Source organism: Rhinoderma darwinii, chromosome 2, assembly GCF_050947455.1.
Source record: "Rhinoderma darwinii isolate aRhiDar2 chromosome 2, aRhiDar2.hap1, whole genome shotgun sequence".
Classification (NCBI taxonomy): Eukaryota; Metazoa; Chordata; class Amphibia; order Anura; family Rhinodermatidae; genus Rhinoderma; species Rhinoderma darwinii.
This window is the reverse complement of record NC_134688.1, coordinates 237,688,867-237,833,045: the sequence shown is the minus strand read 5'-3', so window position 1 is coordinate 237,833,045 and position 144,179 is coordinate 237,688,867. Positions and strand designations below refer to the sequence as shown.

The following is a 144,179-nucleotide window of genomic DNA, read 5'->3' as shown; positions in this document are numbered from 1 at the left end:
AATTAAACACCCCTATCACACAGCAGAAATGTCAAAGAAAGTGACGCAAAGCGAACATGTGTCTCAGGGTGTTTGCAGATGTTGCACATCATTTGTGGTTTTCTTTATGTTACGGATCAGTAAATACAGACGCACTGCACTACGATACACTACTGACTGTATTTGCAGACAAAGTCCAGTATATGCGGATGAGTTGCGGATTATTAACTTATATAAATATATGAATGGCGCATACAAAAAATATGGTGAAATCCTGTTCCATGTAAAACCCCCTCAAAAAACAAGGGGGCACTCCCTCCGTCTGGAGAAAAAAAGGTTCAACCTGCAGAGGCGACAAGCCTTCTTTACTGTGAGAACTGTGAATCTATGGAATAGCCTACCGCAGGAGCTGGTCGCAGCAGGGACAGTAGATGGCTTTAAAAAAGGCTTAGATAATTTCCTAGAACAAAAAAATATTAACTGCTATGTGTAGAAATTTTTTACTTCCCCTTTCCCATCCCACTTCCCCTTTCCCATCCCTTGGTTGAACTTGATGGACATGTGTCTTTTTTCAACCGTACAAACTATGTAACTATGTAACGACTTTACAGATGCATACAGATCCGTATTTGCGGACAGTAAAAAAAAAATGTGATCGTGTGCATGGGGCCTAAGGCTGGGTTTATACAATGCAGTTTTTGTGTTGTCTTTTCCTGGTTTTTTCCATCCTATGTAGGATAATTTTCCTCTGTGTCACGCTGTGACGTCACTCACTTCCTGCCCCAGGTCCTGCATCGTGTCGGCCACATCGGCACCAGAGGCTACAGTTGATTCTGCAGCAGCATCAGCGTTTGCAGGTAAGTAGCTACATCGACTTACCTGCAAACGCCGATGCTTCTGCAGAATCAAATGTAGCCTCTGGTGCCGATGTGTCCTCGCTCGTCCGACACGATGCAGGACCTGGGGCAGGAAGTGAGTGACGACACAGCGTGATCTCTCGAGAACACGCTGTGTGTCTGTGCACTGCCAGAAGCTGGGTGGTAACGAAGAGAAGTGGATGATGCTGATTCGTCAGCATCATACACTTCTATTCACAACGCCCAGCTAGTAAAAGAAGTAAACACACCCAGATGTACATACACAATACACGCCCAGTTGTACTTTAACTTTAAACACGCCCAGTTGTACATAAGAAAGCCTCATTTGCATAAATATAAAAATGGTCATAACTTGGCCAAAAATGCTCGTTTTTTAAAAAACAAAACGTTACTCTTATCTACATTGCAGCGCCGATCTGCTGCAATAGGAGATAGGGTTTGCAAAATCTGGTGACAGAGCCTCTTTAAAGTCCACTAGTAAAAAAGTTTAATAAAGTTAATAAAAAATGTTTTTTAAAAAAAATATAAAACACACTTTTTCCCCTTACAAAATGCTTTATTATAAAAAAAAACTAAATAAAGTAAAAAAGTTACACACATTTGGTATCGCCGCGTCCGTAACGACCCCGACTATAAAGCTATTACATTATTTAACCCGCAAAACACAATGAAAAAATTGCTGTTTTCTGTGAATCCTGCCTTAAAAAAATTGGGATAAAAAGTTATCAGAAAGTCGCATCTACTCCAAAATGGTACCAAAAAAAACCTAAAAGTCGTCCCGCAAAAACTAAGCCCTCATACAACTGCATCGGCAGAAAAATAAAAAAGTTATCGCTCTTCAAATATGGAGACACAAAAACAAATAATTTTGAAAAAGTGTTTTTACTGTGTAAAAATAGTAAAACATACAAAATCTTTTCAAATTTGGTATCGTTGCAATCATAACAATTCGCTGAATAAAGGTATTGTGTTATTTATACCACATGGTAAACGGCGTAGATTTAGGACGCAAAAAAGAGTGTCAAAATGTCTGTTTTTTTTCTATTCCTCCCCAAAAAAAGTTAATAAAAGTTAATAAATAAATTATATGTATCCCAAAATGGTGCTATTAAAAAATACAACTTGTCCCGCAAAAAGCAAGACCTTATTCAGCTATGTCGACGCAAAAATAAAAAAGTTATAGCTCTTGGAATGTGACGATGGAAAAACGTAAAAAATTGCTTGGTCATTAAGGTTTAAAATAGGCTGGTCATTAAGGGGTTAAGGCCCATTACAGGGACAGGGACCACCAGACCATGGTTCTTCAAAAGGTTCTTCAAAGATCCTATAAAGTAAACCATTCACAAAGACAGAGAGTGGAAGGTGAGATCAGCAGCATGTTGATTAGAACTTAATGGGGTTGTTAGGTCACAGGGCAGTTTTTCATACTTATGACCTATCCACAGGATAAGTCATCAGTGTATGATCGGTGAGGGTCTTGCACCCTGAACCCACACCGATCAGCTGTTCAGGCTGCCTCCAGGCACCGGATGTTATGCAGTGGCCGGTGTCGGAGGCAGATGGCTATGTACACTGTATAGCGGCCGAGCTGCAGTACTGCAGCTCTGCTCCTATTCACTTAATTAGGAGCAGAGCTGTAGCACTGCAGCACGGCCACTATGCTGTGACCGGAACCATCTGCTTCCGGAACGGACATCCGGTGCCCGAAGGTAGCTGGAACAGCTGATTGGTGCGGAGTCCGGTTTTTGGACCCCCACCGATCATATACTGATGACGTATCCTGTGGTCAGGTCATCAGTATGAAAAACTGCCTCATGCCCGGACAACCCCTTTAGATACAGACCTGTTACGTTGCCGGTGTGGAGGTGTTTGACCTCTGTGTAATGAGATTACAGAAGAGTTAATGTTACCAATTTTTGGAACATTTACTGATTGGAATTTTAATCATCTTCGATGTGGTGATCCTGACCATGAAAGAATAGCAGCAATTTTTTTGTATAATGTTAGATGTGTATTACTTGCCTCATAATATTTAGAGTGATATTTAATTATCGTAGATTCTTAGAGGGAATGTCTCATTTGTTTTAGTTTAATTAATTAGATTTAAGCATTTAGAAGAGAAATAATGTGTTTATTATTTTTTTAAATGTTGCAGCTATTTATGTTAATTTTTAAAAACTTGAAGGCAGTCATATTGAAGGAACACACTTCCTTCCTGTATTGTCTGTACAGACAGTACAGTAGTGTCTGTGTGCTTTATGGCAGCTGAAATGGATGGGAGTCAAATGACAGATACTATCATAGTCTCCAGGAAGTGAATGGCGTATAGCACCCTCCCCTAGAGACCAGAGAGTGATAGGGGAGATAAATACAGAATCTTATCTGTGTGTATAGTGTTAGGGTACTTTTACACGGCCCGACGTGTGCCGTGTAAGCGAGCGCTGATCAACGAGACAGTTTGTTGATCGGCGCTCGTTTCCTCCTTTCAAAAGGAGCTAGTATGGGGACGAGCGATCGTTACTCCCATCGCTCATCCCCATACATTTCTCTCATGTCAGCAGCATGTCTCGCTTTTTACATAGTGCATAATATTTTGGGCATTTAAAAACTATACAATCAGCCGATGAACGAGCGTTGGTGGATTGTTTCCCTGTTTACACAGGGCAATTATCGGGAACGAGCGTTCTGTGAACATTCGTTTGCCCGATAATTGTCTGGTCTAAAAGCGCCCTTAGTGTCCTGCTTTATCTAGGCCTCCAGCAGTACAATAGAGCTGTAATTAAAGGGGTATTATTGTCTCAGACAACTGTGGCATATGCACAGGATATGCCATAAATGTCCAACAGATGCGCGTCCGACCACTGGGACCTGCAACTATCTATAGAACGTGGCCCCTTGACCCCTGTCCTACCTTGTCCTGTTATTGCTGCTATCCGGCCACTAAATTACATGGTGGCCGGGTGTACGGAAACAGCCAAGCTTGCTGACCTACGCTGTTTTTGTAATTCCCATTTAAGTCAATTGTGGATATGCCATAAATATCCGTGATTAAATGGTCCACCCTAAGTGACTTTGCTAAATTCTCTTCCAATTTATAAAGCAAACTGTCTAGTGAGCTACAGAAAACAGGAATTATAAGTCTATGGTGACAGTACTAGTGGCCTGTGTAAAAAACAGGAATATTTTAAGTGAGCAATATGAATGTTGCCAGCACTGCAGTTTTGTAACTGCAAATGGTTTCCTTCCAGTCAATGGTTTCGGTGTTAAAAAGTGATAACTGCCACTCCAAGCCAGAAATGTGCTCAGAACAATCAATTATCGCTTTGTCCAGAGGGAAGTGAGGAAGAACATAAGTTGAATCATCCACCACAAAGGATCAGATTGTCACACCTATTGCTACATTTCTATATGTATGCTGATATATTTCATGAATAAATATGTTTTAAGGAATATTAGGCTGCTGTATGTAATTGATCAATATAAAAAAGGTTACAGGTTCTCTTATAATCCAACTATTCCTTACTGCTCACCCTTTCCTCTGTTCTTATGTTCGCATTGGCATCAAACCTTGAACTGAGCGGTAATTAGAAAGACATTTAAGCTGAAGATTGTATTATTACAGTTCAGGACCTTAAACAATCATATTACAATGCTTTTATGCTAGTAATAGACGCAGGACTGTGACAACTTTTATTCATCATCATGAAAGTGAAAGGCATAAATTAAAGAGGTTGTACAGGAACAAAGAATACATGAAAACTTTTGTATTATTGCCTACCATAATAAAACAAGGACAACTGTGATAGCTTTGGTCTGAGGTCATATTGAAAAGTAAATACATTCCCATCAGAAAAATAAAATATAACTTTGACACATTCACTCAAATAGTATAGATATAATATATACAGTGTTTTCCTAAGTTATAAGCTCAATAAGTAGCAGAGTCAATGTCGGACTGGAGTACCTTTGGCCCACCAGAGGAAATAATTCTTGTGGCCCACCCATCAAATATAAAGAAATAAGGCGACCACTCTTAATTGTGTAGTAAAACTTGTGTAGTAAAACAAAGTCCAATATTACCACCACCTAGTGACCATATTGTGGTGGACACCAGTCCTACACAAGCGCTCTGAAGACCATATAACTGAAAGGAGTTTTACCATTTTAGACATTTATGGCATATCCATAGGAAATGCCACAAATGTCTGAAAGATGCGGGTCCAAACTCTGGGACCCGCACCTTTATCTAGAACTGGCCGCAGAATCCAGGCGGAGACCAGTGGACAGAGAATCACACGTGTGCGCAGCTCTCTCCATTCTGTTCAATGGGAGTTACGGAAACAGCCGAGCAAAAGCTCCATGACAACCATACAACAGAATAGAGAAAGCTGGCGCGCAAGCGTGAACCTCTCTTCACTGGTCTCCACCTGGATTCTACGGCCAGTTCTAGATATAGTTGCAGGTCCCAGAGCTGGGACCGGCATCTATCAGACATTTTTTAGCATTTCCTATGGATATGCCATAAATGTCTAATATGGGAAAACTCCGTTAATACAATAGAGTAAAATCCAGTGACTCACTGGTGATGTCTTCTCAGATTGGAGTCACTCACTTTTCCTTTTCTTCTTCATCTGGCCCAGATTGCCCTGATACCTTCTCCCCACTACGAATGACCTATACAGAATTTGAAACACAAACATCTTTGGCTTCTCGCTTTTCTAGCACCTATCCACCATCTACAAAAACCTCACCTTTTATAGTACCCAGATGGAAATAATGGCCCCTCGGTGCCACACACTATAATAGTACCCTTTTAGGCCCCACGATAATAATAGTGCCACACACAGCTCCCTGTAAATAGTGCCACACGCTGCTCCTTGTAGATAATACCACACGCTGCTCCCTGCAGTTATTACCACACGCTGCTCCCTGTAGATATTACCACACGCTGATCTCTGTAGATATTACCACACACTGCTCCCTGTAGATAAAACCACAGGCTGCTCCCTGTAGATAAAACCACAAGCTGCTCCCTGTAGATAACATCACACGCAGCTCCCTGTAGATAACACTACACTCTGTTCCCTGTAGATAACACCACACGCTGCTCCCTGTAGATAACACCACCCACTGCTCCCTGTAGATATTACCACACACACTGCTCCCTGTAGATATTACCACATGCTGTTCCCTGTAGATATTACCACACGCTGCTCCCTGTAGATACTACCACACGCTGCTCCCTGTAGATATTACCACACGCTGCTCCCTGTAGATATTACCACACGCTGCTCCCTGTAGATATTACCACACACTGCTCCCTGTAGATACTACCACACGCTGCTCCCTGAAGATATTACCACACGCTGCTCCCTGTAGATACTACCACACGCTGCTCCCTGTAGATATTACCACACGCTGCTCCCTGTAGATATTACCACACGCTGCTCCCTAGTAGATATTACCACACACTGCTCCCTGTATATATTACCGCACGGTGCTCCCTGTAGATATTACTACACGCTGCTCCCTGTAGCTATTACCATACACTGCTCCCTGTAGATAATACCACACACTGCTCCCTGTAGATTAATACCACATACTGCTCCCTGTAGATATTACCACAAACTGCTCCCTGTAGATATTACCACACACTGATCCCTGTAGCTATTGCTGCACACTGCTCCCTGTAGATATTGCCACACACTGCTCCCTGTAGATATTGCCACACATTGTGCCCTGTAGATACTGCCACACACAGCACCCTATAGATACTGCCACACACAGCACCCCTCTTGTAGATAGTGCCACACACAGCCCCCCTCTTGTAGACAGTGCCACACACAGCGCCCCTAGTAGATAGTGCCACACAGCCCTCCCCTGTATAGAGCCACACAGCCCTCCCCTGTATAGTGCCACACAGCCCTCCCCTGTATAGTGCCACACAGCCCTCCCCCTGTATAGTGACACACAGCCCCCCTAGTAGATAGCACCAAACAGCCCCCCCAATTAGATTGTGCCCCACGATAATAATAGTGCCACACACAGCTCCCTGTAAATAGTGCCACACGCTGCTCCTTGTAGATAATACCACACGCTGCTCCCTGCAGTTATTACCACACGCTGCTCCCTGTAGATATTACCACACGCTGATCCCTGTAGATATTACCACACACTGCTCCCTGTAGATAAAACCACAGGCTGCTCCCTGTAGATAACACCACAAGCTGCTCCCTGTAGATAACATCACACGCAGCTCCCTGTAGATAACACTACACTCTGTTCCCTGTAGATAACACCACACGCTGCTCCCTGTAGATAACACCACCCACTGCTCCCTGTAGATATTACCACACACACTGCTCCCTGTGGATATTACCACATGCTGTTCCCTGTAGATATTACCACACGCTGCTCCCTGTAGATACTACCACACGCTGCTTCCTGTAGATATTACCACACGCTGCTCCCTGTAGATATTACCACACACTGCTCCCTGTAGATACTACCACACGCTGCTCCCTGAAGATATTACCACACGCTGCTCCCTGTAGATACTACCACACGCTGCTCCCTGTAGATATTACCACACGCTGCTCCCTGTAGATATTACCACACGCTGCTCCCTAGTAGATATTACCACACACTGCTCCCTGTATATATTACCGCACGGTGCTCCCTGTAGATATTACTACACGCTGCTCCCTGTAGCTATTACCATACACTGCTCCCTGTAGATAATACCACACACTGCTCCCTGTAGATTAATACCACATACTGCTCCCTGTAGATATTACCACAAACTGCTCCCTGTAGATATTACCACACACTGATCCCTGTAGCTATTGCTGCACACTGCTCCCTGTAGATATTGCCACACACTGCTCCCTGTAGATATTGCCACACATTGTGCCCTGTAGATACTGCCACACACAGCACCCCTCTTGTAGATAGTGCCACACACAGCCCCCCTCTTGTAGACAGTGCCACACACAGCGCCCCTAGTAGATAGTGCCACACAGCCCTCCCCTGTATAGAGCCACACAGCCCTCCCCTGTATAGTGCCACACAGCCCTCCCCTGTATAGTGCCACACAGCCCTCCCACTGTATAGTGCCACACAGCCCCCCTAGTAGATAGCACCAAACAGCCCCCCCAATTAGATTGTGCCCCACGATAATAATAGTGCCACACACAGCTCCATGTAAATAGTGCCACACACTGCTCCTTGTAGATAATACCACACGCCGCTCCCTGTAGATATTACCACAAACTGCTCCCTGTAGATATTACCACACACTGCTCCCTGTAGATTAATACCACACACTGCTCCCTGTAGATATTACCACAAACTGCTCCCTGTAGATATTACCACACACTGATCCCTGTAGCTATTGCTGCACACTGCTCCCTGTAGATATTGCCACACACTGCTCCCTGTAGATATTGCCACACATTGTGCCCTGTAGATACTGCCACACACAGCACCCTATAGATACTGCCACACACAGCACCCCTCTTGTAGATAGTGCCACACACAGCCCCCCTAGTAGATAGTGCCACACATCCCTCCCCTGTATAGTGCCACACAGCCCTCCCCTGTATAGTGCCACACAGCCCTCCCCTGTATAGTGCCACACAGCCCTCCCCCTGTAGAGTGCCACACAGCCCCCTAGTAAATAGCCCCAAACAGCCCCCCCAATTAGATTGTGCCACACAGCCCCTTCAGTAGATAGCATCACACAGCTCCCTCAGTAGATAGCGTCACACAGCCCCCTCAGTAGATAGCGTCACATAGCTCCCTCAGTAGATAGCATCACACAGCCCTCCCCCTTAGTAGATATTGCCACACAAACCCCCTAGTAGATAGGACCACACAGCCCCCCAAGTGCTACATAACTCTTTGTATATAGTGCCACGCAGCCCACCCCCCAAGTGCCACACAACTCTTTGTTTATAGCGTCACACAGCCCCCCCCCCCAAAATAAAAAAATGTACTTACCGAGCCCCGTTCCTGCGATGAACGGAGCGTTCCACCATCTCAGACGGAGTAGGCCAGCATGATCCAATGACGCCGGCCTGTGCAGAGACTCTGTCCCAGCGTCTTATAGGCTGAAGGCCTAACATGGCCTGCAGCCTATAGTACTCATTTGTATCTGTGTCCTGAGGACGCAAATATAAGTGAATCTGGCAGTCCCTAGCACCGAGAACCCCTCCGATGCTAGCGATGCCACCGGGCAAGAGGGGGCCCGTGCCGTATGGCACATAACATTTATGTGCCGGGCGGCCAGGTCCTCCTCGTGCCGTGGGCCCCGTAGCAGCTGCTATGGCTGCTATAGTTGGCAGGGGGCCCTAACGCCAGCCCTGCCTACAAAATTAAGCAGAGGAGAAAATGTATCTCTGCTCCGCTGTTGTATAAAAGCAGCTCACTGCCTGGGCCCACCGGAGGAAACGCCGGTCCTCCAGTGGGCCAGTCCGACGCTGAGCAGAGTTGTAGGAAACCAGTAGGATGAAGCTTTTCCCCCTGAGCCCATGGACAGACATGGACGTCTCCACTAGATGCCAAACAATATTATTGCATCTTATATCTCCTGAAGCAGCCCCAGAGTAAAACAACACGCAGACTTAGAACACAATGTACAATAGTGAGTGGTTTGTCTTGGTGATTGCTGTCTAATAAGCTTTATTTAATAGAACTTGGACAACCCTTTTAAGGTTAAAAAAGTATAAATTGTGTCACTGTCACAGGATATTGGTGACTGTCACAGGGCCAATAGAGGGTGGTGTGGATCCACTGTGCTGACAACGGATTTGGTGTGGGGCTTAGCTTAGTCTGAGGGATAGCTAGGTGTTCAACTTGTAACCTCCATACGGAGATGTAGACTTGGCCGCTATAATCCCCAGGTTGCTACCCCAGAGTAGTCCCCATTGGCAATGGCCGACTTGGACAGGCGAGATACAATAACAGTAGACAGATGTGAGGTTCGAACTAAAGTGTAGGTCAAGGCAGGTGGCAGATGGTCATGCACGATTAGAGGGAGTGCTGCAGTAACGGCCTAGACATATAAGATGCTGAGGACCGATGGGAACCTAGACAGGCGGCCTGGACAAATTGTGTGTGAGAATATAACACAGCATTTCTGATCAACAACTCATTAATAATAGGGTGGTATACCTAAAATAAAATTCATTTCAGTAAAGTTTTCCTTTCTTTAGTCTTTGCAATTAGTTAGGCTTGGTTCACATCATGATTTTGCATCCCACTTCAATGGAAGAAGGGTGTAATACTGTGAACCAAAGATACAAGTGTGTCGGCGTTTTACAGTGAAAAGAATGAAGAGAAAGCAGTGCTTACAAGAGCACTGTGGCTCCTTCAAACCGCTGATTGGCAGGGGTGCCAGGGGTCGGAGCCATACCGATCAGATATTAGAGGCCTATCTTGAGGCTAGGCAATCAATTCTATCTCTCCAGATAACCCCTTTAAAGGGAATGTGTCGCTAGAATTTTTTTTTTTTTTAGTTAAACAATTAATATTTAAGTGATTACACAAGTCAGGAAATATTATACATTAGATTCTAATTTATAAAATTTCCATGTGCTGGCCACTAGAGGGAGCAGTTCCTAAAATTGCAGCATGGTCAATGTGGTAAAGCAACCTCATTGCTTTATGCTGCAAATTTGGGGTAGACACACTCTCTCTAGTGTCCTCACACAATCCCCCCTCCCTTATTCTGATTAGTGCCAGGAGAAGGAGGGTTAGATACAGTGCTCAGCAGACAGTATAACACGATCATACACGAACATAATACAAACATCACATACACGAACATAAATTACCTGCTCCTGCCGCTGCTGCCGCCTCCGCTCCTATTCCTTGCGCCTTCGCTTCCTTGAACATATGGCCGGAAGCCGCGGCTGGGAGTCGTCATCTTACTGTCCGGCAGCGGCTTCCGGTCCACAAGAAAACGTTGCCAGATTTCGCTCTGCGAACGAGCTTCGTTTTGATCTGTGCGGGAGTGGCGCATGCGCCGTTCCCACACAGACGGCGTACGCTGCAGAGAATGGAACGGCTCTAGTTCACATTCTCTATGGGGTTGTATGTGCCGTATTCCATCTTTGTATGTGTCGTTAATCGACACATACAGAGATGAAAAAAAAATGTCAGCCCCCATAGAGAAGTAAAAATAAGTACAAAGTAAAAAGTAGAACACGAGAACACAAATAAATAAAATTTATGTTAATATCATATTAAAAGCAATATGATAAAAAATAAATACATTTCATGACACCTTCGCTTTAAGCATTTCATGCTGCACATCAAATCAATAGGCTGCCTGTGCTATGCATGGATGTGTCGGGTCCTTGAGTGAGAGAAATACTCTTTCCACCTGCTTTCTACTCTGCCTGAGAGTCCTGAATGGGGACCCCTCTATTAATTCAATTTTCCCTATTTTGGTAGTTTAAAATCGGTATTCTAAAAGCAGACAACTCCTTTAAATCTGAATGTACTAAATTTAAATTTTGTTGCGTTTCTGCAATAGGTTTTTGCTGCATTTTATTTTTTTAATTGCTATTGGTGAAATCCCCAGAGAGAACCTGCAGTATGTCATGAAATACTGGCAGATTTTTTTCAGAAGCTTGTGCATATGGTTTCATTAATCCACATGCTTTGCACCTTACTTTGTTGTGGATTTTCAGTGCAGAATCCACACCAAAAATCCACTGCACCTGCGCTATGTGTGAACTATAACACTTTATCTCCACATTATAATTTTTTCTTTATTAGGCCCGTTTTTATAAATATAGGTTACTCTACTGTCCCTATGGATATAAAATTTGGATAAATGATATCACAGTGTTCCTTCTTGGTTGGTTTTGTAGAAATCATTACACATAACACGACCACATTGACTTAGACAAGCTTTACAAATGCATGTACACTTTTAAGGCTTACATTTCAATCGCTCTGTACATTATACAGAGCCATTATAAATACCATTACTTTGATTTAAAAAAAGACATTGCTTAAAGAAATGCATGCTGTGCGCAGAAAAGAAAACATCATTATTTCACAGCTGTAAAAGACCAGATACATGTAATCTTGCTATTGCTATAGAATAAAAAATTGCATTAATATTTTTTTTCAATTAGTCTTTTGGCTCAGATGAATATCTTATCCTTGACTGTTTTCCATATACCTCTAATGCGTCAACTTACATCAACTTATCAGTTCAAGAGTAAAGAGAGGATAACTTTTCATGAAAAAATATATTTTTTAGACACCTCCACTAAAAGGTGATAGGTAAGACATTTTACAGCAGTCTATTGTGTTTATTTCTAAACAAAGGTCTGGAAGCTATTTTCTAACTACCAGTCTTGCCATGTTCACATCCAAAAAAAATCAGAAGTTAAAGCGGATCTGTCACCTAAATTTGCTACCCTATATAAGGGTAGCAAAGTATGGGGACAGGTCCATTCTTCTACTAGCCAAAACAAGACAAGCCATTTGGATTACAGGAGCGATCAAAAATTATTAATCCGGTATATTCATGAGGCGAGTGCTCTGCCTGCCCTTTTCAACGGTTATTGACGGCTGGATGATGTGTATGCAGATACACAGCAGCCCCTCAATCACTGCTAAAATGGAAGGGGAGAGGTAGGCCAGAGCTCCCCTCATATGTAACTATGAGTCTGGTGTATTTTTTGATCGTTCGTAAAAGCCAAATGTGACAATATTTTATTGTGCCGTTTTAGCTACAAGGAGAAGGTAATATGTAATATGCTCCCTTACATAGGGCAGCATAATTTGGTCACTTATACATTTACTGTTTAGCAGGCATCAATTTAATCACAGGGGGTTCACTTACTTCTGTTATCTTGGACAGGGTGAGTTAGGGTCCCCTTACACAGCCGAACGTGGGCCCTGTAAATGAGCGCCAATCCACGAGAATGGATCGGAGCTCGTTTGCTCCTTTCACAAGGAGCTATGTATGGGGACGAGTGCTCATTACCCCGATCGCTCGTCCCCATACATTTCTATCATATCGGCAGCACATCTCCCTGGGAGACAACAATAATATTTTAGGCTGCATAAACGGTACAATCAGCCGATGGGAACGTTTGCTTGTTCACCGGCTGATCACTGCCCTGTTTACACTCTCTGAACGCTCGTTTGCCCGATAATTGGCCTGTGTAAGAGGGCCTTTACACTTGTATTTTAGTCCAAAGCTGCATTCACAACTTTGCTGGTTTCAGATCTGTTGGTTGCCCATCTGACTATGTCCATTGTCTGCAGCCATAACCAATTACAAGCTAACCTATAGGGTGCGACATATGGATCTGAAAACGCGATGGGGCAGGGGTTAGAAGGCAGGAAGCAGGTAATGACCAATAGAGGAGGCATCACATTGCCGTGATAAAACAATGTCAGAGTAACAGGCTGTAATGTAGGATTGCTACAAGATAAGTAATGCAATTTATTTATAAAGCAACCACAATTTTTATGTTGATTAACTCTATATGTAAACTGTAAAAGGATGTTCATGTTCTTAAATTCTACATTGGACACGTATTCATAACGTAAATGCATAATATAGGGCTAAACTAATATTTATTTTTATTATCTTGTAATGACTTCTTGAATGAGTGATGGTCATCTTGTTTTGTGCATGTAATTCTAATTATCAATTTCATTTCATGAGAAGAATACAAATGCATAGGATCAATTTGTAGAACATAATATTCCCAGTCCAGAAGGTATGCAGTATAAACGTCATAAAAACATGTATTATTCATCATTTCCATTCCAGAATGAGTTAGCTTCAGCTTCAATGCTAAGCAGCACATTGTCTTCCTTACTTTGAACAACATGTAACAGTCACAGTCATCACTTTATGTTCTCTAATGGTTTGTGTGCGCAAAGTGGGTCAAGGCTTTTATTCAGAAACCCTGGGCTGAAAACATCCGACATTACAGTGGCTATACAGTGTTCTTATAATCACAGAAACAAGACATGTACACACATAGGGAGAATATTGAGAGTATTTATTGGGAATTGCTGTATAATAATTGTGGTGTGTACATTTCCTTTAGTACATTACAATTCCCTGCAGGATTCTCTGGCACTGAACCGGTTAAGGTAATTGCTGCAGGCACGGTTAGTTCAATAAACGGAAAGCATCTCTAGGGGAGGCTGTCATAACCCAGCGAAGCACAGCATACAAATTGTTCACGGCGGCCAATCATAGGCACAGTGGAAGGGCTGGAGCGTATCCCAGCACTCCGCCATCCATAAAGCAGACATGACACATCAACTAGTGGCGGCTGGGTTGTCTGGCCGGTAATAACTGGTTACATAATAAGACTGCACGATCACCAGATTTCCCTTTTACTAGTAGTCTATTGTCATGAGTGCTGCTAATAGCAATGCAGTGATGTTCTCTGGTAGCTTCCCTCAGTATGCCATTAAATAATTAAATATTAATAGGAAGTAATATAACAGGCAAGAGAAATACCAGGCCAAAATGAAGTACACTGGTACTTAATGGGGTTGTACGAGATTAGAAAAAAAATAATAATCTGCACTTTGTCCAGAAACACCTCCACTCTTGTCCATGGGCAATGTCTTGTATTGCAGCTCAGCCTCATTGCCGATGAGGTCATCAGGATCTGTCCAAAAGTGCTTGCACCTCAGCACAGTAGAATTAAAGGTGAGTATGCACAAGACCTACATGAGCCAGAAGATGGGTGTTACACCTACATCAGCCAGAAGATGGGCGTTACACCTACATGAGCCAGAAGATGGGCGTTACACCTACATGAGCCAGAAGATGGGCGTTACACCTACATAAGCCAGAAGATGGGCGTTGAAATAAAATGCTGATTTTCTTACAATGCTAATTTTAAAGTAAAAAAATCTAATATTAATTATTGTGGATATTTACTGTACAGCAGTTCACGACATAGATATATTACAAATATATCAAAACAGTCTAACAACTAGGCAGCAAAGAACATTGCATAGACGTATGAGGATTTCTTGTCTCCCTGTTGATGGTTTCATCTATCAATTTTGGGTGAAATATACTTATCCTTACTTTCCTGTCTTACTAAGGACACCGTTATCATCACCCGTGTGACAACACATATAATACTATTATGAAACGATACAAATATCCTCACTCGAATTCCAGTGGTTTTGCCAGCATCGTAGCACTAAACCTTGTTAGAAAAAACAAAAGCCTAATTCAATTTGAAGTATGCTGTAGATAATTTCATTTATCATTATAGGCTTTCCTCTTTATATGCCCCTTTAAGGGTATTGTTTGCATTTCTGTTGTAGTCGCTCACTAATTATACATTAGGATTAGGGAAATCCAGAGGCATTACAAAGAGGGATTTTGTGCATTAGCTAGGGTTGAGCTTGCTTATATTCTAGCAGCACTTCAATGCATCCCTCAGGATTGCTCTGCAGAGACTGCAGACTAGAGGAAAGCCATGTGATGTGTTAATGCAACTGTAATGAACAGCAAACCTCGAAACTCGCAAAACACCACATTTTACCCTACAGGATCAGAGCTGTTTATTTCTCTACTAGATTACTGCAGTGACATTTTCCCTGCTAGATTACTGCATAGATTGTTATCTTCGCCCTATATTGTGTGATTTATGGCCATCACTTGTAAAATATGATAGAGCAATTTGTCATATGCATGCATCGGATGCTAATAAGATTGCATTGTGATGTCAGCGTGCGGAGCCCTGGACAGATTCAGCATTCCAATATAAATACATGACAGCATTACTAGTTGAGATAGCAATAAGGTTGCATCAGAATGTATATGTCAACTTGACTTTGACTGATAATTGTCAATATGTTCATCTTGCAAAAGTACATATTAATACTTTACAAATGTTTAAGAAACATACACCCGCCTTAGTATTGCAGATATTTATATATGTATACATGAATATACTGCCATAGTGCAACTCTGGATTAGTGCCTAAATAAATAGTGCACACATTGCAGGGGAGTACACAGAAGATAGGAGGCTTCATAGCCAAAATTAAAATGGGTCTCCTACCAATACCACCCTAACCACCTGAGGCATGAGGACTACATGCTTTTTTTTCCCCGTTTCCTTTACATGATACTTGTTCAATTCCCTACGCCCTTGTTTGCTAATGCTGTAGGACCTGTGGAGAGGGAATATGCCATATTTTACCCACAAAGAGACATACTTTGCATAAATAGTTCAGACTTTTACGGACGCGGCGATACCAATTATATATTATTTTTTTTTGTTACTATGCTCTAGAGGGAAAATGGGAAAAGGTTTTTTTTTTGAACTTTTAATATATATATTTTTTTTTACACAAAAAAAAACTACATTTAACTCATTTTTACTTTTTTTATTAGTCCCCCTTGGGGACTTCAACCAGCGATCGTTAGATCGCTTGCAAGATATACTGCAATACTAATGTATTGCAGTATATCGTGATTCTGACAGGCATCTATCGTGATTCTGCCGGAGGCAGGGCTTAATAGGTGTACAAAGATGGCAGACCTGGGGGCCTTCATTAGGCCCCCAGGCAGCTGTAGCAATTATCGCCCCCCCCCCCCCCCGCGATTGCGTTGCAGGGGGCGTGATGAACTGTTAGAGGGGGTCGCCCCCCCTCTTTTGAACGATGCGGTCTCTGTTGACCGCGGCATTTAACGAGTTAAACTAGCGGGATCGCGCTCGAGCGCGATGCCGCTAGTTACTCTGAAGTGTCGGCTGTAGCAAACAGCCAACACCGGCATCGTATGAAGCGGGTTCACTCCGTGAGCCAGCTCCATACTTCCCCTACCCGACTTTGGCGTATGGATACGTCAAATGTCGGGAAGGGGTGGCTTCGTGACTTGATCAACACACATGGAGGAGGCTAAGGGTATGTTATGATACATCGATTATTAGAATTTTATGGGAACTGTATGGTACTAAAATCACTGTATGGTACTTTTATATTGGCAGTATACGCCTGAGATATCTGAAGAAAGGAGTGCCTACATCTAAAGATATGTGATGGCTGTATAATAGTAAAGATGTCGTTTTCTATTGTACATAATGTGCTAAAAGGGTTATTTGAGTTCATTTTGATTAGTCCAGGCACAAATATTAAGCAGTAAAAACTAGTGTTGGAAAAAATTCCTCCTGCAAAAACTGCTCCAGACGGTTTTTGCACAGTGGTTTGACAAAAACTCGTCAAAACACTCGTCGAGGCGTTTTTTCCCTCTTTCTGACTGATTGAAATGGGGTTTTGGAGGCGGAAACCGCCTCAAGATGGGTCATGACGCTTCTTTTTACCGCGACGCGTTTTTTTTACTCGCGGTAAAAAAACTCATCCAACTCCCATTGAAATCAATGGGAGGCATTTTCGGGCGTTTTTTGACGAGTTTTGCGGAGCGGTTTCTGCGCCAAAAAACGAATCAAAAAACTCTGTGTGAACAGGGCCGAGTGTCGGCCGATAAAAACGTAAATTTTTCTCGGCCATTTTGCATCCGTTCCGTTTCTGTTCTGGGCTGTGTTTCAGTTTTAACGGCCGATTTTGACCTGTTTTGCATCTGTTTTTTTCCCTGTCCGTTTTAAAAACGGATGAATTTCATTTGTACATTTTTTGCCACACACATCTCTCTGTAGATAAGGCCACAACCTGCCCTCTGTAGATACTGCCACAGCCAGGTGGCAGGTAGTGCCCCACAGCCCCCCTTGTAGGTAGTGCTACACAGACCCCCTGTAGGTAGTGCCACACAGCCCACCTGTAGGTAGTGCCACACAGCCCCCCTGTAGGTAGTGCCACACAGCCCCCTTGTAGGTAGTGCCACACAGCCCCCGTGTAAGTAGTGCCACACAACCGCCCTGTAGGTAATACCACACAGCCCCGTGTAGGTAATACCACATAGCCCCCTGTAAGTAATGCCACACAGCCCCCTGTAGGTAATGCCACACAGCTTCAGAAGTCCCTGATGTCACTATGTCCATATATGGACAGTGAAGTCCGGAACTTCTCCTGGATCGGAATCACCGGCCACAGTGCCGGGGATTGCGCTTCAGAAGTCCCTGACGTCACTGTGTCCTTATATGGACAGTGAAGTCAGAGACTTCTCCTGCAGCGGAAACACCGGCCACAGCGCCGGGGATTCCTCTTCAGGAGTATGGGACCGCTCAGGAGAAGTCCCTGACCCCCCTATGGACAGTGAAGTTAGGGACTTCTCGTGGAGCTGAATCCCCAGCCACAGCATTCGGCCCTGTGGCCGGGGATTAGGGATTCCGCTCCTACAGGGAGCAAAAAAATATCCTCCACTTCCTCACATGTACTTCGCATTGTGAGGAGGGGAAGTGAGCGAGCAGCAGAAAGCTCGGCTGTCAGACTTCTATAGGGGCCGTGCAGCCTGGAGAACGGACGAAAATAGGGCGTGCTCCACTATTTGATGGCCCGGTTTACCCGGTTTAAAATCGGGCGTGTGAATGGCCCCATTTGGGAATTGGCCGGGAATTCCTGTTGTATGAATAGGGCCTATATTCATACGCCCATTTTGCATCAGTGTGTCTCCAAATTTTCATCCATTTCCAGTCCATCTGTCCGACTTTAATGGCCGTTTATCATCCATTTGCCATCCGTTATTCATGGCCGTTAAAAAAAAGGATAGATTTCATTTGTTCGTTTTATTGTCCAAATCCCCTGAAAACACCATAGTTCCCATGTAGATTGTGCTGCAATGACCCTGTAGATATTGCCACAGTACCCACTGTAGATAGTTTTAACATAGTGCCACTGTGCCCACTGCAGATAGTGCCACAGTGCTCACATATAAAGTGACATAATGCCATAGTGCCCACATATAAAGTGCCAGTGCCCTCATAGTATCATAGTGCCAATGTTGATAGCACAGCAGTGTTTCCTATAGATAGTGTCACAACCCCCATATAGTGGCACAGTTCTCATGTAGATAGCGCCACACCCATGTAGATAGCACCAACCCCCTTTTATAGATAGTACCACCTCCCCTGTAGATAGCACCAACCCCACTGTAGATAGCACCACCCCCCACTGTAGATAGCACCCCTCATTGTAGAAAGCACCCCCCCTGTAAATGACAACTCCCCCCTGTAGATAGCACCACCATGTAGATAGCACCTCCTCATTTAGATAGCACCCCCTGTATATAGCATTTTCCCCCGACTGTAAATGGTGGCACCTACCCCCTGTAGATAGCGGCACTGTAGCTCCCTGTAGGAGCAGAATCCCTCTGGCCAGGGATTTCACTTCTAGAGGGAACCCCTTATGTCTCTGTCCATATTTGGACAGTGATGCCAGGGGCTTCTACAGTAGCGGAATCCCCTGACCAGAGTGTCGGACGGGGTTTGCGCTCTGGTAGGAGTTTCCAGAGGTAGCCCATGACGTCACTGTCCATATATGAGCAGTAATGCCAGGGGATTCTCCAGTAGCGGAATCCCCTGGCCAGCGCGTCGGCCGGGGATTCCGCTCTGGCAGTAGATTCCAGAAGTAGCCACTGACGTCACTGTGTACAGCGGCGCTATCGGGAGGGTGGAGTGCCGTCTATGGGGGGGCCACTATTTACAGGGGAGAGCTATCTACAGGGGGGTCGGAGACAGCAGTCCTCGGCCAGAGATCTCACGATGCTCTGGCTGGAGACTCCACAGTTGAAAGCCCGACATCACTGTCCATATATGGATAGTAATGTCGAGGGCTTCCCCAGGCTCAGCGCTCAAAGTAGCGCCGTGTTCAGGGAATCCTCGGCCAGGATCAGTTTTTACCGGCCGTTACAAGGATTGCTTCCTAAAATAGGCCGGTAAAAACTGATCCATTGACTTCTATGGGAGCCGTGGGGCCGTCAAAACGGCCAAAAATAGGACGTCCTATTTTTTTAAGGCCAGTTTTCACGGGCTGTTAAAAAAATGGCCATGTGAATACACCCATAGAACTCTATCATTCTGAAAACAGCTGTGTGACGGCCGTTATTCACTGTCGTGTGAATGTAGCCTTAGCTATTTTATAGTTTGTGAAAAAGCCCTAGAACACTGAACAAAGGTTACATTCACACGACAGTGAAAAAAAATGGCCATTAAAAATTTATCAACTGTCAGTTTTTCATGGCCGTTTTGCATCAGTGTGTCTCTACATTTTCATCCATTTCCAGTCCGCCTGTCTGTTTTAATGGTCGTTTGTCATCCGTTTGCCATCCGTTTTTCATGGGCATTAAAAAAAAAAAGGATGGATTTCATTTGTCAGGTTGTTTTTTTTTGCCCCAACCCCCTGAAATTACCACAGTGCCCAAGTAGATAGTACTGCAATGTCCCTGTAGATAGTGCCACAGTGCCCACTGTAGATAATACCCACACAGGGCCATGGTGCCCACTGTAGATAATGCCACAGTGCCCATATATAAAGTGCAAGTGCCCACATAGTACCACAGTGCCCACTATAGATGTTGCCACAGTGCCCACATATAAAGTAACACAGTGCCACATATAAAGTGCCAGTGCCCACATAGTGCCACAGTGCCCATTGTAGATAGTGCCACAGAGCCCACATAGCACCACGGTGCTCATGTAGATAGCGCCACAGTGTCCCTTGTAGATAGTGCCACACCCCCTCATATAGCACCCCCCTGTAGATAGCACCCCCCTGTAGATACCACCCCTCCCCTGTAGATAGCACCACTGTAGCTCACTGTAGGAACGGAATCCCTCTGGCCAGACTAGACGGAGCCCCTGATGTCTCTGTCCATATATGTGCCTTGGATTCCACATTTTTTGATGGCCAATATTCATGGGCCATTAAGAAAAAGGTCATCTGAATACACCTATAGAACTTCATTGTTCTGAAAACGGCCGTGTAAAAACTGATCCATTGACTTCTATGGGAGCCGTCTGGCCATGAAAAGGCCAAAAATAGGACATGTCCTATTTTTTGATGCCCAATATTCATGGGCCGTTAAAAAAAGGTCATGTGAATATACCTATAGAAGCTCATCATTATGAAAACGCCCGTGTAACGGGTGTTAGAAAAACATCTGTCACACGGCCGTTTTTTACACTCGTGTGAATGTAGCCTAAGGCTGTGTTCACATCAGCGTTGGGCTTCTGTTCATCGGTTCCGTTCGACCTTTCCGTCGAAGGAACCAATGAGCGGAAAGCCGAACAGAAACCATAGCTTCCATTTTCATTACCATTGATTTCAATGGTAATGCTTCTGTTGCAGCTGGCTTATTTTTGTTTCTGTTCCATAAAGTTTCCGTTTTTTTTGTGGAAACAATAGCATAGTGAACTACGGTATTGTTTCCGCAAAAAAAAATTAAACTTTATGGAAGGGGACGAACCATGAAGACAAAGGTAACAGGAGAGTGGATGAGGTAACCTAGGTCTGTACAAACCGTGCAGGTGCCCAAAAAGCGAATGGATTTGTCAATGTTACGTATTTTGCAGGACCAAGCTCCCCAGACTGAAAAGTCAGGATGGAAGGAGAAAGGAGCCAATTAAATTGATGACAGCATATGGAGGAATAGTAAGAGAACCTGCCTTCCAAGATCCTGGTATCCAATGATGACTCACTTAGCCCATGGACCGATTCATTAGTTAAAGGAGGTAATGTGTAACAGTGTCTTCAATTTGGATTGCACCAGGATTTAACAATGCAGCAACAAGGTTTGTGGAAGGCTGCATGACGTGTGCCTGCCATATGTTTGGAAAACACCTGTTCCCTTAACCCCTTCAGGACTGAGCCTGCTTTGGCCTTCAGGACGAAGCCGATTTTTCAAATCTGACATGTGTCAATTTAAGTGATAATAACTCCGTAATGCTTTTACCTATCCAAGTGATTCTGAGAGTACTTTATGTTAGGGAATAAATTTGGTCGATAAATTCAATATTTATTTGTAAAAAAAACACCAAGATTTAGTTTATATTTCCCATATGTCTACTTTATGTTTGCATCATTTTTTGAACATTCTTTTATTTTTCTAGGACGTTACAAGGTTTAGAACTTTAGGAGCAATTTCTCATATTTTCAAGAAAATTTCAAAAGCCTATTTTTTCAGGGACCAGTTCAGTTCTGAAGTAGCTTTGAGGGCTTTATATATTAGAAAGTCCCCATAAATCACCCAATTTTGAAAACTGCACCCCTCAAAGTATTCAAAACAGCATTCAGAAAGTGTTTTTAGACGTTTCACAAGAATTAAAGCAAAGTAGAGGTGACATTTACAAATTTCATTTTTTTTTTTTCGAAAATTTACTTTAATACATTTTTTCTGTACCACAGAAGGTTTTACCCAAGAAATGCAACTCAATATTTATTGCCCAGATTCTTCAGTTTTTTTAAATATCCCACATTTGGTCCTACTGCGGTAATGGACTGAAACACCGGCCTCAGAAGCAAAGGAGCACCTAGTGGATTTTGGGCCTCCTTTTTTTAGAATATATTTTAGGCACCATGTCAGGTTTGAATAGGTCTTGTGGTACCAAAACAGTAAAGACCCCCCAAAAGTGACCCCATTTTGGAAACTATACCCCTCAAGGAATTTATCTATGGGTATAGTTAGCATTTTGAACCCACAGTTTTTTTGCTAAATTTATTTGAATTAGTATGTGAAGATGAAAATCTTCTTTTTTTGTGAAAAAACTTAGAAATGTTACATTTTTACAAGGAATAAAGTAGAAAAAACACCCCAACATATGTAAAGCAATTTCTTCCGATTATAGCAATACCCCATATGTGGTAATAAACTACTGTTTGGACCCACAACAGGCCTCAGAAGAGAAGGAGCACCATTTGGATTTTAGATTTCTGATTTTGCTGGAATAGCTTTCAGTGCCGTGTCACGTTTGCAATCCACTGGAGGGATGAAAACCGTGGAAACCCCCCAATAGTGACCCCATTTTGGAAACTACACCCCTCAAGGAATTTTTCTAGGGGTAAAGTTAGCATTTTGACCCCACAGTTGTTTTGCTGAATTCATTGGAATTAGTCTGTAAAGGTAAAAATCTACTTTTTTTCTGTAAGAACTTAGACATTTAAAATTTTTACAAGGAATAAAGGAGAAAAAGCACCCCAACATTTGTAAAACAATTTCTCCTGATTATGTAAATACCCCATATGTGGTAATAAACTGCTGTTTGGACCCACACCGGGGCTTAGAAGGGAAGGAGCGCTATTTGGCTTTTGGAGCTCAAATTTAGCTGGAATAGTTTTTGGGTGTCATGTTTGCAAAGCCACTGAGAGACCGAAACAGTGCAACCCCCCCCAAAAGTAACCCCATTTGGGAAACTACACCACTTAAGGAATCTATCTAGGGGTATAGTGAGCATTTAGGCCCCACACCTCTTTTGCAGAATTTATTAGAATTAGGCCGTGAAAATTAATTTCAATATTATTTCCACTAAAATGTTGATTTTTTTTCAATTTCACAAAGGATAAAGGAGAAAATACACCCCAACATTTGTAAAGCAATTTCTCCCGAGTTCGGCTATACTCCACATGTGGTCATAAATGTTTTTTCATTAGAAAGTAATTAACCCTTTCCGAACTGATCCATGTTTTGCTTTTTCTTTTTCGTTTTTCCTCCCCGCTTTCCGAGAGCCACAACTTTTTTATTTTTCCGTCAATAGAGTGGAGTGAGGGCTTATTTTTTGCGGGAAGTTGTAGTTTTTATTGGTACCATTTTTTGGTACATAAGACTTTCCGAGCACTTTTTATTACATTTTTGGTAGAGCCAAGGTGACCAAAAAACTGTGATTTTGCAGTTTAAAATTCTTTATTTTTCACGGCGTTCACCGTGCGAGTTCAATAATGGCATATTGTAATAGCTTGGACTTTTACGGACGCAGCAATACCAATTACTTTAGAGAAAAATTTTGAAAAGGGTTTCTTTTTGGACTTTAAATATTTTTTTAATTGTTTCCACTAATAATAACTATTTACTTTGTTTTTACATATTTTATTAGTCCCCCTAGGAGACTTGAACCAGCAATCGTTAGATCACTGGTAGAATACACTGCAATACTAATGTATTGCAACATATTGTCATTTTTACAGGCTCCTGTAACAGCGTGATCGCTGTTTCTGTCCGTTAGTCCCGGGTATCAGCTGTAATACACAGCTGACACCCGCAGCGTATGGTGCAGACTCAGCGCGTGAGACGCTCCATATATCACCCCCCACACCATGACATGCTATTAAGTCATGGTGCGCGAAGGGTTCAATGCGCAGCGGATTGTGCAGAGTGAAACTTAAAATTTTCCACTGATATGCCATTTTAGTGCACTATATGTTGTGCCCAGTTTGTGCCACAAATACTTCATAAAATATTAATCGGGTTCTCCCGGGTATGGCGATGCCATATCGGTGGACGTAAGTGGCTGTTTGGGCACGCTGTAGGGCTCAGAAGGGAGGGAGCGCCATTTGGCTTTTGGAGCGCAGATTTTGCTTGGTAGTAGCTCTGGCGTTTTGCTGGTATTTCAGTTTATAATGTGGGGGCATATGTAGGCTGGGCAGAGTACATCAGGGCATAATAAGAGGGTATAATAATGGGGTAAATAAATAATAATCCGCAGATATGTGGCCAGTGTCGTACTTATAAATGGTACCCGATCCTATTCGCTTTTGGAACGCCCTGCACATTTTGCATCGCCATAATCTGGGAGCCGGAACCTTTTTTATTTTTTCACCACCGGAGCTGCGTGAGGGCTTATTTGTTGCGGGACAATCTGTAATTTTCATTGGTACCATTTTGGGGTACATGCGATTTTGTTGATCACTTTTTATTCCATTTTTCGGCAAGCAAGGTGACCACAAACCATCAATTCTGACAATGATTTTTATTTATTTTTCACGGCGTTTACCCTGGGCTATAAATGACCATTATATTTTATTCTGCGGGTCGGTATGATTACGGCGATACCTTATGTATATAGGTTTTTTTATGTTTTGCAGCGTTTGCGCAATAAAAGAACTTATTTATAAAATAAATTATTTTTTGTGCCACCATATTCTGAGAGCCATAAAATTTTTATTTTTCAGTCAAAAAAGCTGTGTAGGGGCTTGTTTTTTGCGGGACGGGTTGTAGTTTGTATCGGTACTATTTTGGCGTAGATGCGACTTTTTGATCACTTTTTATTGTATATTAAGGGAGGGTGGTGACCAAAAAATATTGATTCTGGCATTTATTTTCGTTTACTTTTTTGCGGTGTTCACCGTGCGGGAAAAATAATATTATAGTTTTATAGTTGGGGTCGTTACGAACGCGGTGATACCAAATATGTGTACTTTTTTTTACGTGTTAATTTTTTTCCTATAATAAAAGACTTATTATAGGGAAAAAAAGCAGTTCTTGTTTATATTACTTATAACTTTTATTTTTACACTTTTTTTAAAATATTTTTATTCTTTTTTTTACTTTTTTTCACTGGTCCCACTAGGGGACACTTAGACTTGCAGCTCTAATCGCTGCTGGAATACATTACACTACCTACGTAGTGTAATGCATTCCAACTGTGATTGTGACGTAACAGTCACACTGACAGGAAGCCTAAGACGACCACCCTTCGGCTGGTCCTCATAGGCTTCTGTACAAGGCAGCCTGGAAGCCATTGTCTGGCGTCCGGTTGCCATGGGTACCATCGCCAGCCCCCGTGATTTCAAGTGGGGGCTTTTGATCGACGCTAAACACCTTAATTGTGGCGTTCAAAATAGGACGCCGCAATTAAGGGGTTAACTGCCGAAATCAGTGGCGATGGGCCGCTGATCGGCAAAGGAGAATGCTGGGCAGACACCCTGCACAGTTAACCGCCGCTGCGGTGTAGCGCCGCACGGTGGTTAACTGTCAAAGCACAGACGTAACTGCACGTCGAGGTGCACGAACTTACTGCACACATCGACATACAACAATATACAATATACAAAAACCCCCTTTTCCCATTTTTTTAAAATAAAATAATGTATACAAATTAAATAAGTGCTATAGCCGCAAAAATCCCAACTATCAAAATATAACATTATTAATCCTATACGGTGAACCCTATAAAAAATGTAATTTGATATCGCCCTAAACATATTGACCCACAGACTGAAGTTACCATGTCATTTTTAACGCACGGCGTACAACGTAAAAAAGAAACCAAAAATACTATTATTATTATTATTATTACTAGAATTTATCTATATTTTCCATTCCACCCCACAAAATAATTTTTAAAAGTGTCTCAGTACATGGTACATTAAATAGGGCCTTCAGAAAATACAAAACACTTCCCGCAAAGAACAAGCCCTCGTATAGCTATGTCGACAAAAAAATAAAAAGTTATGGGAATAACTAATGTTATTAGTAATATTCAAAGTGACTTGTTTTTTGTGGGTAAAATTTATTTATTATGTCCATGCTGACAGGCCTTGCTGCCTCATGTCCCTGTATATTAGCTTGCTTTCAAATTTAAAGGAGTTGTCCCATTATTAAATATCATATTTGTTGTATAGATCATAAAAAATGAACAATGTTTGCCATTTACATGCTGTTAAAATGATGATCCAGTAAAGAGTTATGACATTTACTCACATCGTATGGCGCCACCTTGTGTTCAAAGTCCAACTAATGAGGTGAGTGTTGTTGGATATGCATGTTCAGTCACTGTGCCCACAGCCCGTTTATAAAAACAACTTTATACCCTTCTTGTCAGGGAAGGAGCAGAGCCTCTGCGGTAGCAGAGGAGACTATTTCTTCTCAGCTTGCTAGGACTGTAAAGCTCAGCATCCTGACAGCATATAAGAACCCTGCATATGCCCACTCCTCTTTAACAAATAATAATATTACTTTAAGTGACCACATAAAGAATAGCCCTGCATGTAAAGCAGAATCTTCAGAATCTATGCCTGTCAGAAGCACCACTGAAAATTGTAATCATGTCCAGGGGCGTACATATGTAAAAAAAAAAATCCACATATAGGCAAAAAAAGCCCAACAACAAATATTAAAATGGGGTCCCGTTTGGTGCTTGTTAACACTACCACACTTTTAATTAACTGGGACAGGAGGACATGGTGCTTTTACCCTCCCCCCCACTCTTCCTCACCTCCACATCTATATTCTTTTTAGGGCCAGTAGAGAAGGAATCTATGCACAAGTTCTCACCAACCATTAAGATAGGATACTCATATGCCCTTGATGGTGCCTACTAGAAAGCTGGTCATGGAAACCCAAAGCTTTGTGGTAACAAAGAAATTTCTCGAATTTTGTTTATGTTTTAGACACCGCAAATTTTTTAAATTCAAAGAGCAGAGAAATGCTATTTTAGGCATTCACAGTAACACTTCAAAAGTCTGTCTCCACAATGGGACATAATTGTATTTTCGTTGATTTTTATTGATTAAGAACTGCTGCCAGTAGGACATTAAAACTAATGTAAAATACAATTTCTGCATATGAAAGCATAGTTTGATGTTCAGTACATTTTCTTGCATCCCACATGAGCATTATCAGTGTAATGATGTTCTATTGCGCTTTTTAATGGAAATACAATATTGGTGTTGCCCACATTCTTTTCAATCTCAGCAGTTCCCTGGCCCTAACCTTTTTCTCATAAAAAAAAAATGCAAAACACAGTAATGAAATTATGAAAAAAATAAGTTACTGTACATTGGAAGATTACATTTGTGATCTACTTAACAAACGGAAATAGGAAATAACGTATGAGCAGCCCCTCACATTATCATCCTCTTGGACAGGGCTGGATCTTGAGGAGTGGAATGGCACTGGAATGGCGATGGAGGTAAGTAGGCACTGTACAATGGGACACAGTACCAACAGTACAAATGGACACTGTATGCAAAATATTCGTGGGTACCTGGGACAGTACAGCGGGAACAAAATTCGGAGTAGCAGCAGGTGAGTCATAGCAGGAAGAAGCCTTGATGAATGTCTGGGTTAAATTCAGTGGAAATGACTACAATCAGAAAAGTCGTCATAAGTCTCTAGTGTCTGACTGTGCTTTGTTTTGTGATTTCTATGTATACCCCTGCCCAAAACTGAGCTTGTAATTGTAACCAGATCCCACTGTAACCAGATCCCATTGTAACCAGATCCGACTGCAACCAGATCCCACAAAATAACTTCTGTAGCGCAAATTGCTGAAAAAAATAATGCTGGCTATGATAGAAAGGCGTCAGAATACCTCTGCGTTCTGCATTTGGTGCTTTGTATTTGCAGACCAGTCAGAGTGCTTATACTTACCCCTGTCCATCTCTGAAAAATCCTACAATGGGCACTTGATCATCAGACCTGGGCCATGGAGCAAGAGAAGAAGGTGGCCTGGTCTGATGAATCATGTTCTCTTTTACATTATGTGGATGGCCAGGTGCGTGTGCGTCGTGTACCTGGGGAAGAGATGGCACCAGGATGTATTATGGGAAGAAGGCAAGCTGGAGGAGCCAGTGTGATGCTTTGGACAATGTTGTGCTGGGGAAACCTTTGCTCCTGGCATTCATGTGGATTTTACTTTTACACGTACCACCTACCTAAACATTGTTGCAGACCAAGAACCCCCTTCATGGAAACGATATTCGCTAATGGCAGTGGCCCCTTTCAGAAGGATAATTCACCATGCCAAGTGAAGTGGTAAGAAGGAGAGGAGGTTGTTAGTTTTATAACAGCCCGCGTCTCGTTCCTCTTCTGCTTCCTCCCACTACTCAGCCCCTCCACCTTACCACTTTAGCTGTGTTTATGTGCGCTCCGTTCCTGGATAGGCTCTGAGGCACACAGACACAGCTATGATGAGATTCAGTTGCTATAGGTGTATAGCCAATACGTCCTTCTCTAGACTGAATGTGCATTCACGTCCCTGATAATTGACAGTCTGAGGGTATGTTCACACGGCAGCGTCGTTACGGCTAAAATTACGGGGCTGTTTTCAGGAGAAAACAGCTCCGTAATTTCAGCCGTAATGGCATGTTGAGGTGCTTTTCACTGCGTCCATTACGGACGTAAATGGAGCTGTTTTTCCATGGAGTCCATGGAAAACGGCTCCATTTACGTCTGAAGAAGTGACAGGCACTTCTTTGACGCGGGCGTCTTTTTTACGCCCGGCCTTTTGACAGCGGGGCGTAAAAAAAATGACCGTCGTAAGACCCATTCAAATGAATGGGCAGATGTTTGCCGACGCTATTGAGCCACATTTTCGGACGTAATTCGAGGCTAAAACGCCCGAATTACGTCCGTAAATAGTGTGTGCGAACCCAGCCTAAGCCGGAAGGAGGGCTTATACTGGTCTCGAGTTCTGTATCCTCACGCAACCCGTCCTACTGCATGTGTTCTCCAATATAGAACCGGTTATTTATTCACTAATGGTATGGCAACCAATTTAATTGATCTAATGATTACTCCCTAGATAAGACGAGCATTTATAAATGATTGAAGGTATATATTTTACAGTAATATATTTTTACATCATTTTTTTATTTTATTTCCTGGAACTCCCTTTTACTCTACAGGCAATGCTGTCTGCTGGATCCGCCTTAGAACAGGCCCTAGAGGACAATGTCATCATTGGCGAAGATGTGTGTCATGGAGGTCTAACCTTAAACCACTACACTCTGCTGCCGCTATTGTGAATGGGCGGCACTCTGCTCACCTTATTGTGTATGTGTAGCATTCAGCTCGCACTGTTTACGGTGGGCACTTTGATGACGCTATTATTTTTGTTTTTCTTCTCTTGACGCTGTCATTGGAGGCACACTGGCTATTGTTAAATTTGGGCGAGATCTCTATGGTGATCTAAATTCAGTTCCATAGAACAGGGGGGTCTGGTTGTTGCAGCTATAATACTGCTACTAAATTGTAGCTATATTACAGGCATGGGAAATGAGCCTTAGGCTAGGATCATACTCACACAGTTTTGGTGCAGTTTTTGTGGCAGTTTTTTAGCCAAACACAGGCATGGACACAAAAGAAAGGAGATGCATCAGTCTTTTCTATATGCTTTTCCTTCCGCTTGGATTCACTTCTGACTTTGGCTCAAAAAATTGAGTCAAAAACTGCATCAAAACTGTGTGGCTGGGTTCACACGACCTATTTTCAGCCGTAAACGAGGCGTATTATGCCTCTTTTTACGTCTGAAAATAGGGCTACAATACGTCGGCAAACATCTGCCCATTCATTTGAATGGGTTTGCCGACGTACTGTGCCGTCGACCTGTCATTTACGCGTCGTCGTTTGACAGCTGTCAAACGACGACGCGTAAATTGACTGCCTCGGCAAAGAAGTGCAGGACACTTCTTTGCTACGTAATTTGAGCCGTTCTTCATTGAAGTCAATGAAGAGCAGCTCAAGATTTACGGGCATCAAAGACGCCTCGCATAATGCGAGGAGGAGCTTTTACGTCTGGAACGACGCAGCTGTTTTCTCCTGAAAACCGTCTGTCTTTTCAGACGTAAAAGCCTGCTACCGTGTGCACATACCCTGTGTGTGATCCTGCGCTTAGTGATGTTTTTGTCCTTCCTTTAGCATGACATAATACAACAATTTTCATGTTATTTACTACTAGACAACTCCATTGTAAGAGTGAACATAACACAAAGTCTTGTTTTACCATTTAGAAGCAAAGTAAAATTTGGAATAATCTGCATTTAGCCAGGAATGGTACACTCTGCCCAACTCCTTCTAGTGAATGGTATAAAGCAGCAATATTGTTCCTCAAATCCATACTCTATTAATGAATAATTTTGGTTAGTTCGCTGCATTTTTCTAGGAGCTGGGGCTCTCCTTCCCTTTGCCACAGCTTTCATGCTCTTGGCCATGTTGGGTTGTCGTGGCAAATGGGACTCACTGATGATATCAATCACGGTGGTCTATTTTAAGGGGATCTGGCTGGACAGCATTGCCTGCAGATAAAGTTACATCCTCGTGTTCTAATGTATTGTTCCTGACCATAAACCTGGGTTTGAGCGTGATGTTGATGCTGGCCTTGTTATTGGATTCTGCTACTGTCTCGCCCCTTCGATCTGTCGCTTAGTACCTGTTGTTCTACTCCTATTTTTGACCCCTGGCCCATCATCTGACTAAGTTCCTGTCTTGTCTGCTGGCATGTTGTATTCTGACCGCTATACTAGTGAAGATCCTAGGCTCGGTTCCTCACTACCCTACAGATTCCCTCTGCACACCTGTCGCCAATTGGTAACCGTGACCTGGTAATCTGATGAGTAAAGTCCATACCTCCTTGTAGGGGGTGAAGAATGGGGAAATTCCTTAGACTGCGCACCCTGGATTTGCCTGCGCCAATCTTACTGCAGGACAAAGGATCCACTTCTCTGGCGAGAAATATAATACTTTTAGAATGGTTATTAGAATGTTGATGATCTGTTATACTGTGTGTAATTTTACCCACTTCAGTTATTGAAAAAGATAATAGCATGCACGTAACATCTTACATTTTTTCCCTTAAGTGCTCACATTAGAAGTAAAAGGTACAATTGTTCTCCATGTGTATGATGAATTTGTAGCAGTATATTTAACCTCCCACAGCCATTCATGTGTGCATGTATTCATGTTACTTTGTGACACCTCCTCAAGCTTATATTACATGGAGCTTTTTAGATCAAGTTTTTTAAAAACAAAATTCCGTTTTTTCAATATCTTTTCAATCATTCTACTATTGTAAATGTTGCCAATGGAAACATTAATCAGTAAAGTTTGTTATAAAAGCTTTTCATAAAATACACGAGAATTTGGATGACAAATTTATGTAGGGCTAAACTGTGAAATGTTTGTCATATTAGGCTGGGTTCCCATGGGACGGATATGCTGCGTAAACCTAATTAGAAATCTCATCCACTTTGCGGCTACTGTAAATTCTGCGGAATTTCCGCAGCATTTACGCTATGCTGGAACCCAGCGTTAGGGGAGATTCACACGAGCGTTGCGTTTTTGCGCGCGCAAACAACGCGGCGTTTTGCGAGCGCAAAAACCATTTGACAGCTGCGTGTGTCATGCGTGTCTGATGCGCGGCTGCGTGATTTTCGCGCAGCCGGCATCATAGAGATGAGGCTTGTCGACGCCCGTCACTGTCCAAGGTGCTGAAAGAGCTAACTCTTTCAGCACCCTCGACAGTGAATGCCGAACACAACAGCGAAAAACCTGTAAAAAAAAAAGATAAAGTTCCTACTTACCGAGAACTTCCCGGCCGTTGCCTTGGTGACGCGTCCTTGGTGACGCGTCCTTGGTGACGCGCCTCTCTTGACATCGGGCCCCACCTCCCTGGATGACGCGGCAGTCCAAGTGACCGCTGCAGCCTGTGATTGGCTGCAGCCTGTGCTTGGCCTGTGATTGGCTGGAGCTGTCACTTGAACTGAAGTGTCATCCCGGGAGGTCGGACTGCAGGAAGGAGACAGGAGTAATCGGTAAGTTAGAACTTCGGTTTTTTTACAGGTTCATGTATTTTGGGATCGCAAGTCACTGTCCATGGTGCTGAAACAGTTTAACTCTTTCAGCACCATGCACAGTGAATCTCTCCCGACGTCGCGGACCGGAAATTTTTTTGCCGGGTTCGGCCAAAACGAGTTTGGCCGAACCCGGTGAAGTTTGCCTCGGTTGTCGGGGTTCGCTCCTCGCAAAGACACTCCGTTTGGATGCTTGGAAACAGAAAAGCACGTGGTGCTTTTCTGTTTTCATTCATCCTTTTCACTGCTGTTGCGCGAATCACGCTCGTCCCACGGAAGTGCTTCCGTGTGGTGCGCGTGATTTTCACGCACCCATTGACTTCAATGGGTGCGTGATGCGCGAAATACGCAGAGTTATTGAACCTGTCGCGCTTTTTGCGCAGCAGACAAACGCTGCGCAAAAAGCACGGACTGTCTGTACTGCCCCATAGACTTGTATTGGTCCATGCGTGCCGCGTGAAAACCACGCGGCCCGCACGGACCGAATACACGCTCGTGTGAATCCCCCCTTAGAGTTTGAATATTGTGTATGTGGGTGCCTTGATGGCTAAACCCTTTGTCTATTGCACATCATTTCGCTGCTGCAACAGTATAGTTTTTGTTTTAATCTAATCTTTAATACTTTTTTTTAATCAAACTGATTAGTACTGAACAGTTAAATGGCCACCATATTAAAACTGGAATATTGTAAGTGGGTGCTTGGATGGCTTAAAGGGGATATCTTATGTTGACAACCCCCCCCCCCCCCCCCCCCAAAGGATGTTTGCTTGAAAATAACTACAAATTATTAAACAATCGTCTGTAATTTTAAATGACCTATGGTAATAGGGAAGACTGCCGGGGAATAGGTAAAAACGCTAGAGTGGCCCATTTATATTAGGCCAAATGCACTTGCAACAGCTTAGCTACAGATAAATTGCTGATTTTCGGGGATCTGCACCGAAAAAATGCAATTATAGCACAGTACAATGTATGTGATTGGGGTTTCCCTAAATTTAGACACTCGCCACGGAAAAAAATCTGCATGGATTTTAAAGTCTGCAGAAAGCCCTATCTGCCACAGATTTTTTTCAGGTTTAACGCAGATTTCACCCATTGCTATGTAGGGCCCGGATCACACACACACAGTTTTGATGCAGTTGTGTGCATTTTTTAACTCGCCAAAAACAAAAAGTAGATTTCAAAGGAAGGAAAAGGAATAAAATAAAGTTTGATGCATCTCCTTTCTTTTGTGTCCACTCCTATGTTTGGCTTGAAGAACTAAGCCAAAAACAGTACCAAAAGGTGCATCACAACTGTTTGTGTGATCCTGGCCTTTTTCTGGATTTTCTGCGAGTCTTGGCAGCGGAAAATATCTGCTGCATGTGCACATGACCTTTAGGCCGGATTTACACAAGTATGTTCGGTACGTGATATACAGACCGTATTTCGGCAGTATTTCCCCGGACCAAACACACTTCAGGGAGCCGGGGTCCTAGCATCATAGTTATCTGTGACTCTAGGAGTCCCTGCCTCGTTGCGGGAAAACTGTGAATACGGCCTTAGCCTCATGTACTTGGCTATTATGAATCTGTGTTATCCAGATCTGTAATATGGCAGCCATAGACTGCTATGGGCCCATGCTGTACATCTGTATCCTGATTTTATACAGAGTCATACTTGTTTTATATATACGGAATCTGCCGCATTACAGAGGTATTCTCCCCAAGAAGCTTATTAGTATGCTGTTTTCCTGCTAAATGGAAAGAAAAGATCAATCTGTGGATGATGCTTTAACACTTTTGCTGAAAGGACAATTTTCACACTTTTGATAAACACAAATATAATCTGAATTATAAAATATAAAAATCATATTATACCCCCCCATACCCATATCTTTTCTTAAAATGGCAGACTACTTTACAATAATGAGCACCTTCATGCAATTTTGAATCAAAGCATAACATTCCGTAAAAAAATGCAGAAAAATCCATGTTCGTGGCTAAAGATATCACCCAAGCACACCTGAGATATAGAAAATCTCCTAAAAGCAAAAAATCAAGATGTGCAAAGTTGATGCATGCCACTTATGTCTATGTCTTCATGAAGATCTTCACAAAATCATTAAAACTGAAGAGACCAAAAATTTCTGCAAGTCTGATGCCGGTAAAATCCAAGTCAGGCTGGGTTCCCACACGACGTAAATGCTGTGGAATCTCCACAGCAGAATTATGTGCAGAAATTCTGTAGCAAGTACAGTAGAAGCAGTATGGTGGCTCAGTGATTAGCACTGGGGTCCTGGGTTCAAATCCAACCAAGGACAACATCTGCATGGAGTTTGTATGTTCTCCCTGTGTTTGCGTGGGTTTCCTCCGGGTACTCTGGTTTCCTCCCACACCCCAAAAACATACCAGTAGGGAATTTAGATTGTGAGCCCCAATGGGGACAGTAAAAAAGAGTAACTGAAATAATAAATAGAAGCAAAGTGAATGAGATTTCACAAATTTTAGCCACACACTGCGGAAAAAAAAATACTGAAAAGTGCGGAAAGCGTCCTGTGGTGTGGCTGTCAAATCTGCAGCATGTCAATTTATGCTGCGTATTCTGTGCGGAAATCCTGCGCGTTTGACCCATAGTATTCAAAGGGGATCATAAATTCTGCACTAAAATATGCAAGTTAAGTATTGTACGTCATTTATGCAGCGGAAAAACCACAGTAAAAACCGCTGGAAATCCAGAGGTGCACATAAATTGTTTAGCATCAATGCTTGACACTAAATTGGCAAGTAAAACCGCAGCATTTCAGCAGCAAAATGTGGGGCACTTTTTGATAGAGATTTCTGTGACAGATTTACCAGCAGTTTTTTGGATTCTGCTGCAAACCTTCAATGGGGCACATAAATGAGGCACTAACTCACAAGTTGAATTTTGTTGCGGTTTGTACAGCGATTCCACAACAAAATCGCAGTAAAAACCGCAGATGCACATAAAGTTTGCTATAATCAATGTTTCACATGGAAGTCCACAGTAGAACTGTTTTGAAAAATCCACAGCGTTTCCATAGCAATATCCACCGCAAAAACACACTATTTGCTGGAGAAAATCTATAGCGTAGCCTGCTTGTCGCAATATACCCTAAGCAAGATTTGGTCACACCAATGACCTTCAGAAGTCACATAATTAGTTGAATAAGGTCCACCTGCGTGCAATCAAAGTGTCACATGATCAGTCACATGATGTCAGTATAAATACACCTGTTCTGAAAGGCCCCTTAGTCTACAACACCACTAAGCAAGCAACATGAAGACCAAGGAGCTCTCCAAACAGGTCAGAGACAAAGTTGTGGAGAAGAATAAATCAGGGTTGGGTTATATAAAAAAAAGTTCCAAACTTTGAACATTCTCAAAAAGCATCATTAAATCTGATCTAACAAAATGTGAAAAATATGTCACAACTACAAACTTAACTGAGCAAGGAGGAAGATTGAAACAGAGATTCAACAAATACACCAACGATAAAGTATCTGTCCACAGGACCACTATATGCCGTACACTCCACCAGGGCTGGACTGGCCATCTGGCAGTTCTGGCAAATGCCAGATGGGCCGGTGAACAGTGGGCCGCCTGCTGGCAGACCAAACAATCAGCGTCGGCAGCCTGCTGCCTCTCGGAGGGGGCGGCGACGCCACTGAAACCAGCCGCCGCAACCCCCTCCTGCTCTAATTGCACCTGCATCATTGCGCCACATCCGTTCTTGAAAGGCACTGATGTACGGGCCAAGTCATTCTGCCCTGCCAATCAGCACCTTTTAACTATGCTAGCGGCGCGATGACGTCATCGCGCTGCTTCCGTTGCTGAAAGGCGCTGATTGACGGGCAAGTCATTTTGCCCTGCCAATCAGAGCCGTCATTCAGCCCCAGCATAACTGCTCAGAAGAGAGCAGGACTGCATTGACACCAGACGGCGTGGGAAAGGGATCAAGGTGAGTGTGTAAAGTTGTTTTTTCTCACCAAAAAGTGTGAGTGGCATTATCTACAGGGGACACTATCTAAAGGGGAGGCTACAGGTGGGGCACAGTCTACAGGGGAGGCTATATTTAGGACACTAAGGGGGGCTGGCTATATGTGGGGCATTATATACAGGGGAGCTATATGTGGGGCACAATCTACAGGGGAGGCTATATGGGGGGCACTATCTACAGGGGAGGCTATATGTGGGACACTAACTACAGGGGAGCCTATATGTGGGGCACATTCCACAGGGGAGGTTATATGTGGGACACTACTGGGGGAGCTATATGTGGGGCACTATATACAGTTGGTGCTATATGTGGGGTACAATCTACAGGGGAGGCTATATGTGGGGCACAATCTACAGGGGAGGCTATATGTGGGTCAGTATCTACAGGGGGATATATGTGGGACACCATATACAGGGGGCTATAAGTGGGGCACATCTACAGGGGGGCTATATGTGGGGCACTATATACAGGGGCGCTATATGTGGGGAGCTATCTACAGGGGGGCTATATGTGGGGAGCTATCTACAGGGGGGCTATATGTGGGGCACTATCCACAGGAGGCTCTACGGAGGCACTATCTGCGGGGAGCTCTTTGTGTGTATGGTGCTATTATAAAAAGGGAAACTGTATGGTGCTATTATAATCAGTGACACAGTGTATAGTGCTATTATAATCAGGGACACAGTGTATGGTGCTATTATAATTAGAGATGCAGTGTTTGGAACTATTATATTTAGGGCATATTGTGTGGCACCATTAACATTTTATCTTCATTTATAGGTGCAAAAATGTTTGAATATTGAGAAGCTGAAGACATCTGAGTGGCTAACTGCGGAAATGGGCTGTGGCTGGGAGAAGTCGTCATTGAGGCCTGTACCAGATGGAGAAGAAAAGAGAAAAAGAACAACTAGAATCTGAGATCATCACCGGTGAGTCACTTTAAATAAATGTTCTGCAGCGAGATGATGGGTGGTATTATTTTTTTTTGTGAAACAGCAATTCCTTAACATTGTTCGGTCCATGCTGGCAGCTGTAGTTTTACGCCATACAAACCTATGCGAAAGGTGTTGCACTAAGTTGAGCTGTATTTGTGCTGGTGTTGTATATATGTACTGAGCTTGGTTCTGGAGCTGTATCTATGTACTAAGCTTTGTTCTGGAGCTGTATATATGTACTGACCTTGGTTCTGGTGCTGTATTTATGTACTGAGCTCATTAAAGGGTCATGAGGCGGTGCCACTATCCTGAAGAGTCACATAGTCCTGCCTCCATACCCACCTTTCCATGCTTGATTGGCATCACTCTAGCTGTTATACATCACTACCAGTCTCCTCCAACATTCTCGGATGCGCCATTGCCTTATACTATTTGGGCACACACCGTGCAGCGAGGTGCACTCTGCCCGGCTGCACCGCACAAGGCAACGGCGCATCCGCAAGAGTTGAAGGAGGCTGCTAGTGATGTAGAACAGCCTGCGGGATGTCAGTCAAAATATGGGGGGCGCCATTTCAATTTTCGCCTCAGGCAGCAGAAAAGATAGAATCAGCCCTGCAGAGAGTGGTGAACACAAGCACCAACATTACAATAACTGCTGCCTCCTGGTGTTTAAAACCTCATCTTTCTGAGATTTATTGCTATGTACTCTGCAATGATGGGAAGGAGCACTGCAGAAATGAAGTATAGTGCTTGTTGGCCGAGCCACAGCTAATCAGCTCTAGACTTGTTTTCTGCACTGATGCCTCGCTCATTAGCACACATCTCTGGCGCCGCAGAGGAAAAGGAGAATCTGTACCTGCCCGGTCTGCATGTACAAATCAGACCTAACGCTGGTTGGCTGAGCATCAGCCAATTAGTGATGGGCTTGCTACTGCCCCTGAGCACATCTTCTGTCTGGCTGCCGAGAAGGAGACTCCAGTCCCTGCCAGGTATGTTGCTGATGACTGTAGCGCCAGCACATTTATTTATTTATCTGCTTCAGCTTCATGTAAGCTGCAGCAGCCTTCTACAATGAGGGGGGTAAGGGAGGCATAAGTGAGTGTAAAGGACAAGAGTGATGCACACAGTATCTGCAACACCTTGTGGGAGGGTGTCCAAGTACAGTAGGAAGGAGGAGCTATAGGGTTAAAAGGGTGAGCATCCAGTTATGATTAATTTGAGCCACAGATGGGAGTTGCTTTGTAAAAGGGGCGTGGGTTTGTGGGCACATTGACGGTGCTTAGTGGTGGAGGGGGCTTCTCAGGTATAGATGCCTATGTACTGCCAGCATCCTGTATACCAGTGCCCAAGAATCAGCAGTCTACAAAGGAAAGCAGGTAAATATAACAATGTGAGTGAAGTGTTGGATTGATTTTTCTAGTGTGACTGGTTGATGTAGTGTTAAAAGTGTATGTCAAATATGAGTGAAATATGCAATTTGTGTGAGTTTTGTGTCTTCTAATGCATTAGTGGCATTTGTGTGCGTGTTGTTTTCAATGTGAGTGGTATGTGTGGTATAGGTCTAGTGTGTAAGTGTAAGTAGTGTGTGCCGTATGTGTCTAGTGTGTGGTACATGTCTAGTGTGTGAGTGGTATGTGTTTAGTATGTTAGTGGTGTATACGGTCCGTATATCGGTCGCATTTCCCGGACCGAACACATGGCAGGGAGCCGGGCTCCTAGCATTATAGTTATCTAGGACGCTAAGAGTCACTGCCTCGCTGCGGGAAAACTGTCCCGTGCTATAATCATGTTTTCAGTACGGGACGGTAGTTCCACGGAGAGGCAGTGACACCTAGCGTCATAGATAACTATGATGCTAGGAGCCCGGCTCCCTGCAGTGTGTTGGGTCCGGGAAATGCGGCCAACGTACGGACCGTATATCACGGACCAAACACGCTCATGTGTGAGACTCCTTAGTCCCTGATTCCACACCTAAGTCCCTTTCAAATCCATTAACATTCTGCATCCTTTACAAGTGAATGGGCTATTTTATACCCCATTCACATCAGGAAATATGCCTGCTTGAATTTTTATCCTTTCCGCAAAAAATAAACCTCTAGACTAATGAGCATGTTCATTATTCTCGTGGAAAAGCAGTGGATTTGTTGGAGTTGGAGCAATCAGGAACTATTACTCTTTTCATTTACACCTGTTTTAATAAATCTCCCCATGTCTTGTATAGCTGAAAGGTGGTAACATGTACTCCAGCCCAACACTGGCGGCTGCATATGGCCTGTGTTGGGCCTGTGTGCTTAAAAATGCCACGGCTGATTTTAAGTCCCAGTCCAGCCCTGCACTCCTCAGAGTGGGGCTTTATGTCATAGTGGCCAGAAAAAAAATACATTGCTTAAAGAAAAACACAAGAAAACACATTTTGAGTACTCTGATCAGATGAGACTATGCCTGGAAGAATTTGCACAAATCCCAGTGTTTAGTTGTGGTAAGCTAATAGAGACATATTCCCCAATAGACATACATCTGTAATTGCAGAAAAAGATGGCTCCACAAGGTATTGACTTATCGGTTGTGAATGCTTATGCACATTTAAGTTCTCTGATTTTTTTGCCTTTAATTATTGTCTGTTTCACAGTAAAAAGAAAATGCAAAGGGAAATGGACAGAAGGTTGTGGCACACGTCTCTCTTACAAAGAACAGAAAGGGGATGGAGAGGACAACAAACTGGGGGCCCATTTTGAGTTTTGTCATGGGTCCTCTTCTACTATAAGTACACCCCAACTATCAATTCTTGTTTCCCCTGACAGGAGGCTTTAATACACAGTGGGGCGATGACCATGGACATGAGATTGTCAGTATATCTGGCTGAGAAATATCATTGTGAAATAATATTTTTTTACTACACAGCATAGAATCCACAGTTGGAGACCAGCAGAATGAGTACTCATGATGAAGCCATAAACATACTGTATATCAAGATAAGTTCACCAACACCCTACAAAATGTTGCGTCCATATTTTTTAAAGATTCTCAGTTACATTTACATAGTAAAAGTCATACAAGAACCACATGAGGAAAACAAATTTGATGAAATTTAAGTTTTTCTTTATTTATAGTGACCATAAAACATTTTATAAACTTTGGTTTAGCTTCATAACAATTTTTGCTATGGAACCTAATATTACAGTATTGAAATGTTTATACGAGGCAGAACGGAAGGGTGAGCACAGCTTCAGCTTCCAGAACATATAATGCTCTATTCACACTTTACGTTGGAGCTGTATGTCAGAAGGTTTTCATAATGTATGCTTCAGACTTAAGCTACTGTATATTCATTCAGTGGTATACGACGCCCATAGGCTTCCATTGTGGAAAAAAAACAAAAGCTTTTTTTACTGGACTTCTCTGTATGCAATAGCGTAGACAACAGTATTCCATAAAGTTGAAAAAGTTAAACCGACGTATAATATCTAGGCAGATGCCAAAAGGACACTCTTTTAGCATTAATCAAGTGAGTGGGGCCCTATGAATATGTTAGGCGTATTCATCAGAAGCGTTCCCAGCGCAAACGCAGAACAGACACTACAAAAGTGGTGTGAATAAACTCAAACATTTTTACTGAAATACTTTGGAAAGCATGTATGTTTCACTTGAGGATTATCAACCAAGAGGGTTCACAGCTTTATCACAAATTGTCAGATTGGATAAGCTTAGACTGACTGGTGCATGTGTGTAACGTTGGTATGAATAAGAAAATATCTTGTGTGACCATTGGTCTGAGAAGTTAGGCCTGGAAAAATAAGATGGTTGATGCCACAAGCAAAATTAACCCTTATTTTTTTTATTATTTTTTTACATTATTGGTTTGCTTTCCATTTCGTGCTGGTATTTCTACAATACGAAAATCTAAAACTAGTCTAACTAGTTAAATATCCTGTATTATAGTTACCGCTACTAGATTGACCTACGAAAATGTCCTAGCAAATGAATACAGGTTTGACATTATGTCTGAAATTATAAGGTAAAAGCATTCCATAGCTGATCTGAAAACAGTGAATGGGGAAATTAAGTTTTAGATTGGATTAGCCTTTCATTTAAAGGTCAATTTAAAACTACATTGTAAGTATATTGTAAATGCATATTTCTTAAAAGCAAAGGACAGATATTGTTTATCATAAACTTTTCTCCATTTAACATCATATAGTCTTAGTTTAAATGGGTTAATAAAGTGCAAAATTACAGTCAAGAGACAATACAGAATTATGTACATAATGTATACATTTACATATGTTCAGGTTGGCTGAATATGCTGTTCACAAGAGCCCACATTTAACCCCAGCATCTTCAGAGTGGTCACAGTTGTGGACATTCCAGCGGATGTAGGAGCACTGAAATAGGGAACTTTCATTGCCATGGCACTTAACATTGTCAAGCAATATAATGCCAGTCCCCTGTCCATACCATGCTTCTCCCCATGCTTTCAAAGCTGCTCCGCAGCCTAAAGAACGACAGACAACTTTTGCAGCTCTTAGGTCCCATGCATCATCACACACAGTCCCCCAATGCAATAGAAAAAATAGTTCCAAACGGCCTTCACATCGATGGCTTCCATTCACTAAGCGGATAGACCCTGGCAAAACAGAGGATTGTTTTAATTTTAAAAGATGCAAATGTTAGTCTACTCAAATATTAAAACATTGAAATAATGCAGCGAAATCTGCCTAGAATCTGATGACTAACTGCACAGTGGAAAAAATCTCCAATAGAAATAAGTAGAATGCTACTTATTCTGCAAGGAAAAGCGGGGGATTAGCCCCATCGAATGACAGTGAAAGCTCTGTGTTTGCGATTATGACATTTTCTTTTTCCTTTTTTTTTTATAACGAACATCCACTGAATGGTTTTCCTTGTGTGAAAGTTATGGTGAGCGAATTTGTGTAGTAGTGTGGCACCTGCAGCAGAGCGTGGAGCACTGTAATCTACACTAAGTATACGTTCACACACAGTAAATTTGTTGTATATTTGTCCCATTCATCTGAATAGGGTTGTTTCAGCAGCATGTGCATAGATTTCTGCAAGTCCTATTTAAATGAACGGGACAGTCACAGGAATTTCTGCAACAAATCTGCACATGTCAATATACCCTAAGCAGGGGCATAACTAGGAAAGACTGGGCCCCATAGCAAACTTTTGACTGGGGCCCCCCCTCCCCTGAGTGCCACACAACCCCCCCTTGTAGATAGTGCCTTTTTTACAGCCCCCCCTGTAGATAACGCCATACAGCCCCCTTCTTTAGATAGCGCCATACAGCCCCCCTGTAGGTAACGCTATACAGCCCCTCCCTGTAGATAGCGCCATACAGCCCCCTCTGTAGAGAACGTCATACAGCCCCCCTGTAGGTAACGCTATACAGCCCCCCCTGTAGATAACGCCATACAGCCCCCTCTGTAGATAGCGCCATACAGCCCCCCTGTAGGTAACGCTATACAGCCCCTCCCTGTAGATAGCGCCATACAGCCTCAACCCCCCAAAAAAATCCGACCTATAGTGTGTCCTACAAAATACATGTATCCCCTATCCACAGGATAGGGGATACATGCGTGATCGCTGGCAGCGATAGGGAGAACGGGGGACCGAAAGTCCCCTGAAGTTCTCCATGACTAACCTCTGACTTCCGGAGTCTGCGCAGCTCAATAAAAATGAAAGGAGCACTGGTCACACATGCGCACAAGCACGACCGGCGCTCCATTAATTTCTACGGAGCTGCCGACACAGACCCCGGAAGTCCGAGGTTTGTGATGGAGAACTTCAGGGGACTTTCGGTCCCCCGTTCTCCTTATCGCTGCCAGTGATCACACATGTATCCCCTATCCAGAAATAGCCGGACACATCATGCAATGATTGGGGGAGGCAAACATGACCAGGGTTGCAGGGGAGAAGGAATGAGGTGAAAAGTTCAAGGGAAGGAGGGGGAGGAAGGTGGAGGGGAGGGGGCGTGGTGGACAGAGGGAATATAGGAAGGGTGAGAGACAATTTCGCGCCATTCACGCCCCAGGAAAGCAGTTAGACTTGTACTGACCTTGTGAACGATGCAGGCCCTGATGGAGCAAGTGCGGCAGGCTGTGGCGGAACGGGGCATGGCCTGGCTTGAGGAGGAGCTCGGGAGGATGGGTCCGGTGGCATCAGGGACGGAGTTGTCGGCAGGGCTGGAGGAGGCAGCGGGTTCGAGTGCGGCCGGGACGCAGGCAGCGCCTGATGTGATGACATCCCCCCTCCGGCGGTCGCGGCGGGTGCGGCCGCCAGAACGCCTTAGCCCGGACGAATTGCCTAGGGCTCGACGCAGGCTTGGGAGCCCCTCGAGGGACGCTCCGGGCCGGGTTTCCGCTTCCACCACTAGGGGGCGGAGGTCCCGGTCCGGGAGGAATCCCGGTCGCCAGTCAGGCCCTCCGGAGAGTCAAGGGCAGGGTCCCAGGCCAGTGGGACAGCCTCCCGTCTCCAGGTCAGCACCACGAGGATTTGCGGCGGGCCGTTCTGGCGATGCTCCAGTCGGGCGGCCCGCCTGTCAGCATGAAGATGTCCCCGGACGGTCACGCAGGCCACAATCGGTGGTGCTGCAGAGACGGAGGGAGGGGGCAGCGGTGGAGAGAGCGCGGAATGCCGGAACGGCTCTTGACGTCTGGCGACACTTATGCGGTTCAGGATGGTGTGCACGGCTGCAGAGCCTGCGGTGCGGCTTCAGGCCCCAGATGTCCGGAGGTGGGCGAAAACGGAGGTGTGCCAATGGAGGATGATCGTCAAGGAGATCCCGTCGCCCCGGCTGGTGGGAACTCAGCGCCCATGCAGTCTGGTGAGTCGATGTCACCATTACATGCCTTTCCAGCGTTATTTAGATCCCCGGGGTTTGGGGAGGGTTCCCAAGGGGAGGCAGTTAGGAATGTTGATAATAGTGGGTTGTTGTCTGTTGGGAGAGGGGGGGGAGATGTGCAGGAATTGCTTGGCTGTGTAAAGGCGTTGCTAGCGCGTTGTGAGGAGGGTAGGTTGCCTGCTGCATCCCCGGTTGAGGCGTGGGTTTCGGGAGCGGGGGGGGTGGTGAAGCGGTGCAACCCCCGATGACGGTATCCGAGGTGGAGGTCGGGGGAGTGACGGTTGCGGTTCAGACTGATAAAGATAAGGATGTGGATAGGGTGAGGTTAGATGATAAAGCTAAAGGCGAGGTGTACCTTTGTTTTGAGGGGTTGTTGGGGTCGCATTTGAAGACTGAGGTGAAAGAAAAAATTTGGAGGGATGAGTACGTAGAAATCTTTTTGCTTCTTCCTCTGGAAAAGTTTAATTTAGATAAGGGTAAAAGGTGGGAAAGTAAAAAGGAGGAGGAAGAGAAGCGTCGATATAGTTTAATCCCGCAGACGTTTGTGAATTGGTTGCAGGCGTTTGCCATACTGGCCAGTGTTATAGGGGAAAAGGCCCCGGAGAATTGCTCCGCCCTTTTCGGGTACATGGATGCGATCGGTGAGGCGCATCGCTCGTATGGGGGTCAGACTTGGTTGCGGTATGACGAACAGTTTCGTCAGAGGAAAGCGGTTCGTCCCAACATTAGATGGGATAATAAAGACATTGGGCTTTGGTTAAAAGTAATGGCCCCGGCTAAGTTCGGGCAGTCCTTTCAAGGGGGGGGGGGCTGGGGTTGCCGGCCCCTCAGGACAATCGGGGCAATCGGGGGGAGGGACAGGAGGAAGGGCGGGCTTGTGCTGGCAGTTTAACGACGGTCAATGCAAGTTTGGGGCGGGTTGTAAGTTTAAACACTCTTGCTCCTCTTGCGGCGGGACTTCGCACGGGTCTGCCAAGTGTTTCAAAAAAGGGAAGGGAAAAGGGGGAAGTGATGGGGGTCATGGGGCTGACGCCGGTGTGGTGGGAAGAGATGGAGCCGTACCTAAATAGGTTCCCGGACAGGGAGAAAGGCGAGTTGTTGTTGCGTGGTTTTCAGTTTGGTTTTGTGATCCCTTCCCCGGTTCATGCGGTCCCCCTTTCCCTACGGAATTTAAAGTCGGCAATGGAGTATCCGGTGGTAGTGTCAGACAAGTTGTGTAAAGAAGTGGGGTTAGGGCGCATGGCGGGGCCGTTCCCGGTGCGGCCCGTTCAGGACATGGTTGTGTCTCCGTTAGGGGTTGTTCCAAAAAAGGAGCCAAATAAATTCCGGCTTATCCATCATTTGTCGCATCCGCGGGGGTTGTCTGTAAATGATGGCATTGCGCCTGAGCTGTGCTCGGTGGTATATACGTCGTTTGACGCGGCAGTTGAGTGGGTGCGGCGGTACGGGGCGAGGGCCCTTATGGCAAAGACTGACGTGGAATCGGCTTTCCGGCTTCTCCCGGTTCATCCGGACAGCCAGCGGCTGTTAGGGTGTTACTGGGAGGGGGCTTATTATATGGATCGGTGTCTCCCGATGGGTTGTTCAGTATCTTGCGCGTACTTCGAGGCGTTTAGTTCATTCCTAGAGTGGGTAATCCGGGAAGTGGCAGGGTTAGAGTCGGTCATACATTATCTATGACTTCCTGTGTGTGGGCCCAGCGGGTTCGGAGGTGTGCGCCAATTTGCTGGGGGCAATACAGTGGGTCGCTCAGCGATTTGGGGTTCCGTTATCTCCAGAGAAGACCGTGTGTCCCAGTACTTGTATAGTTTTTCTTGGCATTACCCTGGATTCGGTGGCATTGGAGTGTCGACTTCCTAAGGACAAGCTGGAAGCGTTGCGATTGGAAGTGAGCAGGGCGCGTCGGCTTCATAAGATTCAGCTGCGGGAGTTGCAGTCGTTGTTAGGAAAACTTAATTTTGCTTGTCGGATAATGCCCATGGGCAGAGTTTTTTGCAGGAGGTTGGCTTCAGCAACGGCGGGGGTTAGAGCCCCACATCATTTTGTGCGGTTGACGCGGGAGCATCGGGATGACTTGGCAGTATGGAGAGAGTTTTTGAATTTGTATAATGGAAAATCGTTGTTGATCTCACCGGTGGTGGATAATGTGCAATGGGAATTGTTTACCGATGCTGCAGGTAGTGTGGGTTTCGGAATTTATTGTGGAGGACAGTGGTGCGTGGGCCAGTGGCCGGAGGAATGGGTGTCGTTGGGACTGGTTCGTAATCTTGTACTTCTGGAACTATTCCCAATTGTGGTGGCGGTGGAGATTTGGGGGTAGCGTTTCCGTAATAGCAAGGTGCGGTTCCACTGTGATAATATGGGGGTGGTGTTGGCAATCAATAATGTAACGGCTTCTTCACCCCCGGTGGTGAGGTTGTTAAGGCGGCTGGTGTTGCGTTGTTTGGAACTCAATGCGTGGATTGTTGCGGTTCATGTTCCGGGGGTACAGAATGACATCGCGGATTCTCTCTCTCGCCTACAGTGGGAGCGGTTTCGTCTGTTGGCACCGGAGGCGGATCTGGAAGGGGTCGCGTTCCCGGGATGGCTTTGGGACGTGGTTTAAGAGCAGCACGAGGTTTGATCAAGTCTTCTCTAGCGCCTGGTACATGGTTGGCGTACGACGCGGCGTGGAGGGACTGGGTGTCGTGGTTAACAGGTTCAGCCGGAGGCGGGTCGATGGAGGAACAAGTGGTAGCTTTGTTGGGGTTTTTGGGATTGGTCTCAGTGGAAGGCTGGTCGGTGTCTAAAGTGAATCGGTTCGTGTCAGCTTTGGCCTTTGGTTTTAAACTAAGGGGGTTGGGGGACGTGACGAAAGATTTCTTGATTGTCCAGGCGTTAAGGGGGTTTCGGAAAAAGGGAGCGGGGCGGCCGGACGGCCGTCGCCCGGTTTCTTTCGCGCTTTTGGAGCAGTTAGGTGAAGCGTTGGGGAAGGTATGTTTCTCAGGCTATGAGGTAGCATTGTTTCAGTTGGCTTTTTCATGGGCGTTTTTTGGGGCTTTAAGAGTGGGCGAGTTAATTTCCCCTAGTAAGAAGAGGGCGGGGGGTTTGCAAGCGGAAGATGTAACAGGAGGAAGGGGGAGAGTGGAATTCTGGGTAAGGCGGTCGAAATCGGATCAAAGTGGAAAAGGTAAACGAGTGGTTCTGGGGGCGGTGGCAAGGGCGGGGTTGTGCCCGGTGAAATGCTATTAGCGGTACGTTGCGCTGCGAGGGTGTAGGGGGGGGCCGCTGTTATGTCATACGGATGGGGCTTTCTTGTCAAGGTGCCAGTTTACAGCTGTCTTCCGTAGATGTTTGCAGGTGTTGGGTTTGGATAAAGGTATTTATTCACCACGCTCCTTTCGTATAGGAGCAGCCATGGAGGCTGCGTCATGGGGGTTGGGGCCTGATGTGGTGAAGCGCATAGGTCGTTGGGAGTCGGGGAGGTATAAGTCCTATGTGCGTCTCCACTTTATGTGATTTGTTATTCTTTTATTTCAGATGGTACGCCGGCGCTGGTGTGGATTCTTGGGCACTCATATGTGCACTGGGGGGCGTTAAGGGCGGATGTGCGGCCAGAGGGGCGGCAACTGGGGTTCCAAAGTTCGGCGGTGGTGATACGGTGGCTGGGCACGCGCGGTATGGTGTGGAGTCGAGTTTTGCCGGATTTCCATCGGTATGCGCAGCTGGATCGGGTTCCTGATTTGTTGGTCCTTCATGTAGGGGGAAACGACTTAGGTACTCGCCCGTTTAGAGAATTAATTCGGGATGTGAAGTATGACCTTCTCCGGCTTTGGTCCTGTTTTCCGAAGGTAAAGGTGATTTGGTCGGAAATAGTGCCGCGTAGTGTATGGAGAAATGCGCGTTCGGTAGAGCGTGTGAACAAGGCCCGGGTAAAAGTCAATCGGGCGGTTTCCAGCTTTGTGGTAAAAAACGGGGGATTTTTTGTGCGGCACTACGATTTCGAGGATGGCCAAGGGAAGTTTTGGCTAGGTGATGGAGTGCATCTCAATGCGGTGGGCATTGACCTATGGGCCTTGCGGATTCAGGAAGGAATCGAGCGGGCGATGATGGATGGTGGGGGCTCGCATACTTAAAGGTGGTCTAAGTATGCTCGTGTGGCGGATTGGGGGGTCCTTGGAGTTGGTGGTAATTTGAAGTAGGGGATTCATCAGAGGTATGGTCCCTAACAAATACATAATTGCTCATGGAGATGGGCGTATTTTGGACTCCTGCTGGGTGGTGTCCCGGGGAGTGGTTTTACATACTTGGCAAGCCAACTGCGGAGCAGAAAGGTGCCTCTGAGCCTGTAGGGGACGGCTGGGGGTAAGTAGCTATACAGGGGGCAGTTTGGCGCCAAAGTTTTGGAGCTCCAAGGACTTCCCCTTTCCTAGTAATGTTATTTATAAAGGAATGTTTTATGTTCATGTAAATTTGTTAATAAAATGGCTGCTGTGGCCGAAAATTTCCAACCCACTGTCTCGTGTGTCTCACTGGGGGAGTGGAGAGTGACATGGGAGGAGGGGAAAAAGGCCTGGAAGCAGGAAAGGGGGTGGACAGTATTGATGGTAAGGTTAAGCAATAAGGGTTCGAAATGGAGCGAGCTCTGTAATCCCATGGTCATGTGGATAGGGGATACATGTCTTTTGTTTAATGACAGAGCGGGGAGATACCTCCCTGCTCTGCCGAAGTGTTCAGTGGCGTCGCGCTGTAGTAGCCATAGCGGTAGTTACGCCACTGATTAGATACATAGCTCAGCAGTCAGTATTACACATGATAGGATTAGATACACAGCTCAGCAGTCAGTATCACGCATGACAGGATTAGATACACAGCTCAGCAGTCAGTATCACGCATGATAGGATTAGATATAGGACTCAGCTCACTGACATTGCGTCTCCAGTGCTGGACCAGGAAATTCAAGATAATAATTGCTTTGCTTTTTTATGTGTTACTACATTTTTTTTGCCTTTTTTTTTTTTTTACAGGTTCGATTGTCGGACTACGTCAATGACAGAGTTCTTTTTATTCTCAATAAAATGGTTAACAAGGGTTGTGTGGTGTTTTTTTTTATTTCAATAAAATATTTTTTCTATGTCCTTGCATTTTTTTAAACTTTATTACTACCACCTTACTGATGCCCGCTGATTGACAATGTCCATTACTAAGGCGGGGCTTAATGTTAGCCATGCAGAGACTAACACTAACCACCATTATTACTCAGGTACCGTCTGCTACCAGGTGTGCCGGGTACGATCCAGTACCCGACCATCTGTAGCGGCGGTCGGGCACTGGGCCGGCAGCAGGTTGATATTATTAGGCCAGGAAAGGCCAATGACATTGGCCCTTCCCCCCTGGTAATGCTAGGCTGCTGCTGTGTTCTATCTGGCTGGTTATGAAAAATGGGGGGGGGGGGGGCGGGGGATTTTTTACCATTTAAAAAAAAAAAGACGTGGGGTCCCCCTCATTTTCATAACCAGCCAGATACAACATAGCAGCAGCCTGGCATTACCAGGGTGTGAAGGGCCACTGTATTTGGCCTTTCCCAGCCTAATAATATCTACCTGCGGCCGACCCATTGCACGACCATCGCTACAGATGGTCAGGTACTGGATCATACCTGGCTCTTCCCAGCACCCCTGGTGGTGGTGGGTACCGGGGTAATAATGGGGGTTAGTGTTAGCCTCTGCATCGGCTAACACTAAGTCCCTCCTTAGTAATGAACGCTGTCAGCCAGTGGCCATTACTAAAGAGGTAGAAATAAAGTGTTAAAAAAATAAAAAGACATAGAAAAAATATTTTATTGAAATAAAACAAAAACACACAACCCTCATTAACCATTAAATTTAGAATAAAAAAACTCGTTATCGAAGTAGTCCTCGAATCCGACGTAGTCCAACACCCGAATCTGTAAAAAAATCACAAGCACAAAAAAAAAACCATTAGTAACACATTAGATACAGGGCCCCAGCAGATAGTAATGTTTCACTTACCCTTCTCTTCGGCTCTGGGCACATCAAAGGTCCTGACGCCATCCAGCGCCGTGACGTCAAGATGTGAAAAAGACATCAGGACCAAAGCTGCGCTCGGGAACGAGGAGGGTAAGTATATTGTTACTATACTAACAGGGGTCCTTGTAGTTTATTACATAGGTCCCGGTTACTATAATAATTTATAATAGTCATGGCGGGTTGGGCAACGGGCCCCCTGCCTTCGGGGCCAGGTCGCAATTGTTATACAGCCGACACCTGCTGATGATGGGGGGCTTAGCCCGTTCCATACTTCCCCATGATGGCTGTTACGTACATGTACGTGGCATGTCGTTAGGGTGTTAAAGGGGTCCTCTGGACATTTCTTATTGATGGTCTATCTTTAGGATAGGTTATCAATATTAGATCGGCGGGGGTCCAACTCCCGCCGATCAGCTTTTTTGAAGGGGCCGTAGTACTCGTCGCCTTGGCCTCTTCAGTGTTTACCAGGCACAACGTCGTACACATCGGTAGCAGCTGTGCCTGGGATTGCAGCTCAGTCCCGTTCACTTGAATGCAATCCCAGGCGCAGTCGCCCCGTGTGTGTATGGTGTTGTGCTTGTTAACTGGGAAAAGTCAGACGAACGCTATGGTCCCATCAATCACGGACCCCCACTGATCTGATATTGATGGTCTATCCTAAGGATGGGCCATCAATATAAAATGCCCAGAGGACCCCTTTCTTTAATGTAATGTGTGTGAAGTTTGAAGTTATATTACGTGGCAGAGGGCAGGGCCAGGCAGGCATCAGTATTTGTGTTAGGCCGGATTCAGACGAACGTGATTTGCATCCGTGCAGCCCGCGTGGTATTCACGCGGGTCGCAGGGACCTATGCAAGTCTATAGGGCAGTGCAGACAGTCCGTGAGTTTTGCGCAGCGTGAGTCCGCTGCGTAAAACTCATGACATGTTCTATATTTAGGCGTTTTTCGCGCATCACGCACCCATTGAAGTCAATGGGTGCATGAAAATCACGCGCACCACACGGAAGCCCTTCCGTGGGACGCGCGTTATTCGCACAATAACAGTAAAAGAATGAATGTAAACAGAAAAGCACCACGTGCTCTTCTGTTTACAAACATCCAAACGGAGCGTCGTAAAGATGGCGGCTGCGGGAAAAGCACGCAACCGCGCATCCATATGAACAGGGCACACGGAGCTGACACGCTGCTGCCACGCGAGCAAAACGCATGCGTTTTGTGCGCGCGCAGAAAGCTCACGTTCGTCTGAATTCGGCCTTAGGGGGAATTCACACTGAGTTTTTCAGCATGCTTATTGACGTGAAACCATGTCGGAAAACGTGTCAAAAAACAGACGAAAACGGATGCGTTTTTTTCCAGCGAACGCTAAAAAACGCTCACAGGAACAAGTGACTTGCCCCTATCTTCGTGCGTTTACATCTCTGACCTCCCATTGACAATATAAGGCAGAGAAATTTGCCTGCGGCGCTCAATGTCGGCAGCCAAAAAACGCAGCAAAAAACACAGCAAACGGCATGCAGGCATGTGTTTTGAGGCAGATTTTTCTGCCTGCAAAAAACTGTGTGAGCAGGACCTTAAAGGGGTATTCCGGAAGTAAAAAATTACATTCATTTAAATTAAACAATGAAAAATATACAACTTTACAATGTACTTACGTTTCATCAGATGGCTGTAGCGTCGTATATCCTCTTCCGTCACCGCCCCCTTAGTAAAGCAAAATCTGCACTTCCTGTGCAGACCCGTCCATTTGGTCTGCTACCTTACTTCCGGTTTCTGGCTTTCACACTGTACGGTTACGTCACAAAAATGACGTAACCGTACCACGTGCTTTATCTGATTAGAGCATGCGTGGTTAACACACTCCACCGCGCATGCTCTGTGAAATTAGCAATGGAATATGAAGTTGCGGGAATAACGGCCGTTTCGGCCGTATTCCCGACAGATGCAGGAGCTGTGACAGCTGCTGTCTCGTACAGCAGCTGCTGCAGCTCCTACAGCGGGGACCGATCGCTGTGTCCCCGCTGTTTAACCCCTTAAAAGCCGCGTTCAATAGAGATCGCGGCTTTTTAGGGGTTAAGTTAACATCGCCGGACTGCTACATGATAGCGGCCGGCGATGGTTACTATGGCAACCGGACACCAAACAATGGCGTCCGGCTATGCCATAGACGGAAGCCTAGTGGGTCCTGACAACGTCAGGACCCACTATGCTTGCTGTCAGTGAGTAGCTGACAGTTCTAATACACTGCACTACGCATGTAGTGCAGTGTATTAGAATAGCGATCAGGGCCTCCTGCCCTCAAGTCCCCTAGTGGGACAAAGTAATAAAGTAAAAAAAAAAGTTAAAAAAGGTGTAAAAATAAGAAAATAAAAGTTTTAAAAGTGAAAAAATCCCCTTTTTTTCCCCTTATCAGTCATTTATTATTAATAAAAATATATAAATAAATAAACTATACATAATTGGTATCGCCGCGTCCGTAACGGCCTGAACTACAAAATTGTTTTGTTATTTATCCCGCGCGGTGAACGCCGTAAAAGAAAATAATAATAAACCGAACCACAATCACAATTGTTTGGTCACTTCACCTCCCAAAAAATGTATTAAAAATAGATCAAAAAGTCGCATGTACCGAAAAATGGTACTGATCGAAACTGCAGTTCGTTACGCAAAAAATAAGTCCTCGCACGGCTTTATTGATGGAAAAATAATAAAGTTCTGGCTCTTAGAATAAGGTAACACCAAAAGTGAATGATTGTTTACAAAACGTATTTTATTGTGCAAACGCCATAAGACATAAAAAACCTATAAACATCTGGTGTCACCGTAAGGCCGGGTTTACACGAGCGTGTGCGTTTTGCGCAAGCAAAAAACGCGGCGTTTTGCGTGCACAAAAGGCACTTAACAGCTCCGTGTGTCAGTCCTTTATGATGCGCGGCTGCGTGGTTTTCGCGCAGCCGCCATCATTATGACACTCCGTTTGGATGTTTGTAAACAGAAAAGAACGTGGTGCTTTTCTGTTTTCATTCATCCTTTACAGTGCTGTTGCGCGAACCACGCTTGTCCCACGGAATTGCTTCCGTGCGACATGCGTAGTTTTCACACACCTATTGACTTCAATTGGTGCGTGATGCGCGAACAGCGCACAAATATAGGACGTTGTGCGTTTCACGGAGCGGACATACGCTGCGTGAAAATCACGCACCTGTCTACACGGCCCCATAGACTAACATAGGTCCCTGCGATGCGCGTTGCATGGACGTATAACACGCTCGTGTAAATGAGCCCTAATCGTATCGCCCCGCAGAATAAAGTGAATATGTCATTTATAGCGCATGGTGAACGCTGTAACAAAAATAGAATAAAAAAACAATAGTAGAATTGCTGTTTTTTAGTCACCACGCCACCTAAAAATAGAATAAAAACTGATCAAAAAACCCGCATGCACCCCAAGAAAACTACAATGAATTCCTCAAGGGGTCTAGTTTCCAAAATGGGGTCACCTTTTGGGGGTTTCCACTGTTTTGGTACCACAAGACCTCTTCAAACCGTTTAACCCCTTAATGACCAGGCCATTTTGCTCGTTAATGACCTTTGGATTATTTTTTGTTTCTTCACGGTCGCATTCCAAGAGTCGTAACTTTTTTTTTATTCCGTCGACATCGCCGTATAAGGGCTTGTTTTTTGCGGGACGAGTTGTATTTTGTAATTGTACCATTTTTAGATGCTTATAATATATTGATTAACTTTTATTAACTTTATTTTCGGAGAGTATTGAAAATAAGCAGCTATTCCAGCATTGATTTTCACGTTATAAGTTTACGCCGTTTACTATGCAGCGTAAATAACATGTTAACTTTATTCTATGGGTCGGCACGATTACGGGGATACCAAATATGTAAGGGTTTTATATGTTTTCCTACGTTTGCACAATAAAAAGCCTTTTAGAAAAAAATTACATGTTTTTGCATCGCGCATTCCAAGAGCCGTAACGTTTTTATTTTTCCGTCGATGTGGACGTACGTGGGCTTGATTTTTGCGGGGCAATGTGTAGTTTTCATTAGTACTATTTTGGGGTATATAGGACTTATAGATTCATTTTTATTTAATTTTTTATGGGGGGAATGGGAGAAAAGAGCGAATTTTGCCGTTGTTTTTTTGCGTTTTTTTTGGACGCCATTCATTCGGCGGTTTAATTAATGTGTTAATTTTATTGTTCAAGTTGTTACGATCGCGGGGATACCATATATGTGTATGTGTGATTTGTTTTGACACTTTTACTAAATAAAACCACTTTTTGAGCAAAAAAAGTAGTTTTATTTGATTTTCACTGTAATTTTTTATTTTTTTTTCACCAACTTTATTTAACGGATTGACATTTTTTTTTAGTCCCACCAGGGGACTTCACTATGCGATGTGCCGATCGCATATATAATGCTTTGGTATACTTAGTATACCAAAGCATTTTTGCCTGTCAGTGTAAATCTGACAGGCAACCTGTTAGGTCATGCCTCCGGCATCGCCTAACAGGCAGATGCTGAAGACAGACCTGGGGGTCTTTGTTAGACCCCCGCTGCCATGGAAACCCGACGGCGACCCGCGATTTCTTTGCGGGGGCGCAGATGGGGTGACAGAGGGAGTTCCCTCCCTCTGTCAAATACATTAGATGCCGCTGTCACTATTGACTTAATGATTGATTTAATGTGTTAAACTGCCGGAATCGGAGCGCGCTGCGATTCCGGCAGTTGCAGCAGGAGCCAGGCTGTGTATAACAGCCGTGCTCCTGCCGCTGAGCACGATTACAGGACGGATATATCCGTCGTCCTGCGCGAACTAGCAGCTGCTGAGGACGGATATATCCGCCCTTCGGCGTTAAGAGGTTAAAAACGCAGATATCCAGTGATTTCAGCTTGTGCTATCAGTAATAGAATGAAGACTGAGATTGCAGAAGTTAGTAGAGCTGGGTGTAGTAGGCGGAGCAAGTGCACTGCTGCATGCACATTGCATGCTGGGACTAGAGCAGTGCATGCAGGGAGGAGAAACACAGGAAGAGAAGAGGAATGAACTTACTGAGCAAAACAAACCTCTCAAGGTAAACAATAGGGAGTAATGTTACTAAAACCATTTATTATCAAGAAAAAGATAGTTCGAGTGCACTAATATATTAATAGAGGAACATTGCATTGATTTAAAAAAAAAAAAAAAGGATTGGAAAACCCCTTTAAGGCTTCAGTATAGGTATCAGAAAGTGCCTCCCATTGAAATCCATGAAATTTTTCCTGCGAGCAGTAAAAACCGCCTGCAGGAAAAAGAAGCGCAATGCCCTTTCTTCGGGCGTTTCTGTCTCTGACTTCCCATTGACAACAATGGCAGGCAGAAAATGCGTTTTTTGCTGCGTTTTTCTGCCCACGGCCCGATGGCCGAAAAACGCCACAAAAAACGCAACGAAAAACGCGGGAAGTGTTCTTCCGGCAGGTCAAAATATGCCTCAAAATTCCGGAAAGAATTATGAGGCAGATTTTTCTACCTAAAAACTTCTCCCTTCTGACATGAACTTTTTAACTTCATCTACCTGTCCTCTGCAGTCTGCACGTTCTCTACCCGTCCTGTGTCTGTCCTCTGCTCGTCCTATGAGTTCTCCGGCAGTCCTGACTGTACTGTCCAGCCGCCCGAAGTCTCGCGTCGCTCCGCCCCCTGTCCTCTCCCCTGCCTGAGCGCTCCTCCTACCACCAGCATCGCCGTCCTGTTCTATTCATCTGTGCCAGATTGGCAGTGCAGTGTAGCGGCTATCACCGGGCCCGGGCCCCCGCCCCCTCCCTCCCCTCATGCCTAGTATTGCTACTAGGCATGAGGGGGCCCGTGCCGCCAGGCCCTGCACATAAAATGTAATGTGCCTGTCAGGGCGACACGGGCCCCCCCATGCCGCGGGCCCCGTAGCAGCTGCTACGGCTGCTACTGTGGTAGTTACGCCACTGACCCTAAGGCTGGGTTCCCACGTAGAGTAAACACTGCAGAATTTCTGCAAAGAAATTCTGTGCAGAAATTACGCAGCATTTACAGCAGTAGTAAAGTTAATGAAATTCAGAAAATCTTATGCCCACGCTGCGGTCAGGATAACCCTCTCCAGCCTACCTCATTTCTAGAAGAGTGTAGACTCCAGCCTCAGACTAGCATCAATGTAACGTCTATGGCCGAGGGACGTCGTTCAGACTTACCCTCTGACGGCCCCGGCCATAGACATCTGTGTTCTCGGCGGCATCTTCCTCTAGGGAGACGCTGGCACTCACTTCCGGGTTCTGGGACTGTATCCCGCAGGGCACGTGCGCTCGCGCGTGCACGGACTTATAGGGACAGTACGCGTCCAGCTGTCAATACTCAATAATTAGCCCAGAAGGCTGCTGGACTATAAAAAGGGTTCTGCCCACTTGATCCTTGCCTGAGCATTGTTGTATACCTAAAGTTTGTCTTCAAAATGATCTACCAGTGTTTTCCAGTTCCCAGTGTTACCCGTTCCTGCTGCCTGTACCCTGTATTGCGTGCTATCGTTTCCACAGTGAGAGTCAAGTCGTGTCTTCCGCTGTATCTACTGTGCCATCTACAGTGAAAGTCAAGTTGTGTCTCCACTACTGTCTACATTGCCTCAGGTACCCGTTCTGGACTGTAGACATTGTTTTGTACCTAGTTGGCCAGCTGCTATCCCGCTACGTGGTAAGGCCCAGTGGGTCCACACCCCGTGCCATGACAATCAGTATAGAGCTAAAACGGTTGGGCGTAGTCAGCGCAGGCCAATATAGGAGTGGTAGTCAACCGATCTTTCTACTCCTGGAATGCTTGAACCTAAGTTTGACCCCATTGGTCAGTGACTAACTTGCCTGGGTTCTCACACCTCTTTGCCAGTTCCCCTCACAGCAACTCATGAAGTGAACCTGCGATCTTGGCAATGTCCTGGATGTAGCAGCGGTATTAGCCCAGGAATGCTTAAACCTCCGTAGAGGTGCTGGGCGATGGGCTAAGTCATCATTGCTTGGAACTTGCAGAGGTCAGGTGCTACCCCCTCCTGATTCAAGTAAGGCGGCCCAATACAGCATCCAGATGAGCCAAATGCTCTGTGAACGGGTTGGAGAACTCCTCCACATTGTCTAAATAAATCATTATTGACTCAAAGTTCATGTTTCCAAGACATTGTTTCATCAGCCATTGAAACGCGAGGCCTTAGTCAGTCAAAATGGCATCCGGTTTTAATCAAATAGTCTCATCGGGGTAATGAACACTGTCTTCTCCTGGACCAGGTCCTGTCAGTATCCAATGGCCAGTTCGAGAGTAATAAAACACAAAGTCTGGTAGAGGATGGTAAGTGAATCTTCTACCCTGAGGAGAGGATAAGCGTCTCTGTGCATGCAGGCATTTAATCACCTATAATCCACACAAAAGCATAAGGCACCGTCCTTCCTCCAGACCAGGATATATGGTGCAGCACAGGGACTTGTGCTTTCCCTAATCACCTGCCTGCAAGTATTTTTCCTTGCAGGTGTTTGAATTCTTGATACAGTGCTCGGTGTAAACTTATGTACTGTATCTCACCTGTACCGGCAATGCATCTCCCATGTGGATGGCTTGTTCAATGGCGCTCTAGCAGCGGTAATCTTTTTCATGCAACTCAAAGGCAGCCTGGTAAAGTTGGACGAGTGCTTGTAATGCCTGCCTCAACTTCTGCTGCCACAGCCAGGATAGCATATCATCTGTCACTGTTGTCTCTTCAGGATTGTACTCACGGAGCATGGGCCTCTACTTCCGTCACATCTTAAGGTACTTACCATATAAACTGTTGCTAAAGATATATCTACACTGACGGAACAGTGACCATTGAGGAAACAGTTACAATTGAGTTATACAGGTTCACCAGCCATTAAACAGCACACCCTCGGCCAATCTGACACATAGTCAACTCTACTTCCCAAATAACTGTTGACTTGAGCATAGGCAGTGGTTCCACCACCAAGGTTGTTTGCTTCAATCAGAGGTCAGTCCCTACCTCTAAGGGTATCATCCCCAATTGTCTGGGAGGGGGCAAGATTGGCTCTTTCTGTGGCACCCGGATGAAATCCACTCGTGGCCTCTGAGCCCACATACAGCAAACATTTCACAATTAGCTCATTTATCCAGGCTTGTAAGATGGGAGATCTTTCAGCTATCCGCTTGGTTCATAGCTACTAGCTTAATGGAGTCCATTCATTTGAAAGGTGTCCTGGCTGATCACATCTCGAACACTTGCGTAATCCAAATGAGTCGCTTCCTCCGAAGCGAGGGTGGACTCCACTCTTTGAGCTTTTCGCTTTCAATTGAGCACTCTCCTCCTTGAGCTCTCATATCGAGTCCCAGATATCCATGGCGAAGTCTTGGAAAAGTGCCTCTTCATCTTCTGAATAAGTTCTAGGTGGAGGCTCTCGTTTTGTGGCACCCTGCACATATACGCGTGCATCGTCTTCTTCCCCCCTCTGCCACTTGATGACTTTCCAGACAGTATCCGCCAAAATATCATCTGGCTCCATTCAGACAAAGTTTTTGACGCTTCTCCGCAATGCTCGGTCTCGCACAACAGAAATATATTGGTCCCAAAGGATCCCAGTCAGGGTCAGAAACAACTGCTCACCCTTTAAGATCTTTCTTGCAGACCCTCTTCAACAGCTATTAAAGTCGCACTGAATACTGCTGTATGGACTCACTGTAACACTGGCTATGGGTATAGCATTTCTTGTGGAGCTAACCACTAACACGCAACATTCTACCTTTACCTACGTTCCAGCAGTAAGTTGCCTAACGTACAACAATTACATTAGGGCGGCATCATACAGCGATTTCAACCCAAGTCCTTTTACCTAGTGCTTGTGTAAAGGATCTGCCAGGCACAGCTTCGGGGTTAACGCCCATAGATAATCAGTCTGCACCTGCTTCTATGTCTGTGAGACTGACTCCATCTTCCACCACTCAGGGTGGCAGGCTTAGGAGTGGGAGAACCTATCACAGCCTGGCCAGACGGAGCTAGCTCCCGCCCTCTGTCTATTTATACCTGCCTTTCCTGTTCCTCCTTTGCTTGTGATTCTTCTCGTTTGGTTTCCTGGCCCTGCTGCAGCTTCTTGTACTATTGTCCTTGCTTCATATTGACCCCGGCTTGCTGACTACTCTCCTGCTCTGCGTTTGGTACCTCGTACACTCCTGGTTTGACTCGGCTTGTTCACTACTCTCCTGCTCTGCGTTTGGCACCTCGTACTCTCCTGGTTTGACTCGGCTTGTTCACTTCTCTTGTTGCTCACGGTGTTGCCATGGGCAACTGCCCCTTTCTCCCCCTAGCTCTGTGTACCCTTGTCTGTTTGTCTGTCGTGCACTTATTGAGCGTAGGGACCGTCGCCCAGTTGTACCCCGTCGCCTAGGGCGGGTCGTTGCAAGTAGGCAGGGACTGAGTGGCGGGTAGATTAGGGCTCACTTGTCTGTCTCCCCACCCCCGTCATTACAGCTTGCCCCCCTTTTTGGACCACTCGTTGGCTTGCAACATCCTTTACCACAGCAATATTCAGCAATTTAGCAACACTTCCGATGAACGATAAATAGTTTACTGGTCTCTTCCAGGGATCCTTACTTCTGTTCTCACAATATAAAGGCCTAACCAAACTCTCTAGACTGCCAGCAGCAGTCTCCCTCTCACGTGAGCTTCCCTCACCACTTTCCACCTTCTACCCCTATTTAAATCCTCTCCTTCCAAACCCATTGCGCACGTAGCCAAGCTGGCCAGCGTTGGCCGTGCTAAGGACAGCCCCTAGCGATTCTGGGGAAGGTTCTCCTTAACTTCTCGGTGTAGGAGCTCTTTTGTCATGATGCATGGCGTCTTCTGTCGCCGCCGTCATAACAACCTTGTTGCGTCCCTGTAGTTCGGTTTAGGAGTCTGGCTTCCTCGCGAGTATGAGTCATACAACCTGCCGCCCTGCCAGATGCTGTGTGGAAGATGGGGTCATACAAGAGTCATACAAGACTTTGAACAATGGAAAATGCTTAGAAACAGAGGAGACATCCTACATAGTCTTCGGAATGCCTTGAACCCTCTCACCTGCATGAAGAGGAATACTTCGATAACACAAATTATGTTATCCCACTATTTTTTGTCTCCCTAGAACCGCCCCTATCTACTCTTATGCCTACAATAAAATTTCTGTACACAGTGCATTAACAGATCCCACATGCCACATAAAGGCAGGAGGTGTGCTAAAAAATAAATAATAGCTTTCGTTCTCAAGCTTTACTGTGATGATATAGGTGGGGTAAATGACATGTATTTGGTAATGTTATACCTGGGAAAGTATGAAAATTATTTTGCGACATAAATTTGTCTAGCTAAACTAATTATGTTAAATAACAAAGGAAAATTAGCATTTTCCACCTTTAATTTCTCATTTTCCACTACATAAAATGTAAAAAATTAAAAGATACCGTTCCCATCTGTGCCCCTAAAAAAAGGAAGAAAAAATATTTGGCCAAAATATAAAAAAATTCAATAAATAATCACGCTTAGAATGTGGCATTCCAAAAGGTGAAATTTTGCTGTGGTCATTCAGGTATCCAAAGGCTTTGATATCAAAAGGGATAATTGAGAAATATATGATTTGAAGGTGTGGTGGACAATAACCAGCTACAACTTGCTACAATGTTTAGTCCAAGGGTGCATACAAAGATTTTGTGGCTTTTTCTGCCGCAATTATCAGAAAATCGCAGCAAAAAAGCCACGGTTGCACAAAATTTCAGCGTTTTCTCCAAAACTACTGCGTCTTTTTTATGCAAATCTTATGCTAACCTTATGTTTGTTTTGTCTCTAAACTAGTAACCCTACAAGGCAGTGCATGAATACTAGGCTTATTATTATTCTGCCACTGCCTAGTAGTCAAGTCAGTAAATTGCCAGCATTGCAAGCAAAAAAATATCAGAACTGGCCAGGTTTGTGATGCTGTATTCAAGTAGCAATAACTGATTCATCATGGGAAGCCTTAGGGTATGTGCACACACACTAATTACGTCCGTAATTGACGGACGTATTTCGGCCGCAAGTACCGGACCGAACACAGTGTAGGGAGCCGGGCTCCTAGCATCATACTTATGTACGATGCTAGGAGTCCCTGCCTCGCTGCAGGACAACTGTCCCTTACTGAAAACATGATTACAGTACGGGACAGTTGTCCTGCAGAGAGGCAGGGACTCCTAGCATCGTACATAACTATGATGCTAGGAGCCCGGCTCCCTGCACTGTGTTCGGTCCGGGATTAGCGGCCGAAATACGTCCGTCAATTACGGACTTAATTAGTGTGTGTGCACATACCCTAAAGGTTGTAGATACAAGTACCTGATCTACATTCTCACAATGCAGAGCTAGTTGATTAATCCATTTCTATACATATATACTGTTGGATACATACCATCTTTTGGAGGTGTTGCTGATTTAGTTGTCACTTCAAAGCTGCTTCCTTTGGAAAACAAGTCTGAGTCTTTCACACCTAATAATTGTAATATATGATTATTATTCTTAAGAAGAATAGATGTTTCATAGTTGTGTCATTTGGTCAATTTGGGGTTATAGAAAGAAATATATATTGTTCTATGTGTAAACTGGACGTGTACAACTTTGAAGGGTGCTCCATCCACAACATACAGTTAGGTCCAGAATTATTTGGACAGTGACACAATCTTCATGATTTGGGCTGTGCATGCAACCACATTGGATTTGAAATGAAACAACTGAGATGCAATTGAAGTGTAGGCTTTCAGGTTTAATTCAAGGGGTTGAACAAAAATATCCTGTGAAATGTTTAGGAATTGCAACCATTTGTCTACACAGCCTCCTCATTTCAGGGGCTCAAAAGTAATTGGACAAATTAACATTACCATAAATAAAATGTTTTTTAAAAAAAACTTTGTAGAGAATCCTTTGCAGCCCATGCCATCACACTGCCACCATGTTTTATAGAGGATGTGGTGTGCTTTGGATCATGAGCCGTTCCAAGCCTTCTCCATACTTTCTTCCTCCTATCATTCTGGTACAGGTTGATCTTAATTTCATCTGTCCAAAGAATGCTGTTCCAGAACTGGGCTGGCTTCTTTACATGTTGTTTGGCAAAGTCTAATCTGGCTTTTCTATTTTTGAGGGTGATTAATGGTTTGCACCTATTGGTGAACAGTCTGTATTTGCTCTCATGAAGTTTTCTCTTTATGGTAGACTTAGATACTGATACACCTACTTCCAGGAGAGTGCTCTTCACTTGGGTAGATGTTGTGAAGGGGTTTTTGTTCACTATGGAAAGGATTCTGCGATCATCCACCACTGTTGTCTTCCGTGGACGTCCATGCCTTTTGGAGTTAACGAGATCACCAGTGCGCTCTTTTTTTTTTTTTTTTCAAGAATGTACCAAACTGCTGATTTGGCCCCTCCTAACATTTGTGCTCTCTCTCTCTGATGGATTTCTTAATTTTTTAAGCCTAACGATAGTCTGTTTCACTTGCATTGAGAGCTTTTTTTGACCTCATGTTGTGGGTTCACAGCAACAGCTTCCAAATGCAAATTCCACACCTGGAATCCACTCCAGACCTTTTACCTGCTTAGTTGATGATGGATTTACGAGGGCATAGCCCATGCAGCCCATTAAATAGCTTTTGACGTAATTATCCAATTACATTTGGTCCCTTGAAAAAGAGGCAGCTACATATTAAAGAGCTGTAATTCCTAAACCTTTCCTCAAATTAAGATGTGAATACCCTCAAACTAAATCTGAGAGTCAGCACTTTAAGCCAATATTTATTATATAACTGTATATTCAATATGTTTTGGTAAACAGTTAAAATGGCAAAACTTGTGTCACTGTCCAAATAATTCTGGACCTAACTGTATTTATACATGAATGCAATAAACATTTATTAAAGGGGAATACTTTAAAGCTCCACTCCACCCAAATAATAAAACTAACGTGTGGTAATAAATGTCCCTCTTTTCTAAGAATCTCTAAAACTCCAAGAATAATTCACTTATTAAGAGATGCACATTGGCATCGCAAGCCCTGGGCACTTGGGGAATGTACCCAAGATTTTTTTCTTGCTGCCTCTGATTACCTGGCGGCTCCACATTCATTCCCCAGGAGCAGCATCTTGTAATCCAGAGCTTCTTTTTATACTGCAACTAAGGACAGAAAGGTGCTACCACTGTACAAAAAACTGTCTTTATCACCCGGTCTGTCAGTCTTATGTATGTTACTCTCTTGTGCCTCCTCTACCTGTTTACACGCTGACATGACAGTCCACATAGGAAGTAGAATGAAATACAATCTCTGCTCTTAGGTCATGTTCACGCAGCATATTTTAATGCAAAACGCTTCTATTACATTCCGATATATGCCTGCAGACATTTCAATGGGAAATAACATTGTGTAGTTCATACGTAATGTATTTCTACGGTGCCGAATTTAAAAACGCCTCGTAAAAATATGCTTCGTAAAAAATAAGTGATATGTTACTTTTTTAAAGCGTTTTACTAATTAATTTTTCTCATTTCCCATTGACACAAAAAAAAATGCTTAAAAAATACGCCTCAAAAATGCTAAAAAAAAAACCAAAACATCACAAAAACCATCTGGATTTTTTAGACTGTTTTCCCCTGAAATCAGCCTTGTATTTTTTCAGCCTGAACATAAGCTTTAGGCTAGATTCACACGAGCGTGAGGGAACTCGGACGTGAAAAACGTGACATTTTTCACGTCCGAGGTACTCCCGTGCGGGTCCTGTTTTCACGGATCCCCATAGACTTGAGCCTATGGAGGGATCAGTGAAAACGGAAGATAATAGGACAGGTTTTATTTTTCAACAACCCTTCACATTCAGTCCAGTGAAACAACGGCCGTGTGAACGGCCCCTTTAAAATACATACGTCTGTGTGACGGCCGTTGTTTTACCGGCCATTACACGGATGTATTCAATGCTCGTGTGAATAAGGCCTTAGTGTTTCTACTCATTTCACTGGAGACAGCTGTCAGACCAAAAGCAGCTATAAAATATGGTACATACATGTTTTGGAGAAACAAAAAAGTGACATAAACCCATGGGAGTTTACAGGCAGGGACCTGGTCTACCAAACAATGCTTGGTTAACTCTTTTTCATTTCAGTCATGTGGAAAGTAGGGTTTGCTTTGTCGTATGATTAAATAAAAAAAAAGCTGTACATGACCATACGAGTGGGACTCTTCTGAGCCTGGACGCCTGGCATCCCTCTACTATAGAGGGTTCGTTTAGGCACTGTATGGCGGCACACATAAACCTGGAGCTGGCCTTGACACCACTGACACCATGGAGAAGAAACTGGATATGTTAAGATACGTTCATATCCTGTTAGGGGTATACTGACGCATATGTTTGCATATGCATTATCCCGGAAAAAAAGTGGGGAGTTGAGAGGTCTACAGTCACATTCCTAGAGATTTCTGTTGGTTACATGGTTTAATTATAAAGACAAAAAGATCCTGAGTCATGCATTTCCTATCGCACACAAACGTAAGATATTCACCTTGACAGATTACACCTGCATCTTCATGATGTCCACAATTATGCTGCCCCCAACCTAGGTTGAAGCATTCGATTAGGTCTTTCTCTGTACCAACACAATCTACATTATCAAGGAGGATGGGACCACTGCCATAGCCAAAATAACTAAGAGTTGTAGCCACAATGGCAGGACCACAACCCATCTGCTTGCAAACCACCTGTGCGTTGTTGTAATCCCAGTCATCATCACATACAGTTCCCCAAGTATTCTGATAGAGAACTTCCACTCTTCCTTGACAGCTGCTGTTTCCATTTACTAGTCTAATGCTGCCACCTGGTGGATAAAAAGTAAAAGCAATTAATACAATGAAATGATATCAATATTCCTTCCATTTTTTTTTTCTTTTTCTTCAATAGGAAAGTAAAACATGTTTTTATTTTTGCTTTCTTTTTTTGCAGAATGTACTGATGCATAGTTAGGTGTATACAATAATGGATTTTCAAGACAGGAAACAGGCTAATATGATAATGCTATACAATGCCGCCGTTACATCGCCATTATAGTATGTAGGTGCTGCGTCTTGGGAAATGGAGTTCTGTTTATATTGAATTATAGTAATCACAAAAAGGCTTAGTCAAGCTGAAGAAGACTCCATTACAAATCCTTTGTTATAATTGATCTGCTGACACTAACAGCAGTAGTTGACATAATGTACATGAGTCTACTACAAGTTCTACAATGTATAAGCCATTTCCTCTATGTTTCTCATGAGACCTAATAAGGTTGAAACAGCTGCACGTAGCATTACAAATTTAGAAATTGTAATTACTGGATTCATATTTTATTTTCGAAGGGAAATATATTTTGCTGTCTGTGAACATAAATTCATAAATGACAAATAAATTCTCAGTGGAAAATGTATAGTCCTTGCTTGGTTTGTAAGACACAACCCTTTTATCAAAATATGTTGGACATAACATCAGTTTTATGATTAATGTTACAAAAAACAAATTACATTGTGGTTAATAACAACATGAACACAACTGAGGGCTATGAGGGTCAAGATGGAACTGATTTTCAGTCGCAGAAAAATTCCACAACAAAATCGGCTACATGTGACTACAGATGTGGCGGATTGTCCAGACGTGGTGGATTTGCCATAGATTTCAGCCTTTGCATTGCATCATGAATCATCACATGGTGTCCGATGCATGGACCCAGCTGTGACGTAACTCGATGTTTCTGTGTTTTATGTAAAATCTAGTAGTATAACCCACCAACCATGCCATGTATTATACTGGTATCTTCTTATGTTGCAGAGCGGTCATTGGGTCCTCTGAAGCAGGGCTGGCCTTAGGATAGATAGTGCCCCGTGCAAAATTATCTTTCGGCGCCACACACCCACCATAAAAATATGCCCCATAAAAAAGTATAATTCCCCCTCAGTATAATGCCCTTTATAGTGTCCCAACACAGTCAGTATAATGCCCCTTTAGTGCCCCCACACAGTATAATGCCCCCTTAGTGCCCCCATACAGTATAATGCCCCCATAGCTGCCCATACAGTATAATAATAATATTTAATAATATAATATATTATAACCCCTTCAAGGACACAGTATGTTGTCCTCTAATTGTGCCCAGACAGTATTATGCCCCCTAAGTGCCAGTATTATGCCCCCTAAGTGCCACACACAGAATATTGCCCCGTAGTGCCCCTTCACAGTATAATGTCCGCTTAGTTGCCCCCACACAGTATAATGCTCCCCTCCCCTGGATGCCACACAAAGTCCCCCCATGTAGATAGTGCCTCCCTGTAGATTGTGCCATACAGCCTCCCTGTAGATAGTGCCATAATCCCCCCAACTCCCCCTTGTAGACAGTGCCATAATCCCCCACCTCCTCCTTGTAGACAGTGCTATACAGCCCCTCAACTCCCCCTTGTAGACAGTGCCATAATCCCCCACCTCCTCCTTGTTTACAGTGTCATACAGCCCCCCACCTCCCCCTTGTAGATCGTGCCATACGCCCTTACCTCCCCCTTGTAGACAGTGCCATACATCCCCCAACTCCCCCTTGAAGACAGTGCCCCCCAAACAAAATATTGTACTCACCTAGGCCACATTCCCACGATGAACGGAGCTGCTTCACAACACCGACAACTGGATTTATGCGTAGGCCGGCATGATCCAGTGATGTCATCACACAGGCTTGCGCAGGAATCCTGTCCCTACGCCTGATAGGCTGCAGGCCTTTAGCCTAGTAGATGACAAAGCAGGGCTATACCTCCCTGCTCTGCTAAAGTGTTCAATAGTGACTGCGTCCTAAGGACGGAGATACTATTGAATGTAGCGTGTGGGGGGGGGGGGGCAGACCCATCAGGCAGCACAGGCTGTGGCGCTATGGCTGCTACAGCGGTACTGACGCCACTGAGAGAAGAAGCGCCTGGGCGGAAAGGCAGCTGCAGAGTCGCCGGGTCCATGCGCTTCTGAAACACAAGCAAGGAAAGGGAGCTAGTGTAGCGCCCCCTTCAGTGGCGTAACTGCCGCTATAGCAGCCGTAGCGGCTGCTATGGGGCCCGCAGCATGAGAGGGCCCGTGACACCCGCTGTTACAGCTCGACGCCACTGAACACGTCATTCCTACAAAAGACATGCATCCCCAATCCATAGGATAGGGGATACATGTGGGATCGCTGAGACGCCCACCGATAAGGAAAACGGGGGATCGAAAATCCCCCGAAGTTCTCCATGACAGACTTCGGACTTCCGGGGTCTGTCGGCAGCTCTATAGAAATAAACTGTGCACTGGTCGCGCTTGTGCACATGCGTGACCAGCGCTCCTTTTCATTTTTATTGAACTGCGCAGACCCCGGAAGTCAGAGGTTTGTCATGGAGAACTTGGGGGGACTTTCGGTCCCCCGTTCTCCTTATTGCTGCCAGCGATCACACATGTATCCCCTATCCTGTGGATAGGGGATATATGTCTTTTGTAGGACAAACTATAGGCCGCTTTTTTTGGGGGGGGGGCTGTATGGCGTTATCTACAGGGGGGCTGTATGGTGTAATTTACAGGGGGGCTGTATGGCGTTATCTACAGGGGGGCTGTATGGCGTTATCTACAGGGGGGACTGTATGGCGTCATCTACAGGGGGGATTTGGGTCTGTATGGCGTTATCTACGGGGGGGATTTGGGGCTGTATGGCGTTATCTACAGGAGGGCTGTATGGCATTATCAACAGGGGGCTGTATGGCGTTATCTACAGGGGTAGGGCTGTATGCCGTTATCTACAGGGGGAGGGCTGTATGGCATTATCTACAGGGGGGCTGTAAGGCGTTATCTACAGGGGGCTGTGTATGGCGCTATCTACAGGGGCTGTGTATGGCGCTATCTACAGGGGGCTATATGGTGCTATCTATAGGGGCGTTGTGTGGCAGAATCTATAGGGAGGCACTATCTACAGGGGGGGTTGTGTGATACCCAGGGGAGGGGGGCCCCAGTCAAAAGTTTGCTATGGGGCCCAGTCTTTCCTAGTTACGCTCCTGACCCCCTTTCACCTGCTGGAGAGATGCACCCTGTGCAATGGCACAGGTTGCACACCCCTAAGGCCGGCCCTGCTCTGAAGCACCAGGACATGAGTGCAACTGTGAAATATTTATACCCCCTATAATTACAATCTTGATCATTGTCTCACTTGTCAAATTCAAGAAAGGGCAGGATCCCTTGTTTCTTCATCTACATGACTATACTAACTATGACTAATCATACACCCGGTTTCTTCATTTCTGGACCACTATAGTTAGGACTGCCAGATTTCCACAACTTCTACTTTAAAACTTCAGGCTATCAGGTTATTTTGGGTACAAAAAACTATTTCTTCACTTTCTATATATAGCAGCAAATATAGAAATAAGTAATAAAAAATAGAAATAAGAAAATGACAGATAAAAGTAGAAACAACTTACTTTTCCTTCCTGGCTGAGAAAATGTAGTTGTGAGCAAATCAATCTCAGGAGAAGGTTGACTTCCTCCCCATGTAACTGCAAACAGTGAGAAAATAGACAGTAAGTAGCATATCAAGCGATATACCATAGTAATAAGTGTATGGAACAATGTATAGTTTACCTGTAGCTGTGTCAGTAAATGACTCTGCAGTTTCATGGGCTATAGGATTAGTACTCGGGGTTGTAGTTGAAATGCCAAGACCTGGACAATTACAATTATTACACAGTACAGAGAAAAAAACAAGACGTAGATTTAGTTATTGATTTTTTCCATGCAGTCAGAGAATGGCTTTATATAAATACTGAATTTGTTGTATGCGGTCATCTTTCATAACTATACATTTCAGGAGTAACAGTAATTATCTAGATCTGTGGTCCCCAAACTGTATCCATCAATGTCACCCACAGGCTGCAGAAAAAGTCTGCCCAAAAAAGTTCACGGTTCATTTTTTTAATCCACAGCATGTCAATTTATGCTGCAGAATCGCTGCTCTTTTGTTGCGAATTTTCCTTATTTAATTAAATGGGGAGATAAAATCTGCATCAAATAAATAGCTACAAAAAAATGAACTATTTATCTTACACAGATTTACATTAATTAATAGAATTAAAATGACATGGGACATTCCCTTTAATATCTATAGCTGTTTTACCACCTTAAAGTGTAACTAAATGTTCAAAAAACTTCTGACACGTCATAGTGACATGTCAGAAGTTTTGATTGGTGGGGGTCCGAGTACGGAGACCCCCACCAATCACTAAAACTAAGCGGCAGAAGTGCTCGTGTGAGCGCTGAGCCGCTTAGTTTCTGTTCGGCTTTTTCTGGAAATCAATGCAGCGGTGTATTGGGCTCAATAGAAAGTCTATGAGCCCATACTCCACTACGTCGGCTTTCTGGAAAAAGCAAAACGGAAAAAAACTTTAAATATAGTAAATAACACGGTCAATTGGTTAAAGGGGTTGTCTCTTTTATTCACAGGTCACAAAAATAAAGAAAATAAATATGGTTTGTCATGGCACAAGCCATAAGGGTATGTTCACACGCTAGCTGGCTTTTACGGCTGAAATGACAGCCTGTTTTCAGAAGAAAACAGCTGCGTCGTTTCAGCCGTAAATGCTCCTCCTCGTAATATACGAGGCGTCTGTGACGCTCGTATATCTTGAGCTGCTCTTCATTGAGTTCAATGAAGAACGGCTCAAATTACGTTGCAAAGAAGTGCCCTGCACTTCTTTGCCGAGGCAGTCAAACGACGACGCGTAAATGACAGGTCGTCTGCACAATACGTCGGCAAACCCATTCAAATGAATGGGCAGATGTTTGCCGACATATTGTAGCCCTATTTTCAGACGTAAAACGAGGCATAATACGCCTCGTTTACGTCTGAAAATAGGTCGTGTGAACCCAGCCTTAGAAGGTTGAAAAAGACGTGGAGCAGCAAATGTTTAAAAAGTGTCTTTTATTAATACATCTTGCATGGTGCATAAATAAAATACTTTTTCCAAATGTTTGCTACCTCAATTATTTTTGGATTCCTTTCGGGATGAGCAGGTCTCGTAAATAGCTTTATAACTTGGGAATTGTCTTTCGGTATATGACTGTGGGGCTGCTTGAAGGTTAAAAATGTTGGTCACCTCTGATCTATATGAACCACAATATTTACGTGAGCGAAAGTGAACTTCCAGTTAAGTGAGTATCCATTTTTAATGGTTTCAGGATCTCAGGATAATCTCTGCAGGGAAATCTGATGCATCTATTGTTATATATCAGAACATGGTCCTTAGAAAGCAAATGTCATTTACCAGCACAGATTATTCCAGAATCTTCATGGTGGCCACAGTTGTGAATTCCCCAGCCAAGACTGTAGCAAGATGATAGGTACGACTCTGACCCATCACAATTCACATTGTCCAGTAGTATTAGACCAGTCCCATAACCAAAGTAAGCATTGCTTTTGTAGTCCAGTGCTTCTCCACAGCTAATCTGTCTGCATACAACAATTGCATCCTTCATTCCCCAGTCATCGTCGCATACTGTACCCCAGTTTCCCCTGTAGAAGATTTCTACTCTCCCTTGGCAGGAGTTAGCTCCATTGACCAACCGTATATTGCCATCTCCTAAAATGACATATAAGTAAATCAGTCATAGATAGAATGCACAATAATCCCAACAAAACATTTACAGTAGAAGGACTCTCATCTGAACCTAGTTTTCCCAGAGGCAATGATTGCCGAGATAGGAATATATATATACATACACACACTTTGGCAATTTAAGTATGATGTGGGTATCTGACCTTGATCTAGGTTCAAGTCTCGCAAAGTAGAAGAAAAGATGAGAGCACTCCAGGAATTTGAATACATGTGATTTATTCACCCATGTAGATAAATACAATGTTTCATCCATCTCAAACTTGAGAAAGTCCCTGAGAGGGATAAAACGTATTTATCTACATTAGGGTCTGTTCACATCACCATCAGGTTCTGTTTAGGGTTTCCGTTCATCCATTCTGTCAGAGGAACAGATGAACGGCAAGCTGAACGGAAACTATAGCTTCCGTTTGCATTACCATTGATTTCAGCTATGAAGTGGCTTTAAGGGTCCTATATATTAAAAAAACAAACATAAATCACCCCATTTTTAAAACTGCACCCCTCAGAGATTCAAACCAGCAATTAGGACTTTTATTAACCCTTTAGGCATTTTACGGGAATTAATTACAGAAATTGTAATTTTCTTGCATAAATTAAATTGTAATCAATTTTTTTCTATAACACAGCAGGTGTTAACAGAGAAAGTAACTCAATATTTATTACCCTTATTCTTCCATTTATAGAGATATCATATGTGGCCCTAGTGTGCTACTGGACTGAAACACAGGCCTCTGAACTGATGGAGCACCTAGTAGATTTTCGGGCCTCCTTTTTATTAGGATGTTTTATTTAATGTGCCTTGATGGTGCAAAATAAAAATTGCAATTTTTTCACAGATATGCTATTTCAGTTCCCAATATGTTGTTGCCAGCTTGTGCCACTAGAGACAGACTCCCCATAAATTATTGAGCTGGTTCTCCCAGGTATGGCATTGTATATATGTGGACATAATCTGCTTTTTGTGCACACTGTAGGGCTCAGAACGGAGGGTGCACAATTTTACTGGTATTTCAGTTTATAATGTGGGGGCGTATATAATCTGTCCGGAGTACATCAGGGCATAATAAGAGGGTATAATAATAGGGGAAATAAATAGTAAAATTATCTATAGATGTGGGGGATGCTTTTAAGCAATCTTTTATGTACAGGCCAGTATTATACTGATACACGGTGTCCATTCTTTTCCCAGTTCTTTTAAAAAAACAACATATTTTTATGTCTTCATATTCTGAGAGCCTTACATTTTAATTTTTATTTAGAATTTATTTTTATTACTATGGGACTTGAAGATTAAAACTTCTGATCACTTACATAATACACTGCACTACTTATGTAGTGCAGTGCATTATGCCTATCATTTATTCTGGCTGGCAGACTATTAGGGACTGATGGGATACACACCACTTAGATGCTATTTACCGTGCCATCTAAGGGGTTAATTAAGCTAGCTTCAATCCCCGCCATTCCAGTAGAGTGGCCGCTGCAGTTTATAGCTGACAACCATTTCTGATGGTGTGGGCTCAGCTGCTGAAATTTCAGGAAGGGGATAAAGACTATTGAAACCTTGGCTTCGTTTTTTTTTTTTTTGCATTGCATTGCATTGCATGTTTTAGGGGTAAAAGGCACATTTGTAATTGGTTTTCAATAAAAATATTTTTCTTCAGCAGTTAGCCAATTCCAATCCCCAATTTCATTTGATTGAAAATTAGCTTAGATGAGTATTCAGAAGACAGGAGGGGCTGGAGAGTGAGCCGAAAAGGTGCTCGTCTGATGGAATTGATAGTGAATGGCATCAAGCAGCTTGTAATGCTTTGGAATACATACAAGCTGCAAACAAATTATTTTTTTAATCAATAATACATGCAGTGCAAAAATAGATAAATAAAAAGAGTCAAAGGTGTCTAGAGCTTTTAAGTTTGTATACACATCTAGCTTTTTGTGGTAATGAGTAAATGAAGGGAACATGAAGTACAGTAAAATATTGATCTTTTGCTGGTCCGTCGTTGACCAGTCCAAATGATTTGTCCTCTCGCTAAGGTAATGCTGCACATATTGTTATTGTTCAGGCGACACAGGACAATGACACACTGCCCTTGGTCCTAGAATATTCTGGTACTGATGAATAGTTACAAAAAGTTATGAACTATTGTGTCATATTACTTTCATAAATCTCATACATGGCCAACCAGGGATGACCTTTATGTGATCATTGCCCAAGATCAAGCAATGTAGCTAAAAGTTCACTGCACAGCGTACGGTATGATATATTGTAAGCTATTAGAAACACCAATAAAACACAACTGAGCATGGTTACTTACGTAGAACATTTTGTGAGGGTGCAGAGGAAGATTTTGTGATCTGACCTTTGTTACTAGGTGTGGGCAACATCTCTGAAAGAAAAGCAAATATCATATAGTAACAAAACATTAATTAATATAAAATCTGTTTGGCTAATGAAGAGCATAATAAATAGAGCTACTGGAGGAACAGTTGAGAATGCTATGATGTAAGATGTTCTATACTTGGTGGTTCTTTAGATACATTAAGCAATTATTACAGTAAGGGCATGACCACACGTGGCGGATTTCCTCCGCAACTGTCCGCATCAATGCCGCACAGAATCTGCGTTGCAGATTCTGCTGCGGATCTGCACAAAATGTGCAGTACATTGATGCGGACTAGCTGCTGCGGACTGCGGGAAAAGTGCTTCCCTTCTCCCTATCAGTGCAGGATAGAGAGAAGGGACAGCACTTTCCCTAGTGAAAGTAAACGATTTTCATACTTACCGGCCGTTGTCTTGGTGACGCGTCCCTCTTTCGGCATCCAGCCCGACCTCCCTGGATGACGCGCCAGTCCATGTGACCGCTGCAGCCTGTGCTTGGCCTGTGATTGGCTGCAGCCGTCACTTACACTGAAACGTCATCCTGGGAGGCCGGACTGGAGACAGACGCAGGGAGTTCTCGGTAAGTATGAACTTATATGTTTTTTTACAGATACATGTATATTGAGATCGGTAGTCACTGTCCCGGGTGCAGAAACAGTTACTGCCGATCGCTTAACTCTTTCAGCACCCTGGACAGTGACTATTTACAGACGTCTCCTAGCAACGCTCCCGTCATTACGGGAGCCCCATTGACTTCCTCAGTCTGGCTGTAGACCTAGAAATACATAGGTCCAGCCAGAATGAAGAAATGTCATGGTAGTAAAACCAATACGCTCCGCAGCACACATAATATCTGCGGACTTCATTGCGGAATTTTGACTCTCCATTGAAGTCAATGGAGAAATTCCGCCATGAGTCCGCCACTGCTCCGCAACAGACAGAGCATGCTGCGGACACCAAATTCCGCTCCGCAGCCTATGCTCCGCAGCGGAATTTTACGCCTCGTCTAAACGAACACTGCTAAATGAAAGTGTAAGTCAATGGACAAACGGCACCGCTGCGGATTAACGCTGCGGAGTGTCCGCAGCGGAATTTAAGTGAAATTCCGCCACGTGTGAACCCAGCCTAATACATCAATTCACCATGAGGTTTAGAGTTGGGTTTCATGAAAACAGGTGGTAGATCTCTCAGTTGTCCATTTTATCTCATCAAGAATTATGGTTGTGTAGATACCAATGATCAAACATTGATAGCCTATCCTAAGAATAGACCATCAATGTTGAAACTTCAGAGAGCCCCTTTAACTATATTATTATATATTAAATATTTACTTTTCATATCACCAATAATGTTAACGTGATTGGAGTGTTGAATTGACGTCAGAAATACATTTACATACGTGTTATGATTGAATATTCTTTACATAAAAAAAAGCATTCATAGACTTAACCATTTTTCATGCCAGACTGAAACCAAACCTTTTTACCATTACAGGTGACAGCCACATCCTCATAGTGGTAGCAGTTATGAATCCCCCATCCAAGGCTCCTGCACTGACTCAGTGCTGATTCTGTCCCTTTGCAGTCCACGTTGTCTAAGTAAATAGGTCCTGTGCCTTGGCCAAATGAGATTCGGTGAGGTACAGCAATGGCATTACCACAGCCCATCTGTCGACATACTACGTTGGCATCTACAATGTCCCAGTCATCATCACATACTGTTCCCCAAGTCCTATTATAAAGAACTTCAACTCGTCCTTGACAGTGGTTCTCCCCATTCACTAGTCGAATATCTGCAAGCAAGAACATATGTATGACAACAGTTGATATGTTGAAAGTTAAAACATTTTTCTAGTGTTCAAAAATTAGTACCTATGGGCATAATATAAGAAAATGACAAACAACTCAGTTTACTTACCTTAACAATAATGGACTGCTCCCCCATTCTAAGTTCCCTAGTACGCCTCTATTTACACTACTACTATACTGTGACTTGTCACCCATGTCATCACTGAAACAGTCAACCACCATCTGGGCAACATGTCAGCACAGAGAATTGTAAGAGTGGAGTGGCAGGGGACATGGAAGGCAGCCTTGAGAAAACAGTGTATAATTGCTAGGTAAGCATATTAAGAAATTTATTTTTTTACACTCCAAAATGCTTTAAAGTCTTTGGGGGAATTTTTTTATATGCTCTATGCCAGTTTTCTGGCATAGAATCGACTCAAATGCTGCAAAAGTCGCAATTTGCAAAAAAAAAAAAAAAATGTGCCTTGCTTGCCACTTTCCCAAAAAGGCTTAGCGAAAGGGGAGTGGTCTACAATGGCTCGACAAATTAACTAAAAGTTACCCAGAAGCTGGCTTAAATTATAAAGGAAATCTACCGAAGTTGTATCCAGCATAGATTTCCCCTTCAGCTACACGCACGGCCAGAGATCCTTGTACCTCTTAACAAATTAGGCACATCAAACTCCAGCAATCTTTATATTAAGACTAACATATGAAACGCTAGTCTTAATAGATCTCCCTCTTTATGTAAAGGCATATGCTGAGTATTAAATTGCATGTTTAAAATGGAAAAAAATGTGCAAACCCAAGTAAATTAAACCAACAGTAAAACCAGAACAAAAAGAAGGTGCAATTGTCAGGAAGGCTTCCAAAAGCCTATATCAAGGTTGCCAAACTTTCACGGAGGGAATGTCAAAGGACTTCCCATATGAAATATAATGAAAGAGTACAAATAACAGAGGAGAGAATTTAAGTAGTTAACCCATTTTCCAGAGAGTCATCAGATATCCACAAGGTCGCGGTGTGCAAGTGCTGTTTTTGGGTGGGAGGCTAAGGAAGATAAGCTGGGGTGTAAGATCTACATATGGGTTGTTGGCAAACCTGTATGGTGGTCTCTAGCACCCTAGGCATATTACTCACACACCCCGCTATCTTGGTTTTAGTTATCATTTAGTATGCTGTGCATGACCAAAATCCAAAGAAAGAGGCAGCACTCCAGTATAGTAGAAAAATCCAAAATTGAATCACCCAACATACAGGCAACATTTCACCTTCCCATTGAAGGCTTGACAATGCCTTCAATGGTAAGGTGAAACGTTGCCTGTATGTTGGGTGATTCAATTTTGGATTTTTCTACTATACTGGAGTGCTGCCTCTTTCTTTGGATTGTGGTCTGGCGTTTGCATGAGGTTTTTCGTCAAGATTCCTTTGAGGATAGCACCCACCATCAATGGTTTATGCTACAGTACAGCTCCTAAATCTCGTTTGTTCCTAGTATGAGTCAGTGATGGTAGGGAGGAGATGTTTCAGAAAAGTAGAAATGGCTTCTTCTTGGGAATGTTCTGAGTCTGGGGAGACATTCATATTATATAACTGAGTGCAAAAGGTATGAAATTCTATCTAAATCCTAGCTATGTTTTCAGTGGATTAAACAATGTTCCTTGCATGTCTAATATTTCTGAGATAAAAGTTTGGGCTTGGTGTTTTATTACTATTATAGCCATCAATTTACTGCCCTTGTTATCTTGCTTGTATAACCTATGACGCGGGTAAGGTATGCGCAAGCTGATTTGAAGTTCAGCACGTGAACAGTTGGTTGAACTTCATTGACATATGTCTTTCTTCAACCATATTATGTAACTAATATTTTGAGACCCATGACTTTTTCATTTTCCCCTTGAAGAAGCAGTGTGAGGGCTTGTTCTTTGTGGGGCAAACTGTAGTTTTCATTGTTTTTTTGAGGAAACGAGGTGACCAAAAACAGCAATTTTGACATTGTGAATTAAATTTTTTTTTACAGCATGCACATGCGGGTGATTACAGCTGACACTCATCTCTAATGGTTATTTAAACACCTAAATAACTCAGCTCCCAGCCGTTTGACCACTTAAATGTGTCAATAGCGACTGCGGCATCTAAGCCTTTAGACAGAAGGATGGTCCCCAGGTCTCTTTGTGCCAGAGACAGGGCTTAATAAAAATCATAATAAACTGCAATATAAATGTAACAAATTATTAAATAAATCTTTTTGTAATTTACAAATATGGTCATTTTCACAAAGAATTCAGAAGATAAAGTACCCCAAAAATGTTTAAGCAATTTCTCCTGAGCACGGAAATACCTTGCATGTGGTGATAAACTGTTGTTAGCACATGGCAGGACTCAGAAGGGTAGGAGCGCCATTTTGGAGCGCAGATTTTACTGGAATGGTTTTATGATGACATGTCGCATTTTCACAGCCCCTGAGGTAGTAGTACAGTGGAAACACCCAAAAGTGACTCAGTTTAAGAAACTACAGCCCTCAAGGACTTAATCTAAGTGTTCAGTGAGCATTTTGTACCCCACATGTGTTCTAGGAAATTTATTAGATTTGAACATTTTAAATTTTTTTCAATAATATGTAGTTTTAGTTCTAATGTTTCATTTTCACAAGAAAGGAAAAAAAAAGCACCCCATAGGAAAAAAAGCACCTCATAAATTGTGCACAATTTCTCCCGATTACAGCAATACCCCATATGTGGTTGTAAACTGCTGTTTGGGCACACGGTAGGGCTCAGAAGGGAAGGAGCGCCATTTGGTTTTTGGAGCACAGATTTTGGTGGAATGGTTTGCAGACAACATGTCACATTTGCAAAGCCCCTGAAGTACCAGTGCAGTGGAATTATCAAGAGATTCTTCTAGAAGTGTAGTGAGCATTTTAACCCCACAGCTGTTTCCATAAATTACTTTTCAATGGATTTTACAACAGTAAAAAGTAAAAACTGCAAATTTTCCACAGATATACCATTTCAGTGCCAAATATGTTGTGCCCAGCTTGTGCCGCTGGAGACACATACCTCATAAACACTTTTACTAGTATTAAAGGGGTTGTCCAGTCCTCAGGATAGGCCATCAATATCTCATCGGTTGGGGCCTGACTCCCGATCAGCTGTTTTAAAGGTGCCGGAACACTCGTACGAGCGCTGCTTCCTCTTCATTTTCTTTACTTCTCATACTGTGAATCGCTGACACGCGTGCTGTGGTGGTTCACATAGTTTTAGCCTTCTCCCTTTCGCTTTAATGGGAAAAAGCTGTAATACTGTGAACCGCCGCTAAAAGTGTCGATTCACAGTGTGAGCAGTAAAGGAAATTAAATGGAGCAGCGCTCATACGAGCGCTGTGGCCCCTTCAAAACAGCTGATCGGCGGGGGTGCTGGGAGTCGGACCCCGACCGATGAGGTATTGATGGCCTATCCTGAGGATAGGTCATCAATTCCTTAGGATTGGACAACCCATTTAATGTTTATAATGTGGGGGAATATGTAAGCTGTGTTAAGTATATCAGGGCATTTTAAGGTTTTATAATAATGGGGTAAATAATAATAAAATGTATAATCCATAGATGTGTTGTACGCTTTAAAGCAATCCTTTATGCACATGCCAGGTTTTTCGTGGCAGTTGTCGCACTTATAAATTATGTCCTCTCTTATCCCCCTTTTTTGAGTCCTTACCGTCTTTGCAGTTTGGAAAGCTTTGCTGGGAAAGTGTTGCCCTGGTACAATATGGGCAGGAGCGCTTCCAACGGAGATGATGATTTAGTACAGATGTGCTTAAGCCCACCCCTTCCTGGTTCCCACATATTAGGGCCTTAAAAACCACTTCTTAAGACTGAAGGAATGTTCGCTTCTGTTCTGCACTTATGGACATGGCTGTGCGGTACAATGGGGTATTATACAAACTGTCCTAGCTCCAGTAATCTTCACCCCATATGTAGCACCAAGACACCAAAACATCATAATCTCCGCTGATCTACGGCATCTACCTGTGGGGTCTAACCAATTATTTTGTGGGATTTTGTGTGAGAAGATGCTAGGCGTATAAAATATTCTTGGCCATCATTTTGCATCATTGCATTCCAAGAGCCATACTTTTTTTAATTTTTCCATCGGTATTACTATTAGGGCTTTTTTTTGCAAGACATATTGTATTTTTTAATTGGCATCATTTTGGGATCCATATAATGTATTGAAAAACTTTTATTAACTTTTTGCGTTTAGTTTTTGCAGCGTTTACCGTGAGGTATAAAGGACATGTTAACTTTATGCTGCAGTTTAGTACAATTACGGTGTAACCAAAGTTGTAAAGTTTTTTTTTATGTTTTACACTTTTTTTTAAAATAAAAATCATGTTTTTGTGTTGCCATATTTTGAAAGCCATACATTTTTTATCTTTTGTCGATGGCGCTGTAGAATGGTATGTTTTTTGCAGGACAAGCTGGAGGTTTTTGTGTTTTACCATTTTGGGGTACATGACTTTATGATCAATTTTATTCTATTTTTAGGATGCGAGGTAACCAAAAAAAAGCAATTTTGAATTCCTTCTTTTTTACGGCATTCACCCTGTGGGATAAATAACGTGATACTTTTATAGTTCAGGCAATTACGGACATGGCGATTCGAATTGTGTATAGATTTCTTCATGTTTTTATTTTTGAAAAGAACTTAATAGGAGAAAATTAGATTTTTGTTTTCATAATATGAAACTTTTATTTTATTTTTTCTGCAACACTTTTTATTTTTTACTTTTCTTTCAACCTTAAAGAGGCTCTGTCACCAGATTTTGCAACCCCTATCTGCTATTGCAGCAGATAGGCGCTGCAATGTAGATTACAGTAACGTTTTTATTTTTTAAAAAACGAGCATTTTTGGCCAAGTTATGACCATTTTTGTAGTTATGCAAATGAGGCTTGCAAAAGTCCAAGTGGGTGTGTTTAAAAGTAAAAGTCCAAGTGGGCGTGTATTATGTGCGTACATCGGGGCGTTTTTAATACTTTTACTAGCTGGGCGCTCTGAAGAGAAGTATCATCCACTTCTCTTCAGAACGCCCAGCTTCTGACAGTGCAGATCTGTGACGTCACTCACAGGTCCTGCATCGTGACGGCCACATCGGCACCAGAGGCTACAGCTGATTCTGCAGCAGCATCAGCGTTTGCAGGTAAGTCGATGTAGCTACTTACCTGCAAACGCCGATGCTGCTGCAGAATCATCTGTAGCCTCTGGTGCCGATGTGGCCGTCACGATGCAGGACCTGTGAGTGACGTCACAGATCTGCACTGTCAGAAGCTGGGCGTTCTGAAGAGAAGAGGATGTTACTTCTCTTCAGAGCGCCCAGCTAGTAAAAGTATTAAAAACGCCCCGATGTACGCACATAATACACGCCCACTTGGACTTTTACTTTTAAACACACCCACTTGGACTTTTGCAAGCCTCATTTGCATAACTACAAAAATGGTCATAACTTGGCCAAAAATGCTCGTTTTTTAAAAATAAAAACGTTACTGTAATCTACATTGCAGCGCCTATCTGCTGCAATAGCAGATAGGGGTTGCAAAATCTGGTGACAGAGCGTCTTTAAGGCCTTTACTCCTGTACAATACACTGCACTCTCGCTTGCAGGAGGACGATGGGGTACAGCAGGAGCCCCTTGCTCTGTCAATCACTTAGATGCCACGAGCGCTATTAACCGCTAAATATAAGAGCTTAATGCTCTAAGCCGCTTTATTTAAATATTGACATATAAAACAAAAAGCATAATGGCGAAAAAGGACTTAATATTGATGGCCTATCTTTAGGTTAGTCCATCAATATTTGATCGATGGGGGCCATGATGCTAATTGTTCACACAGGCACAGAGCCGTACATATGGTTGTGGCTATGCCTGTAGTAACAATGAACTGCTTGTGGGGGTGCCAGGAGTTGAACCCCACCAATCAAATATTGATGACCTATCCTAAGGATAAAGTCCCGAAATAAAACCCTTTTGGTGACTGTGGAGTTTTGAAAAATTTTGGTGTCTGTGGAGAAGGAGAGGTCTGCAGTATTTGTAATTGCTCTAGGTCTGCACAGGGTCATACTGTCCATGTGGAAAGGGTATGGGGCAATTGGAGATGGAGCTCCTCTTGATGTGCCCCACAGCAGCTGGAGGGTCTTTCTCTATGGTAGTATGACCTTGAGACCCACAGATGAATAGGCATAAAATGATCTGATTTATTTTACAATTATGGGATGCTCTAGGGACTATGAAAGCAACTAATCATCATATATTGAACAGGTTCTATTGAAATTATGATTACTAATGCAAAATATACATTTTACCCTGTTATATTTTATACAGATAAATGCACATACGCAATTTCCCTAGTAGACCCTCAGCCCCAAACAAATCCTCCAAAAAGGTGAGCGTAGCTTTATTTCTGGCAACCTTATATTGTATGTGCTATTATAAAGTGTGTCTAAGCAACAAGCGCAGATATAAAGATGACTCCCTTTGAAAAACATCCCCTGTGGGTCTTATAGAAGAAAATCTGCACAAATGAGGACATATCCTTTAATCCACCATATATGTCTGTGTTAGGTGACATGAAAAAGCTTTACTGGAATATATCAGCTATTTTCGGGGAGCACCATCTAAGCATGACCATGAATAAATTGTATGCATATGGGATGAAGGGATATACAGTATTTAGGCTTATAACAAAGAGCAGCTACATGCTTACCTAATTTCCATTACAGATCTATATTCCGAAAAAAAACAACTACTTTTTATATAGGTATAATATTTCAGTGATCAAATCTCAATGCAAATGTGTTTACAAAGATAGATTACTAGGCTGAATGATCTAAAACCTGCTAATGAATTCATTAATAATTACCGTAAAGACCAAAATTAAGACCACATTTGGCAGCACATATGCAGCATAAAGATACACAATTAATACATAGGGGCAGATTTACTATTCAAAATGCCCCAGAATTATGGCTCAAATTGAAGCAGAATGCTGGCGTACATGCTGTGCGCCACATTTATTAACTGAAATTAAAATGTGGTACTGTGCACTAAAATTGCACCACAATTTTGCAGCAAAACTTGGCCTAAAGTAAGCAAACCAAGAGGTGGTGTAAGGAAGAGAAAATTGTCTTTCATGTCTAGCTAGATGCACCAAATTTATAAAAATTTGACGCATCTTCTGACTGCCTAGTCTACGTTTACACTGTCTAAAACTTGTATAGTATTAGTAAATCTGCCCCATTTAGTTTTGTTGCATTGTTTTGAAGAAGACGTACTAGGAAATGTTCATAGAAATGCTTTTATGGCAATCGGTAATTGAAGTACTACATGTAAATTTGAATGTAGTTTTTTTCCCATATCGAAGGCATTGAAGAAACGCCAAGTAAAACATCTTCCCACTGCTGTAAAGTGCAACTGTAGCCATAACGCTGCCAGTTCTGCCTTTCTAAAATATCCACAGCTAAAGGCAAATGATAGCAGTATTTGTATGGAGCAATTGGCAGAGAAAGAGACATCATGTTTCTGTCTATCAGTATATAGTCTCAATATTATTTACATTTGAATGCAAAATCCAGTGAAAATGGTCATCTGATATGTCATAGGTACATGTGAGAAGAAAACATTGTACCATACCACTGCTGATTTCCAGAATGAAAAGGCTCTACAAAGAGCTCAAACACCTTTGTCATGGCTTAGAATGTGTCAGATTTTCAATAACAGAAGTCTCTGAGCAATGTCAAAGGGGTTTGAGCCCTCTGTAGAGTGTTTTAATTCTGAAAAACAGTGGTGGCCGAGATCAGACATCACCAATGTCATCTTCTCACATGTAACTATGGCATATCAGAAGATCATTTTCAGTACATTTCTCTTTTAAATGTTGTCTTTTTAGGACTCGACAGATTCACCATAACTAGGTTCTTTATGGATCCAATTCAAACTAAAATCCACTTGAAAAACGAAAAAACAAGAAAAAAAAGAAAAACTATCACAATTGTGTTTAAGACTAGTAATACCACCTTTCCCACAAATTAATTTATACCGCTCTTAGTTTTGGGTTTCATTTGCATATACCGTATTTTTCGGACTATAAAAAGCAGTTTTTAGCATAAATAAATCTTGCTAAAAAGTCCCTGTGGCTTATAGTCCGGAGTCAAGGGACCCGGCTGTGCTGGGCCCCATGACTGCTTCATTACTTAACCCCTTTTCGACCTATGACGTGCCGACACTTCATGGAGGGGGGGGTGATGTATGGAGAGGGCTCGCGCACTGAGCCCGCTCGATACACTGCAAGCGTCAAATGTGTTTTACAGCTGACATGCTGCTCTAACGGCCTAGAACAGCGATTGTGCTGTTCCTAGGCGTTTAAAGGGGTTGTGCCATAAAACACATGTATCCCCTATCCACATTATAGGGGATACATGTGTGATCGCTGAGTGTCTGACCGCTGGGACCCCCAGGGATAAGGAGAATGGGGACCGAAAGTCACCAAGAGCGCTATATGAGAAGCTTGGACTTCCGGGTTCTCTGTCCGGCAGCTCCATAATGATGAATGAGATTCTTCTGCGCATGCGCGAGCGGCACTCTATTGATCTCTATGGAGCTGCCGAACAAATAAGCCGGACACAGAATCCGGAAGTCTAAGCTTCTCATGTAGCACTCTGGTTGAATTTCGGTCCCCTGTTCCCCTTATCACTGGGGGTCCCAGCGGTCGGACCCACAGCGATCACACATGTATCCTCTATCCTGTGGATAGGGGTTACATGTGTTTTATGGCAAACTCCTTTAACTAGTTAAATGCCATGGTCAATAGAGACCGCAGCGTTTATAGGGTTTTTTCCATGAAGGACATTTATGATATATCCAAAGGATATGTCATAAATGTCAGATAGATGCGGGTCCCACCTCTGGCTGCTGGCTCAAGTCCCCTAGGGGAACTAATAAAATGTGTAAAAAAAAAAAATTTTAGATACATTTTCAGGAGTATAAAAAAAATAAAAAAAATATTAAAAGTTATATCATTTTCCCCAAGCAAAATGTGAAAAATAAAAATTTGTATCGCTGCGTCTGTAAAAGTCCGATCTATGGTGTCAAAAAATAAGCCCTCACACCGCTCAATCGATGCAAAAATATAAAAAAGTTATGGCTCTCAGAATGTGGTGAAACAAAACAAATAATTTTTTAACAAATACTTTTTTCTTTGTAAAAGTAGTAAAATATAAAATCATTTTTTCCTATTTTCTGTTGTCGAAAACCTGGGTACGTCTTATAGTCAGGTGCGTCTTATAGTCAAATATACGGTAGATTCCAAGCTTCTCTTTTTCTATGTATTATTCAATTATGTAAATTGGGTTGAGCTTTCAACACTCGATCATGTTTCAGGAATTGATAAGTAGTAACAATTATACAGTGGAAGAAATATACAATTATAACATTGTTAGAGCTGAAATCTATACAACAGGTTTATGGTAACACAGTCTTACCTGATTCTTCTCTTCTCATCACTGATATCATTTCTAAAAATAAAAAATAACCCATCAAATTACAGCAGATACAAATAACATCAACTTGAAATTTCTGAAATAATGTTCATTAACGTAGCACATGAGACAAAGTAACCATGTGGTTTTGCTGGGTTATTAGTGGAAGAATAAAGGTGGACATAAACTATGTTATGTTGCAGTCAATATTGGGCCTTTTACTTGAGGAGCGTACGGGCTTAATGTGACCCACAAATATATAGGGATAAAGTAAAAATGCTTATGCTTACAACTCATAAATATTTTTGCAGTAATCAGTAAATGTGAATATAAACTGAATGGCCACTTTATTAGAGACACCTATCATTTTACAATTGGAGCTTCCCTGTATGGAAATTAGGCACATAACCCTAGAGTGCAGCAAGTGAGGAAGTTTTCCGTGGATTGGTTTCATTGTGATTTCACATTAGAATGAGAAAATCGAGCGACCTGAGCGACTTCAAACGAGGCATGGTCATCGGTGCTAGTTTTCTCATGCAGCGGTGTCAAAAGTATACCAAGAATGGTGTGATCAAGGAAAAACATCCAGCGTAGGGAGACCCTGTGGACCTAAACAACTTGTTGACGAAAGGGGTAATAGAGGATGTCAAGAATCATTCTGACAAACAGGCAGTGCACAGTCAAGCATATTGCAGCAGAATACAATGTTGGTACTCCAACTAACGTGCCCCTAAAACTCATTGTTCCTCAGCATGGATGGGCTATAAGAGCAGACTACCAGTTCAAGTGCCATTGCTATCTAAGGGAAACAGAAATAGAAAGATAAGACCAGGGCCTGGCTTTAGGGTAGATGGCACCCCGTGCAAAATTATCTTTCGGCGCCCCACCCCCTTCATTAAAAAAATGCCCCATAAAAAAAGTATAATGCCCCCCACAGTATAATGCCCTATATAGTGCCCCCACACAGTATAATGCCCCTTCAGTGCCCCCCATACAGTATAATAATAATATATTATAACCCCTTCAAGGACACAGTATTTTGTCCAATAATTGTGCCCACACAGTATTATGCCCACTAAGTGCCACACACAATATATTGCCCCCTGTAGTACCCATACACAGTATAATGTCTGCTTAGTGGCCCCCACACAGTATAATGCTCCCTCCCATGGCTGCCACACACAGCCCCCAAATTGTAGACAGTGCCCACCTGTAGATTGTGCCATACAGCCTCCCTGTAGACAGTGCAGTATTCCCCCACCTCCCCCATGTAGACAGTGCCATACAGCCCCCCCCACCTCCCTCTTGTAGGCAGTGCCCCCAAACAAAAAAAATTATACTCACTTAGGCCCCGTTCCCACGAGGAACTGAGCTGCTCCACAGTGGGATCCTTGTGTAGGCAGGCGTGATCCTGTAGCCTAGTATAGAGTTTCACAACCTTTTCGTACTCGAGGCACCCCTGGTAAAATAAAATTTCTTCAGAGCACCCCTACCAAAAATTGTTTCGCGAAAGACAGAAAACGGCTAAAAATGACCATCCGCCCCCCACTCACAGTAAAATTACCATCAGCCCCCCACTCACAGTAAAATGACCATCATCCAGCACTCACAGGAAAATGACCATCAGCCCCCCCCACTCACAGTAAAATGACCATCAGCCCGCCACTCTCACTAAAATGACCATCAGATCGCCACTCAGAGATTCCCCCTGTAGATAGTGCCACACAGCTCCTTGTAGATAGTGTCACACATCTCCCTTGTAGGTAGTGCCACACAGCCCCCTTGTAAGTAGTGCCACACAGCCCCCTGTAGGTATTGCGACACAGCCCCCTTGTAGGTAGTGCCACACAGCCCCCTTGTAGGTAGTGCCACACAGCCCCCTTGTAGGTAGTGCCACACAGCCCCCTGTAGAACGTGCCACACAGCCCCCTGTGGAACGTGCCAAACAGCCCCATGTAGATAGTGCCACACAGCCCCTTGTAGGTAGTGCCACACAGCCCCCTTGTAGGTAGTGCCACACAGCACCCTGTAGGTATTGCCACACAACAACCTGGTAGGCAGTGCCACAAAGCCCCCTTGTAGGTAGTGCCACACAGCCCCCTTGTAGGTGGGAGCCACAAAGCCCCCACCCCCTTGTAGATAGCACCCCCCTTCCTGTAGATAGCGCCACTGTAGCTCCCTGAAGGAGCCCGGGCGCTTCTTCACTCAGTGGTGTCGCTACCGGACCGGGAATTCCGTTACTGGAGCGCTCCGCTTGATGTCTCTGTCCATATATGGACAGGGACATCAGGGGCATCTCCTGAAGCAGAATCCCCATCCACAGCGTTGCCGACACTGTAACTGGGGATTCCACTCCAGGAGAAGCCCCTGTCGTCGGTGTCCATTTATGGACATTGACGTCACTGGCTTCTCCTGGAGTGGAATCCCCGGTCACAGAGTCAGCAACTCTGTGGACAGGGATTCCGCTTCAGGAGTTGCCCCTGATATCACTGTCCATATATGGACAGAGACATCAAGTGGAGCGCTCCAGAAGCGGAATCCCCATCCGGTAGTGACACCACTGAGTGAAGAAGCGCCCGGGCGGAAAGGCGGCTGCTGAGTCGCCGGGACTGTGCGCTTCTGAAACAAGCAGGGGAAGGGTGCCAGCGCAGCACCGCCTTCCACCTTCTGGAGTGATGCATCCTATGGAATGGCACAGGTCGCAGACCCCCGAGGCCGGGCCTGGGTAAGACTTCAGTAGGCAAAAGAGCGCAAAAATTGTTTCACTGAGCAGTGGAAAAACATTGCCTAGTCAGGTGAATCCAGATTTCTGTGGCACCATGCTGAAGAGAGAGTCAGCATTAGGCATAAGCAGCATGAATTGATGACCCCTTCCTGTCAGGTTTCAACAGTTCATGCTGTGGAGGTGGATTAATGGTGTGGGCATACCTCCCAACTTTCTAGTATAGCATAGAGGGACAACCTCTTTTTTTTCCCTTTTAACCTCTTAACAACGAGCGACGGTTATGTCCGTCACTATGCAGTTTCTGCATAGAGTCGAATATATCTGTCGTTCTGATCTCGTGGGTACTGCCAGTGTACCTACGGGATCAGTGGCAGGAGCACACAGCCTGCCTTCTGCACCAACTGCCGGAATCCGATTCCGGCATTTTAACCCATCAAACGCCGCTGTCAATAGCGAAAGTGGCATCTAATGGTGTTTGACAGAAGGAGGGAGCTCCCTCTGTCACCACGTCAGCAGCCCCGCAATGATATAGGTTAACCCTGCTCAATACCCGCCCATATACACCCGGTTAGCCAAACCGTATCATGCTCTCATAGTGCCTCCCACACAGTCTAATGCCAAATAGCTGCCCCCACACAGTATAATGCCACTATAGTTGCCCCCCACACAGTATAATGCCACTATAGTTGCCCCCCACAGAGTATATTTCACCACAGTATAATGCCAAATAGCTGACCTCACTTATGTTGCCACCATACAGTATAATGCCCCATAGATGCACCCATACAGTATAAAGCCAACACAGATGCCCCATACAGTATAATGCCTACACAGATGCCCCATATAGTATAATGCCCCATAGTTGTCCCCATGCAGCATAATACACTATAGCTGCCCCATAAAGTATAATTCCCCCATAGCTGCCTCAATACAGTATTATGCCCACACTGATGCCCCATATAGATGCCCGATAGTGCCACAATGCCCCTGTAGACAGTGCCTACATAGATGGTGTAAGTGCCCACATACCACCACAGTGCACACATAGGGCTACAGTGCCCACATAGTGACACAGTGCCCACTGTAGATAGTGCCACAGTGCCCACATATTGCCACAGTGCCCATCATGATGGTGCCCATATAGTGCCACAGTGCTCATGTAGATAGTGCCACACCCCCTTAAAGATAGTGCCACCCTGCTTGTAGATAGCGCTACCCCCTTTAGATAGCTCCATTGGGGCTCCCTCTGGCAGCGTAATCCAGGGCCTCTGGCCAGGAATTCTGCTCCAGGAGTAGCCCCTAATGTCACTGTCCATATATGGATAGTGAGGCCAGGGGCTTCTCCAGGAGCGGAATCCCCGGCCAGAGCGTCGGCAATGCTCTGGCCGGGGATTCTGCTCCTGGAAGGAGTCCTGACGTCACTACAGTGATGTCAGGGGGTCCCACTAGGAGCGGAATCCCCGGCCAGAGCATCAAGATTTGAGAAAGTAGAAACTTTCTCAATGTCCATCAGTCTAGTCCCCTTTTCCCTGCATTTAGAGTCTGTTAATGTTCTGGAATCTCCTCAATCCTGAAAAAAAGCATTAACAGTAATACAGTAAAGTTTCATTGTTTCAGTACAGCAGAATGAGGGGGAGTGGGGAGGTGCAGCAAAAGTGGGGAGATATCTGATCAGGTACAAGAGGTCACATAATGTGGTTAGAAAAGATATAGTTTGCTCATTTCAAATGCAATTCTATAACATGTTCATTTTTGTAAAAAAAAATTTTTAGAGTGGCTTTAGGGTAAGTTATGACGACCACTAAGAACAAATCATGATGCCAAGATCAATTGTGCCAAATAACAACTTAGCGCTTCTACATATAGTGAAAGTATTCACCCTCTCTGTGCTTTTCCTGTTTTGTTGCATTAAAATCTTGAATTAAAATTGATATTTTTTGTGGGTTTGTACCATTTGATTTACACAACATGTCTACCACTTTGAAGGTGCAAAATATTTTTTTACTATGAAAAAACAGATAATATAATGTGCCCATGTATTCATCCCCTGAAAGTCAATACTTTGTGGAACCACCTTTTGCGGCAATTACAGATGTATGTCTCTTGCGGTATGTCTCTATTATCTTACCACATCTAGACACTAGGGATTTTTGCCCATTCTTCCTGGTAAAACTGCTCCAACTCTTTCACGTTAGATGGTTGCATTGGTGTACAGTAGTCTACAAGTCATGCCACGGATTCTCTATTGTATTGAGGTCTTGGCTTTTGCTGGGACATTTCAAGACATTTAAATGTTTCTCCTTAACCCGTTAACGACGAGTGACTGATATACCGTCACAAGCAGGAGCTAGTTCCCGTATAAGGACGGATATATACGTCGCTCTTATCTCGTGGGTACTGACCCTGCACCCACGCGATCAGCGGCATAAGCACAGCTGTTATACACAGCCTGGCTCCTGCCCCAACTGCCGGAGTTGAACCCATTAGATGCCTCTGTCAATAACGACAGCAGCATCTAATGTGTTTGACAGAGGGAGGGAGCGCGCTCTGTCACCCCATTGGCAGCCCCGCATGGCCTAATAGATTGCCTGTCATTTATACACTGACAAACAATAATACTTTGGTATACTAAGTATACCAAAGCATTATATAAGCGATCAGCAGATCGCATGGTGAAGTCCCCTAGTAGTACAAAAAAAAAAAGTAAAACAGTTAAATAAAGTTTATGAAAAAAAAAGGATTACAGTAAAAATCAAATAAAACCATTTTTTCCCCAAAAAGTGGTTTTATTTAGTAAAAGTGTAAAATAAAATAATAACATACACATATGTGGTATCGCTGCGATCGTAACAACTCAAACAATAAAGTTAACACATTAATTAAACCATAAAAACTAAAATGAAAGTTAATCAATAAGTCGCATGTACCTCAAAATACTACCAATGAAAACTACACCTTGTCCTGCAAAAAACAAGCCCACATCCGGCTATATCGATGGAACAATAAAAAAGTTACGGCTCTTGGAATGCGGCGATGCAAAAACAAGTAATTTTATTTTTTCATTTTTAAAAGGATTTTTATTTTGCAAACGTAGGAAAACATAAAACCTTTACATATTTGGTATCCCTGTAATCGTGCCGACCCATAGAATGAAGGTGACATGTTATTTATGCCGCATAGTGAACGGCGTAAATTTATAACGCAGAAATCTATGCTGGAATAGCTGTTAATTTTCAATTCCTTCCTAAAATAAAGTTAATAAAAAATAATCAATATATGAATATTTTATTTTTTTTTTGCTTGTTGACAGTTTTCAGGCAGTAACAAAATATTTTTAATTACACATTACAGAATAAAACAGGGAAAAGAAGTAATACATAAAAGTGAAAAAAAGAAAAACGGGGGATAAAATTGAATGAAGAAATAGTACAAGGATTTTACACGGGATGACTCTGTATCCAAATTTAAAGGGTAACTAAATCTATAAAAAATTTATGACATGTAATAGTGACACGCCAGAAGCCCTGCTCGGCGGGGGTCCGATCACCGAGACCCCCATCGACCACCAAAACAAAGTGGCAAAAGCGCCCAGGTGAGCGCCGAACCGCTCCGCCTCCAATTGCCACCTCTCGGAAAGCCGAGCAGGTGAAGTACAGGCCCATAGACTTTCTATTGAGCCCGCACACTAACTGATCTTCCGAGAAAACCCGACCAGGAACCAAGCGGCCCAGAGCCTACCCTAGCACCTCCGCAGCTTCACCCTAGCAATCGGCTGGAGTCCTAGTGCCCAGACCCCCACCGACCAAAACCACCAGCATGCCACAAAGACACGCCAGAAGCTCACAGAAAGTCCCAAAATTGCTTATCAATCCTTTCTTTTTTTTTTTTTTAAGATTTATTGTGTTTACAAAACAAACAATCCAAAAGGGAAATACTCGAGGATATCAACATATCTGTGGTAGCCATCCACACAGAGACCCATCCTTCGTCGGCACACCTCACATACAACTTTTACACATAAAAAGGTAAAAGAAAAAAACAAAGAGGAGAGAATAAACAAATAAATAAATAAATAAAATAAAGAAAGAAAAAAAAAAATGGAGAGTAGATATTCCTCCCTCTCACAACCCTCAAAAACCTCCTCGCAGCCCATCTTATGGTTGATTAATCAATATATTATATGCACCCAAAAATGGTGCAATTAAAAATTACAACTCGTCCTGCAATAAACACGGCCCCTTATACAGCTACGTGGATGGAACAAAAAAAAAGTTACGACTTTTAGAATGCAATAGTAAAAAAACAAAAAATTAACTTTGGTCATTAACGAGCAAAAGGGCCTGGTCATTAAGGGGTTAAACCACCAGTGTAGCTTTAGCAGTATATTTAGGGTCATTTACTAATTCCAAATTTATCAAAAACAAATGGTGCATGCTGCATGATAATTTTGGCTCATCTTACATGACCGGGAAGACAATTTTCTTTTACCTTTGATTTACCTTATTTTGCACCAGAATTTTAGTGCATTTTTGGCACACATTGATGCATTCTAAACCATGTCCCCTTTCCGACAAATCATGTCCCTTTCCCACAAACCACGCCCCCTTTTACAGGGGCATAGTTAGGGGGGGCAATGAATGGCCGGGTATGTTCCATGCCCAGCCATTCAGCGCCTTTCTACGAGTGAAGCGGTGCTGATTGACAGGGAAAGTCATTCTGCCCTGCAAATCAGCGCCTTTCATAGACGCTTCGTTCAACCCCAGGAGACCTGCGCAAAAGAGAGCAGGTCTCCATTACCGCCGGATGGCGCGGGAAAGGGATTAAGGTGAGTTTGTATAGTTTATTTTTTTATCGTAATAAGTGTGTGGCATTATCTACGGTGGTGGCTTTATCTATGGGGGGTGGCTTTATCTACAGGAGGGCTTTATCTATGGGGGGGCTTTATCTATAGGGGGGCTTTATCTACAGGGGGCTATATATTGGGGTGGGCTATATGTGGAGTACTATAGACAGGGGGGCTATATCTACAGGGGGCTATATACAGTGGTGGGCTATCCGTGTAGCACTATAGGGGGAGCTATATGTGGGACACTATATACAGGGGTGGGCTATATTGGGGGCACTATCTAGAGGGAGCTCTATGGCAGGCACTATCTACAGTGGGTACGGTGTGTGTGTGTGTGTGTGTGTGTGTGTGGGACACAGTGTATGGTGCTATTATAATTAGAGGTGCAGTGTATGGCACTATTATATTTAGGGGCATAGTGTGTGGTATAATGAGAACTTTATCTTTGTTTATAGGTGTAGAAATGTTTTAAAAGTGAGAAGTCTGTGACCGGGAAAAGTCATCATAGATGTCTGGACCGGATGGAGAAAAAGAACTAGAAACTGAGACGTCACTAGTGAGTCACTTAATGTACATTTTTATTCTGCCTCTAATCAGTACTGTAGTCACTGTATGATCTACAGCAAGATGATGGGTGGTGTGATTATGATATAATTTTTTTTGTGAAACAGCATCTCCCAGAATATCCTTACCATTTTTTGGGCCATGCTGGGAGCTGGAAACAATTTAGTGCAAACCTATATGGCAGGGTTTGCACTAAATTGAGCTGAATTTGTGCTGATGTTGTATATATGTACTGAGCTTTGTTCTGGTACTATATATATATGTACTGAGCTTGGTTCTGGTGCTGTATTTATGTACTAAGATGTGTTCTGGTGCTGTATACATGTACTGAGCTGGGTTCTGGTGCTGTATATATGTAATGAGCTTTGTACTGGTGCTGTATATATGTACAGCGCTTGGTACTGGAGCTGTATTTATGTACTGAGCTTGGTTCTGATGCTGTATTTATGTACTGAGATTTGTTCTGGGGCTTAATTTATGTACTGAGCTTTGTTCTGGTGCTGTATATATGTAATGAGCTTGGTTCTGGAGTTGCGTATAGAACTATATTGCTTGTAAAATGTACAAATATTTTTATGCTTGAGTTACATAAAAAAAATGTTGAATAGAAATGACACGTCATTGATTGGTAGAGAAAACAAACATGACGAGGGGGAAGGAGACGTCGGGTAAGAGGTTGGGGGGAGGCGCCAAACCAAATCTTTGCCCCGGGTGTTGGAGATCCTAGCTACACCTCTGCCTTTTAAAGAACACTGTTAAAAAGTGAGGAGTAAACATCAAAATTGCACCAAACTGAGCCAATTTTTGCAAAAATTTGGCGCATTTCTCAATACTTTCTAGACCCCGACACAGTAGTAAATCTGCCCCACTGTTCTGCTGGGAGGTGAAACTCCGTCCCAGTCTCAAATCTCTGGCAGACAGTAACAGGTTTTCCCTCAAAAATGTCCCTGTATTGACTGCCATCCATCTTTCCCTCAATCCTGACCAGTTTTCCAGTCCTTGTCGATGAAAAGCATCCCCGCAGCATGATACTGCAACCACCATGCTTCACTGTGGGATTCGTGTTCTTGGGGGGATGGGAAGTGTTGGGTTTGCGCCACATATAGTGTTTCCCATGATGGCCATAAAGTTCAATTTTAGATTCATCTGACTAGAGAACCTGCTTCCATGTATTTGGGGAGTCTGCCACATGCTGTTTTGCAAACTTAAAGGGTAACGAAACATTCAACAAACTTCTGACATTTCATAGTGACATGTCAGAAGTTTTGATTGGTGGGGGTCTGAGCACTGAGATGCCCACCGATCGCTAAATCAAAGCGGCAGTAGCGCTCATGTAGCGGTGTACGGGCTCATAGACTTTCTATTGGGCTCATACTCCACTACATTGATTTCCGGAAAATGCCGAACAGAAATGAAGCGGCTGAGTGCTCACACGAGCACTTCTGCCGCTTCTTTTTATCAATTGGTGGGGGTCTCCGTGCTCGAACCCCCACAAATATAAACTTCTGACATGTCACTATGTCAGAAGTTTTCTTATGTTTTTGTTTAAGCAATGTCTTCTTTGTCACGGTCTTGGTGTATGTGGACTCACTAAGCCGCTCCGCCATAGCGGGGAGGCAGCTGGCCAAGTCACAGCCTATGCAAAGTCTATACAAAAGTTTTTAACACAAGGGTACCTGAGATAGTCCAGATAGTGGCAGAGGCTTAGGCAAGGATGGGGCTAGATGTGGCAGGTTGCGCCAGACATGGCGGATGATACCAGGGTTGCAGATGACACCAGACGTGGTGTATACCAGCAGCCGTGGCAGGTTGCGCCAGACGTGGCAGATGATACCAGGGATGGCAGATGACACCAGACTTGGTGTATACTAGCAGGCGTGGCAGGTTGCGCCAGACGTGGCAGATGATACCAGGAATGGCAGATGACAGCAGACGTGGTGTATAACAGCAGGTGGCACAACATGACTCCAACACCAGACAGGCTCAGAAACCAAACACAGCATTGGATACAGCATACAGGTAGCAGTGCAGGGGAAACACTGGGAGCAGGATAACACTAAGGGACAATTTGGAATATGAACATGGGAAAACGACAACAATGCTCAGGTAAGGAGTGAAAGGGCAGGGCCCTTTTTATAGTCCACTTGCGTGACTGTTGTACGAGAATTCCGCCCAAGGCAGAAGTTGCACCCAATTGTCGTGTTGGACAGAAACTAAATGACGGAGATAGTTCTCCAAAATTTGATTGGTCCTCTCCACTTGACCATTGGACTGTGGGTGATAGGCAGAAGAAAAGTCCAGTTTTACATCTAACAGGTTACACAAAGCTCCCCAGAACTTGGATGTAAACTGTACACCCTGGTCCGAGACAATATTCAGAGGAAGACGGGAGGCCAGTCAGTGGAATAAAGTGTGCCATTTTGGAGAAACGATCCACTACTACCCAGATCGTAGTACATCCATCTGAAGGAGGAAGGTCAGTGATAAAGTCCATAGCGATATGCTGCCAAGGGGCATCAGGAACAGGCAGGGGTAGTAACAGGCCAGCAGGTTTATAGCGGGTAGATTTGTTCGAGGCACGGTTGATACATGAGGAGACATATTCTGCAAATATCTCCAGGCAGAGTGGGCCACCAATAGTGACAAGCTATCAAGTCCTGTGTTTTTTACGGACACCAGAGTGCCCAGCTAGCTTAGAGTTGTGTCCCCAGCGGAGAATTCTCTTCCTGTCAGCAAGACGGACAGAAGTCTTTCAAGAAGGAATGCTTCTAATTTGCAGAGGGATAGCAGCAATAATCCTAGAAGGATCTATGATGTATTGAGGAGTCTCCTCAGAGTCATTGGTTTTCGAAGGAGCCAGACAGGGCGTCAGCCTTCACATTCTTGTCTATAGGATGGAAGTAAAGCAAAAACTGAAATTGGGCAAAGAACAACGACCATCGGGCTTGGCGTAGATTTAACCGTTGAGCCGACTGTAGGTATGTAAAGTTCTTGTGGTCTGTATAGATGATAATAGGATGGATAGCACCCTCCAGCAAGTGTCTCCACTCATCTAAGGCCAACTTGACGGCCAGCAATTCCCGATCCCCGATGGAATAGCTGCGTTCTGCTGGGAAGAATAATTTTGAGAAGAAGCCACAAGCCATCATTTTGCCTTTACAGCTCTTTTGGCCTAGTAGTGATCCCGCACCTATGGAAGAGGCGTCCACCTCCAGAAAGAACTGCAGAGAAGCATCAGGGTGATGGAGAACAGATGCTGAGGTAAAAGCGCTCTTGAGATCAGTAAACGCTGATTCTGCCTCCGGAGGCCAAACCTTGGCGTTCACCCCCTTTTTTAGTGAGAGCCGAGATTGGAGCAGTCAGACATTAGATATTCTGGATGAATTGCCGATAGAAGTTTGAAAAATCTCAGAAATTGTTGTATGGAACGAAGACCCTGTGGTTGTGGCCATTCTAAGACGGATCTCATCTTCTCTGGATCTATCTTGAGACCACGGTCAAATACGATGTAACCCAGGAAGGGCAGAGAGTTCCTATCGAGCACGCATTCTTCGAATTTAGCATATAGGTGATTCCCCCTTATCTGCGAGAGAACTTGGCGAACATGCTTCCGATGTGTCATCAAATCAGGTGAGTAAATCAGGATGTCATCCAGATAGACCACTACACAGACATAAAGCTGGTCTCAGAAAATGTAATTTAAAAACTCCTGGAACACAGCTGGAGCGTTACATAGTCCAAAGGTTATTTATAATGGCCGTCTCGAGTGTTAAATGCAATTTTCCACTCTTCACCTTTGCGGATACGGATCAAGTTATAAGCTCCACGTAGATCCAGCTTTGTGTACACCATGGCCCCACGAATTCTATCGAAAAGTTCTGAGATAAGAGGTAGGGGATACTTATTTTTAACCATAATTAGTTTCAGGCCCCAGTTGCTGACACATGGTGGAAGAGATCCGTCCATTTTCATCACGAAGAAGAATCCGGCTCCTGCCAGAGAGGATGACTTCCGGATGAACCCTCTCTCGAGGTTCTCCTTAACGTAGGTAGACATGGCTAGGGTCTCTGGCAGGGAGAGAGGATAAACGGGACCTCGAGGTGGCGAGGCATCAGGAAGTAATTCAACAGGGCAATCGTAGATGCGATGGTGAGGAAGAGTCTCTGCCTCCTTCTTACTGAAGACGTCCGCAAAACTAGCATAATGTGACAGTAGATCGGAGAGTGACTGTGGCACTGGCGACAAAACAGGGCAAACTTGTGTCAGGCAGCGGGCAAGGCATTTGGGCCCCCATTGGAGGACCTCTCCAGAACTCCAGTCGAGAACCGTAGCATGTAGGTGAAGCCAAGGCAGGCCCAGCAGGACAGGGTTGATGGCTTTAGGAATGTAATCTGTTCCGAGTGAAGATTTCCGATTTGCAGTGTCAGTGGTTTAGTGACGAATACGACAGGATCAGGCAAAGGTAGTCCATTCACAGAGGCAACCTCAAGGGGTCTCTCCAGAAGAACTGTGGGTAGATGTAGGCGATCCAATGGATCCTGCTGAATAAAATTTGACGCTGCTCCAGAGTCCAGATAGGCTGAGGAGGAGTGTGATGTCTCACCAGAGATGCTGGTCACAGGAATGGAGAACTTGGGAGAGGCTTTGATGCTTGGCATCGTCCCACCTAGGGTAGTCTCTCCATCCAACTCTAGGTGCTGGAGTTTCCCGGTTTTAGTGGACATTGGTGCATGAAATGGCCTTTAAGGTCGCAATACAAACACAGACCTGAAGAGCATTTGTGCTGTTTCCCCTGCTCGGACAGTTTGATCCTGTCTACCTGCATAGGTTCCTCAGGTAGCACAGCAGGGGGAGGCAATAGTGGTCTCTAGAATGAGGGTGCCAGTCTATGGAAACGTCTCTCCCGCCGAACATCCTGAGCACGTTCCTGGATTCTCATCTTGACCTGGGTAGCCAATAGGATAAGAGCATCCAGGGTAGAAGGAAGATCGCGGTCTGCTAGCTCTTAGTCCTTGATGTGTGAGGACAGTCCCTGTCAAAAGGTCGCCACCAATGCCTCATTGTTCCATGCGAACTCTGCTGCTAGGGTACAGAAGGAGATAGCATACTTTCCTACTGTGGACCCTCCTTGCTTGAGGGTTAGCAGAGTGGCCGCTGCAGAGGATGTTCGACCCGGTGCCTCGAACGCAGTACGGAAAGTCTGTAGGAATAGAGCTAGGTCCGAGAATTCAGGTCCCTGTCGCTACAAGATGGGATTCGCCCATGCCAGGGCCTTGCCAGCGAGAAGGAAAATGATGAACGCTACCTTGGTCTCATCAGAGGGGAAGAGGTGAGCTCATAGCCTAAAATGAATGATACATTGGTTGAGGAAACCTCTACAGGCTCTAGGGTCACCGTCATAGCAGGGAGGAAGAGGCAACAAAACTGTGGATCCGGGCAGTGGAATTACTGCAGCATCCGGAAGAGGAGCAGGAGGTTAGTCCAGTCAGGCGATGATGGATCCTTGATATCTATTTGTATCAACTGAACTGCGGTTTTGTGTTGGCCTGTTGGTTCCATGGCCTGAGCGTACTGTCACGGTCTTGGGGAAATAATGAATTAAATATGCACGCGCTGGCCCTTTAAGGCCGAGAACCCGCGCGCCCCATCGCGGACATTGCAGGACAGAGCGGACGGATGCGCTGACGTCTCTGGGGAAAGAGCCGTTGGCCACAGGAAGGAGGTCTGCGGTTGCCAGCAGGTAAGGGCTGCAGTCCACGTCCGGGGCCAGTACATTATTTTTCTGGCCACTCTCCATAAAGCCCCACTCTGTGAAATGTACGTTTATGGTGGCTCTATAGACAGATATTTCCATCTCCACTGTGGATCTTTGGAGCGCCTTCAGTTTTATTGTTGGTGTCTTATTAATGCCCTCCTTGCCCGATCTGTGAATTTTTGTGGGCAGCCTTCTCTTGTCAGGTATGTAGTTGTGCCATATTCTTTCCATTTTGTTATAATACATTTAATGGTGCTCTGTGATATGTTTAAAGCTTGGGATATTGTTTTACAACCCAACCTTGATCTATACTTTTCAGCAACTTTGTCTCTGACCTGTTTGGAGAGCTCATTGGTCTTCATGTTGTCTGTTTAGTGGTGTCGCAGACTCAGGGGGCTTTCAGAACAGGTGTATTTATAGTGACATCATGTGACAAATTATGTAACTCTTTCATTGCACACAGAGGGACCTTACTCGACTAATTATGTGTCTTCTGAAGGTAATTGGTTTCAGGGGCGGATTAAGGTACCCCCAGGTACTTTTTCCGGTCTGGCCCCCCCCCCCCCTCCAAGTCCGAAGACGCTGTACCGCATATATTTGCTGATTTATGTTTAGGCGGCCACAGATCTGGCACGGTTTTAATTTAGCTGTAAAAGCAAGGTGAGCCATATAGAAGAAAGAAAGCAGAATACTTTGAGACACTGAAGTGGACAGGAGCTTTATAACTTTTTTATTTTTGTGTCAATGGAGTGGTGATTATTTTTATTATTTTATTTTTTTGCGGGAGGAGTTATAGTTTTTATTGGCACCATGTAAAGTACCATATAATGGGTGAATTGGCAAAAACTGAGATTCCTCCATGGTTTTTCGGGTTTAGTTTTTACTGTATATATTTACCTTCTCTTAAGGTAAAAGTAGATTCAACATATACTTTTACCTTAAGAGAAGGTAAATATATACAGACCCAGAACCAAGCTCAGCACATATATACAGCCCAGAACCAAGCTCCGTACATATACAGTATACAGCACTAGAACCAAGCTCAGTACATAAATACAGCACCAGAACCAAGCGCAGTACATGTATACAGCACTAGAACAAAGCTCAGTTTATATATACAGTACATCCCCAGAACCAAGCTCAGTACATATATACAACACCAGACCCAAGCTCAGTACATATATATAACTCCAGAACCAAGCTCAGTATATATACAGCACCAGAACAAAGCTCAGTACATATATATAACTCCAGAACCAAGCTCAGTATATATATATATATATATATATATACATACAGCACCAGAACCAAGCGCAGTGCATATATACAGCACCAGAACAAATTGTAATGACAGGGTAGGGAGACAGACAGGTGAGCCCTAATCTACCCACCACTCAGTCCCTGCCTACTTGCAACGACCCGTCCTAAGCGACGCGGTGCAACTTGGCGACGGTCCCTACGCTCAGTAAGTGCAAGACAGACAAACAGACAAGGGTACACAGAAGCTAGGGAAACGGGGCAGCTGCCCACGGAGACATCGTGAGCAACAAGAGTAGTGAACTCGCCGAGTCAAACCAGGAGAGAACGAAGTACAAAACGCTGAGCAGGAGAGTGGTCAGAAAACCAAGGTCAATTACAAGCAGAGGATGAGTAGTACAAGCAGCAGCAGCAAGCCAGGAAACAAACATAGAAGAATCACAGGCAAAGGAGGAACAGGAAAGGCAGGTATAAATAGACAGTGGGCGGGAGCTAGCTCCATCTGGCCAGGCTGTGATAGGCTCTCCCACTCCTAAGCCTGCCATCCTGAGTGGTGGAAGATGGAGTCAGTCTCACAGACATAGGAGCAGGTGCAGACTGATTGCCCACGGGCGTCGACACAGAAGCTGTGTCTGGCAAATCCTTTACACAAATACAGTTCAATACAGAGATAATTTTCAAATTCAGTTTAACCCCTGCTGTATAAATTTGTACGACATAAAACGACAACTCCCAGTATAGCCTGAACAATGGTTAGGATATGCTGGGAGTTGCTGTTTAACAAAAAAGAATGCTACCATTCGTCATCTTGCTGCAGATCATACAGTGACTACAATACTGATCAGTCACAGGGAGAATAAACATTTACATTGAGTGACTCACAGGTGATGTCTCAGATTCTTTTTCATTCTTTTTCTCTTTTCTTCTCCATCCGGTCCAGACCTCTATGATGACTTCTCTCGGGCACGGCCCATTTATGCAGTTCACAGCTCAGATGTCTTCGGCTCCTCACTTTTCCAACATTTCCGCACCTGTAAACGAAGATAAAATTCTCATGATGCCACACTCTATGCTTCTAAATATAATAGTATCATACAATGAATATAATAGTACTACACACTGTACTCCTGAATATAATAGTATTATACACTGTGCCCCTGAATATAATAGTACTATACACTGCGCCCCTGAATATAATAGTACTATACACTGCGCTCCCGAATATAATAGTACTATACACTGTGCCCCTGAATATAATAGTACTATACACTGCACCCCTGAATATAATAGTACTAAACACTGCGCCCCTGAATATAATAGTACTATACACTGCGCTCCTGAATATAATAGTACTATACACTGTGCCCCTTGTTGTGCTACTGTGGGGTGGTGTCTGTTGCTGTGGTGCTGCACTTGTGGGGGGACGTGGCCCAGAGCCAAGGAGGCTTGGCTTGGCCTGATGGCATGGGTGCTTTTGGGCCTCTGGGTTGCTCCCTCTGCAGGAGCGGTGCTGCAGTGATGGTGACCGCAACGCGGTGCTGCAACCGATAGAGTAGGGACCCACTTTTAAGAAGTCGCTGTGAAGTGGCAAGTGGGCTTGCATACAATTTGATCAAAATGTTACAAAGAACCTCTCGTTCATGTTTAATAATTTTGCCTAGCCGCAATTGATCATAGTATATAGTGGATGTGCGGTCCATGTCTAGTCTCCTTTATTGTGATAATTATTTTTGTGTGTTTGTGTTATTTTACAGGTTCGGTTGTTGGACTACGTTGGATTAGAGGACTACTTCAATGACAGCGTTTTTTTATTCTCAATAAAATGGTTAATGAGGGTTGTGTTTTTTTTTTTTATTTCAATAAAATATTTTTTCTATGTTCTTGTCTTTTTTAAACTTTATTATTACCGCCTTATTAATAGCTACTAAGGTGAGGCTTAATGTTAGCAGGTGCAGAGGCTAACACTAACCACCATTACCCCGGTACCCTCCACCACCAGTGGTACGAATTAGTACCCGACCATCTGTAGTGATCTGTAGTGATGGTTGGGTACTGGGTCAGTCACAGGCTGGTAATATCAGCCTGGGAAAGGAAAAAAACGGAGATGGGTGAGGGACCTGGTACCCTGGGACAAGACAGCCCCCACTCCCACCTCGGACGCGTCAACCTCCACGATAAATGGCTCCATTTGGTTGGGCTGAACCAGCACCGGGGCCGAGATAAAGCACTTCTTAAGGGCCTCAAAAGCCTGGACAGCCTCAGGAGGCCAGTGGAGGAGATCAGCACCTTTGTGAGTGAGATCCGTAAGAGGCTTAGCGATGACCGAGAAGTTAGCAATAAACCTCCTGTAATAATTAGCGAACCCCAGGAAGCACTGTAACGCCTTCAGGGAGGCAGGTTGGACCCATTCCGCCACAGCCTGAACCTTGGCGGGGTCCATGCGGAATTCATGAGGAGTGAGGATTTGGCCCAAAAATGGTATCTCCTGCACCCCAAACACACATTTTTCGGTCTTAGCAAACAGTTTGATTTCTTGAAGGACCTGGAGCACCTTCCTGACATGCTCAATGTGGGAGGACCAGTCCTTGGAAAACACAAGTATGTCATCAAGGTACACTACAAGAAATAACCCAAGGTAGTCTCTTAAAATCTCATTTATGAAATTCTGGAAGACCGCGGGAGCATTACACAACCCAAAGGGCATGACGAGGTATTCGTAATGACCTTCGGGCGTGTTAAACACAGTCTTCCACTCATCCCCCTCTTTGATGCGGATAAGGTTATACGCCCCCCGTAGATCAAACTTAGAGAACCATTGGGCCCCCTGAACCTGATTAAAGAGATCAGGAATCAGAGGAAGGGGATACTGGTTCCTTACAGTGACCTTATTCAAGCTTCGGTAATCAATGCATGGCCTAAGACCACCATCCTTCTTCCCTACGAAGAAGAAGCCAGCACCTACCGGAGAAGTAGAGGGGCGAATGTAACCCTTGGCCAGGCATTCCTGGATATACTCTCTCATGGCTTCACATTCGGGACAAGAGAGATTAAATATCCTACCCTTAGGGAGCTTAGCTCCTGGTTCCAAATTGATTGCGCAATCATATTCTCTATGAGGAGGTAACACTTCGGAGGCCTCCTTAGAGAAAACATCGGCGAAGTCCTAAACAAACACAGGTAGCGTGTTCACCTCCTCAGGGGGAGAAAAAGAATTAATAGAAAAACATGACGTCAAGCATTCATTACCCCACTTGGTAAGGTCCCCAGAATTCCAGTCAAACGTGGGATTATGCAACTGCAACCAGGGAAGGCCTAAAACGAAATCGGACGATAATCCCTGCATTAACAGTACAGAGCACTGCTCCAAATGCATGGAGCCAACAAGGAGTTCAAAAACAGGGGTATGCTGTGTAAAATAACCATTAGCAAGAGGAGTGAAGTCGATACCCACTACCGGGACAGGTTTAGGCAAATCAATCAAAGGCATAGCTAGAGACATAGCAAATTCCACAGACATGATATTAGCAGAAGACCCTGAATCCACGAAGGCACTGCCGGTAGCAGACCTACCACCAAAAGAGACCTGAAAGGGAAGCAAGATTTTATTACGTTTCATATTTACGGGAAATACCTGTGCGCCCAAGTGACCTCCCCGATGATCACTTAGGCGCGGAAGTTCTCCGGCTGCATTCTTACGCTTAGGACAGTTGTTTACTTGATGCTTGTCATCCCCACAGTAGAAGCAGAGACCATTCTTCCTGCGGAAATCTCTACGTTGTTGGGGGGACACGGAGGCCCCGAGTTGCATAGGTACCTCCGAGTCTTCCGGGGAGGAACGAAGCAACGGAACCTCGGGAGGCATCATGGGGGAGTCAGAGGAGAAAACATCAAGACGTACCGCTAAAGCCATAACCTGGTCTAGGGAGTCAGAAGAGGGATAACTAACTAGCAGATCTTTCAGGGCGTTCGACAGACCCAACCTAAACTGGCACCTTCAGGCAGGGTCGTTCCACCGAGAAGCTACGCACCACTTCCTAAAGTCAGAGCAATACTCCTCAACAGGTCTCTTACCCTGACGTAAGGTCACCAACTGACTCTCGGCAAAAGCAGTCTTGTCAGTCTCGTCATAGATGAGTCCGAGAGCAGAAAAGAAAAGATCAACGGAGGAAAGTTCAGGGGCGTCAGGAGCCAAGGAGAAGGCCCATTCTTGGGGCCCTTCCTGGAGCCGGGACATAATTATACCCAACCGCTGGCTCTCAGAACCTGAGGAGCGGGGCTTTAAACGAAAATAGAGCCTACAACTCTCCCGAAAGGAGAGAAAAGTCTTCCGGTCCCCTGAGAACCGGTCGGGCAACTTGAGGTGGGGTTCAAGAGGTGAAGTGAGGGGGACTACCATGGTAGCATCAGGCTGGTTGACCCTCTGAGCCAGGGCCTGGACCTGTAGGGAGAGACCCTGCATTTGCTGAGCCAGGGTCTCAAGGGGGTCCATAGTGGTGTCAGGGACCAGGGTAGACTAGGTATAGGCTTGTGATTATGTAATGACGGGGGTGGGGAGACAGACAAGTGAGCCCTAATCTACCCACCACTCAGTCCCTGCCTACTTGCAACGACCCGCCCTAGGCGATGGGGTCCCTACGCTCAATAAGTGCACGACAGACAAACAGACAAGGGTACACAGAGCTAGGGGGAGAAAGGGGCAGTTGCCCACGGCAAAGCCGTGAGCAACAAGAGAAGTGAACAAGCCGAGTCAAACCAGGAGAGTACGAGGTGCCAAATGCAGAGCAGTAGAGTAGTAAACAAGCCGAGTCAAACCAGGAGTGTACGAGGTACCAAACGCAGAGCAGGAGAGTAGTCAGCAAGCCGGGGTCAATATGAAGCAAGGACAATGGTACAAGAAGCTGCAGCAGGGCCAGGAAACCAAACGAGAAGAATCACAAGCAAAGGAGGAACAGGAAAGGCAGGTATAAATAGACAGAAGGCGGGAGCTAGCTCCGTCTGGCCAGGCTGTGATAGGTTCTCCCACTCCTAAGCCTGCCACCCTGAGTGGTGGAAGATGGAGTCAGTCTCACAGACATAGAAGCAGGTGCAGACTGATAATCTATGGGCGTTAACCCCGAAGCTGTGCCTGGCAGATCCTTTACAGGGATATTAAACTTACCCCGCTCTTCAGCCGAAGCGGATGTCCAGCTCTATCCAAGATCAGGATGCTGTGTGCGGTGCATAGCGTTGTGACGTCATGCGCTGCGCAGCGGAAACAGGAAGGTAAGTACTGTAGTTACTATAGTAACGGGCCCGCGGCTCCAGTTACTATAGTAACTTTTTATTGATGTAGTGCGGCCCCTATAGCTACGCCACTGGTTGGATGAGAGGTCCCGCTTTACTCCGGTTCTCTTAACCGGCTGTAATTTTAACAGCCGGTAAGGGAGAAACGGGGCGAACTGGGCCCCTTTCCAGCCTCGAGCCCCGGGCACTTGCCCAGATTGCCCTCATTATAATTCGCTTTTGATTGGTTTGATGAGACCTAATTTAGGGGTTTAATAGCAAAGGTAGTAGTAAACTTATGCACTCACAACTTTTCAGTATGTAGGTTTTTTTTTTTTTTAAACCTCTTCCCGCGCTGCGCCGCAACTGTATGTCCTGGAGAGGGCTTGCTTCCCGCACCAGGACATACAGTCGCGGAGCGGATCCTGGCGCACACTGTCCTAACGAACAGTGTCCGGGAACCGGAAGGTCAGCTGTCCCCGACAGCTGACACACCAGTCTTGCCGGTCAGCGGACCATCGCTGCTGATTTCGGCAAATAACCCCATAAATGCGGCGACCGATTGCGATTGCCGCATTTAAGGGGTTTGAAGCACAGTGATTGTGGGGGCTGCCGATGCTTGTCGTGGAAATCGGAGGCCAGACAATGGCCTCCGGGTTGCCATGTACGGAAGCCTAGGAGGAGCAGCTTCCTGTCAGTGTGACTGTCACGTCACAATGACAGTTAGAATACATTACACTACGTAGGTAGTGTAATGTACTCTAGCAGCGATCAGCGCTGCAAGTCTAAATGTCCCCTAGTGGGACAAGTAAATAAAAGGTAATACAAATATTTTTTAAAAAGTGTATAAACAAAAGTTATGTTATATAAACCCCAAATTTTTTTTTCCCTATAATAAGACATTCATTATAGGAAAAAAATTTAACACGTTAAAAAAAGAACACATATTTGGTATCACCGCGTTCGTAAAGACCCAAACTATAACACTATAATGTTATTTTTCCCGCACGATGAACACCCCAAAAAAACGGCTCTCAGAATATGGTGACACAAAAATGTAATTATTTTATAAAAAAGTTATTTTATTGCACAAACGCTGCAAAACATAAACAAAATATATTTACGTGATATCGCCATAATCATACTGACCCGCAGAATAAAGTAAAATTGTCATTCACAGCGCACGGTGAACACCGCAAAAAAAATAAACATTGTCTGAATTGCTGGTTTTTGGTCACCCGGCTTGCAAAAAAATGTAATAAAAAGTGATAAAATTGCATGCACCCCAAAATGGTACCAATGAAAACTACAGATTGTAACAACTAAGCCCTCACACAGGTCTAGAGGAGAACAAATAAAAGAGTTCTGGCTCTCAGAATATGACGATGCAAAATGTTCAGAGCTTTCCAAAAGCGGATAAGATCGAGCTCCATTTATCAGTGCGACACTGGTCACACATCTATGAAATATTATTTATTTACCCCATTATTATACCCTCTTATTATGCCCTGATGTACTCCACACAGATTACATATGCCCCCACATTATAAACTGAAATACCAGCAAAACGCTAAACAGAACAACTACCAAGCAAAATCTGCGCTCCAAAAGCAAAATGGCGCTCCCTCACTTCTGAGCCCTTTAGCATGCCCAAACAGCAGTTTGCACCCACATATATGGCATCGCCATACCCGGGAGAACCCGCTTAACGTTTTATGAGGTATTTGTCTTCCGTGGCACAAACTGGGCACAACATATTATGCACTAAAATGGCATATCAGTGGAAAATTTCAATATTCACTTTGAACCATACGCTGTGCATTAAAGGGAATGTGTCGGTAGAAATGTTTTTTTTTTCCAGTTAAACAGTTAGTATTTAAGTGATTAAACATTGGTTTAATTTTTTTAATTTTTTTCACTAGTCAGGAAATATTATAAATTAGATTCGAATTTATAACATTTCCATGTGCTGGTCACTTGAGGGAGCAATTCCCAAAATTGCAGCATTGCTATGTGGTAAAGCAACCTCATTGGTTTATGCTGCAAATTTGGTGTAGACACACACGCTCTAGTGAGCTCACACAATCCCCCCTCCCTTATCCTGGCTAGTGCCAAGAGAAGGAGGTTGTTGAATCTTTTAATCCTCCTACACTGTGCATTCGCTCAGAAAATGGCGGCACACAGTGTAGGAGGATTAGATACAGTGGTAATCAGACAGTATAACACGAACATAATACACACATCACAAACACAAACATAACTTACCTGCTCCTGCCGCCGCTGCTGCCTCCGATCCTACTCCTCGCGTCTTCGCTGCCTGGAACATATGTCCGGAAGCCGCTACCGGAAGTAGTCATCTTACTGTCCGGCCGCGGCTTCCGGTCCATATGAAAATGGTGCCGGATGCCGTTCTGCCAAAGACCTTCCTTCTGGACCGTGTGGGAGCGGTGCATGCGCCGTTCCCACACAGACGGCGTACACAATAGTGAATGGAACGGCTCCCGTTTGCATTCTCTATGGGAATGTATGTGCCGTATTCCATCTCTGTATGTGTCATTAATCGACACATACAGAGATGAAAAAAAAATGGCAGTGTAAGAGGATTAGATACAGTGGTAATCAGACAGTATAACACGAACATAATACACACATCACATACACAAACATAACTTACCTGCTCCTGCCGCCGCTGCTGCCTCCGATCCTACTCCTCGCGTCTTCGCTGCCTGGAACATATGTCCGGAAGCCGCTACCGGAAGTAGTCATCTTACTGTCCGGCCGCGGCTTCCGGTCCACATGAAAATGGCGCCGGATGTCGCTCTGCCAAAGACCTTCCTTCTGGACCGTGTGGGAGCGGCGCATGCGCCGTTCCCACACAGACGGCGTACACAATAGTGAATGGAACGGCTCCCGTTTGCATTCTCTATGGGGATGTATGTGCCGTATTCCATCTCTGTATGTGTAATTAATCGACACATACAGAGATGAAAAAAAAATGGCAGTGTAAGAGGATTAGATACAGTGGTAATCAGACAGTATAACACGAACATAATACACACATCACATACACAAACATAACTTACCTGCTCCTGCCGCCGCTGCCGCCTCCGATCCTACTCCTCGCGTCTTCGCTGCCTGGAACATATGTCCGGAAGCCGCTACCAGAAGTAGTCATCTTACTGTCCGGCCGCGGCTTCCGGTCCACATGAAAATGGCGCCGGATGTCGCTCTGACAAAGACCTTCCTTCTGGACCGTGTGGGAGCGGCGCATGCGCCATTCCCACACAGACGGCGTACACAATAGTGAATGGAACGGCTCCCGTTTGCATTCTCTATGGGGATGTATGTGCCGTATTCCATCTCTGTATGTGTCATTAATCGACACATACAGAGATGAAAAAAAAATGGCAGCCCCCATAGTGAAGTAAAAGTTAAAAAAAAGAAAAAAGTAAAACACAAAAACACAAATAAATAAAATTTATTTTAATAACATACTCAAAGCAAATTTATATAAAACACCTTCCCTTTAACCCCTTTGCGCACTATGACTTAATAGTCATGGTGCAGGGGTTAATGTATGGAGCGGGCTCACTTGCTGAGCCCGCTCCATATGCTGTAGCTGTCAGCTGTGTATTACAGCTGACACCCGGGACTAACATACAGGAACAGCGATCGAGCGGTTACAGAAGCCTGTAAAAATAACAATATATTGCAATACATACATTAGTATTGCAGTATATTGTACCAGCGATCCAATGATCGCTGGTTCAAGTCCCCTAAGGGGACTAATAAAATGTGTAGAAGAATTACATTTATTAGTAGTAGGAAAAAAAAAATTTTAGTTAAAATAAAAACCCTTTTCCCATTTTTCTTCTAAAGTAATGTCAAAAAGAAACACAATTGGTATTGCTACGTCCATAAAAGGCCGACATATTACAATATACCATTATTTAACTCACACGGTGAACACCGTAAAAAACGTATATAATTTAAACCGGCAAAATCGCTGTTTTTTGTCACCTTATCCGTCATAAAAAAATGTAATACAACTTTTTGATCACATTTCATGCACCAAAAAATGGTACCAATAAAAACTACAGCTCGTCCCGCAAAAAATAAGACATCCCACTGCTCAATCAACCGAAAAATAAAAAAGTTACGTCTCTCGAAATGTGGTGAAACAAAACAATTTTTATTTTAACAAATAGATTTGTCTTTGTAAAAGCAGTATAATATAAAAAAAAACTATATATATTTGGTATCACTGTAATTGTATTGAGCTGCAGAATAAAGTAACAAATAATGGAATTAGATTTTTTTTCCAATTTCAGCCCGCAAAGAATTTTTTTCAGTTTCCCAGTCCATTTAATGGTATTTTAAATGGTGTCAATAGAAACTACTACTTCTCCCGCAATAAATAAGCCCTCACACTGCTCTACTCCCGAAAGAAGAAAAAAAGTTATGGCCCTAAGAACGTGGGGAGTGAAAAACAAAAATAAGAAAGCAAAAAATGGATCAGTCTTGGAAGGGTTAAGTCATTTATAATGAAAAAAAACATATGACCACATGTGGGGTATTTCCGTACACGGGAGAAATTGCTTTACAAAAATGTTTTTTTTTTTTCTCCTTTATCCCTTGTGAAAATGAGAAAATTCAACATTTTAGTGGAAGAAATTGTGATATTCGTTTTTGCGGCCTAATTCTAATAAATTCTGCAAAAACCTGTGGGGTCTAAATGTTCACTATGCCTCTAGAAAAATTCCTTGAGGGGTGTTTCCAAAATGGTGTCACTTTTGTGGGGTTTACACTGTTTTTGTCCCTCCTGGGCGTTGCAAATGCGACATGGCACCGAAAACCATTCCAGCAAAATCTGTGCTCCAAAATCCAAATGGCGCTACTTCCCTTCTGAGCCCTGCTGTGGGTCCAATCAGCAGTTTATTACCACATATGGGGTATTGCCGTAATAGGGAGACGTTGCTTTACAAATGTTGGGGTGCATTTTCTTCGTTATTCCTTGTAAATATTAAACATTTCTATGTTTTTACAGAAAAAAAGTAGTTTCATTTTTACAGACTTATTCCAATATATTTAGCGAAAAACCTGTGTGGTCAAAAATGTAACTAGATGAATTTATTGAGAGGTGCAGTTCCCAAAATGGGGTAACTTTTGGGGTGTTTACACTGTTTTTGTCCCTCCTGGGCGTTGCAAATGCGACATGGCACCGAAAACCATTCCAGCAAAATCTGTGCTCCAAAATCCAAATGGCGCTACTTCCCTTCTGAGCCCTGCTGTGGGTCCAATCAGCAGTTTATTACCACATATGGGGTATTGCCGTAATCGGAAGACATTGCTTTACAAATGTTGGGGTGCATTTTCTTCGTTATCCCTTGTCAATATTAAAAATTTCTATGTTTTTTCAGAAAAAAGTAGCTTTTCATTTTTACAGACTAATTCCAATATATTTAGCGAAAAACCTGTGTGGTCAAAATGCTAACTAAACCCCTAGATACATTCCTTGAGAGGTGTAGTTTCCAAAATGGGGTAAATTTTGGGGTGTTTCCGCTGTTTTGGCACCACAAGACCTCTGCAAACCTGACAAAGTGCCTAAAATATATTCTAAAAAAAAGGAGGCCCAAAATCAGCTAGGTGCTCCTTTGCTTCTGAGGCCTGTGTTTTTAGTCCATTAGCGCACTAGGGCCACATGTGGGATATTTCTAAAAACTGCAGAATCTGGGCAATAAATATTGAGGTGCATTTCTTGAGTAAAATCTTCTGTGTTACAAAAAATATATATTAGAAATGAATTTCGGCAAAATAAATAAAATGTGTACATTTTACCTCTACTTTAATGCTTTAATTCCTGTGAAACGCCTAAAGGGTTAAAACACCTTGAGTAGTGCAGTTTTCAAAATGGGGTGATTTATGGGGATTTTCTAATATATAAGGCCCTCAAAGCCACTTCAGAACTGAACTGTTCCCTAAAAAAATGGCCTTTTGAAATTTTCTTTACAATATGAGAAATTGCTGCTAAAGTTCTAAGCCTTGTAACATCCTAGAAAAATAAAAGGACATTCAAAAAACGATGCAAACATAAAGTAGACATATGGGAAATGTTAACTAGTAACTATTTTGTGTGGTATTACTATCTGTTTTACAAGCAGATACGTTTAAATTTTGAAAAATGCTAATTTTTGAAAATTTTCTCTACATTTTGGTGTTTTTCAGAAATAAATATGGAATTTATCGACCAAATTTTTTCATTAACATAAAGTACAACATGTCACAAGAAAACAATCTCAGAATCGCTTGGATAGGTAAAAGCGTTCCCAAGATATTACCACATAAATTAACACATGTCAGATTTGAAAAAATCCGCTGAGTCCTGAAGGCCAAAACAGGCTGTGTCCTGAAGGGGTTAAATAAGGAATTTTTTTTAATCCACTGTAACAATTTGAACTATTTTATCAGGTCCATGACATAAAATTACATTTAAAATGCATTTTAATTCCAGATTGTAATGCAACAAATCAGGAAAAACACCATGGGAGGAGGGGGGGGGGGGGGTTAATACATTTACAAGGTGTGATTTAAGTAGTATGCCACTCTCATATAATCTTTTATATGAAGAAGTAATTTCATTTGTGAATAACCTTGTGTTCCAGGTGTCCCTCATGGCCATGAGAGCTTGGAGGAACTATAAGTCTAGGAAATTGTAAAACTAGTAATGTTATATAGTTTATGAATAGCTACAACTGGGTAAATGCATCTCAAATATTGAAAACTTTATTATAGGCCCGCAGGTGTATAACCGACGGGCCTGAGACTGTAGCGTTATGCAGGGGTTAAAACAGTTGAGAGAGAGGGCTAGGAATATAATGTATGCAGCTCTGTATACAGCCAATGGCATGGTCGCATTGGCTGTGCTGTAATTGGTGCACTAGCGTAGGGAGGGGTGGTCTATGGTCGTCCCTTCCATTAAACAAAACCCCTGAGCTCCCGCTCTCAAGCCTCTTTTGCAACCACAAATCGTCCCGACCTCCCATGCCTAACTGTGTTTTTTTTATTGTAATGTGTGTATTTGTTGTTTATATAAAAAAAAAATAATAATTATGACATGGTGGAGCCATTTAAAGAAAAACAAAAAACAAAACACAAGGAAAAAGACAGAAAAGATACTTCATATGTCATGTTGCTTACTTTTCTTTTATTGTTTGAGAATTTTGTGTAACATTTACTGTCACAGCTGGCGTTTTTTCTATAAGGTGGTCTTACTTACATGCCCACTTATTTAGTTGGCCGGCATACAGGTTTTACCTAAGTTGTTATATTTGTTGTTATATTTCATATTTAATATATAAATAAAGCTGTGGCCGACCCCGAGTCAACACACATTTAAAAGAAAAAGCGATGTGTCCCGTGTTAAGTTAATTTTAAGGTATATGCATTCCTAGCACAGGTTATGGTTAAGATGTTAGTTGTTTTATGCAGACAGTCTAAAGCTTGCAGTATATCCATGTTTCTCATGCTCATTTACAATATATTGTTAAGACGTAGTTAGGCCCCATATTACAACCTATCTAACATCTTTCAACATTTCTTACACTGGAGAAAGTCTGTGTGTGTCTCCTAACTTACACTTAGGCCCCATGCACACAAACGTAAAAATGCCCGTAATCACGGGCCGTAATGCTTACGGGAAGGTGCCTGTGCCGTTAAAAAATATAGAACATGTCCTATTTCAGGCCATAATTACGGCACGGGCAGGCCCATAGAAGTCTATGGGGCTCCCGTAATTACGGGTGACTACGTGTGTTCACCCGTAATTACGGGAGCGTTGCTAGGCGACGTCAGTGTATAGTCACTGTCCAGGGTGCTGAAAGAGTTAAACGATCGGCAGTAACTCTTTCAGCACCAGGGACAGTGGCTACCGATCACAATATAGATAAAGCTGTAAAAAAAAAAAGACGTTCATACTTACCCAGAACACTCTGCTTCTTCCTCCATGGCACCGAAAAACAATCCAGCAAAATCCGTGCTCCAAAATCCAAATGGCGCTCCTTCCCTTCTGAGCGCTGCCATGGGTCCAATCAGTAGTTTATTACCACATATGGGGTATTGCCGTAATCAGGAGAAAATGCTTTACAAATGTTGTTTCTTTTTTTTCTTTATTCCTTGTAAAAATTTAACATTTCTATGTTTTTTCATTTTCACGGCCTAATTCCACTAAAGTCTGCAAAAAACCTGGCGCTCCTTCCCTTCTGAGCCCTGCTGTGGGTCCAATCAGCAGTTTATTACCACATATGGGGTATTGCCGTAATAGGGAGACGTTGCTTTACAAATGTTGGGGTGCATTTTCTTCGTTATTCCTTGTAAATATTAAACATTTCTATGTTTTTTCAGAAAAAAAGTAGTTTCATTTTTACAGACTAATTCCAATATATGTAGCGAAAAACCTGTGTGGTCAAAATTCTAACTAGATGAATTTATTGAGAGGTGCAGTTCCCAAAATGGGGTAACTTTTGGGGTGTTTACACTGTTTTTGTCCCTCCTGGGCGTTGCAAATGCGACATGGCACCGAAAACCATTCCAGCAAAATCTGTGCTCCAAAATCCAAATGGCGCTACTTCCCTTCTGAGCCCTGCTGTGGGTCCAATCAGCAGTTTATTACCACATATGGGGTATTGCCGTAATCGGAAGACATTGCTTTACAAATGTTGGGGTGCATTTTCTTCGTTATCCCTTGTCAATATTAAAAATTTCTATGTTTTTTCAGAAAAAAGTAGCTTTTCATTTTTACAGACTAATTCCAATATATTTAGCGAAAAACCTGTGTGGTCAAAATGCTAACTAAACCCCTAGATACATTCCTTGAGAGGTGTAGTTTCCAAAATGGGGTAAATTTTGGGGTGTTTCCGCTGTTTTGGCACCACAAGACCTCTGCAAACCTGACAAAGTGCCTAAAATATATTCTAAAAAAAAGGAGGCCCAAAATCAGCTAGGTGCTCCTTTGCTTCTGAGGCCTGTGTTTTTAGTCCATTAGCGCACTAGGGCCACATGTGGGATATTTCTAAAAACTGCAGAATCTGGGCAATAAATATTGAGGTGCATTTCTTGAGTAAAATCTTCTGTGTTACAAAAAAAATATATTAGAAATGAATTTCGGCAAAATAAATAAAATGTGTACATTTTACCTCTACTTTAATGCTTTAATTCCTGTGAAACGCCTAAAGGGTTAAAACACCTTGAGTAGTGCAGTTTCAAAATGGGGTGATTTATGGGGATTTTCTAATATATAAGGCCCTCAAAGCCACTTCAGAACTGAACTGGTCCCTAAAAAAATGGCCTTTTGAAATTTTCTTTACAATATGAGAAATTGCTGCTAAAGTTCTAAGCCTTGTAACATCCTAGAAAAATAAAAGGACATTCAAAAAACGATGCAAACATAAAGTAGACATATGAGAAATGTTAACAAGTAACTATTTTGTGTGGTATTACTATCTGTTTTACAAGCAGATACGTTTAAATTTTGAAAAATGCAAATTTTTGAACATTTTCTCTACATTTTGGTGTTTTTCAGAAATAAATATGGAATTTATCGACCAAATTTTTTCATTAACATAAAGTACAACATGTCACAAGAAAACAATCTCAGAATCGCTTGGATAGGTAAAAGCGTTCCCAAGATATTACCACATAAAGTAACACATGTCAGATTTGAAAAATCCGCTGAGTCCTGAAGGCCAAAACAGGCTGTGTCCTGAAGGGGTTAAATAAGGTATTTTTTTTAATCCACTGTAACAATTTGAACTATTTTATCAGGTCCATCACATAAAATTACATTTAAAATGCATTTTAATTCCAGATTGTAATGCAACAAATCAGGAAAAACACCATGGGAGGAGGGGGGGAGGGGGGGTTAATACATTTACAAGGTGTGATTTAAGTAGTATGCCACTCTCATATAATCTTTTATATGAAGAAGTAATTTCATTTGTGAATAACCTTGTGTTCCAGGTGTCCCTCATAGCCATGAGAGCTTGGAGGAACTATAAGTCTAGGAAATTGTAAAACTAGTAATGTTATATAGTTTATGAATAGCTACAACTGGGTAAATGCATCTCAAATATTGAAAACTTTATTATAGGCCCGCAGGTGTATAACCGACGGGCCTGAGACTGTATCGTTAGGCAGGGGTTAAAACAGTTGAGAGAGAGGGCTAGGAATATAATGTATGCAGCTCTGTATACAGCCAATGGCATGGTCGCATTGGCTGTGCTGTAATTGGTGCACTAGCGTAGGGAGGGGTGGTCTATGGTCGTCCCTTCCATTAAACAAAACCCCTGAGCTCCCGCTCTCAAGCCTCTTTTGCAACCACAAATCGTCCCGACCTCCCATGCCTAACTGTGTTTTTTTTATTGTAATGTGTGTATTTGTTGTTTATATAAAAAAAAAACAAATAATTATGACATGGTGGAGCCATTTAAAGAAAAACAAAAAACAAAACACAAGGAAAAAGACAGAAAAGATACTTCATATGTCATGTTGCTTACTTTTCTTTTATTGTTTGAGAATTTTGTGTAACATTTACTGTCACAGCTGGCGTTTTTTCTATAAGGTGGTCTTACTTACATGCCCACTTATTTAGTTGGCCGGCATACAGGTTTTACCTAAGTTGTTATATTTGTTGTTATATTTCATATTTAATATATAAATAAAGCTGTGGCCGACCCCGAGTCAAGCCACATTTAAAAGAAAAAGCGATGTGTCCCGTGTTAAGTTAATTTTAAGGTATATGCATTCCTAGCACAGGTTATGGTTAAGATGTTAGTTGTTTTATGCAGACAGTCTAAAGCTTGCAGTATCTCCATGTTTCTCATGCTCATTTACAATATATTGTTAAGACGTAGTTAGGCCCCATATTACAACCTATCTAACATCTTTCAACATTTCTTACACTGGAGAAAGTCTGTGTGTGTCTCCTAACTTACACTTAGGCCCCATGCACACAAACGTAAAAATGCCCGTAATCACGGGCCGTAATGCTTACGGGAAGGTGCCTGTGCCGTTAAAAAATATAGAACATGTCCAATTTCAGGCCGTAATTACGGCACGGGCAGGCCCATAGAAGTCTATGGGGCTCCCGTAATTACGGTTGATTACGTGTTTTCACCCGTAATTACGGGAGCGTTGCTAGGCGACGTCAGTGTATAGTCACTGTCCAGGGTGCTGAAAGAGTTAAACGATCGGCAGTAACTCTTTCAGCACCAGGGACAGTGGCTACCGATCACAATATAGATAAAGCTGTAAAAAAAAAAAAAGACGTTCGTACTTACCCAGAACTCCCTGCTTCTTCCTCCAGTCCGGCCTCCTGGGATGATGTTACAGCCCATGTAACCACTGCAACCAATCACAGGCCAATCACTGGCTGCAGCAGTCACATGGACTGCGCGTCATCCAGGAAGGTCGGACTGGATGTCAAGAGAGGGACGTGTCACCCAGACAACGGCCGGGTAAGTATGAATTTGAATTTTTATTACGCAAAGGGCTGTCCCTTCTCTCTATCCTGCACTGATAGAGAGAAGGGATGCCGAATACTGCAGTGTAATTTTGCAGCGAAAACGTGCCGGTAAATACGTGTGGAATACGGGTGACACCGGACCCGTATTTATGGGCACGGGTCCGTAAATACTGGTGCAATACAGGTCGAATAGTGTGACCAAGGACCCGTATTTACGGCAGTATTTACGGGAGGAAAAAAATACGTTAGTGTGCATGGGGCCTTACAGTGGATATTGAAGTGACAACTCCACTGAGCACATTTCTGGTTTAAGGGTTTTCTGAGCTTTAAAAAAAAAAATATATATATATGTGCAAATTGTTTCATTTCACTATAATACCTGACCATTCTCCTGGTTATGTTTGCAGAAAAAAGTAGAACTGCACACCAACTCCGAAACCTTATCCCAACTGTGAAGCAAGCTGCCTCAGAGCCTGGACGCATTGCGATAATTGAGGAAACAATAAATTCAAAGGTGTATCAAAATTTTTTGCAGGAGAATGTAAGGGAAGCAGTTCAAGACTTCAAGCTGAAGAGACATTGGGTGATGCAACAAGACAATGATTTACAATGATTGGGTGATGCAACAAGACAACCATTAAGAGTTCAGCCTCCTCCAGATCAGTTACACGCTCCAAATCAACTTGGTGCCTGCATTAAAGACAGCTGTCTTAAATGGTCACCTGTATAAAAGACTCCTGTCCACAGACTCAATGAATCAGTCTGACTCTAACCTCTACAACATGGGCAAGACCAAAGAGCTTTCTAAGGATGTCAGGGACAAGATCATAGACCTGCACAAGGCTGGAATGGGCTACAAAACCATAAGTAAGACGCTGGGTGAGAAGGAGACAACTGATGGTGCAATAGTAAGAAAATGGAAGACATACAAAATGACTGTCAATCGACATTGATCTGGGGCTCCATGCAAAATCTCACCTCGTGGGGTATCCTTGATCCTGAGGAAGGTGAGAGCTCAGCCGAAAACTACACAGGGGGAACTTGTTAATGATCTCAAGGCAGCTGGGACCACAGTCACCAAGAAAACCATTGGTAACACATTACGCCGTAATGAATTAAAATCCTGCAGTGCCCGCAAGGTCCCCCTGCTCAAGAAGGCACATGTACAGGCCCGTCTGAAGTTTTCAAATGAACATCTGGATGATTCTGAGAGTGATTGGGAGAAGGTGCTGTGGTCAGATGAGACTAAAATTGAGCTCTTTGGCATTAACTCAACTCGTCGTGTTTGGAGGAAGAGAAATGCTGCCTATGACCGAAAGAACACTGTCCACACTGTCAAGCATGGAGGTGGAAACATTATGTTTTGGGGGTGTTTCTTTGCTAAGGGCACAGGACTACTTCACCGCATCAATGGGAGAATGGATGGAGCCATGTACCGTCAAATCCTGAGTGACAACCTCCTTCCCTCCACCAGGACATTAAAAATGGCTCGTGGCTGGGTCTTCCAGCACGACAATGACCCGAAACATACAGCCAAGGCAACAAAGTAATGGCTCAAAAAGAAGCACATTAAGGTCATGGAGTGGCCTAGCCAGTCTCCAGACCTTAAGCCCATCGAAAACTTATGGAGGGAGCTGAAGATCCGAGTTGCCAAGCGACAGCATCGAAATCTTAATGATTTACAGATGATCTGCAAAGAGCAGTGGGCCAAAATTCCATCTAACAGCAAACCTCATCATCAACTACAAAAAATGTCTGACTGCTATGCTTGCCAACAAGGGTTTTGCCACCAAGTATTAAGTCTTGTTTGCCAAAGGGATCAAATACTTATTTCTCTGTGCACAATGCAAATAAATATATATAATTTTGACTATGTGATTTTCTGGTTTTTTAAAAATATACAATCTATCTCTCACTGGTAAAATTAACCTAGCCTAAAAATTCTAGACTGTTCATGTATTTGACAGTGGGCAAACTTACAAAATCAGCAAGGGATCAAATACTTATTTCCTTCACTGTATGTATATATATATATATATATATATATATATATATATATATATATATATATCAATAGCAGTTTACTTTTTTTTAGCAGTAGTGTAGATATATATATATATATATATATATATATACACCAGTTAGTTTGTGTATATATATATATATATATATACATATATATATATATACACTACCATTCAAAAGTTTAGGGTCACTTAGAAATTTCCTTATTTTTGCAAGAAAAGCACAGTTTTTTTCAATGAAGATAACATTAACCCCTTCCCGCTCCTGGACGTACTATTAGGTCATGGTAGCTGTATCGTTCACACTCCATGACCTAATAGTACGTCTCGGGAGTAATGGCCATTTCGGCCGTCCTGCCGACACATACAGGAGCTGTGACAGCTGCTGTCTCGTACAGCAGCTGTCACAGCTGCAACAGCGGGGACCGATCGCTGTTTCCCCGCTGATTAACCCCTTAAAAGCCGCGTTCAATAGAGATTGCGGCTTTTTAGGGGTTAAGCTACCATTGTCGGCCTGCTACACGATAGCGGCCGGCGATGGTGACTATGGCAACCGGACACCAAACAAAGGCGTCCGGCTATGCCATAGACGGAAGCCTAGTGGGTCTTGACAAGGTCAGGACCCAGTATGCTTGCTGTCAGTGAGTAGCTGACAGTACTAATACACTGCACTACGCATGTAGTGCAGTGTATTAGAATTGCGATCAGGGCCTCCAGCCCTCAAGTCCCCTAGTGGGACAAAGTAATAAAGTAAAAAAAAAGTAAAACAAAGATGTGTAAAAATAATAAAATATAAGTTTTAAAAGTATTAAAAGTAAAAATCCCCCTTTTTACCTTATCAGTCCTTTATTATTAATAAAAATATATAAACAAACAAATAAACTATACATAATTGGTATCGCTGTGTCCGTAACGGACTGAACTACAAAATTATTTCATTATTTATCCCGCACGGTGAACGCCGTAAAAGAAAATAATAATAAACCGTACCACAATCACAATTGTTTGGTCACTTCACCTCCTAAAAATGGAATAAAAAGAGATCAAAAAGTCGAATGTACCTAAAAATGGTACTGATCGAAACTACAGTTCGTTACGCAAAAAATAAGTCCTCGCACGGCTTTCTTGATGGAAAAATAAAAAAGTTCTGGCTCTTAGAATAAGGTAACACAAAAACTGAATGATTTTTTACAAAACGTATTTTATTGTGCAAATGCCATAAGACATAAAAAACTATAAACATATGGTACCACCATAATCGTATCGCACCGCAGAACAAAGTGAATATGTCATTTATAGCGCACGGTGAACGCTGTAAAAAAAATTGAATAAAAAAACAATTGCTGTGTTTTAGTCACCACGCCACCTAAAAATAGAATAAAAACTGATCAAAAAGCCGCATGCACGCCAAGAAAACTACAATGAATTCCTCAAGGGGTCTAGTTTCCAAAATGGGGTCACTTTTGGGGGGTTTCCACTGTTTTGGCACCACAAGACCTCTTCAAACCGGACATGTTGCCTAATAAAAGAGGCCTCAAAATCCACTAGGTGCGCCTTTGCTTCGGAGGCCGGTGCTTCAGTCCATTACCGCACTAGGGCCACATGTGGGATATTTCTCAAAACTGCAGAATCTGGGTCTTTTTTTAATTCCCAGCCCAATTCAAATAAGTTCTGTGAAGAAACTATGGGGTCTAAATGGTCACATTACCCCTAAATGAATTCCTTGAGGGGTGTAGTTTCCAAAATGGGGTCACTTCTGGTGGGTTTCCATTGCTTTGATACCACTGGGGCTCTGCAAATGCGACATGGCACCCGAAAACCAATCCAGCAAAATCTGGACTCCAACAAACACATAGTGCTCCTTTCCTTCTGAGCCCTCCCATGGGCCCAGACGGAAGTTTATCACCACAAATGGGGTATTGCCGCACTAAAGACAAATTGGGCAACAAAATGGGGTATTTTGTTCCCTGTGAAAAGAAGAAATTTTGATTAAAAAAATCACATCTTATTGGAAAAAATTACATTTTTTTCATTTCACAGCCCAATTCAAATAGGTGCTGTGAAAAAACTGTGCTGTCAAAATTGTAACAACAACCATATTTGAATTCCTTGAGGGGTGTAGTTTCCAAAACGGGGTCACTTCTGGTGGGTTTCCATTGCTTTGATACCTCTGGGGCTCTGCAAATGCGACATGGCATCCGAAAACCAATCCAGCAAAATCTGGACTCCAACAAACACATAGCGCTCCTTTCCTTCTGAGCCCTCCCATGGGCCCAAACGGAAGTTTATCACCACAAATGGTGTATTGCCGCACTAAAGACAAATTGGGCAATAAAATGGGGTATTTTGTTCCCTGTGAAAATAAGAAATTTTGATCACAAATGACATTTTATTGGAAAAAATGAAATTTTTTTAATTTCACAGCCCAATTCAAATAGGTGCTGTGAAAAAACTGTGCAGTCAAAATGGTAACAACAACCATAAATGAATTCCTTGAGGGGTGTAATTTCCAAAATGTTTCACTATTGGGGGATTCCTACTGTTTTGGCACCTCAACACCTTTTCAAACCTGGCATGCTGCCTAAAATATATTCTAATAAAAAAAGAGGCCTCAAAATGCACTAGGTGCTTCTTTGCTTCTGAGGCTTGTGTTTTAGTCCACGAGCGCACTAGAGCCACATGTGGGACATTTCTAAAAACTGCAGAATCTGGACAATACATATTTAGTAGTGTTTCTCTGGTAAAACCTTGTGTGTTACAGAATTTATTTTTAATAAAATTGAAATTCAGCAAGAAAAAAGAAATTTGCAAATTTCACCTCCACTTTGCTTTAATTCCTGTGAAATGCCTGAAGGGTTAAAAAACTTTCTAAATGCTGTTTAGAATACTTTGAGGGGTCTAGTTTTTAAAATGGGGTGTTTTATCAGGGTTTCTAATACATAGGCCCCTCAAAGCCACTTCAGACCTGAAGAGCTACCTTAAAAAAAAGGCTTTTGAAATTTTCTTAAAAATATGAGAAATTGCTGTTTATGTTCTAAGCCTTGTAATGTCCAAGAAAAATAAAAGAATGTTCAAAAAATGATGCCAATCTAAAGTAGACATATGGGAAATGTGAACTAGTAACTATTTTGGGTGGTATAACCGTCTGTTTTACAAGCAGATGCATTTAAATTCTGAAAAATTCTATTTTTTCAACATTTTCTCTAAATTTTGAAATTTTTCACCAATAAACACTGAATATATCGACCAAATTTTACCACGAACATGAAGCCCAATGTGTCACGAGAAAACAATCTCAGAATCGCTTGGATAGGTTTAAACATTCCGACGTTATTACCACATAAAGTGAAATATGTCAGATTTGAAAAATGGGCTCTGAGCCTTAAGGCCAAAACTAGGCTGCGTCCTTAAGCGGTTAAATTAATCAGAAATACACTCTATATATTGTTAATGTGCTGAATGACTATTCTAGCTGCAAACGTCTGGTTTTTAATGCAATATCTACATAGGTGTATAGAGGCCCATTTCCAGCAACCATCACTCCAGTGTTCTAATGATACATTGTATTTGCTAACTGTGTTAGAAGGCTAATGGATGATTAGAAAACACTTGAAAACCATTGTGCAATTATGTTAGCACCGCTGTAAACCGTTTTGCTGTTTAGAGGAGCTATAAAACTGACCTTCCTTTGAGCTAGTTGAGAATCTGGAGCATTACATTTGTGGGTTCGATTAAACTCTCAAAATGGCTAGAAAAAGAGAGCTTTCATGTGAAACTCGACAGTCTATTCTTGTTCTTAGAAATGAAGGCTATTCCATGCGAGAAATTGCCAAGAAACTGAAGATTTCCTACAACGGTGTGTACTACTCCCTTCAGAAGACAGCACAAACAGGCTCTAACCAGAGTAGAAAGAGAAGTGGGAGGCCTCGCTGCACAACTGAGCAATAAGACAAATACATTAGAGTCTCTACATGAGAGTCTCTACCGTTCAAAAGTTTAGGGTCACCCAGACAATTTTGTGTTTTCCATGAAAACTCACACTTATATATATCAAATGAGTTGAAAAATGACTAGAAAATATAGTCAAGACATTGACAAGGTTAAAAATAATGATTTTTATTTCAAATAATAATTCTCTCCTTCAAACTTTACTTTAGTCAAAGAATGCTCCATTTGCAGCAATTACAGCATTGCAGACCTGTGGCATTCTAGCTGTTAATTTGCTGAGGTAATTGGGAGAAATTTCACCCCATGCTTCCAGAAGGCCCTCCCACAAGTTGGATTGGCTTGATAATCACTTCTTGTGTACCATACGGTCAAGCTGCTCCCACAACAGCTCTATGGGGTTGAGATCTGGTGACTGCGCTGGCCACTCCATTAAAGATAGAATACCAGCTGCCTGCTTCTTCCCTAAATAGTTCTTGCATAATTTGGAGGTGTGCTTTGGGTCATTGTCCTGTTGTAGAATGAAATTGGCTCCAATCAAGCGCTGTCCACAGGGTATGGCATGGCATTGCAAAATGGAGTGATAGCCTTCCTTATTCAAAATCCCTTTTACCTTATACAAATCTCCCCCTTTACCAGCACCAAAGCAACCCCAGACCATCACATTACCTCCACCATGCTTGACAGATGGCGTCAGGCACTCTTCCAGCATCTTTTCTGTTGTTCTGCGTCTCACAAATGTTCTTCTGTGTGATCCAAACACCTCAAACTTCGATTCGTCTGTCCATAACACTTTTTTCCAATATTCCTCTGTCCAATGTCTGTGTGCTTTTGCCCATATTAATCTTTTCCTTTTATTAGCCAGTCTCAGATATGGCTTTTTCTTTGCCACTCTGCCCTTAAGGCCAGTATCGCGGAGTCGCCTCTTCACTGTAGACGTTGACACTGGCGTTTTGCGGGTACTATTTAATGAAGCTGCCAGTTGAGGACCTGTGAGGCGTCTATTTCTCAAACTAGAGACTCTAATGTACTTGTCTCGTTGCTCAGTTGTGCAGCGGGGCCTCCCACTTCTCTTTCTACTCTGGTTAGAGCCTGTTTGTGCTGTCTTCTGAAGGGAGTAGTACACACCGTTGTAGGAAATCTTCAGTTTCTTGGCAATTTCTCGCATGGAATAGCCTTCATTTCTAAGAACAAGAATAGACTGTCGAGTTTCACATGAAAGCTCTCTTTTTCTAGCCATATTGAGAGTTTAATCGAACCCACAAATGTAATGCTCCAGATTCTCAACTAGCTCAAAGGAAGGTCAGTTTTATAGCTCCTCTAAACAGCAAAACTGTTTACAGCGGTGCTAACATAATTGCACAAGGGTTTTCAAGTGTTTTCTAATCATCCATTAGCCTTCTAACACAGTTAGCAAACACAATGTACGATTAGAACATTGGAGTGATGGTTGCTGGAAATGGGCCTCTATACACCTATGTAGATATTGCATTAAAAACCAGACGTTTGCAGCTAGAATTGTCATTTAGCACATTAACAATGTATAGAGTGTATTTCTGATTAATTTAATGTTATCTTCATTGAAAAAAACTGTGCTTTTCTTGCAAGAATAAGGAAATTTCTAAGTGACCCTAAACTTTTGAACGGTAGTGTATATAATGTTATAAAACAAAATATATAAAAATATATATATAAAAAAATAATAATTGTTTGTTTAGTTAGTGTTAGTGACATTATGGCGAGGAAGTTATTTAGCGCTGAGGAGGCATACGCCATGCTGTGCTCTGAGACCTCATCAGAGATGGTGTCAGAGATGGAACCTGTTTTAGGCAGTGACGATGATAGCGTCACTTCAGGTTCAACTTCAGGGGATGTTATCCCTGACGCAGTAGAAACAGCGTAGCATGAAAGCTCAGGGCCTAATAGCGCTGTAGCACGGCACAGCCTGGTCCCTCCAGTTCAGGCTCCTGTATAGGCACCTGCTCCATCTTTTGGGCTTAGAATCCACGGATTTACTGCCACTCCTGGCATAACTGTGGACAATACAAATTTTGTCCAAATGGATTACTTCCATTTATTTATTACAGACGACCTTCTAAATATCATTGCCCACAAAACCAATTTATATGCCGCTCAGTATATAAGGCAGAAACGTTCATCCCCAAATACCAGAGATTGGAAGCCCACCAATTTTCAGGAATGAAAAACTTTTTGGGGGCTCAACCTAAATATGGGTATTGCAAAAAAGCCCTCTATTAGGTCTTACTGGTCAACATTCCCGCCCAAGCCACCCCAGTGTATTCTGCAGTAATGCCAATGTCTCGTTATGAATCAATAATGAGGTTCCTTCACTTCAATAAGAACTCACAGATCCCCCCAAGTACCGATGCAAACCGTGATCGGCTGTTCAAAACAAGACCGCTAATAAATTCCCTCAATAATTTATTTCTGCAACCCTATGCCCCTAAGCAGAATGTAAGTGTGGACGAATCCCTCCTCAACTTCCATGGAAGACTTAGCTTTCACCAATATCTACCTTCCAAAAGGGCAAGATATGGCATTAAGCTTTATAAATTGTGTGAAAGCGGGTCAGGATATACCACCGCCTTCAGAATTTATGAAGGGCGGGACCGCTCAATAGATGTTCCTGGATGCCCCCCTGATCTTTCCACCAACAGCAAAATTGTGTGGGAGATAATGCAGCCTCTGCTTCACAAGGGCTACTACATGTACTGCGATAATTTTTATTTGAGTATGCCCCTGTTTAGGCATTTGCATTCTGCAAGGACTGGGGCATTTGGTACCATACTCAAAAACCGAATTGGTTTTACGCAGCAATTAATGGGTAAGCGCATGGTAATGGGGGACTCCTGTGCTTATGCATCTGAAGAATTGCTGGTGGTCAAGTACAGGGATCGCAAAGACGTGTATGTGCTAAGCACGATTCATACCGCAGAAACAGTGGCAGTGAGGGAAAGAGGGGCAACATCGGACAAGCACAAACCAGTGAGCATGTCCGAATATAAGTACATGGGGGTGTGGATTTAAGTGACCAGGTTTTACAGCCCTATTTAGTGAAATGCAAAACAAAAACCTGGTACAAAAAAGTGGCCATTTATCTTCTACAGGTGGCAATCCACAATTTATTTGTGCTCTATAAAAACAACAGAGGCAGAGACACATACCTGGATTTCCAGGAGAAAATTATCAAATGCCTCATATTTGATGTTCAGGACACCACAGAATGCCCACAGTCTGAGGATGTCAAACGACTGAAAAACATTTCATCACTTGCATTCCCCCAACACCAACTAGAAGCAACCCCCAGAAAAAGTACCGTGTCTGTAGAAAAGATGGGCACCGCAAAGATTCCCAATATTTCTGTCCCTCATGCCCCTCGCAACCAGGCCTGTGCATTGACCCATGTTTTAAAAAAAATACCACACTGTTCTGAATGTCATGTTTGCATATTTTCTAAAGTTCATCTGCTGGATAGCTACATTTGCATAAACCTACAATTTCTTATTCTAGAAAATCCCCAAAAAAATTAATTCCCATTATACCCCTAGATTAATATTTTGGGATCTCTGCTTCAAGAGCAGATATTTTGGAAGTGTTAGGGTATGTTCACACGGCCAAATTTCAGACGTATACGAGGCGTATTATGCCTCGTTTTACGTCTGAAAATAGGGCTACAATACGTCGGCAAACATCTGCCCATTCATTTGAATGGGTTTGCCGACGTACTGTGCAGACGACCTGTTATTTACGCGTCGTCGTTTGACAGCTGTCAAACGACGACACGTAAAAATACAGCCTCGTCAAAAGAAGTGCAGGACACTTCTTTGGACGTTTTTGGAGCTGTTTTCTCATAGACTCCAATGAAAACAGCTCCGAAAACGGCGTGAAAACGCCGCGAAAAATGCGAGTTGCTAAAAAAACGTCTGAAAAGCAGGGTCTGTTTTCCCTTGAAAACAGCTCTGGATTTTCAGACGTTTTGGTTGACTACGTGTGAACATACCCTTATAGAAACTCTGTTGAGTTTTGTAAAACCAGCTTTTGTGAAATAAGCTTCTTCTATCGTAAGCCCTCCTACATCTATGTAATAAATAAGGTACACATATTTGGTATCCCCATGCACAGTAGAAGCGGCAGAATGTGACAGGAGATGAATTTTACCGTGGTCTATACTATGTGTGAAAAATGCTAGCATAAACTAATGCATTTGCCAAAAAAATTCAAATTTTATTTTGTTCCGTCTTATTCAAGAAACTTTTAGAAGAAAACTGGACTTTCTAAAACTATGATAAACCCCTTGAAGAAAACCTTGTGGGGGTCTACTTGTGGGAATGAAGTCATTTATGGGGTGTTTATAATGTTTCAGCAGCAGAAAACAGTATGCTGCCATAAAATCATGTGCAGAATTCCTCAACCGAAAAGGCTAAAAGCCTCCTTTTATGCCAAGCCCTGGCACATGCCCGCACAGTGAATAAAGCACACATATTTGGTATCCCCATGCATGGGAGAAGTAGAAGAATGTGAAAGGAGATGAATTTTGTCTGTGGGCTATACGGTGTGTGAAAAATGGTAGCATAAACTGACACATTTGCTAAATTCTTGATTTTTTTTCCAATTTTGCCCACTTTAAAGTAAAAAATAAAAATGATGTATACTGACATATGCCATTAAAACTACGCCCTACCTGTCCTTTAAAAAGAGTGTAAAATTCAAAGATAAACTTTATTCACCTGCGGAGCTATAATCATCTAAATAAGCGCATAGCAAAATTGTGACATTTTCTCTGGTCATTTAGCTGTAAAACAGCCTAGTCCTTAACCAGTTAAAGTGCACCTGTTGCCTGATTCTCCCATGGGTCATTGCTGACGTCACGATCTGTGTCCTCTCTGCTGACGTGCTGTATACCTATCACGTGGTGAAGACTCATTTGCAGACTATACGGCCGTGTATGAGCTGTTCCATTGCTCATTCCTTATCGGTGGGCTTGAAATGATAGTGTCATCCTTTTCTAGTGATAATAGTGACTCTATATGGCTCTTACTAAGGTTGTGGCAATCTTGGTTGTCCTCAACTATATGTGATAAATTTTAAACCACCATTTTTTTAAATGTATCAATATACTGAGTATCAAACTGTGAAGGATTTGCCTGACACAGCTTCTGTGTCGACGCCCGTGTTTAATCAGCCTGCATCTGTTCCTAGGTCTGCTAGAGTGACTCGATCTGCTACCACTCAGGCTGGTAGACTGAGGTGTGGGAGAGCCTATCACAGCCTGGCCAGATGGTTCTAGCTCCCGCCCTTGATCCACTTATACCTTCATTTGCTGCTTGTCCTTTGCCTGTGATTCTCCTGTTTCCTGGCTCTGCTGTTCCTGCTGTTACCCTTTTCCTCTGCTTCATATTGACCCTGGCTTGACTGACTATTCTCCTGCTCTGCATTTGTTACCACGTACACTCCTGGTTTGACTCGGCTCGTCCACTATATGTTGCTCATGGTGTTGCCTTGGGCAACTGCCCCACATTCCTTTGCTTTTGTATTCCCTTGTCTTGTTTGTCTGTCGTGCACATATTGAGCGTAGGGACCGTCGCCCAGTTGTACGCCGTCGCCTAGGACGGGCTGTGAAAGTAGGCAGGGGCTACTCAGTGGCGGGTAGATTAGAACTCACCTGTCTGTCTCCCTATCCTGACACTACATAATCACAGGCCCATATACCTTTTCTACCCTGGTCCCTGACACACTATGGACCCCCTTGAGGCCCTGGCTCAGCAAATGCAAGGTCTCTCCCTACAGGTCCAGGATCTGGCTCAGAGGTGCAACCAGCGTGATGCTACCCAGGTAGTGCCCTCCACCCCACCTCTTGAACCCCACCTCAAGTTGCCTGACTGGTTCTCACGGGACCGGAAGACTTTTTTCTCCTTTCGGGAAAGTTGTAGGCTCTATTTTCATTTAAGGCCCCACTCCTCAGGTTCTGAGAGCCAGCAAGTGGGTATAATTATGTCCCGGCTCCAGGACGGCCCCCAGGAATGGGCCTTCTCCTTGGCCCCTAATGCCCCTGAACTCTCTTCTGTTGACTTTTTTTTCCGGCTCTCGGACTCATCTATGACGAGACTGACAAGACTGCCTTTGCCGAGAGTCAGCTGGTGACCTTACGTCAGGGTAAGAGACCCGTTGAGGAGTACTGTTCTGACTTTAGGAAGTGGCGTGTAGCTTCTCGGTGGAATGACCCTGCCTTGAGGTGCCAGTTTAGATTGGGTCTGTCGAACGCTCTGAAAGACCTATTAGTTAGTTATCCCTCTTCTGACTCTCTAGATCAGGTTATGGCTTTAGCGGTACGTCTTGACCGACGTCTCAGGGAACGACGACTTGAACATTTTTGTGCATTCTCCTCTGGCTCCCCTATGATGGCCCCTGAGGCTCCGTTGCTTCGTTCTTCCACGGAAAGCTCGGATGAACCAATGCAACTCGGGGCCTCCGTGTCTCCCCAACAACGTAGAGCGTTCCGCAGGAAGAATGGTCTCTGCTTCTACTGTGGGGATGGCAAGCATCAAGTGAACGACTGTCCGAGATGCAAGAATAAGCAGCCGGAAAACTTCCGCGCCTAAGTTACCATCAGGGAGGTCGCTTGGGCGCACAGGTATTTCCCGTATACATGAAACCTAATAAGATCTTGCTTCCCTTTCAGGTCTCTTTTTACGGTAGGTCTGCCACCGGCAGTGCCTTTGTGGATTCAGGGTCTTCTGCTAATATTATGTCTGTGAAATTTGCTATGTCTCTAGCCATGCCATTGATTGATTTGCCTAAACCTGTCCCGGTAGTGGGTATCGACTCAACCCCATTTGCTAATGGTTATTTTACGCAGCATACCCTTGTTTTCGAACTCATAGTGGGCTCCATTCATTCGGAGCAGTGTTCGGTGTTGGTGATGAAGGGATTATCGTCCGATTTGGTTTTAGGCCTTCCTTGGTTGCAGATTCATAATCCCATGTTTAACTGGAATACCGGGGATCTGACTAAATGGGGTAATGAATGCATGACGTCATGTTTTTCTATTAATTTGGTTTCTCTCGCTGAGGAGGTGAACACTCTACCTGAGTTTATTCAGGATTTCGCTGTTGTTTTTTCTAAAAAAAGCTTCCGAAGAGTTACCTCCTCATAGAGAGTACGATTGCGCAATCGATTTGGTACCAGGAGCTAAGCTCCCTAAAGGTAGGATATTTAATCTCTCTTGTCCCAAACGTGAAGCCATGAGAGAATATATCCAGGAAAGCCAGCCAAGGGTTACATTCGTCCCTCTACTTCTCCAGTAGGTGCTGGATTCTTCTTCGTAGGGAAGAAGGGTGGTGGTCTTAGGCCGTGCATCGATTACCGAAACTTGAATAAGGTCACAGTAAGGAACCAATATCCCCTTCCTCTGATTCCTGATCTCTTCAATCAGGTTCAGGGGGCCCAGTGGTTCTCTAAGTTTGATCTTCGGGGGGCTTACAACCTTATCCGAATCAGAGAAGGGGATGAGTGGAAGACTGCGTTTAACACGCCCGAAGATCATTTTGAATACCTCGTCATTCCCTTTGGGTTGTGTAATGCTCCCGCGGTCTTCCAGAATTTCATAAATGAGATTTTAAGAGACAACCTGGGGGTATTTCTTGTAGTGTGCCTTGATGATATTTTCATGAACTTGGCCCACCTCAGTTTCCTGGTGAGATAAGAGGGCAGTGAGTTATATTTTGTTAGATAGTTATATTGTTAAGTTTAATACAAAAGTATTAAGTAGATTATGGGCTCATGCACACAGTTGTATTGCAGATCCTTATTGTATGGAATCCATAATACGGCACCAATAGCCTGCTATGGGCCCATACCAGGGGCATAGCTATATGGGGTGCAGAGAAAGCAATGGCAGTGGGCCATGGTGACTGAGGGGGCTGAAATGATTATTAATGGCACATGGTAAATGGGGTCACTGTTACAGATTTTTCACTGGGGCTCAGGAGCTTCATGGCCCATGCTGTACCTCCGATTTTATATAGAGGTTCACAGATGCTTTTCCTCATAGATGCATGGCATGCTCGATTGCATGCTATATTACAGCTTCTAGTGGAGAATATGGTGCCTCATGGAAGAATTATGCGGTAGCAGGTGGAGTGCCTATATATCAATGTAGACTCTGTGCACTGCTGATATTATAATCATACATGTGAGACAGAGTGAGACAGGGAGGATCCATACTTTCAAGTATCGCAAAGAGACACAACCGATGCTTTGTGAGCAGCGCCTCATGGCAATTTTTTCCTGTTAAGCCACGCCTTTAGCCCCGCCCATTTCCTGCCCATACGCACCCGGTTCAGCCCACACAGTATCATGCTCCCATCGTGCCTCCCCACAGTATAATGCCCCCATATAACCCCCACACAATTGAATGCCACTATAGCTGCCCCCCACACAATATAATTCCAAATAGCTTCCCCTCACACAGTTTAATGCCAAATAGCTGCCCCCATAAAGTATTAGGCCTCCATAGATCCATACAGTATAATGCCCACACAGATACCCCCATACAGTATAATGCCCACACAGATGCCCCATACAGTATAATGCCCCATAGCTGTACCCCAACAGCATAATGCCCCCATAACTGCCCCCGCACAGCCTAATGCCCCCATAGCTGCCTCCATACAGTATAATGCCTGCAAAGATGCCCCCATACAGTATAATGCTCCATAGTGCCACAATACCCTGTAGATAGTGCCATAGCCCCCACATAGATGGTGCCAGCACCCACATATCACCACAGTGCTCAGATAGTGAGTGCCCACATATAAAGTGCCAGTGTTCACATATAAAGTGCCAGCACCCAAATATAAAGTGCCAGTGCCTTTGGTGGTGCCACCGTGCCCATGTAGATGGTGCCCATATAGTCCCACAGTGCCCATGTACATAGTGCCACAGTGCCCACATAGTGCCACAGTGTCCACATATGTGACAGTGCCCATATATAAAGTGCCAGTGCCCACATATAAAGTGCCAGTGCCCACAGTGCCCATGTAGATGGTGCCCATGTAGGTAGTGCCACACCCCATTGAAGATAGTGCCACCCTGCCTGTAGATAGCACTAACCCCCTGCCTGTAGATAGTGGAAACACCCCCTGTAGACTGCTTCTTTTGGGCTCCCTCTAGGAGCGGAATCCCCAGCCAGAGCATCGACTTCACTCTGGCCGGGGTTTCCACTCCAGGTGGAGCCACTGACATCACTGTCCACATATGGATAGTGATGCCAGGGGCTTCTCCAGGAGAGGAATCCCCGGCCAAAGCATCAGCAATGCTCTGGCCGAGGATTCCGCTCCAGAGGTGCCCCTGACGTCACATTCCATATTTGGACGGTCATGTTATGGGCTTTAAGGATTCCGCTCCTGGAGGAGCCAATGACGCCACTGTCCATGTATGCCAAAATTTAACATAAGAGCAGCACAGTAAGTCTAGCCCTCACAAGGGTCGATTGGTTGCAAGCCTCCAGGAATCCGACTTGTGAATCCCTCAAATGTAAACGAATCCAAGAAAAGAAGCAGCACTCCAGATGGAACATATCAAAAATCATTTTTTAATTCCCCCCATAAGTGAAAAGGATGCAACATTTCAGCTGCTCAATGCAGCCTTTGCACAGTATGATATTCATTTTTGTCCTTTAGTTTGCCTTGTAATAATCTGCAGATGCTCAGTTTGTGATGGCGCGCAAGGTCAGATGGAGGGATTCTCCCTTTACTGATTACACTCTGAGTTATGCTCTTTGTTCTATGTGTCCTATAAATATATGCTGTATATGATAATAAATGAGAATCTTTCCTTTTGAGAACTTGGTCTCAGCGTCATCGATTCTCCAGTTGGTATATACCTACTTCTAATTTGGAACCTACAGAAATCAAGGCGTAGTGGTCCCATTGCGACCACAGAAATTGGCGCCCGAACGGGGACCGGCAGCTACACCTTGGTGCTCTCCTGACTCTCTGAACGCCCTGCAGTGACTAGCCAGGAACGTGCAGACTATCGCTGCAGCATAAGGTAAGAAGCCTTTATTCTTACAACTTTGCTCTGCACCTTCTCTGTCCTACACTGTGAGTTCGGGGACGAGCGGGAGACATAAGGTAAGAGGGACTTAAGTGCTTGCCGGTCCATGGATCCTTGTTCCCTCAGGAAAAGTGCCTGATTTCTGAAACGGTTGTGTGAATGTGTTTTAGGTAACAAATGAGTTTTTCATCATGCCTCACTTATGCTAGGATTGTTGTTTTTGATTGCTATTTTTGGAGTTTTGTTAATATATTGGATTAGTTTGGGTGTGGGTGAGTGTTACAGACCCCGGTCTGCATTTTAAAGCTCTGGCCGGAGTAGTGTGTGAGTGACTGTAGAAAATAGATAGTAAGTGAGTATCTATCAGTCTGCCGCTTCCCAGTAAACAAGGTGATGCTGGGACACGTAGCGTGACCAAGGTGGGGAATTTAGTGACACTGACACCCCAGAAGAATAAATCGGGAGTTTCTCCAGTGGGTATAGTAAAACAAAGGGAAGAGAGAGATGCAGTCAAAAACCTGAGGAGACCAATGAATGGGGTGAGGTATGTATGTAGAACCCATAGAGGATGGTTGAAAGATAAAAAGTTTACGGAGCAAGCGAATGCCTGGGAAAAAGTGTCCAAGGAAGTACAGAGAGGAGTGGCTAGGGAAATCGAACGTGGAGGAAAATTCTATTATGAATGTTACGATGGTAAGAGATGGGGATGATGCAGGGAACAGAGAAAGGAATGAGTAACTGGAAGAGAAAAAGGTATTTAACCTTTATGGAAGGATTAAAGAGACCCATAAAAGAAGCTGTAGGAGTAGCTCACCCTGAATGGAGGAGCCAAGACCCACGAGACCTCATGAAAGTGGCACAGGGGGTAGAACAAGTCAGAAACAACAGAGAAAGAAAAATCCTGTAGCAGAAGTGGCTCCCTACTACCCCCAGAATCAGAATCAAGGGGGACAGGGCAGGGGACCCCAAAAACAGATAATTTGTTACAATTGTGATAAGCCTGGACATATTTTTAAAAATTGTAATGACCAAAGAGACCTAGAGACCCCAATTGGCAGCCACGAGATCAGTCACAAGAAGGAGCTCAAGAACAACCTCCTCTGCAGCACTCGGGCAGCCATTGCCCGAATGAGGAGGATTATGGGTATCAATCATGAGAAATTGGCAATCCAGAAGCTGGAACAATAGCTTCAATCTGGCCAATTAAATTAGGACCCGCCCCGTTAGTATCTCTATCCATAGAAGGGCAGAGGCCAATTCCTTTTCTCATTGATACTGGAGCAGCCACAACAGTAGTAAGTGCCAGTCAAATACCCACTCATTTTATCTCTGGTGAAACACAACCATGTGTGGGAGTAGAGGGGAAAGTAGTCCAGAACCCCCTCACAAAGCCAGTTGTCCACTCGTTTGGTCCTCACAAATCTGTAGTCACTCGCATTGTCACTAGCAAAATTACCCCTGTAAATTTACTAGGAGCAGATTTGTTACAGAGGCACAGGGCCAGTATAGAATATCTAGAAGATGGGACAGTGCAGCTGACAGGACACTGGGGAGAGGAAGAATTATGTCTTATTGCCTCATGAGATCTTAACTCTTGGGATGAACGGCCGTCGTATCAAATGTTATGTCTGTCTCCATCAGAAGTGGAGACACTACTTAGTGTGATACCAGTTAGCTTATGGGCAGTTGGTCCTACGGATGTAGGAATTCTTCCAGTCCCACCAGTGACTGTAAGTCTCAAACCTGGCCTCCCACTCCCACAGAAGACACAATACCCTTTGAGCATGGCTCAGTCAGAAGCCATTTCTGCTAGTGTTCAGAATTTTCTGCAGGCAGGAATCCTCACTGAAATAGTGTCCCCATGTAATACCCCATTGTACCCAGTCAAAAAGAAGACGGATAAGGGGGAACCAGTCAAATATCGTATGGTACATGATCTTAGAGCTTTCAATACTGCTACTGTATTTAATACCCCAATTGTGCCAAATCCCCATACCTTTTTGGCTCAAATTCCCCACAATGCCACACATTTTGCTGTAATTGATTTGGCAAATGCTGTCTTTTCTGTACCATTACATCCTGACAGTTGGTACTTGTTTGCCTTCACTCATTTCGGCAAACAGTACGCATGGAAGGTGCTCCCCCAAGGTGCCCAGAATTCCCCCAGCATGTATACGGCTTCAATGGGCCCAGTTCTTGAAGAGTGGGATCCTAACCCCGATGTGGTCCTTTTTCAATATGTAGATGATGTTGTCCCAGTCAGGATCAGTGTATCCAAACATCCCTGTCTGCAGTTTTTGCCAACAAAAGGTTATAATCTCAAGCAAAACGTCAGTTTTGTTGTACAACGGTGATATTTTTGGGCCACTGCGTGTCACAAGGGATTAGACACCTAACACCTGAAAGGGTGCAAGTGGTTTCAAGAATACCTCCACCACAAAAGTTCAGTGCCCTACGTACCTTTTTAGGGACTCGACCCGGTAGCCAGAGGGGCCCCATCTTGTGTCAGGGCAATAGTAGCAGTGCAGGCAGTCCTGGACAAGGCAGCAGATCTTGTACTCAACCACACTGTGACCAGTATCATAACCACCGCGGTAGCAGCCGTAGCGGCTGCTACGGGGCCCTCGGCTTGAGGGGGCCCGTGCCACCAGCCGGCACGCCCCCCATATGCCTGGTGGCGTCGCTAGCAGCCGTTATGGCTGCTACAGCGTTAGTGCCACTACTGCGGGGCCCGTGCCGCCGAGCCTCCAACAAGTGTGGGCTGGGCAACATAGGCCCTCTCATGCCCGACCATTCAGCGCCTTACAATGATGTTGATTGGCGGGGCAAAATGACTTGCCCCGCCAATCAGTGCATTTCCACGACGCTAGCGGCGCGATGACTTCCTTGCCCCACTTCCTTGCTTGAAAGGCACTGATTCACGGGGCAAGTCATTCTGCCCCGCCAATCAGGGTCATTGAATGATGCGTCGTTCAGCTCCAGCAGACCTGCTCAGAAGAGAGCAGGTGTAATGTCGGCGTAGGGAGACAGACAGGTGAGCCCTAATCTACCCGCCACTCAGTCGCTGCCTACTTGCACGGCCCGTCCTAGGCGACGGCGTACAACTGGGCGATGGTCCCTACGCTCAATAAGTGAACGACAGCCAAACAGACAAGGGTACACAGAAGCTAAGGGAAATGGGGCAGTTGCCCACGGCAACACCGTGAGCAACAAGAGTAGTGATCGAGCCGAGTCAAACCAGGAGTGTACGAGGTACCAAACGCAGAGCAGGAGAGTAGTCAGTAAAGCCAGGGTCAATTTGAAGCAGAGGTCAATAGTACTAGCAGGAACAGCAGAGCCAGGAAGCCAGACAGAATCACAGGCAAAGGAAGAGCAGGAAATGAAGTTATAAATAGACCGAGGGTGGGAGCTAGCTCCGTCTGGCCAGGCTGTGATAGGTTCTCCCACTCCTCAGCCTACCAGTCTGAGTGGTAGCAGATCGAGTCACTCTATCAGACCTAGGAGCAGATGCAGACTGATTAACCACGGGCGTCGACACAGAAGCTGTGTCTGGCAGATCCTTTACAATATGGCTGGATTCACACGACCATGTTACTTCCGTAATGGACGGAACGTATTTCGGCCGGAAGTCCCAGACCGAACACAGTGCAGGGAGCCGGGCTCCTAGCATCATAGTTATGTAGTTATGTACGATGCTAGGAGTCCCTGCCTCTCCGTGGTACTACTGTCCTATACTGAAAACATGATTACAGTACGGGACAGTTGTCCTGCAGCGAGGCAGGGACTCCTAGCATCGTACATAACTATGATGCTAGGAACCCGGCTCCCTGCAGTGTGTTCGGTCCTGGACTTCCGGCCGAAATACGTTCCGTCCATTACGGACGTAACATGGTCGTGTGAATCCAGCCTTTACATATGGGCTTTGTTCTAGTGCTGTATTTATGTACTGAGCTTGGTTGTGGTACTGTATATATCTGTGGTTGTGGTACTGTTTTACCTATGTATAATTTTGGGCAGGGGCATCGTATCGCATACACGACTCCGCTACTCTGGCAATTAATGAATTGTTTAATTGTAAAGGACTTTCTGTCAACAGGATTGGTAAAGGTCTTGGTAGTAGGCATAAGATGACAGAATGAGCATCTCCCACAAGGATGAGAACCCTTAATGGGAGAGGGAAGCCAGGTACTCTTTGAGACGCATGGTTTAGAGTAGTGGCTATATACCAAAAACTCCCTAAGGTTTTTGCCCCTGCGATAGGTGACACTGGGGGTAACAGATATAATGTTCTTGAGTTCAGGGTCGGCATGAAGAATAGGCCAATGCTTTTGCAGTATTTTAAAAATCTGAGGAGAGCATATATCAAAATTGCCTATGCATCTAATTAGGGGTACTGATGAAGCATTTACCTTCCCTCTTCCATAAAGTATCTCCCCTCTAGTGATGGCTCTAGCTCTGGCATAGGCTCTATGTAGAGATTTTTTAGGGTACCCACGTGCGCGAAATTTGTCGTAAAGTTTGTCACATTCAGATTGGAAGTTTCGTTTCGCTCTGAGATACTGCCCTATGGGAATAACCTTTTTCAGGGCCGGGGGGTGGAAACTTTCCCAATGTAGGAAACTGTTGGTAGCAGTAGTCTTTCGGTAGATATCGGTATGAACACTGCCACCAGGGTCCAGCGAGATTTTGAGATCCAGGAAGTTAATTTATTTTTCGGGTATTTCATAAGTGAATTTCATGCCTATGTCATTGATGTTGAGAATCTCCATAAAATCCAAGAAAAGTGACTTGGAATTTAAGTAGTGAAGGAATTTAAGTAGTGAAATAATGAATCCATTATTGTGATAAAGAGACACGTGAGGAAAAGTCTTGACCCCAGATACGATGGTCCTTTCCAGGTGTCGCTAACCACAAGTACCTCGGTAAAACTTGAAAGAAAACCCAACTGGATTCACACCAGCCACTGTAAAAAGGATCTACAGCCCGAGGAGAAGGACACGGAAGAACTCTAAAATTATGAAAAAATTGCTTATTTACTTATAAGTATTGTCTGGCATATGCTGGTTATGGACGGCTGCCTATGCTCCTGCTCATTTGACTAAACAAATCATGACTGACATCATGCCATGGCACTGGAAATACTCTACTCAAAATCGCACTAAGGACAGGTTTAATTGCACAGCAAACACTCAGTGCAATGTCTTCAATATAACGCGTTCAAGATCTGATTGCCCCTGGTACATTGGGAGAAGAGACAGACAAGGAGTTGCCTTTGTCAAAATAGACAAAGGAGAGGTTAATTTAACTTATACCATGCATGTTAATATGACTTGTGATTTTACCCATAGACAAATGATCGCATAGTTGAAAGTCACTTCAGCATTGAAATTTGCTGAACTAATGGGAATGGGACCATACAAATATTTATGGGCACCCATATTGACACCAACAACAAGACACATAATATAGACTTGTTTCAGCTAACAGACCAGGGGTATGTATGTAACCAACAATCTTCTATGTATAAAGCATGTTTAATGGAACACGTAGACAACGTATGTGCATTTACAATAATACCTAGTGAATACCTACATGTATATGACGAAATCAGTCCACAACATATATGTATAATAACTAACAAACCAGAAACTCTAATACCCTTCGGTAAAACCGGTGCCTTTTCAGGATGTGTGTATAATATTACACACATACAGTGAACAACCAAACCATTGTGTTTCTTCCTAATCTAGAAGAAACTATTAGTACAGTATGGGTACCAGAACTTTTATCCTACGAAAATCTTATTTTGCCCTTGAATAAACTTAGGAAAATATTACAAGAGTCTGACCAGGTGAGGAAAATGATGACAGCACACAATGTGACTTTACAAATGGTAATAATGGAAGCCACTATTACGGGAGGCCATTTAACACACTTGGCATCACAACTTCAGGATGTCGCTACACATCATTCGTATGACATCTTTACGGGGTTCTCACCCACGGCCCCAAAAATATTAAGTTACCTGTTTCAACCACTTATATGTTTAATGATTTTGTTTGTGATACCAACATGTTTTAATTGTTATGCTTTTTGTAAAATAAGGACAGCTTTTGGTAGAAGACCTCTACCCTATAATGAAAGATTTTTGTGAGATATTAGGTCACTGATCTATGGTGAATCAGGTGAAGAAAACCACTTCCATAAGCCCTGCCTTCGCTGAAGGAAGTAGCCAAAGTTCCATTTGTGGGTAATTCAGTAACCTAATTTATCAGAAAAGGAGGGATTTGTGAAGGAATAATTTCAAAATTCCATGTTTTGTATTTTTTGTCAGTATACACTGCACAGTATGATATCAATTTTTGTCCTTTAGTTTGCCTTGTAATAATCTGCAGATGCTCTCGAGATTACTTAGTTATTTCTTTTTGGCAGTAAAACAGTTCATGCAAGTAAGGGTATGTTAACACGCTGAGTCAAAAACGTCTGAAAATACGGAGCTGTTTTCAAGGGAAAACAGCTCCTGATTTTCAGAAGTTTTTTGAGCAACTCGCGTTTTTCGCTGCATTTTTGCTGCGTTTTTCTACGGCCATATTTGGAGCTGTTTTCAATAGTGTATGAAAACAGCTCCAAAAACATCCCAAGAACTGACCTGCACTTCTTTTTCATGGCCTTTTTTTTTAAGTGGCCGTTTTTCAAAACGGCTGCACGAAAAAACGGCCCGTCGGAAAAGAACGCCGTTTTTCCCATTGCAATCAATGGGCAGATGTTTGGAGGCGTTCTGCTTTAGATTTTTTGGCCGTTTTTCGGGGGTTTACGGCCCGAAAAACGGGCGAAAATGGGCCATGTGGACATACCCTAACAGTTCGTGATGGCACGCAAGGTCAGAGGGAGGGATTCTCCCTTTGCTGAGTTATGCTCTTTGTTCTGTGTCCTATAAATATACGCTGTATATGATAATAAATGAGACTCGTTCCTTTTGAGAACTTGGTCTCAGTGTCATCGATTCTCCAGCTGGTATATACCTACTTCTAATTTGGAACCTACAGAAATCAAGGCGTAGTGGTAATGTTGCGACCACATTGACATACCTCAGGCTGGGATACATCATCACAAGTGGCATCTGGCGCACGCTCAGTGTGCATATAAAGTTGAGGCTAGTACAACTCGCTTCACTGCGCAAGCGCCGGATGTAGATGTTGTCATCAATATACATGTTACCATGCCACATTACTGTAATATTTAACAGGGAAAGTACTGTAGATTTGACAAAAATAAACTTGCTATACAGGAAGCTGTATGAAAAATGTACTTAATGAGCATTTATTGTTATAGATAATGTAATAAAAACAGATATATTTTGGAAAAATTTAATACATGAAATTCTTACCTGAGGGACTGGCCAATAGAAGAAAAAAAACACCTGGAACAAGGTAAGCAGTCAAAATCCAAAGAGCAGGCCTTGATATTCGATGTTCAACCGAGTGGTATAAACTTCCATTCATTTGTTCAGTCATGTTATAGCACCGAAGATCATTTATCCCCCAAATTCTGGGAGAAGTCCCTAAACCTGAATTATATATAAAAGAATTATATAAATGTCCTTCTTTTTATCAGACTATTACTTTTCTCTAATATTTATATGCAGATGTTAATATATGCCGATCAGCTATAACATTAAAACCACTGACAAGGGAAGTGTATAACATTGATCTCATTAGAATGGCACCTGTTAAGGAGTGGCAAATATTAGACTGGGTACCAACATTGCAGTTTGAATGCTTTTTTTTGCTGTGAACCACGTCAAACTGGCACATTTTGCAGCGTTTCACTTTAAAAAAAACATATTTAAACTGCAACATGAGAACCCAGCCTAAGGCAGCCAGTGAACAGTCAGTTCTTGAAGTTTATGTGTTGGAAGCAGGATAAAATGGGCACCCGTAAGTATCTGAGTGACTCTGCAAATGGCCAATTTGTGAAGGGTAGATTCCTGGGTCAGAGCATCTTGTGAGGTGTTCCTGCTATGCAGTGCCTAATACCTGCCAAAAGTGGTCCAAGGAAGGACAACCAGTGAACCGGCAACAGGGGTGATGCTCTGGGCAATGTTCTGCTTGGAAACCTTGGGTCCTGGCATTCATGTGGATTTTACTTTGACACGTACCACCAACTTAACTGGTTCCCGACCGCTGGCTGTATATTTACGGCCTGCGGTCAGGGTCCTTAAAACCCGAGCCATAGACTTTTTACGGCTCGGGTTTTAACTTGCTGCCCGCGCGATCGGGCACCTGAATGTCGGGTCTCCGGCTGTCAGTGACTGCCGGGGACCCTGAGGAGAAGGTAGAAGCAGCTTTCGCTGCTTCTGTCTTCTCCGATGTCTTTTTACACAGCGCTCAATGAACGCTGTGTATAGGAATAGAGACAGCAGCAGAGGCGCTGTCTCTATTCCTCCCGGTGATCCTGTGACTGGTCACATGATCACCGGGTGCCGTTAGTGACAGACTGCTGCTGGGTCTTACTAGACCCAGCACAACCAAGTTAGTGACAATCGTCACTATGAGAGGGCTGATTTCCCCTGTAACTGGGGTTGCTGTGCAGCTCCCGTTACAGTGGAAAAGATGGTGTAAAAGAAAGAAAAAAAATATATAAAGTTCCCCAAAGGTCTTTTTTGACCTTTGAGGGACAGACCATAGTAATAAAAAAATAGTAAAGTCAAGTGCAAAAAAAAAATTAAATAAGAAATACACATAAAATACCCACCCCAAAAAAAACGTTCCCCCCGCCAATCATTGTTGTAACGCTAGCGCTGACCCAATTACCCTAATATAGACATGTAATATATTAAAATTTACGGTAAACAATGACGATTACAAATAAAAGGTCTATTTTAGGGTAAAACTATGTTATTACCAAAAACAAATAGCTGAAACGTAAAAAAGCTTATTTTTTTACTATTATTTTCAAACTTTATGAATAAAAATTCTAAAATAGCAAAAAAGGTGTGTATAAAAATGATAAAAAAATAAACCTGCAATGTCTACGGAAAAAACATCGCAAAAATCACGTCGTTAGCCCAACAAATAAAAAAGTTATAGCCATTTAACTAACACGTGCAAAAAAGGACTAAACGGTGTCTGGTCCTGAAGGCGCAAAATAGCCCGGTCCTGAACTTGGTCCTGAGTCCGATCAAGCATCTGTGGGATGTGCTGGAAAAATAAGTCCGATCCATGGAGGCACCACCTCACAACTTACATGATGTAATGTCTTGGTGCCAGATACCACAGGACACCTTCACAGGCCTTGTAGAATCCATAGCTCGATGGGAAAAGGCTGTTTTGGCGGCACAAGGGAGACCTACATAATATTAGGCAGTTGGTTTTAATGTTATGACTGAACGATGTGTACTGAATAGGTCAATAGAAAAGTCGTTATAATGATAGCTTTTATTATAATATAATACAAATAAATACACAACGATAATAATAATATAAATTATGATTATAACATTATCACTACCATCGTCATTAACAATTTATACTTTGCTTATATGGTATTATATTGTAACACTGGGAATTACCATATTATTTCTTTTCAATTCTTCTACAATTTATATTTTATATTGATGCAGCATAATAATCAGTGCTTATAGGGTGAATCAGTTCCCAGTGAGTATTTCCCTCTACAGCCTCCTGAAAAAGCAGGATAAGCAGATCCTCAAATATATTCTGTATTACTGTTACCTGGACCGGCTAGAACAGTATAGAAAAGTCTGTTTTCTTGAGGACTCACAGGCAGAGAAATTCAGTCTGCTCCACTCTGTTCTGCTCCTGCACTGCTGGATCCTAACAGCCTTATGGATACTAGACAGGGACAGTGTGCGATCCATAAATAACATATTCGAAAGATTTCACAATATGTCAGAGCCTTTAGGCTGGGTTCACACTGTGCATTTTTAACATGGATTTTTTTTTTTTTTGGGTTGATGAATCCCCATTGAGATACATAGGAGTTTATCTACCAAAACAAAAAAATGCACGTTAAAAACGCATCCCAGAGGACAGGATCTGATCCCATTCTTGGCTCTAAGTATATGGCTCATTCCTTGAACTATAATACGATTGTGTACATGAGCCCTTGGAATAAGTTGTAAGACTTTATCACTGCAGTATATGTAACTAGAAAATTCTGCTTTCTTACAAAGATTTTGCATCTAAACCTCATGTGGTCCATGCTGTACACTTGGTATAAAATGTTAAAATCTTTGTAGAGTACCAATTCTGTATCGCTGTATGGCTCCTTTCTGTAATATTCTTAATTAATTGAACAGCATGGACTTGAATAGCATGGACTTAATGGGAGCAGTACAAGAAGACTGCATATACTGAATACAGGAGCGTATGCTTATTTTCCAGCAGGGAACAAAGAAGATCCAGTTGCGGGATCTGTGTAAACAGCAACCCACTGGAACCTTACATTGCTAATCTAAAATGTGACATGTTCAGTGTAATGTGGACACCCACCAAGACATTGATGGCCAAGGTAAACTTACTTCAACACCAGTTCTGCTCTTCCAAAGGCATTTGTTCTGTGTTTTTTCCACAGCACACACATTTATAATAGGATGGAAACATTTTGGGTTACAGTGCATGGGGCCTAAAAAGAATAAAACAGAATAAAAATAATAGAAATAAGAAAGTAATATTTAAAATCAATAACATAACAAATATATCAATAGTATTCAGATATATCCTTCTCCGTCTCAGGCTCTGCTTGGGTCAGACCTTTAACCTCAACATGACTTTTTATGCATTTTTTACACAACGTTATGCTTTGGCTAGGGGTAACTAGTGAAAAGAGTTAAATACAGTAAAATAAAGTTTTTTTAATATATATAAAAAAAATATATATTTTAAGTTAAAAAAACACCCCATTTCCCATTTTCCACCAACCAAGCAGAATGTAAAAAAATATTAAAAAAATTAACATAACTGGTATCGCTGCATCTGTAAAAGCCAAAACTATCACAATATATTTAGCCCGCACGCTGAATGACGTAAAAAAGAAAAAATTTAAAAACGCCAGAATCTCTGTTTTTTAGTTACTTCATTTACCACAAAAAAATGGAATTCAAAGTGATGAAAAAGTCCCATGTACCCTGAAGTAGTACCAATTAAAACTACAGCTTTCCCCCCCCCCAAAAATAATCCCTCTTACCACTCAATTGACATTAAAAAAATAATAATAATATTGCGACCAAATTAAAATGTTATTTTTAACAATCATTTTTTTCCTTGTAAAAGTAGTAAAACATAAAAAAACTATATAAATTTGGTATTGTCGTAAACGTATTGACCCGCAAAATAAAGTTAACATACCGTTTTTACTGCACGGTGAACACCGTAAAAACTATTCTACCCCACAAATAATTATATTTCAGTCAGTTTCCCACTACAATATGGTATATGATACAATAAATGGCGCAGATCTACAACACGTCCTGCAAAAAAATCAAGCCCTCATATGACTATATTGAGGGAAAAATAAAAAAATTATCGAATTTGGAAGGTGGGGAGGAAAAAACGAAAGTAAAAATCCGAACAATGGCTGCGGCAGGATATGGGTTATGTCCTGTGCGGTACTAAGTGAGCC

The 144,179-nt window shown here is 43.4% G+C and overlaps 1 protein-coding gene across 1 annotated transcript; it reads right to left on the bottom strand.

Moving 5' to 3' along the window:
- Positions 1 to 41,576: 41,576 nt before the first annotated feature.
- Positions 41,577 to 140,050, bottom strand: SSC4D (scavenger receptor cysteine rich family member with 4 domains). The gene is made up of 10 exons (XM_075850424.1): positions 139,924 to 140,050; positions 84,567 to 84,599; positions 74,739 to 75,044; positions 73,188 to 73,259; positions 70,519 to 70,833; positions 68,840 to 68,920; positions 68,680 to 68,754; positions 64,737 to 65,048; positions 61,609 to 61,686; positions 41,577 to 41,893 (listed from the first exon to the last, which is right to left on the bottom strand). The coding sequence occupies exons 1-10, from the start codon at positions 140,048 to 140,050 to the stop codon at positions 41,577 to 41,579; spliced, it is 1,716 nt and encodes a 571-aa protein (XP_075706539.1).
- Between the last annotated feature and the right edge of the window lie 4,129 nt (positions 140,051 to 144,179).

Coding starts and splice junctions, on each gene's coding strand:
- SSC4D (XM_075850424.1), bottom strand. CDS start 140,050: ATGACTGAACAAATGAATGGAAGTTTATACCACTCGGTTGAACATCGA. Junction 75,045..84,566: donor GATGAGAAGAGAAGAATCAG/GTAAGACTGTGT, acceptor TCTTGCTTGCAG/ATATTCGACTAGTGAATGGG. Junction 65,049..68,679: donor TTCTCAGCCAGGAAGGAAAA/GTAAGTTGTTTC, acceptor TTTATCCACCAG/GTGGCAGCATTAGACTAGTA.